The 124,092-nt window shown below is 39.9% G+C and overlaps 13 protein-coding genes across 28 annotated transcripts; 6 read left to right on the top strand and 7 right to left on the bottom strand.

The window, feature by feature from the left end:
- Positions 1–11,014: 11,014 nt before the first annotated feature.
- Positions 11,015–61,561, top strand: LOC108658857 (ras-related protein Rap-2b). The gene is made up of 6 exons (XM_089264219.1): positions 11,015–11,440; positions 27,310–28,000; positions 31,619–31,850; positions 45,129–45,326; positions 57,994–58,086; positions 58,181–61,561. Exons 2-6 carry the CDS (start codon positions 27,912–27,914, stop codon positions 58,517–58,519), a joined length of 951 nt encoding a protein of 316 aa, XP_089120345.1. The 5' UTR covers positions 11,015–11,440; positions 27,310–27,911; the 3' UTR covers positions 58,520–61,561.
- On the bottom strand, positions 54,092–56,766 carry LOC149090637 (uncharacterized). The gene is made up of 2 exons (XM_089264217.1): positions 56,516–56,766; positions 54,092–56,424 (listed from the first exon to the last, which is right to left on the bottom strand). The coding sequence occupies exons 1-2, from the start codon at positions 56,654–56,656 to the stop codon at positions 54,718–54,720; spliced, it is 1,848 nt and encodes a 615-aa protein (XP_089120343.1). The 5' UTR covers positions 56,657–56,766; the 3' UTR covers positions 54,092–54,717.
- A 4,581-nt stretch (positions 61,562–66,142) lies between the features above and the next one.
- Positions 66,143–81,731, top strand: ewg (DNA-binding protein Ewg). Of its 15 annotated transcripts, XM_089264438.1 has the most exons (9): positions 66,146–66,563; positions 74,106–75,273; positions 75,359–75,577; positions 75,815–76,420; positions 77,676–77,801; positions 77,875–78,010; positions 78,090–78,211; positions 80,393–80,438; positions 80,589–80,783. In XM_089264438.1, exons 2-8 carry the CDS (start codon positions 74,578–74,580, stop codon positions 80,429–80,431), a joined length of 1,944 nt encoding a protein of 647 aa, XP_089120564.1. In that variant the 5' UTR covers positions 66,146–66,563; positions 74,106–74,577; the 3' UTR covers positions 80,432–80,438; positions 80,589–80,783. The 15 variants fall into 15 exon arrangements, with proteins under 15 accessions (XP_089120553.1, XP_089120555.1, XP_089120561.1 ...); XM_089264437.1 differs by lacking the exon at positions 80,393–80,438 and having other exon boundaries at positions 66,147–66,563; positions 75,815–76,396; positions 80,589–81,731; XM_089264434.1 differs by lacking the exon at positions 80,393–80,438 and having other exon boundaries at positions 66,147–66,563; positions 80,589–81,731.
- Positions 81,732–82,466: 735 nt separating this feature from the next.
- On the bottom strand, positions 82,467–88,754 carry Met (Methoprene-tolerant). Its single transcript, XM_089264442.1, has 2 exons — positions 86,529–88,754; positions 82,467–85,327 (listed from the first exon to the last, which is right to left on the bottom strand). The coding sequence occupies exons 1-2, from the start codon at positions 87,900–87,902 to the stop codon at positions 84,020–84,022; spliced, it is 2,682 nt and encodes an 893-aa protein (XP_089120568.1). The 5' UTR covers positions 87,903–88,754; the 3' UTR covers positions 82,467–84,019.
- Positions 88,755–88,856: 102 nt separating this feature from the next.
- LOC108655939 (ATP-binding cassette sub-family F member 1) lies at positions 88,857–92,251 on the top strand. The gene is made up of 3 exons (XM_030389558.2): positions 88,857–89,163; positions 89,223–90,429; positions 90,495–92,251. Exons 2-3 carry the CDS (start codon positions 89,262–89,264, stop codon positions 92,111–92,113), a joined length of 2,787 nt encoding a protein of 928 aa, XP_030245418.1. The 5' UTR covers positions 88,857–89,163; positions 89,223–89,261; the 3' UTR covers positions 92,114–92,251.
- On the bottom strand, positions 92,234–92,796 carry RPA3 (Replication protein A3). Its single transcript, XM_018107811.3, has 2 exons — positions 92,464–92,796; positions 92,234–92,402 (listed from the first exon to the last, which is right to left on the bottom strand). The coding sequence occupies exons 1-2, from the start codon at positions 92,701–92,703 to the stop codon at positions 92,301–92,303; spliced, it is 342 nt and encodes a 113-aa protein (XP_017963300.1). The 5' UTR covers positions 92,704–92,796; the 3' UTR covers positions 92,234–92,300.
- A 1,013-nt stretch (positions 92,797–93,809) lies between these two features.
- feo (fascetto) lies at positions 93,810–96,632 on the top strand. The gene has a single exon (XM_018107779.3). It carries the CDS (start codon positions 93,928–93,930, stop codon positions 96,004–96,006), a length of 2,079 nt encoding a protein of 692 aa, XP_017963268.1. The 5' UTR covers positions 93,810–93,927; the 3' UTR covers positions 96,007–96,632.
- Positions 96,633–96,743: 111 nt separating this feature from the next.
- On the bottom strand, positions 96,744–100,107 carry LOC108655940 (uncharacterized). Its single transcript, XM_018107765.3, has 4 exons — positions 98,895–100,107; positions 97,892–98,831; positions 97,178–97,812; positions 96,744–97,094 (listed from the first exon to the last, which is right to left on the bottom strand). The coding sequence occupies exons 1-4, from the start codon at positions 99,940–99,942 to the stop codon at positions 97,039–97,041; spliced, it is 2,679 nt and encodes an 892-aa protein (XP_017963254.1). The 5' UTR covers positions 99,943–100,107; the 3' UTR covers positions 96,744–97,038.
- A 70-nt stretch (positions 100,108–100,177) lies between these two features.
- Positions 100,178–101,332, bottom strand: Pgls (6-phosphogluconolactonase). The gene is made up of 3 exons (XM_018107799.3): positions 101,080–101,332; positions 100,436–100,923; positions 100,178–100,374 (listed from the first exon to the last, which is right to left on the bottom strand). The coding sequence occupies exons 1-3, from the start codon at positions 101,216–101,218 to the stop codon at positions 100,249–100,251; spliced, it is 753 nt and encodes a 250-aa protein (XP_017963288.1). The 5' UTR covers positions 101,219–101,332; the 3' UTR covers positions 100,178–100,248.
- A 25-nt stretch (positions 101,333–101,357) lies between these two features.
- On the top strand, positions 101,358–116,613 carry sbr (nuclear RNA export factor small bristles). 2 transcript variants are annotated; one of them, XM_089264216.1, is made up of 10 exons: positions 101,358–101,865; positions 101,931–102,085; positions 102,154–102,246; positions 112,069–112,590; positions 112,660–112,769; positions 114,644–114,680; positions 114,778–115,007; positions 115,076–115,253; positions 115,325–115,806; positions 115,892–116,613. In XM_089264216.1, exons 1-10 carry the CDS (start codon positions 101,742–101,744, stop codon positions 115,989–115,991), a joined length of 2,031 nt encoding a protein of 676 aa, XP_089120342.1. In that variant the 5' UTR covers positions 101,358–101,741; the 3' UTR covers positions 115,992–116,613. The 2 variants fall into 2 exon arrangements, with proteins under 2 accessions (XP_089120342.1, XP_089120341.1); XM_089264215.1 differs by having other exon boundaries at positions 115,073–115,253.
- On the top strand, positions 103,072–105,576 carry LOC108655950 (putative sodium-dependent multivitamin transporter). Its single transcript, XM_018107788.3, has one exon. It carries the CDS (start codon positions 103,209–103,211, stop codon positions 105,039–105,041), a length of 1,833 nt encoding a protein of 610 aa, XP_017963277.1. The 5' UTR covers positions 103,072–103,208; the 3' UTR covers positions 105,042–105,576.
- Positions 105,707–106,552, bottom strand: LOC115565089 (uncharacterized). The gene has a single exon (XM_030390068.2). The coding sequence runs from the start codon at positions 106,275–106,277 to the stop codon at positions 105,864–105,866; it is 414 nt and encodes a 137-aa protein (XP_030245928.1). The 5' UTR covers positions 106,278–106,552; the 3' UTR covers positions 105,707–105,863.
- On the bottom strand, positions 108,500–109,172 carry LOC115565088 (uncharacterized). Its single transcript, XM_030390067.2, is given in 4 exon segments — positions 108,500–108,667; positions 108,670–108,731; positions 108,733–108,815; positions 108,910–109,172. Coding segments are annotated over 4 exon segments (252 nt in total). The 5' UTR covers positions 108,979–109,172; the 3' UTR covers positions 108,500–108,629.
- Positions 116,614–124,092: the final 7,479 nt, after the last annotated feature.

Genomic DNA, 124,092 nt, shown 5'->3' with positions numbered 1-124,092 from the left:
CCAAACACGCACTCACACACACACACACACACACATACGAACCTCACAAACAGCTGGACTGCTTTACAATAATTTTATGAAGCTCGCATAAAAATTTCATTGGCGCTCGTTAAATATTACGTATAAGCTGCGTACGCTTGTTGCATAGGTACATAATTACACACACACACACACACACACACACTCATACATATTGATATTTTTATTTATCTGCACTCAAGCATATGTGAAAAAATGTAAAAATATATCCATTTGTACGTGGCATACCTATAAAACTTAACGCGCAATTGATTTCGATTTCGTTTAATGAATTTTGCGGGCTCAGCGCAAATTGTTGCCACGCCCTCAACAAACTGGGCCAATGAGCTGAATATACATGCACAATATACATACATATATATATATATACATATATGTATGTATATGTATGTTTGTCATGCAGTTGGCTGCGCGCTAACTGAAGCAGATATATTTCAAGGAATCTATTTCCTAAGCTCTGTTCTTACACTCTGAGGAGGCTCAACAAATTTCCATTGAATTTCCAATGAATTCTCCTTTGGTGTAAGTTAATTTTGGGCTGTCATATTTCATTTTGTGAATGCTATACTATACATAAATGAAGTCTAAGTCTCAATTATTAACACATCTAGTTGCAGAATTATTCAATTTGGGATTACAAATTGAGAGGGGAAAATTGCACGCAGAGACGGAGAAATGGAACTAGTTCGAGGTTAGCTTCAGTTGAATACTCAGTGTTTGCTAACGTGTTCATATGTCGTATATGTATTAGGTATATGTATCGAATGACTAGGTCTATAAATATCGTATCGTATATCGCATATATGTATGTGTGATAAATATCAGTTATATGTATTGTATGAATACTATATAACGTTTATAGCTATCGGCTATGGCTTTCATATTATAATGAATATATACAATATGTATCGTATGTAGATATCGCATCGCCATTAAACTTAAGTGAATACACTGCATATATCGTATATTATAGATATCGTTTATCAACCTCAACTCCTTTCAAATATAACTAAATATGTTTCGATATTCTATCTGTCTCTCTCTCACTCTCTCTCTCTCTCTCTCTCTCTCTCTCTCTCTCTATCTCACTCTCTCTCTCTCTCTCTCTCTCTCTCTCTCTCTCTCTCTCCCCCTACTTCCCTCTGTCTTGAGCAGCTCTTTAGGAAAAAAAAGGAGCTCTTCTCCTTCCTTCTCATCTATAAATAAATTTCTACATACAGCACTGATAGATACCTTAACAGTTGAACAAAAAAAATAAAATAAAAAAATAAAAGAAAACATCAACGGTATTCGGGGCATCGGCGAACTGCAAAAGCATTTAAAATTCTTGTTTATTTATGCCATTGCCACGGCACAAACGTTCAATTAAAATTTCAATTATTAGCTGGCGCACAGACAAACAGACAGACAGAGAGACAGACGGACAGACATACAGACAGTGGTGTGTTGTGGGTCAGGTCACTTGGTCTCTTGATGGCTGGCTGAAATGCTAAAGTGCTGGAATGTTGGCTGGTTGGATTGATGGGACACACACAATGATGGGGCATGCGACCAGCTACAATTGCCACCCAAATTGTGTACGCCATTCGGCCAGAGTTAGGAGCGATTCGATGCGGAATGTAAATATTATTGGTAGACGTCAAAGTCTGAGTGCGGCTGGAATGTGAATGCTTTCCGAATAGATTGAAAGAATAGGAACAGGCACCGTGAAGGCGGGGGAGGGAGTGGGTTGGACATTTGGTAAACACAGCCGGTCCCAGGCCCTGGCCCGGGCACAAAGTCAGGCAACAGAAGGCAACGAACGGCCCTAGCAGGCATCTAACTGAAAATGAAATCTTACGCACAGAACACACCAGAGCCACATAACCAAGGGCACAGTGCAAAAGATAGTTAATGCTGAAAGCGCCAAAATTATTGAAAACAAACTTCGTTGAAAATCCCGGCGAAAGTTTGCCTCGTGCCTGAAATTTGAATGAAATAGATTTTTAATTACAAATTAAAAGCACTGGAAATTTATGCAGAATATATGTATGTATGTATATTGCATGTATATATTGCATATATATGTATATATATATATGTTGTGGATGGTCTTTATAATAAATTTACGAGGAGACTCAATAAGGTCGTAAAACAGTGTGTGTTTTTTAAGAATTATATACTCATGCAAAAATATATATCTATATATTTGCATTTTATATTATCGGGACTCGACTGTACTTTTTTGTATTCTGATGATGATGACTGCCAGCAAAAAGCCCCAAAATCGACTGGCGGTTATACAATAAAGTCGAGTTCCCATAATTCGAAATGGCAAAGTTTTTTTTTTCGATTTAAACAGAAATTCAAATAATAAAGAGAATTATCGAGGACGAATTTTTTCGATTTATCGGGATTTTCGATTAAGCGACGTACAAACTATCGAGAATCGACTGTATTTCTTATGATTTTTGAGCACACCTCGTGTATGCACGCACCTAGATACTAAAAGCATGAAATGAGCATGTTTATTAATTGAACAATATACTAAATATTCAGTATCACTCACACCCACCCACCCACACACACACACACATGAATAATTAACAGACTTTCTATTAGCATTAGCATTGGCATTAACATGAGCATAAACAATGCCCTCGTCAATAAATCAGTTGCAAATCTGTGTGCAACAAAATCTGAGATAAGCAGCCGATATTAGCCTTAGATACATATATATTATATATATGCTTAGTGTTCCATTATTGATATTAATTATTTTGTTGGCCGTCGAGCAAGCCTAAGCTGCATCGATGGCTGCTCCTTTGGGGCTGTTTATTGCGTTCGCTGTTTCGCTTCATGCTCATTTCAATTATTTAAACTGGTAAAATCTATTGCCTAGGCCTCGGCTTGGTTGGGCTTTACATCCATAGACATTGGCATTCAGCTGACATTGCAATCGTGCTGCAGCGCCGGCTGCTCTGCTCTTCATAATTACATTTTAATTTGCAACAAATCCAATTATGCCGCACAAATTTCGTTTGAGGCATGCAAAGTTGTTCATCCAATTGCCCCACATTTTCCCTTACTCCCACTCTTTCCTTCTCTCTCTCTCTCTTTTGCTCACTACCTGGCTATCTACCTTTCTCTCTCTCTCTCTCTCTTCCCATCAGTTAATACAGTTCAAGCATTTGCCCATCTACGCTTAAATACCGCTTAAAGCATTTGCTCTAAATGCAATTTGTGAAAAGTCCAAAAATTCTTGGAATTTCGCAAGTTTTGATTTTAATGCAATTAGTTATCATTATTATATTATTATTAATGTTGTATTATGCTGCACAAAAACAACAAATTACCGAGCCTAATCGAGAAATTGGCTTTAAATTACAAATTCGCATTCGCAGCGCCGCATTGGCAGTGAAAAGTCAGCAGCAGTTTTTCATTTATAATTCAATTAAGCATGCATTTCGCATTGCATACACAGCTGTGCACATGCAGTACATAGTGAGCATATAAATGTATGTGCATATACATATACATATGTATATAGTATATAGCAACTGTTTACGTGTCGCACAGGCCGTGGCACTGCGCCTTGCCAGCGCATAAACTCGCATCAATTACAATAACCAATGGCTTATAAATATGCACACACACACACACGCACACGGACACGTGCCTGCATGGGTGTGCGTGGGTGCATAGACATTCGGTAAATCTAATTTGAAAGCGACCCGGCGACATTTGGAGTCATTGAGTCACGTTGAGCTCGGTAAATCGTGATCTATGATACTCCCAACTAGCAGTAAATTTCTCTCCAACACATACATGCATAAGGAAATATACATATATTATATAATAATATATAGTAGGTATAACCAAAGAGACCATTTCGTATGCCAAAATCCTTTTTGGCCGATAAAAGCTGCTGTCACTTTTGACAAGGATGTTGTTATTTTAAGCCTGACATAAAAGTTGAGCCGACTGTCAATATATATTCACGGTCCAGCAGGGTTGCCATGCCACGTGTAATTACGGATTACCCAAGACGACAGCCCTGTCAACCAATTATGAAGTGCAGAAGCCAGGGTTTTTCTCCGCATTGATGGAGGAGGAGGCTGGTGCAAATCGTTAGCCATAGAAACTTCATAACATCTGGCAACTCTCTGGCATGTGAAAGCATTGCCTGCCTCTAATGCAATTCACATTCGACAATACTCTTAGGCTAATTACTAAAGCAGAGTTGTCATCTAAGAGTAGATTACATATCTGATAGCACTTGCGCAGAATTGAGTGCCGCAGTGTTGCCAGCTCGTCAGCTTAGCGGGAAGAAAGAACGTAATCCACATTTGATTCCCATTTGATTAGATGATGCAGATATCTTACTGGGCACTAGTGACTGATCCAAATTAGCATTCACTTGACTTGCCAGCTGAAATCATCATATTTGCGTTTTGTCAAGGTGCAAAGCTCTTAGCCAATGCCTGCTGCTTAGCCACGTTCGCCTTTATGCTGGCTGCTGTTGCTGCTGCTGCTGCTGTTGCTGCTGCTGCTGCTGCTGCTGTTGCTGCTGCAGTTGCTGCTGCTGCTGCTGTTGCTGCTGCTGCTGCTGTTGCTGCTGCTGCTGCTGCTGTTGCTGCTGCTGCTGCTGCTGTTGCCGCTGCTGCTGCTGTTGCTGCTGCTGCTGCTGCTGCTGCTGCTGCTGCTGCTGCTGCTGCTGTTGCTGTTGCTGCTGCTGCTGTTTCTGCTGTTGCTGGTGCTTCTGCTGCTGCTGCTGCTACTGCTGCTTCTGCTGCTGCTGCTGCTGCTGTTGCTGCTGCTGCTGCTGCTGCTGTTGCTTCTGCTGCTGCTTGTGCTGCTGCTGCTACTTCTGTTGTTTGCTTATTATTGGATGGTAATGAAAATTTTATGATGGCTGCGCAAAAGGCAGATGAAGAGGAGTCTGTGGCAAAGATGTTATGGCTGTCTCTCTCTCTGTGTGTGTGTGCGTGGCCCAGGCCAGAGCTCGAGCACGATGATAATGATAATGAGACAATGACGATGATTGATTGATGAGTTCTTTTGGCGGTTATTGTTGTTAGCGTTGCCACAGCTGGTTGCAGCAGCAAAGTACAGTTAATTAGTGCAAGATTCTCGACTCTCTGACTCTTCTGCATATTTCACATCAAAATGTTTCAAATGAAACGCGCCTTCATTCATTTCGCTGGCTTTTGCTGCTGCCCTTAGATATTTATGAGCACATAATAACTCTTTCAACTTGTAATACGGCCACGCCCAGGCACATGCATATTTAATTTACACACACACACACACACACATTAATAGATACTCTCATATATAACTACCTTTTATGGCTGCCTGTGGCTTTTGCTTTTTGCCAGGCACCCACACCTCGACTTAGGTGTTAGGGTTAACAGAATTTTATTTATACACACACACACTCACACACACACATACACACACACACACATACCGTGCACCCACGCACACTCATGTTGATGTATGCCTCTGCCTGCGAACTGAGCGTTTAAGCAACGTGACCTTTGATCGCCTGCTCTTGCTCAAACCAACTCCACACCCGCCGCTCCCTCCCACACCCCTCTCTCCCACTCTAAGCCCTTCATTTGACGCTCGCTGGTGGGGAAACCCAAATCAAAATTTTTTGGCCAACAGAGTTGAGCAATTTATTTTATTGTTGCTCAAATTAACTTAAACAACAACAGCTAACAGCATTTGCTTGACCTTTTTGTTTTATTTTGTTTTCCTTTTTATTTGGTCTTTAGTTTCGTTTTGGCTCTTTTTATTATGTTGTCGTCGTGTATTTCACAATTTCCTGGCCGCTGCTCTTATCTAAACCGCAACTCCTGTTGCCTTTTTTTTGGTTTGTTTGTTTGTTTGTAAATCCACGAAGATCCCAAATTAGAGATGTTCATGAGCTGAAATATTCTGTCACATTCACTGACGAAGCTCACGAGGCAGAAGTTTTTTATGTTTGAAAATCCTATGTAAACAGCAATCTCGCCCAGAAACTCGAGTCCTAATGAACTTGTAAAAGTCAAATTACAAGTTGAGAAATGCTACTTGGGCGAATCTTCATGAATTCTTAAGAAACATTTAGCACTTCGTAGGGATTAATGGAGGGAAAGGGTGCTATAATGAGTATTATAGCGGGACAAATGTATCTATTTGTAAATGATCAATCAGTCAATTAGTCAGACGTTCTACCTGTTGATAATTGGCCAATTAGTTGGTTAGTTGGTTAGGCAATAAGTCAATCAGGTAGGTAAAATGTCAAGCGGTAAGGGTCAGTCAATTAGACAATCAATCAGACAATAACACCTTCTGCTGATCAACTAATCAATCATGCCAGTCAATCAGGGAGCTAGTTATACACTCGTTGACAGTAATTGGTCAGTCTGTCAGACAGTGAGTGAGTCAATCAATCATTCAGTCAGCTGTAAACAGCGAGCCAGTCCGTCAGGCGGTCTATCATACAGTCCATAACTCAATAAGTCAGCCATTTAATCATTCAGTCAGTCACCCATTTAGTCAGTCATGCATGGAGTTAGTCAGTCTGTCAGTCAATCAGTCAGTCATACAGTCAGTCATTCATTCATTCAGTCAGTCATTAAAGTCATTAAGTTAATCATTTAACCATTCGGTTAGTCAATCAATCAATCAGTCATTCAGTGAGTCTTTCATTCTCTTAGTCAGTCAGTTATTCAGAGGACTCAGTCAGTCATTCAGACAGTCAATCATTCATTCAGTCAATCATCCATTCATTCAGTCAATCATTCAGTCATTCAGCCATTCAGTTATTCACTCAGCCTATCTGTCATTATGTTATTCATCATTTAAGTCATTCAATCAATTCAACACACAGTTATTCAGCTAGTCATTCAGCTTATCAATCCATCAGTCAATCTGTGATTCAGTGCATCACAGAGTCTTTCACTCCATCACTCCGTCCTCAATACTCTTGCTCAATCACTCAGTCAATCTGTGCAACAAGTAAGTCTTTCAGCTATTCAGTCATTCATTAAGAGATTCATGGTCAATTAATTTGCGACTTTCACGCGCTCATCTCGATTTAAAGCCCTCAACTGACTGTGTAACAGCAACAAAATTCTTTATTGTTGTCAAATGTCAACAGTTTAAAGTGTTCAGAGATGATTCGTTGTTGTAGTTGTTGCTGTTGCTGTTGCTGGTGTTTGGATGTTTGTGTTGCCGTTGCTCTTTATGCTGCTGGCGGCTGTCTGCTCTTTTATATGCAGAGCACAGTGTACATGCATGAGTATTAATTGAAATTTTAGTGACACACCAATACGCATGCTCCCGCACACGAACGCATATGCGAGCCTTGCACCACCCACCCACAGCAATCGCACTACGCGCACTACTCGAGCCACTTTTGGTAGCAACTTGTTGTACATTTTGTTTGACTGGTGGCTTTTGGTTTGTCTTCATGTTGGTTGTGACTGCAAAGTTGTTCGTCAAATACCCTGTAAAAGGGGCACTCAAGTGAGGTATATATCAGCTAGAGTGCAACCAAATAATAATTCAAGGAATATCGCTTATCCTGTGGCTTGTTCTGTTATCATCAATCATGATTGATGGCCCAATTGCAGTGAATGGCCCATGAGATCTCTTACGTACATCTGACAGCTCAGCTAGAGTATAGTTCCCCTTCAATCACAGCTATTACTGCGCCTAGTCCTGCTCCTGCTCCTACTCCTGCTGCTGTTGATGTTGCTGCCATTGTGGATGCTGTTGTGGTTATTATTGCTGCTGCAATTGTTGCCCCTAACTGTCCGGGCCTAAAATCGATACTTTATTTACCTGTTTACTCGATTTCCACCGCCAAGCGGCGCGTGCTGTTCCACGATTGTGTGGTGCCGTCGCCGTCGCCGCCGTCAGCAGCAGACGTCGCGACGTGTCGGCTGCAATTCGCATTCGCCATTCTGCCAGCGGCCCAACAGCATTAATGCGCCTCAACGAGGCTTTAGTCAATTTTAATATTTGTCCTTGCTGCGCCGCCGCCTGTCACCTGTCAGCTGTCACCTGGCGAGGGCCCCCGATGACTATTGTCGCAACATGCCATTTGATTTGGCTCAAATCAATGCAAATAAACGTTTTGATTTAAGCTCCCACCGCTCCCAAACACCGTCTGCGGCACCACAGCTATATCGCAATTATGCAATGCAGTTTATCGAATGGCTTTGAATCCATTTATAGTTCTATTTGCCCAGCGTGCTTCCGATGAATCGTTTGCTAAAAACAAAAAAAAAAAAAATCGTATTTGCATTCACTTTTGCTCTGTAGAACTGGGGCGTATCAGGACTTGTGAATTTTAGCAAAAGAAAAAAAAAACGCTGTATGGTAAATACATTTTTTTTATGGATTTCAGCTACAGGCGGAAATGTTGGCTAGAAATTCCAATTTTCTGCAATTCTCTAATAGAGATACTGCTAAAAAATTGAAAGCTGACATAGCTTGAGTAGAATTTAAGCGCAGATTGAGTCAGATTGAGAAGGTGCTCAGCTCCAAGCTAACATCAAGCCGAGTCCTTGGCACTCCTATGTATGGCAGGCAGGATATGTAGAAGACAGTAGACTTTTCCTGCCTATATGCTTATAAAGACTTATTTCAGGGATTTCATGGAACAAGGCCAGTTGCATCTCTGTTCTGCAAGCCCATGTCATTTCTGTATATTGTGGACCTAGAGGTCTATTACTAACCCTTACTCGTCTGGTCCTATTTATAACTCTAAGGGCGAAATATCATTTTTTTTTTTTTTTTTTTTTTTGTAAACCAAATCCAATTTTATTATTAAATTAATATTATATATATTATATTTAATATATAATATTTTTTGTATTTTTATATATTTTCATTACTTATCATATAAATACTATACGTACATACGATAGATCGAATTTTCTACAATTTAAAAATATTTCAATACCTAATGTTTAATAAAAATATGCATACGCAATCCCAAAAAAATTCCAAAATTTTCGATCATATTTAAAGTATATGCCGTATACGGCGCACTTTGCCCACAGTGCTTAGCAATATGTCCAGAAATTGCAATTCTATTCAAATGATTGTTACTGGAGCAAATGGCAATGCTAATAGCAATGCAAATATTAATAACAATAGCATTGATAACATGAATTAGACTCGCATCACTGACACTAATAACAGCATCAATAATCCGTTTTTATTTGAAATATATTGCGCATACGCACGATGCGCCCATGGAGGTGCATTTGTAGTGCTCATCAAATTATATATTTATAAATGCATGAGTAGACGCACACACACACACACACACACATCTGCATGTGTATAGAGTGGCTTGGTCCAGCTGCAGCTGCAGTTGGTAACACAGCTGTTACAGTCGCTCTTTTAATATACTCGAAGCGTGTTAATTATTGAGCCAGTGCTGGAAATGCGCATGCCATGCGCTTTGAATGCCAATTTTATAGCCGTGTCGTTGCGATAAGCGCATTATGTCAACGCGGCTCACGTTGGCGAACAATGGCTGTGGCTGCGGCTGTGGCGGCGCCCCGAGAACAAGGCGCTGCCATGAACTGAAGCGGGCAGCTGGCTCGGCCGCAGAGCAGCAGTGCTAAGAGAATATGCATTATGCAACCTAATCGCGTATCCGACCTGTTTATCAGCTAATTAAACAGATTTATGGCGCTGCAGTTGTAAACTCTATATATGATGGCCGCATAACAAGTAACAAGCGCAAGACGCCAACTCCGACCCCGGCCAACTGCCCAGTCAAGTGCGTTGCAAACACCTTCATTTACAGCCTCCCACATCACCTGCGGCCAGATGCTGCTTCGTGCTGAAGAAGGCTAAGTTTAAAGTTATTGCAAATGGCTCGTATGCAAACCAACTTGGATATCAGGAAACTAAAAAAGGGAGGAGGGCGTGTGATTAGATCAGTTTATTATTAGCTGGCTTCAGAATCGGTTAATATTATTTAATAATGATCTATTTAGTGCCTGATAATTGAGTTGAGTGAACATTGGCTTAAATTGTTAGAGACTCAAATGAGATATGTTTTTTTATGATATTTTTCAGTTACCTAAAAGCAACTTTCATTTATACTAGCTGGAAAACTATGCCAAGGATGAGCCACATTTAACAGGCCATAACTACTTAAACTCTGTTTTGATCTGTGAATCGTTAAGTATTTATGGTAACTCTATAAACTGACTTGTGAAAAGTATAAAGGAAATCAAAAAGAGCTCTACGAATATGAAGCTTACGAGTGGTAGCAAGTAAAAGTCTTTGGGACTCACTTTATATTCTATGCTCGTATCACTTGCATGGCCCATTGAGCTGATTTATAGCCAGTCACTGCTGACAGTTGTGGCCAATTACCGTTGCCTAATTAGAAATTTGATATTTGTGTGTGAGTTTTGAAAACAGCAGAAGGTCTTTTCAAAACTGTTATCAATGCATGGCCGTGCCATTCGTGTGCCATTCATGTGTATATGTATGTATGTATGTGTGTGGGAGTAGCTGTTGCATTCGCACGCACAGCTGTGAGCTTTGCAGCGGCGAAAAGCTTTGCCTGCTTTCAGGCTATTCAGCGAGCTTTCGCCATGGCATTTCCCCAGCCTGGTCCACAGCTGGCAGCCAGGCGGCAAGGCAGCAAGGCAGCGAGGCAGCGAGGCGGCAGCTGGCATTTGAATTTCGGTTTTTTGGGGCTGGCCGTCGGACGGCCTGACTAACTGACAGCCAGAGGCAGCAGACGGGCATTAGCACACAGGAGCACGGCATGCACTTGTGGCGCTTGTGCCAAACAGCTAGCCCCAGCAAAGTCCCCACCCCCCCTTCGCTCCAACGCCAAGCGTCACAACCCCTTATACGCGCCGTGCGCACCTTCGGCTGGCCGCTCGGGCCGCGTCTGTGCCAGCCGAGCGACGACTTTCGACTGTCGTATGGCAATCGCAATGCCGTTGACTGTGGCTGTGGCGTGTGGCTGTGGCCGTGGCGCTGCTTGAACGCATGCATCAAGTGTAACAACAGTTTAGTTTTTCCCGGGAACCTGAAGCAGTGTGTTGTTAAGCGCTGCTGCGAACCAAGTGCGAACCAAGTGCCAAAGTAACGGACTCAGCAGCAACAGCAACAGCAGCAACAGCAGCAACAGCAGCAACAAACAGGCAAACAAAACTGAATTCCAATCAGAGCCTAACTCAAATCGTGTTTGAGTGCTAATTCCTAAATTATTTTGTTTACTTTTTTTGTTGTTGTTGGCCAAAGAAGCGAAATTTGTTTTGAAATCATTGCGTGCATTTTCGATTATTTTTTTTGAAGTGTTTCGAAATCCGAAGAGAAAACAAAACTCTAAAATAGAATAAGCCGTTGGCATCCGAATGCAGCTGTGCTAAAAAGCCAGGTAAATTAAATTAAATTTTAAATTTTAAATAATTAATTTTGAGTGCCGTTTAAAAAACTCCTAATTGAATTTGAAGCTGAAGCATGTAAAAAAATGATGCTAAAAATATAAATTCAAAATATGAAAATTGTTGATGCAGCTTACGAAAGTTTTAATGGTAAATAATTGTGTTTATGCTTGGCTAAAATAATATACATATATATGTATATATACATATATGGACAACTATTTCGGAATAAAGTTTGCTGTTTCTAATTAAGCATTTGTTGAACTGAGTTCCTCAACTGCAGAATTTCAAGTGGCAAAAGTTTGCTAGAAATACCGAGTCCAAGTAATTTCGACGTACAACCAAAAACCAGACCAAATAGATATATGTATATATGGGTGTATGTAAATATGGTGTATGCGTGCTGAACTTTCTTATTTGTTTAGTCATGTTATCAGGGTATTCGCATGCCGGAACTGTGCAGATAATGTAGCGAGTGGCTACCGCATAATCGAACTAATCACCTGGCCCAAAACGATAATGTATTTGTAATCTACATAGATCATAAATAAACTCATCGCTTGTCATAATTAATTCAATGAATATTTTCTAGCTAAATGCGTATGAGTGCGTGCGTGTGTGCGTGTGTGTGTGTGTGTGTGTGTGTGTGTGTGTGTGTGTTTGTGTGTGTGTTCGCTAGCTATAAATAATAAAGCCATTCAAATTGAGTTAGAGATTCGAGTGAAGTCGCCTTGAGCTGCTTTGGCTCTGGCTCAGCTCACTGCAGCTTGCACACGATTCAATTAATTTGCTCAACTTCTGTTGAGCTCGACTTTTTTCATTCTACTTCTTCTTCTTCTGTTTGTTAAGCGCATTGCTCTAATCCACCTGTGTTGTGTGTGTGTGTTTAATGATTTAGTGCTACTCGGTTATTGCTTTGGTTTATATCGCAACGCGAACGACCCCAATTCTGTGAGCTGCCCTTCAGGCAGCTTGTAAATGAGTTGCATCAACTCATTAATTAGAAAGAGAGAGGGAGAGAGAGGGAGAGAGAGAGTTGCAATACTATGGCTAAACTTTTAGTGATTCTTATGATAAATGCAATGCAGGAATCTATTTAAAATTTTATACCAACTATCTGCCCTATTTCGCCTATGTCACATTTATTTCATGTGAACTTCTCAGCTCCTTGGTTAGAGTATACACGCTGCGCCTATACAGCTTTTCGCTTTTTCCAGGCCGTTTTTTTATGATGCATTGCTCATCTTTTACTTTTAATTTATTTACTGATATGCCAAACAGTAATTGCAATCGATAACGTGATAAAAATATTTATACAATTTTTATTTGGTTTTCTATTTTTTTTTTCGTTTTTTTTTTTTTTTGCTTTGCTCTCATGGCTCACCATTGGCCCAGTGGCACGATAAGGATAAGCGCAGCGCGAAGCATTACCGAGGCCCATTGGCATTGTCAATGCCATTGCCACTGCCACTGCGACTGCCACTGCCATTGGCATTGAGGCTACATTATAGGTATTAGTCATCAAAAATAATCATCAGCGCCCCATTGTCATGCCCCATCATCATTATCATCATCATTACCATTGGCACTGGTGCATGAAAATTGGCCGAAATTAAAGTGTTGCTTCCTGTGCTCACATGCTCTCTCTCGCTCTCTGCTCTCGACTGCAGCCAAAGCGGGCATATTAGTGCCTGCCTGCACTTCGATCGGGCATTACACAGTCGATTGCACCCCATTCCCACACATGTTTGCTGTTGACAAAAATTCGAGCCAAAGGTCGTTAAAAGTTGATGTATTTGAAGGCATCGTGGCTGAGCTCTTAGACCACAGAGATCTCTTAGGATCTGCACTGGGCGTTCATACATATATCTTTCCACTTGAGATGTGCAGGATGTGCTGCTTCAGCTGCGTCATGTTATTTGGCAGCCTATTAAAAGCGCCATTTTATGTGTGAGTCGGCGCGAAGGCAAATTCAATACAGGCCCAAAGCGACGCGTCGCTGGCTTTTATGGCCATTAGCTGGCAAAGTTTTTATCTCTCTCATGAGTAATCGCAAAGCCAATGGCTTGTGCACTTCTGATTAACGTGCAAGCACCTCATTTCGGTCAGAGCTCTAACGATTGCCAATCGGTAATTGCCGATAATTGTGTCTGAGGAGCGCTCTTCTGGCTGAGAGATAAGCGTCAATTGCCATCTTCCTCTCGGGCAATGATAGTCTAGGCCAGCGTATCATATAATGTCTGTCTGCTTGTATTTAAATTCAGTTTCATATGCATCAAGTCAAATTCAAGAATGTAAGCCAGCCAGGCGCTTGGCCCTGGGCCACTTTTGGAGCCGAGCGCAGAGCTGACATCGACATGATTTGGTCATGTATACACAAAGTTTTAATCTGCTGGTCCCTGGAGCAGACTTAACACTGAGCCACTCAACCAGTGAGCCGCCCGTCACCCGTCACCCGGCAGCCGCTGTCGTCCGACCGTTTCGAGCGGTGGCACAACTTAAATAACTAACTCATATTTATTTAGGGCATTAAACGCAGGTTGGGCTGCTCAAGTGGACCTAGGCGAGGCAGCTTGACGCTCATATATATTCATATTCATTGTTAAAGAGTTGCGCACTTAAATGCTCAGTCTCACATATGAATGGGACGGCCAGACAGACGGGACAGACGGAACAGGATACTGGCAGGCGGGCAAACAGAGACTTCTTTGCGATGGCACTTGCCATCAGAGGGGGCGTGTCTGTTGGCTGTTGGGGGCGTTTGTAGTTTGCCAAACACTAATTGAAACGCTTACAACAACCGCACACACCACACACACACTGCACACACACACACACACACACACACAGAGGCAATAAAGGCGAGCTAATGTGACAGCTGAAGGAGAATTGAGTACTCACATGCCCAGAGACCCATGGAGGACGCGTGGACTCGTGGACTCGGTGGACTCGGTGGACTCCTGGCTGGGCATGAGAAGTACCTTTTGTCGCTGTGGGCAGCCGCAGAGCAACAAGTCAGAGCGACAGTTCATTAGGGATCAAATTTAAGTCAACACAAGCACACGAAACTAGTGAAAATTGTCTCATTAGTACAAGTATGCACACACACACACACACGCACACAAAAGCAAACACTCAGGCACACACACACACTCACATACACAGACAGACACACAAAGGAGGCCATAATTTTCAGGCAGTCGCCTGCTAATAAAACCGAGCGAACACAAAGTTGTCAATGCTCACAGACCCAGCCCAGCCTCCGACATTAGGGCCCCACCCGCCTTGGAGCACGCCAACGGAAAACGTTTTCTCACCAAAAACAATCCCAAGTAAAACAAGTGAAGAAACCAAGAGAAAATAGAAAAAAAACACACACACACACACAATTGCACAGTGGAGCAAAATAAGTAGGCCTAAAATATATTTACGCGTAAGCCTTGAGAGTATATGGGATAATCAGGATGAGTCTGGTATGAATACGATGAGTGTTTGCTAGATAATTTGGATGATGATGCTATACATTAATCGTTTCTCATTAGATTTGTGAAAATATATGCAAATAATTGTTAATCAGAATATAAAATTGTATATAGTTATTATTGCTATTAGTATTACAATTGCCATTGATATTATAATCAATATTACTATTTCTATTAATATTGATCTTCTTTTAGCATTGTTTTTAGCATAAGTGTGATTTAATTTAATATATGGCCTTTAATATTATCATGATCATTTTTATTGTATTCATTGTCTTAATGACTTTTATCATTATTATCCGTGTCATTATTATTTTAGCATAAATGTTATCATCATGATGCCTTCGCGCATTTCATTATGAAGATGATTATTAACCTTATAGTGACCATTAAAATTATACTTATACAGATTCTTTCAAGTTCACCATGTCTTTCTCTCTCTCTGTCTCCCTCTCTTTCACTCACTCGCATGGTTTTTCCCTCATTGCATCTGTGTCTGTCTATCTCTCTCTGTCTCTCTTTAGGATACACTCTCTCTCTTTCTCTCGATCTCCTTCTTCTCCCTTTCCCTCTACCTGTGTCGCTCTCATTCTTCCTCTTATTTTCCTTCTTCTCAATCCTCATGAAAATAAGAGATTCTCTATTTCTATCTCTCTGTTTCTTACTCTCTCTCTCTCTCTATCTCTCTGTATCTCTCTCTCACTCTCTCTCTCTCTCTCTCTCTCACTCTCTCTCTCTCTCTCACTATTTCTGTCTGACCTTCTTTACAACATTCTTTTTATTTCTTCTCTCTCCTCTTCCTCTTCCCCTTCTCCATCTCTCTCTTTCTCTTACTCTGATTCTTTCTCTCTCACACTCACTCACTGTACCTCTGTCTTCTCCAACTCCCTCGCTCTTTCTCTCCCTCTCTCTCTTTCTCTCTCTCTCTCTCTCTCTCTCTCTATCTCTCTCGCCGCCTGTCTTTTAATCAACCTCGAACTCATTTGCATTCCACTGTGCACTATAGTTTGACTAACTAAGTGTAGCAACGGCCCATAAGTGATAACGGTCTACGACTTTGTGCCTATGTGCGTATGCCAACTAGTGTAAGTGCGTGCCTGTCCATGTGTGTGCCTGCGTGTGTGTGTGTGTGTGCGTATGTGTGTCATTTGGCTGCTCGGGTCGTTGTCTCCTGTTTCTGCTGCTCAACTGCTTTTCTGTGTCCCGCTCCAGTGGCTCTAGTTGAGTTCAACTTGTCTGCCCGCCTGCCTGCCTGCCTGATTGTTGTAGCCACTGATAAGCGCCGGGTTGTTGTTGGTTGTTGCTACTATTGCTTATGCCTACAGGGTGTGCGTGTGTGTGTGTGTGTGCTTGGGTGTGCCAGCTTATATGTATATGTATGAAATTGTTGTAATGCCTGCGGCGGCAGCGGCGCACTGCTGTCGACTTGTTCTAATGCGAAACGTCAATGTTTGTGGAGCAGCGCTCACATACTTAAGTGTTGCTGTTGCTCCCGTCCAGTGTGTGTGTGCGTGTGTGTGTGTGTCTGCAGTTTAAATTGCCTTTTTCATGTCATTCACAAGGCAGGCACAAATTTGTGCCAACACAAATGATAAATTTGCATGTGCTCACACACACACACACACACAGAAGCAGACCATACGTAATTGTATTCATGTGTTTTGCATGCGTATTTGTATTTGTTTTATGTGTCATTTGAATTGTCTTGCTGTCGTGCTGGTTGCGCTTATCGCTTATGCCATGCCAAAAAAAAATAAACAAACAAACACACACACAAATACAGAAAAACAATATCAAAAGCACAACAAAAGAAAATAACAACAACAACAACAACAGCAACAAATGGCATGCATAATTACTTAAGCCCCCGGTTTTTGTCAGTGTGGAGCTTTGAGATTAAGCCCCGAAAATGCTCGGATATAGCGGTATACCGCCCTGATGGCCCTTAAGCCATCACATTAATTGCTTCAGCAAATAAGTCAGGTTACACACACACACACACACACACACACAAACACACCTGGTAGTCTGGAGTTGCACTTTTTTGGCTTAAATTGAGCGCAGAAAACAAACGACTAAATGCGCTGCAGTTAAGTATGCATGACTAAGCGCCGTTTACTTACATTAATCTATATACATATGTATGTAGCTACCTTAGCGGGTAGCTAGTGCAAATACACTCACCCATCCTCGGCGGGCATATAAAACACAATTTGATCCACTCAATTGCCCTTTTTGCTGATGGATTCCAATTGAATCAACATATTTATAGTCGAAAGGCAAACAAAATTAATTTTAATTAAGCAGCTGTCAAATCTATTATATTCATTATAAGCTGAAGGGCCCAACAGCCATTTGACAATGTGTTTACACGGCCGGGCGGCTTCTATTTATTAGTTACATTAGTGCTACATGGACTAACAAAACAAATTTTCAATTACAAATTACGAAATACAAATCAAAGCTCGTTATGCCATAATAAAAACATTGTTTTTTTTTTGCACACATATACATACATTTACACAAATATGTGTATGTATCTGTATCTGTATCTGAAATATGCTGTTAAATTTAAATACACCATTTCAGTTTATGCACCAATAAATTAATTTTGTATACAATATGAAAAATATTACTACAAATTAGTAAATGTTTATAAAAGGAAAACATGTTTTTGATTGAAGGACATATAATTATAAATTGAGCCTTTGAAAGGTTTGTTCATACATGAGTGACGCATATTCAGTGTTCGATGTTCGATACGCCCTAGTTGATATTCGATATTTACTTTTCTGGCGTTCTATATGGACACTCATAATCCTAACTTATGCTGAGACATTCGGTCATTTTTTCTAGCGTGTTTTAGCTCGATTTATATAAAAAAGAAAAATCTGTGTCATATGTTAGGGTCTAAAACAAGAGGTCAATCGTGCCGCAGCTTTTATATACCCTAGCACTGACTCTAAATGACTTTTTCTTGTTTCCGAAACTGAAAAGGGCCCATGAGAGGACGATGCGAAGCTACGATTGAAGAGAGAAATAACAACAACAAAACAGAAACTGAACAAGATACCTAAAAAGTTTTTTTTTTAAACAGCTTTGAAGATGCAAACAAAAAAAAGGGTAAAGCAGTAAAATATGCTTAGAGGCGCAAAAAATAATTGTTATAAAAATAAATAAAAAAAAATAAATTATTGTGTAAAATATTCCAAGCTCAAATCAATTTAAATATTTATTTTGTATATAAATATTTCAAAAATATTACTGTAAATATATATATGTATATATATAAATGTAGGTAAATCATAATTTATTATATAGTAGTCATTGCTAATATTTGACTCAGTTAAAAAGGTCATTTGCGCTATGCTTTCTTTTTTTTATGCTAACCATATAATTAAGGCAGTTAATGAGCGGTTTCAACCTATTTTAAAACCAGGACGAACATTATAGTACTTGACTTCATAAATGACAAGCGGCCTCTAAAGCTTGGCTAGATTCGCCAAAATAAAAAAAAAAAAAAAAAAAATTAAATAAAAAAAAAAATAAAAAAAAAACAAGAAAAAAATAACTAGCAACAACTGAATTTACAATTTATTATTAAGGAATATTAATTAGGATTTTGAGAGAAAAGTTTTTTTAAATAAAAAAAAAATAAATAAATAGTTAAAAAAAATAAATTTTAAAATTGTGTTGTTGTATTGGCCAAACAATGTGCATCAACTTTCATAACTGAAAGATGGTGAATAAAGGCAGACTAACTAATATTTTCTTATATTACTCAGGAATATACACAGCAGATATAGATATTTATAGATTTTTATTTATATTTATTTATTATAGATATTTATTAGATAGTTAGTTACCATCATCATTGTTAAGTTTTTGTCTCACTTTATTTAATAAATATTAACGTCAAAATACCTTTGTCGAGCCAAAGAACGATAATCTGCCATGCAAATAATTATAGAAATATAATGAGTCGTGTTATCAATGCAATATTTTGGGCACTTTTAGCTTTTTATGTGAGCTCTCTATGAAAAATATAGAGTTGGTATAGTTGGAAATAAGCGGTTGAAGTTTTTCCAATGTTGAAATATATTTTTGTCGAAATACTTTTGTCCGCCATTGTATGTATGTACACACATTTTTGTAGTTGATATACATATATTGAAAAGAAACCGAAATAAACACACATATTTATAGTGAATATATGCCCGGGCAGCACATTGAGTTGTTGTTCGTCTGTCCGCAATGTTTTCGTGCGCACGAGCCACAAGTGTTTGGCTTGACTTAAATTGCGTTAGCTTCTACAAAATGGCGCTCGCCAGATTTAAAGGCAAAGCGGAGTGGCACGGCACGCACATCTCTAATCAAGCACGGCGTAGACGCATAAGCCATTCAGCATCGTCGTTAGGCTGCGATACGAATTCAAATTCGAATAGCCATTAAGCTACTCCACGCAAGCAATTGAACGTCCATTTTGGGGCAATCTCTCTCTCTCTCTCTATCTCTTTTGCTGTCCCTTTCTCTGTGTGTGTGTGTTTTGTGTATTTCCCTTACCTTTTAACATTTTCATTCGGACTCTGATTGTCTGTTTGTTTTTCATCAGATTCCTTTGCTTTCTGATTCATTAGCATTTTTGTCGCATTAAAAAATGTTTCTTCGTCTGTGCCAGCTGCCCCAAAGGCATTTTGTTTATCTTTGTTTAGTTGCTGCTGTTCTTGTTGTTGTTGTTGTTGTTAGTGTAGTCGCCCGCCAGCCTGTTGCTATTATTATTATTCTGCTGCATTGTTGTTGCGGCAGTGTTTTGTTATTTCTGTCAATAATTTTGTTGGGCCTTTGTTCGTCTTGGATTTCTCATTTGGCAAGTTTCTCAGCACTTTTTTGCCTTTTTTCTCTGTAGTTTGTTGTTTGTTGTTGTTCAATTTGGGTTTCTTCTTCCTACCCACTACTGCTTCATCAGCCTTGACGATTGCATTGGCCAGGGTCGTTGCTTCATTGTGGCTGCGCGTCCCGTCCCGTCCCGGCCGTCATCCAAATTGCACGTAAATTCGTCGCTGAAGCGCATCAGCTCACAGATATTGTTAGCATAAAAGGCAGACTCGAGTCGCAGCAGCAGCAGATGTCTTCGGTGAGCAGCGCAACGACCTTCAGGTGCTAGGATTTCAAAAATGGACAAACGCATGCGATCTCACGCCAGATGAATCCAAAATTCAGCACAAAGTCCAATTTCAGCTACACTTTGGCGCTTTTTAAGGGTGCCATTAAATACTTATGTGAACGTTAGCCATGTGTGTGTGTGTGTGTGTGTGTGTGTTTGGGAACTTGTAATAGCCTTATGTTCGCGGCATTATGCCATACATTTCAATGCCTTTCAATTCTGTCTCCCTGCACCTGACTCGAATACCTTCGACCGACCCATGGCAAACAGATGTGTCAATGCATTTAAGCTTATAAATGCACACACACACGCACACATCTGTAGAGCTAATCTGGTATTTAGTAACCAAAGAAGAGAAGGAAAAAAAATAGGAATAGAAATAGGAATAGGAATAGGAATAGGAATAGAAATAAGCAAGCATATTTGTGTGTAGATTGCTCGGCACGGATGTGGCCTGCATCGTTAGGATTATTAAAATACTGAATATGTATTTGTGAGCAAGCACACACACACACACTCACACACACAGCTGTACTTACACACATGCATGGGTGTGTAGCTGTATAAAGGCTGTCCAAAATGCAAAGTCCAGCACAATAGATCCTTTTGATGCTGCACAGCAATGCTGGCCACACTTTAAGCCCTTTTTAAATATGCTTTTAACTATATTATGTACAACAACAACAACAACTACTACTACAACAACAACGACAAAGTTTTTTAGTGATTCTTCAGCAACTTTACTATGCAAGTTTATGCCGAGCATGCAGCTATGAACATTTTCACAAAATTAACCTAATAATTCCGTTATTTAGTGCAGCATGCAGCTGCACTCAAATAAATTCGTTTAAATATACAAAATGCTTTGGTGAAATTTCATCTATGCGTTGCTTGGAAAAAAAATGTTTTTTTTTTTTTTTTTTTTGTGGATCTTACACAGATTTGTTGTGTGATTGAATACTTTTGACGCCTACTGTACTATTATCTATGGGAGTTTTTCTTTATCCTTTACTTTGCTTTGCTTTCATTGAAAGAAAGAAATCTTTCATATTGAGCTCACATTTGGTCCTCTCTCATCGACTTCTTCAATTATTATTGATGTCTCTCCCTCTCTCTCTCTCTCTGCGAACATCCGATATTTCTACTTCTTTGTATATCCCTTTCCCATTATGTCTCTCACTTTCTCTCTCTCTCTCTCTCTGAATTCCTTCTACTCACTTAATAATTCTCTTTTTCGCTATTTATCTGCGTCCATATACTTTCTCTCATCACTATATATTTCTCTAGCACAATGACTCTTCTCTCTTTTTCTCTCTCTCTCTCTCCTTTTTATTTATGTTATCTTCACCTATTCTATCTCATTCTCATCCTCTATACCTTTCTCTCTTTCCTTCTTTTTGCCTCTCTCTCTCGCTCCTTCTCTCTCTCGCTCCTTCTCTTTCTCTCTCTCTCTCTCAACATCTGCCACTCCCTCTCCTCTCCTTTGAACACAATAACAATTTTTTTAATTTTCATTCTCCCATTCTTTCCTGTTTTTTCTTCTTTGCTCTCACTTAACGGTTGTAAGACAACGCGACCAGCCATCCATCCACATTATGCTTATATTATTTATTATAGCCGGCACTTTTATGGCGCTTGGCTATTTATCAGAAAATTGCATTGAGCAAACGAGCCAGGCTAATAAATAATCTACAAATTGGCCGACAGGAAATATAATCTGCGAAAAGGTTGGGCCGATAAGCCATGCAAATCAAGCATTTCATGTCGGGCAAATTGAATTATGTTTTGCCTCTTCCGCTGCAAAAAAAAAAAAAGAAAATAAATGAGAAAACCAGAGAATAATCGATTGAGAGAAATTTATAGTTCGCTTCTCTCTTAAATATTCTACATTGTCAATTCCCATTTGCGATTCCCATTAGCCCATCTTTATATAATATCAACTGCCAAATCACTATATAATTCGAGACAAATTTTCAGATCAATTGCTCTATGCTCTCTATGCTCTCAATTGCTAATGAAACTGAAATTGCAATAACTGGCAATTATGTTGGACTGTCTCTGTCAATGCGAAAAATGTTGAAATTTTAATTGGGCTACAGCCGGAGCCGTAGAAATGGATATATACATCAATTTTGCAATTTTGCCATTTTGGAATTTACGAATTTTCGAATTTCGGAATTTGCAATTTGATTCTGAAGCTGATGCCAAATTTGACCTCAAATTCAGCTGGCAGGGAAACCGCAAAAACATTTGCTGCTCACTGGACTTGCCATCAATTTGGGGCTCTCATCTGGCAATCTATCTCTGCTGTCGGCTTGCGCAGACCGCAGGCGATTCTCAATGCAACTACTCATATAGCAATAACAACAACAACTACTAGCACTCTATACACAGGTCCTGCAACTGTAATCCATTTACTCAACTGGCTGCAGTCAATATTTCTCAACTAGTTTAACTTGAGCAAATTTTTGCGTCTAAGCCGCAACGAAAGTTATCAAGAGCTGCTCCTCAGCAGCTGTGCTCCCAAAAGTGGCTTAAGACGCACACAACCACAGCCAGCCTCCCCGCACGCCCACACCAAAACTTGGGCATGCCTAAGCTCATTTAGGCAGCCATCCATATCTCTCTCTTTTCTTATTTTTATTTAAATTTTGAGTTATTTATTTACAGTTTAACGTACCGCTACCTTTTAGGCACCCTAAGCCAAGCAGAAGTTTAATTAATTTATATATCTACTCAAAGACATAACTAGGAGAGCATATTTTAGAGTATGTAAAATATAGCCAAGGCTTAAGGAGTCATTAAGAATGAGAGTGATGTTCAGGTCAAGACACGATCCAGCAGGTCGTTTCAGTCTACTTCTAGCACAGGTGCGGGAACTGGGAGGACTTTGAGCTGCAAAGGCTACGCGCCCGGTCAGGTTATACCAATCAGACCCAAGACTCAAAACTCAAGCCTCAAAATTTCTGCACCGCCCACACGACCAGAGCTAGGCAAAAGAAAAACCACAAGAGTAAATAAAAATTTGTAGCTAGCAGCAAAAGAGAACCGGCACAGTCTCAATAGCCTCCTGGCGCAATCGAATAACAGCTCCCACTGGCATTCCAGGCCGATTCCTTAAATACAATTATGAGCGTCTTCTGTGTGCAGTGAAAATGCCCCAAAAAGTATGCTACAAATTTTGTCTACATTATTCTTTAGGTGCGCACATGCCCAGAGCATATTTATACAAATCTACTTATACTTGTTGACAGCGAGAGGGATAGAGAGAGATAGTGAAAGAGAGAGAGAGTGAGAGTGAGAGAGAGAGAGAGAGTGAGAGAGAGAAAGTGAGAGAGAGAGAGAGAGTGAGAGAGAGAGTGTGTATATTGGCTTTGTGCAATGATCAGCTGTCCGTTGATCTGTCTGAGTGTGAGTATGCATGTGTGTCTGTGTGTGTGTGTGCGTGTGTGTGTGCGTGTTTCTCTCTAACTCTGTTTGGCTAATTGTGTGCAAAAATGATAAGCTAGAGCCATGCATACATACATATATGAGTGAGAGCACTCTAACAAATAGTTTGATGCTTTATGGAACTTGCCTATAGAATTTTGTCCTAGTAGAACCTTTTACAATTAGAATTACTTTACATCATATATTATAATATGCATTTATATTCACAACTCTAAACACCAAAAACTTTAAATTTGACCATGTGCTAGATTTTTCAATTTCCAAGCAATTTTCGCAAAAAAAACATTAAAAAAAAAATAAATAAATAAAAAATAAATAAAATATTAATAAATATTAAATATCATTTTTTAATAGCTTAAATTTATTTTATTATATTTAATTGCAATATTTAATTATAATTTAAGCTCGTAAGTAACTATTGATCGTTACTCGATGTCTGCAAATGTCTTTAGCTATAACGTAGATCGTATCGCTCCTGGGACAGACAACTCAGGATCAGAGAGAGAGAGAGAGGTGAGAGAGAGAGTGAGAGTGAGAGAGCGAGAGAGTGTGAGTGATTTTTTTCGGTTGATTTAGCTGATAGAGAGCGCAAAGACTTAAACGCTTAACAGTTATTTTCGAGCTGTGGCTTTTAGTTTTAATAGAATAAACAATTTTATATGATTTTATCAACTAATTTTACAGCTCTTTAGCTGAATAGCTAATCTTCAAGTCACTTTTCCTATATACATGACTTTTTAATATATGGACACTTAAACCATTTTATTTTATGTATACCCTGGCCAATTTCTGCATTTAATCCTCGATTCAATTTATTGAATTCGTGCTAAATCAATTGAAAGCGGTGTAAACTTTCGTTTTGGGGTTGACGGCGCTTGTGATCCGGCCGCAAATGGCATGTGAAACGCCGCAATAATTGAATCAGTTTCAAGTGCAACTTATTGGGGCCGAGCCCGAATGGGATTTTGGCTCCAAATGCTATTTGATGGCATTTAAATAATTTGATTTTTAGTTTTCGGCTAATGAGATCTGAAATCTGAGTTGCCGGACAACGTAATCATGCGTGTGTGCGTGGGTGGGTGGGAGGTTGTGTGTGTGTGTGCGTGCGTGCGTGTGTTGTGTTTTTTTTTTGTGGTTTTCATGGAATTTTGGCGTTTAAATGTGGTCTACGCCCTCTACCTTGGGGGTGTGCTTTGGTCGTAATTCGGTTTGCATTATAGTTCAATAAGTTAAGCACATACACACACACACATACATACATACATACATGGCTTGATAATCTGTAATAATTTAACTAGAAATTCAATATGTGTGCTGAATAAGGTCTAGTTCCCTGAACTCATTGCCATCGCCTACGGTCATACAATACTCTTCATGGATTATGTACATACATACGTATATATACACAGATTTAGTTTGTATTAGGCGCACAGCCAGCACAATTAAATCAAATTAAATTTATTCAAATTGTGTTCTTTCAAATTCATAATTTCAATTTAAATTTGTCCTGCTGTGCTGGAATTCAGAGCTCTCGGGTTTCTTTAGTACAACATTAGTACAACTTCTGAACTTTGCCAACTATTGCTCTTTGCCTTTGTGCCTTGTGCAAACTTTGCCTTTAAGTTGTTTTAATCGTTCCACCTCGTCATGCACCGGCCGCCCGATGGGGTATATTAGGCTGTTACTTTGAACTTAGCTTCCAGCAGGCCGGCTCAATTAGGCCAAAGCTCACGTAATTGATAATTAACTCTTGTTTGATTCGCTGACAACTAAGTGCAGGTATACGCAGGTCGTGCTGCTTAAAATTTAATTCGAAAAAAATAAAATAAAACAAAGCTGCCAACTGAGTTTTCTTAACCATGTGCTACTCATTTCTGCTGGCTGCTCGCCCTCTGGCCCTCCTCCCCCCCTCTCCTCGCTCTCTTCCTTGCTGTCTGTCTGCCTGCCTGCCTGTGTCTTTCCGTGCTGCTGGTGTCGGCTTTCAGCCACTTTTGCTCAGCTTGGCGGCCAACATAAACAAAATTAAGCAGCAGCAGCAGCAGCTTTCAGTTGCACGCCCCACATAAATTTGTCTAATTACTTTGTGCCCAACTTCAGTGCAGATGCCAACTGTTAAACTTTTCGCAAATGTTCTCGTTTTAAGTTTAATTATCTGAGCTCACAGTGCACAACAATTCTTCACGCTTAACAGGGCATTTTCATATTTAAATATAACAACCGAAAAAAAAAAACAACAAAAAAACGAAACAGAAAACAAAGAACTTTTCCTTTACTTTTCGCTTTTACAACTCGAGTGACTGAGAAGTCTTACGATTTAGTTTTTGCAGCTCAGTTCTGCCAACAGCTCAATCCAGCTCAAGCCAACTACAACACAAACATTTTCAGTGTTCTGTAGCTGAAATTTGTAAAGAATTAGCTTAAGCTAACAAGAATTTCTGTTATTTGGCTGCGAGCCACAGCCTGGCCAAATCCGAAATTAAACTATTGAAATTTCTTGATTCTGTTGTTGTTATTTATATATTTCAAACGATTGGAAAATTCTGTTTTGATTTCCATGAAAGTTTAGCTATTTTTGAGTCAGACTCGTCAGCACATTAAATACCAGAATTTAATTCTTGATTTCATTTCAATTTTATACTCATTCAAGTAAATGAAATGAGTATATTTGGCTTCATTCGCTAGAAATTTTTAATATATATTCATTCATTCATATATTCACTCTTGAATTATAAGGTGAATTTTCCTATATCTCAAAAGCTAGAGAATGTCAACGGCAAATGGATCTGAATGGGTGTTCTGTAGTCGATAAGGTCCGGTGGTTTTCATTTCAGTTTCAACTCACGGTCGCATCTGCTTTATTTAGAACCAATTCAGTTTCACTTCAATTTCAATTCTGATTCAATCCAGTTGAAATTCAATTTAAATATAAATTTCATGTTCTTTATATTGCCATTTAAAAACCCCTTAAACAAATTCCAAAGCTCTATTGAAATTCATGTTATCTATTATCTTTGACCAAAAGTTAGTTTTCAGCGAAGTTTATTAAATCTTCATTTGATATGCAAACTATGCCCTAGCTGGCATTTCGTACAACAGAATATGCATAGAAAATAAATAAAAAATAAGAAAAAAAAAAGTAAAGCACGTATAAATATCTATGTTTATGCACATAAGTTCCTTTTCAAGTTTTTGTTAGTGAACTTGTGGGAGGGAAAACTAAAATTGATGTCGCATCGCATCGCTTTTACACGTTGAATATAATTTGTATGCAAATTGTAAATCTTTTGCAGCTCTTTTAGCCCGGTCAAATGATGCGAACGGAAGGGCACGCTAAAAGCTCACGAATTTTACGTGACAAAGAGCTATATAATTTTGGCCTTTAATCGAATTTGTGTCGTAAAGCACGCATTTTATGGGTAGGAAAAAGTTCTGATTCTGAGTATAATTTCACAACACTGCTGTGTCGAGGTATGGCTAGGGTATTTGGGCTTTAACTGCTTTCGAGCTAGCTCTAAATGTGGATGTAAACAAATATTTATATATACATTTATATATACGAATTACATACATACATATCTACAATTAAATAAAGCCCCGGCGTAACTATCTCGCTCTGGCTGCTGCCATCTCTGTCAGACACTGTTCAACACTTAAACAGTGTGTAATTTATGACCATTTTCTTCTGCTTCATCTCACATTTCTCACATTTTTTTTTTCTTTTTGTTGTATTCCTCGCACTCAACTTACGGAAATTTTCAATTTGCAGGTACATTTACATTTTCGTGGAGCTGGTCGGGCCACATAATTAAAACGAAACGAGAGCTGGCTACAAATATTTGCATAAAACGCTGTCGGGCTAATAAGTAATGAACTAAGCCAACTTAAAAAGGCATACAGGGCCCTGAACAAAAAACCATTGCAAATATAGAAGATACATACTATCCGAGCGTACCCTACCAAAAGTCCCTGCCACGCATAGAGCATAGAATTTATAGAGCCAACGATTGCAATACAAAGGGCAACAGCTCAAAATATATTGAATAATCAAGTGCATTGCGCGACTTCTTTGAAATTTATGCAACACTGCAAGTAGCGCCGCAAAGCCAAAAAGGATAAAAAAAAAAAAAAAATACGCAACAGGGAAAGAGAAACGTAGATACAGAAAGAGCGAGAGAGAAAGAGAACGTGTGTGAGAGGGAGAGGGAAAGCGACAGTGGCAACATTGCCATATAACGGGATTTTTCGCCTGATTTACTGTTTGCTGTGCTTGCAGCCAACAGCGGAACATCAATCGCTTGCCAAGCCAGCACCTTTTACAGCAACAACAACAACAGCAACAGCAGCAAAAGCAGCAACAACAGCAACAAAATGCGTGGCCGTCACTTGCGCCGACGTTTCAGCCTGCAGCCCTCGTTCATGAAGGATGACAGCGCCGAGGATAAGCCCAAGCGTGACAAGTAAGTTATGGCCTCAAATACATATGGTAAACAACACACACACAAACATGCACACACACATGCACAAGCACATTGACACATGCACAAGTTAAGTTACATGTCAAGCCGATCGACAAGCTAACCACAGAGCGTGTTTAAAACTTTTAAGAAAGCCCATCAATTTATTTAATAGTTGTATTTTCCTCTATATTTATATTTATTTAATAATTATAATTTAATAATTATGCTTTCCTCTATATTTATATTTAAATTTATATTTATTTAAAAATTATAATTTAATAATTATATTTTCCTCTACATCCATATTTAAAGTATCGTTTAGTAAATAGATATTAACTATAAATAGACATTCTTTGCACACATACATACATATTGCTTTAGTTATTGATATTTTTCATTTTATATGTATATATGTATATAAAAAAAAGTACAATCAATTATATATTTAAGAGCAGAGATAACTAAGAATAAATATATATATGATAACTACATATATTTTGCCATTTACATTATTTAAATTTTAAAATCTTACTACAATATATGTATGTATATATAATATAACCTTTCGTTAGTAAATATTTTATTTAATATTTTATTTTTATTTTTAATTTATATTATTAATTTATAATTTAATTTATATTATTATTATTATTATATTTTAAAATTGTTTTTTCATTTTATATATGTATATACTTTTTTTTCACTTTTAGTTTAATTTTATTTAACATTAAAGTATTTATTAAGACGTCTTTTGTCATTGAGCTCGTTGATTATGTTCATAAATATATTTTTATTTTTATTCAGTTGTTAAAAAAAATTATTTAATGTTCAATTTTAATTCAGTTATTTACAAAATGTGTTTTATTACGTTTTTTCCAACCCCCCTTCATATATCAATATTCAAATATAGCTACATTTATATATTATAAAATTTTTTATATTTATTTAAAATTTTTATTTTTTATATTATTATTGAATTTTTTGTTAGTTTCTAAAATAACTGAATATATTGACCGGAAGAGTATTTAAAGTGCGTTCTGCAGCTTTTTTTCAATATAATCCATTATGTTAGTTGAAATGGGAATTTTTAACTATTTTATTTATTATTTTTCTGTTTATTTTTTTTTTTTTTCAATTTGCTATAATGAAAATTTGTTTATTGAATCGCCGATGCACAATGTATAAAGTATGTTTTTCGTTAGAAACGAGCGCGAATTGTTTTTTAATTATAGTCAGATTCCATGGCACGGATTCGCGCTTGTCGTGCGCCGAGAGAGTATAGCAGATGTCACAGCAATCACCATATCTTATTAAATTCCGAAAATAAAAAAACACAACAAACAAATATAATAACTACAATAACGGGTGAAAGGAATCCGACAGTAAAATTGTTAAAGTTCTTGCAGATATTGAATTCCTTAGAGCAGAAGGAATTTTATATTACTTTTGCTGTTGATTTTTATTTCTATTTTTCTTTTGTTTTTTCCGTTTTTTTTTTTTTTTTTTTGTACATTTATTTTGTTTCAAGTGGGAATATTACCAGTTGATGCCCAGGTGGATGTCACCTGCATGTCCGCAGCAACTGTCTAGGCCGAGGGGATTGGCGAGGGGCAACCCAACGGCATTTGCCAGATTAATTTTTTCTGTTTTTTTTTTTTTGTTTTTTTTTTGCTGCTCCCCCACAACAATTACCTTTTCGCAACGTTTCAAGTTTTGTCTCACTTTGTTGTTGTTGTTGTTGTTGTTGGCGGTTCTTATTTGCTCGGTAAGACGAGTCCCGACACCCAACCGCACCCGCTGAGCCTCCACAGCTCCGTCGGACAAGCAGTGATAAGACATTCTACGGCTGATTTGCCGAGTCCCAGTCGCAAGGGAGGGACAGAGATTCGTCGGTTGGTCGAATGGCCGCAGCATTGAATCAAGGGACCATCTTTTGCATACTTTTCTTTTGTTTTGCCAGCCAAGCTAAGAATTTCAGCTTTGCTGCTGGCTTTTTTGTTGTTCTCCATCTTGTATTTTCCTCTCCTTTTGCTCCGTTTTGGGCCGCATATTTGCGTTGATTATTTGCTCTCCTTTGTCGTTGCGGGGTTTTTTTTTCTCTCAAATTCGGTCTAAGGTCCGTCCGATGCTGAACAAAAATATATATGTATGTATATATAAATTATAAGTCGCTTAGATCAAACTGTCACTGCAAACTGCCGTCGCCTCAAAGCGCGATTGAGATTCCATTGTTCTCCGAACATTGAAGGAGCGGGCGACTGCTGCTGAAGCTGTGCGGGATAAATAAAATGAAATTTACTAAAAAACTAAATCCAAATGCCAAGTGCTGATGAATTAAATGAAATGAATGAAAAGCCAGAAATTAATTTACTGAAAAAATACGCATATTTCAATTCAATTTCAATTCAATCTCAATTCAGCTAGAAGTCCGATCTAATTCAATTTGAAATCGTATTCAATATAGATTCAAAAATTCATTCCAGTATGTCTTATGCAGTTATGTTTCGATCGAATTTCGATTCTGTTTTAATTTAACTTTACTCCTATTTTTATTTAGATTCCATTTTATTTCAATTATGTTTCACTTCATATGCAGTTCAATATCAATTCTAGTCGCATTCCATTTCAATTTTGTTTCAATCCTGTATATATTCAATATCAATTCATAGTCAAGTCAATTTATATTCAATTTCCATTTACTTTCTATTCATTTTCAGTTTCATTTCAATTTATCTCAATTTATGAATTTATTTTGATTCAATTTCGATTTTATTTCACTTTCGCCTGCACTTAGATTCAACGGAATTTCAATTCTGTTCTAATTCAATTGCAGTTCTGTTTCAATTCTACAGCAAGTCAATATCAATTTTGTTTCAATTTTGGTTAAATCACACAATTTATTTTGATTCAATACAATTCAGTTTTCATTTTGCTTGCGATACAGATTTAATTGGGCTCAAATTCCGTTTTCAATTCAGTTGCAGTTTCAGTTTTCACTTTTTGCCGCCTGTGGAACGTTGACGAAGACGACACAAAGGAATACTGAAAAATTGCAGTGCAATAAAAAAAAAAAAAAAGAGATATTGTTAAATTGCGTGCAACTGAGCAGGCAGCTGCCACAACAGTTGCTCCAAATATAATTCATTATAAAGCGCTGCTGTTAAGGGCAGACAATATATACCTTGACGCACACACACACACACACACACGCACATACACGCACATGCTTTAGTTTGTCTTTTATCTGTTGTCTTTGGTGGCGTCGTCGTTGTCCTGGCGGCAAACTGATTAATTTTAAATGTAGCGCACAGTTTTAATGAGTCGCTGAGGAGATTGAAGCGTTGCACCAGTTGCTGTATACTACCAAAATGAGAAAACCCCCATCCCCACCCCCTCCTCCTCATCCTTAGCGACTCTTGGGTAGCTAAAGTAGTTATATATGTATGTTTGTATGCGGACACACGATTAAATTAATAAACATGGAAAAACGAACGCAAAATAATTCAATTTAAGAGTAACTCAACTTGCAAGTCAATTTTTCTCTTACTATCATCTCCCCCATCTATCTATCTCTTTCTCTCTCTCTCTCTCTGACACACTCGCTGGCTGTCAATATAGAGTGGGACGAAATAATGCTGTGGACGATGCCATTGGACCGGCAAATGCACGTCATAAAATTGTGGTCATGGGCGCGGCCAAAGTGGGAAAAACTTCGATAATCACACAATTTCTGTATAACACATTCACTACGAAATATAAAAGGACCATCGAGGAAATGCATCAGGGTAACTTTTCAATTGCGGGCGTTAGCCTAACGCTGGACATACTCGATACGGCCGGCTCCTATGAGGTACGTATATTATTATATTTCTTTTATATATATAGTATATATGTTATGTATGCTGTTAGCTCACCTTTGCTGAGTTGCCTAAGTGAGTTCATTAAGTAAATCGAATTGTGTGTAAAGAGCTGCCCGCTAGTCAAGTGGATGTGTGTGTGTGTGTATGTGTGTGTGTGTGTGTGTGTGTGTGTGTGTGTGTGTGTGTGTGTGTGTGTACACCTGTGTGCGCTGCTTTTAATTTTTAAATACCTGACTCTAATGGGTTTCAGCACCCGCATTCACATTGGCATGCAGTTGGCTCTCTCCTGGTTTTATTTTTTATTTTTTTTTTTTTAATAATTCAGCACACTGCTTGGGCATCGCCGTCGTCGTCGCCGTTCATTGTATCCACTGTATTCGCCCCTTCCACGCGAGCTCTGCGCGCAGCTTCTTCTGCTTTTGTGTGCAGCGGAAATTACAGCCTGCGATTCAATTTCGCTGCCACTTCCGCTAAACGCGAATTGAAATGCTTGTTCATAAAACTGAATGGCAAGTAACAAACGGCGACAGCAGGTGCCAAATGAAAAGAAATATGAATGGTACACACGCACACGCACACTCACATACTCACTTTAGACATCCATCGAGTGCAAAGCAAGTCAACTGTGACTGCGCCCAAAGGATGCTCAACTCGGCTCAGCTCGCACAGCTCTCAGCTGGTGTCCTTGATGCATTTGCCCTGGCTATGGCAACTGCTCTAATATGTTTTATCATCAGCTTAAGTTATTTCACAGCCTTGCAGCCGTTGCATCAATAAACTATATGCATCTGCATCATCTGCCAGCTGAATGCTATTGCCAGACCATGGCTATGCCAGCCAGCCTTTGATTAAACAACAGTTGTTCAAATAGCTTAACGCAATGCTCTACAGCATTGACAAGGCTCATCGTGCTGAGAGCATTAGAAAAGTGCCTGGAGACAAATACAAATATGACTCGAGTGCATTAGAAAAACATTTAGATCTTATGCCGTGGAGTATATATGAAATGAGTATAGTTATATAATGATATAAATACTCGAGGCTGTCTGATGTAACATAAGGATAACCAGTTTGAAACCCATTTGAGATTCAATCAGCCAACTGCCTTACGGCTGCCTAATGAGTAGATCACATTAGCTAGCTCTTAGTTCCTACCAACCGAGAAACGCAAAAGAGTAAAGAGCTCTTTTATTAAAGTTCTTGAATGTTCCTAGTCTGAAACTGAAACTAGAGTTTCCATCTTCAAGCTCTTGCTTTCATATTCCATTCAAAATAGATTTCACCTCAATGTCAGTTATCGAATCTGTAACTGTGGATAAATTGATAGCATTTTGAAATAGTTCAAATTAAAAAATATTACTCAAAGTAATATTTTCTTTGCAAACTCTTTTAAGCAGAAAAATGTTTATCTTTTTCTTATCGAATTAACATCTATTCAATTTGCTCACCAGCTGCCACGCACACACACTCAGCTCCAAGTTTCTCTCAGTCTCTCTGACTACGACTTCATTGCTCAAAGAACATTTCAAGTTCAGGTCTTGTAGGGGTCTCGAAAGTATTGCTGGTACTTTAAAGTTTATAAAGGCTTCTTTAGTTTGAATTCCCTTTGGGGAAAACTATGATCAAACTGCTGCTGACTAAATGTCAGTGCATTCAGTTGGCCTGTGTGTAGTCTCGTAAGATTTCTGAAACACGAGAAATAAAAAAAAAAAATGAAGGAAAGAAAGCTGTAAGCGCCTATTCCCCAACAAACAAAGTTTAGCTTATTTTCTGCCAACTTTTGTGTAATAATATTTTACACAGCTTTTTGAATAGTTTTTTTTCTTTCTTTTTTTTTCTTAATGGAAAACAAGTGGAAATGGAAAAGTGGAAGCTTTAGAAATCCATAACAAAACAAAATGAAAAGCATTTTGCATTTACAACTTCAGACAGAGAGGAGGAGAGAAACGAGACTTAATGTGTATGAATGGCAGCATATAATATATGCAATATACAATATATATATATATATATGTGGAGCATGTTGGTGATTCTCTATATATGTATATATGTAATATCGAGTATACGTATTTGACTGTGGCAACTGTTGCCTCACGAGCGCCGTCGCAATTTCCCCGACTCGACGGGCGGTGGACGCCAAAAGAATGTTACAAGTAACAAGTAGCAAGTACATGTTGCATGTGTGTATGCTCGCCGTCCCCCCCTCGCCCGCGCCCACTCTATCCGTCTCCCTTCCTCCCTTGAGCAGCAAATAGTTGTACGCGCTTGTAGCCACCCACGATGCCATTTGACAAGTTGCCCTTACATCGAACTAAAGCTTGTCTCAAGCCACGCTAATTCCCAGCATTTATATAAATATAACATCAATAAATATAAATATAAACACCGTATGTCTCATCTGTGTCAGTCGCATCAATTATGCAGTTGCTCGAGCCCAATAACCGCAGTCGAAATCACAATCGACTGTCGCCAGTTCTGTTCTCTCAATGTAATATAATATATAAAGCCAACTTAGGTTAATGATTGTATACCTGGTGTAGTGTGCTGCCCAAGCACTTGTCAAAGTCAACAGCCGCATAATTGGCGCTTAACTCAATTTATAACTGCATGTAATTAATTTGAATTTTCATTATTCTAACCACTAAGATTTGAAGCTCTTGTAATAATAGTAAAAGCAGCTCTGGCTTTAGATTGCACCTATTTGTTGAGTTTTATGCATATTTTACGGGGCAGAAATGTCTAGACCACATGTGCGTAGATAAATTTTATAATTCATGCAGTGTGAGTGGCGTAGCGGGAATAACGAGACGAATCTAATATACCCTTGGCCCAGCTACTGGCGATTGTTCCTTAAGGTGCTATAAATTAAATGGACAGAAATTCAAATTTAAACAAAACTTGAATTTAGATATGCTATAGAGCTAGCGATATATGTAATATAGGAGAGAGAGAGAGAAAGTAACTATAACACAGATTTTGACAAGAGTTAAATATAGGTATCCTAGAATATATGATATTGCGAGCCTATTTTATATACATACACCAACTATAACTAAGTATTGAACTAATTATCATGCCAATGATAAATACAATGCCAATACAATACAATACAAATGCTAACACTACTAGTAATATGATGACAATGCTAATGCTAATGCTAATGCTAATGCTAATGCTAAGGCTAATGCAAATTTTAATGGTAATGCTAATGCTAATGCTAATGCTAATGCTAATACTAATGCTAAGGATAATGCAAATTTTAATGCTAATGCTAATGCTAATGCTAATGCTAATGCTAATGCTAATGCTATTGCTAATGCTAATGCCAATGCTACTTCTAATGCTAATGTTAATGTTAATACTATTCCTAATGCAAATGCCAATGCCAATACTGATACTAATACTAATGCAAATGCTAAAGGTAATGGCAATGCTAATGCCAATGCTAATGTTGTTGCCAATGCTAATACTGATGCCAATACTTATGCAAATGATAATGCTAATGTTAAAGCTATGGCTTTATGCTAATGCTAGTGCTGATGTCAATGTCAATACCTATGCTAATACTAATTCTAATACCAATGCTAATAGTAATACTACTTCTAATGCTAATCTTCATGCTAATAATAATAACTATACCAATATAAATGCCAAGGCCACGGCTAAGACGAAGGCCAATGCAAATGCTAATGCTAATACCAATACTAATACCCGCCAATGTTGATTAAATATATATTGACTTAATCAACTTTCTCTGCAACATGAATTCCATTTCTTGAGCTTAGTACCTCCGTAGGGTATCATTACGTTGATCACTTTCGCCGCTTGAAACATTTTTGCCTTGGACTGCAACTCGGCTAAAAACAACCGCAACAACAACAACAACAACCACATAAGCGGAAACTCGCATAAAATTTTAACACATTTACGCAGCGCTCATAAATTTTATGATGTGTTGAATATTCCCGAGGGCCCAGACACTCGACGACGAGCGCCATATAAATCGCATAGTGCCAACTAACCCTGTGTGCGTGTGTGTGTCTGTGTGCTGCCGCATATTTACACACACATACACGCACACACGCATCATGCATGTGTCGGGTTAGACCTCTGCGAGTGGCTAATAATTTACAAACTGCCCTGGGACTGGGCTCAGGGCAAACTGATTTCAGCCGGCATCGGGCACTAGTAAAACAAGAATTGCCCTTTGTTCGGATCGAATGATGAGATTGAAGTGCCCATAACTAGAGCACCATCAAATAAATCATACATCATATCACGGCATGTATGTGTATGTATGTGTGTCTCGTAAAAATTTATATTTCTTATTACAGTGATATATTTTTACACGCAGCCACAATATCAATAATTCATTTGTTTATTAATTAAACATAAAGCCGAGCTGAGTTGATTAAAGTCGTCAATCACTTGGACTGGCATAGTGTGAAGAGCATATATTTGAACTTATAATTACTGGGTCAAACTGAAATCAAGAGAAGTTTGAAGCGGATTGAGCAGTTTTTGATGCTAGGTCTATGGCATGGGTATTATGTGGGTCAATAGGTTGAATGTGAACATTATAGATTTTGAGCACCCGTCCTCCTTTTCTTAAAACTGTTCGTATCTCAACTTGTCCAACTAGAACAGAAGCTATTCAACACTTAATATTCCTTCATAGAACTCATTCAAACACATTCGCCCTATATGTGCGTGTGTGTGCATGCATGTGGGGCTTACAATGCAGATATATGTATGCATATCGTTTAATGACTCAGGGTAGCTGCGATTCGAGCACTCCCTCTTTGAGAGCTTTCTTCAGTAAATTAATATACAAACACACACATGCAGAAAAAATTGAAAATATGTTGAAATAAAAAATAACTCTCTCTCTCTTTATAAAAGGGGACGCTAAAGTAAACAAAAAAAAAAACTACAAAAATAATCAAAAATACTTTGCCGACAAGCAATTAAAATGGGTTAATGCCACAGGGAACGCAGAATTCAATTGCAATTCAATTTATATAAGCAAATTGGGAAAGAAATATACTTTTAGCTATTCGTTGCATTGTGTTCTCTGACAGCTGGTGACAGAAATTAATTGAAATCCAACCGCTTCGTTTGTATGCAGCCTAATGTGTGTGCAGAAGTTATCGCATTTGCGGTTAGCAATCCGAGTATGAGCAATTTGAACAAAGCTCAGTTCGTTATTCTCATAAATTCGAGTATTTGATGTTTGTGCATTACGTATACGTGCGGGCGCACAGCGCGTATGCGCAATCATTTTCAGCCAAGTAGCCGCAATAAACTGCATTCTGCGGTGACATCTAGCAAACAAAACCGCAACAGCACACATACACACACTCACACACACATACACACACGCACACATACCTAGATAATCAGCTGCTGGCGCTGGCTGCACGCTTATCGCAGCGACAGCCATTGCATCTGTTGGAAGAGCTCTGCCTGTGTGTGTGTGTGTGTGTGTGTGGATGTGGGCGTGGCTTAGCACAAATGCTGGCGGTCATTGTGCGAAAGAACAAAAAAATAATCAAAAACTGTTGCAACGTGGCGCACGGTGCGTATGAGTTATTTCTTTTGCACGCCGAGGCGGACTGAGATAACATACGCAGGATATTTTATGAAAAGCGCGCCATGAGTGCCCACGCAACAGAATTCAATTAATAGACCGCCACAAACACTATTTATTATTGTTGCAAACAAAGCAAGAATAAACAAAAGCAAATTAAAACGGAATCGAAAGAGAGAAACAAAAACACAAAACAGAAATCGACAGTGGAATGCCCTAGAGAGCAGCTTTATAAGAGGCACTTCAGCTGGGCTATTTATGCTATCGATAGCTTACTAATTGCTATCGATAGCTACAAGTCCTTTAACCACAAGGGGCTCTAGCTCTATTTAAATGAAGGGCTTAACACTTTAGATACACAATGGAAACGAATTTCATTAAAATTTATAATAGCTTTTTTTTAAAGAGATTAATAGTGTGCTCTGCAGCGAGGTGTGCTCGCAGAGTTGATGCTAATTGACGATATGTTGTATTTCGAGTGAATGTCACTCATCAATCCCATCTCGTCGATTTTTTATGAGCTTCAGCAATGCAAATATTAATTTTGTAGCACAAATTGGAAATGCCAAATGGAGTGGAGCAGCGTTTTTTCCTCTCCTTTTTTTTTGAGTTTTTTTTTTAACGTATGTATGCGTACTTGTCTGCCTCACTGTTTGCCCAGATCAGAGCTATTGATATGTTATTTGATTTGGTTTTTACATCGAATCATATTGAATAATATTATTTTATTTATTTTTTTCGTTAGTTGGTTCGTTTAAATATTTTATTATCTATGAACATGTATTTATATAAATCATTAATTTTATAGCTAAATTGTATAGATGCGTTTTTATGTGCATATATATTGCATTATTTTATTATTATTTTTTTTTGTTAAGATATTTATGACAGCTTTTGTAAATATATACCTCAATTCAATTAGTATAGGTGCATTCAAAATTTTTGTGAAATTATAATTACATTACATATGATTATATAATGCAAATTTAATATTTTTTGAGGCCCATCAGCTTAAGCAATATATGTTTCTTACTATAGCCCCAAAGTACTTGCAGTACTTCAATATTAATAAAACATAAATTTATTGTTTAAGAAATGCAACTGTTAATATTAATTTTAATAGAATGCTGCCCTCTTTATGTATTTATAGGGTAGCTCATAGTGTAGAACTTCAAAATTTGACAATTTCAATTAAAATTCAACTGTGAATTCCGCATTCAGTAGCTATTGATAGATGCTTACGTTAAAAAATATAATAAAATGAAAGGCATATTTTATAAAGTTAATGTGCCCAACTAGCAGATACCCTGCACGCTGCACAGCTCTTCGCCCTGTAACATAGATATTTACTAAACTATTGTATAATCCCTCAAATGACCCTTTTCAATGAGTATAAACTATTAAATAACTAAACAATGCATATAAAATGTTTTATAAACAGAAATAGATTAGGTTTTATTGAAAATTTCTTTAGGTTTTCCCGTTAGCAAATAGTTTAATTCAACTAATAGGCAGATCTTTGAATTCATGCATTTTTAAATAACTTTTAAGCATCGAAACACAATTCTGTGAAATCTGTGCTGAAATTGAGCTATACGAAGCAAAACAAATTTAAATTAATTAAATAACTGTAAACTGATTACAAATGCATATAAATATTTAAGCACGATTTAATCCAAGCCAAACAAACAGCTTATGGCAAACAGTCTTTCATGGGGCAACCACAGTTTTGGGGTGTAAATGAAATTCTCCGAAATTCAAATATTAAATAGAAAATCATTTAAATTAAATGCGATTTGGGGGGGAGCTTATCTGTTTTTTTTTTTTTTTTTTTTTTTTTCTTATTTTTTGTAATTAGCAGCACTTGATGGGCTGAGCTATTGAAGTGTTTCAGTCATCAGAAGCAAATGAGGCTGATGATATAATTGTATTATGAGTTTTAATTTAAGAAAATATATATTTTAAGACTTCAAATTAGTTTTTACATGCGAAAACATATAAAAATATATTAAAGCAAAGTTTGTTGCTTAGCAACTTCTTCGATTTTAAATTATTAAAAAAAAATGCATAAACTGGTCGACCAAGGGATACCCTAACCTTTATGTTTAGCTGCAGTTAATATATAAGAGTAGATAAATTGGTAGCTGAATATATGTGGAATAAAATAATAATAAATAAATAATAATAAATAAAATAATAATAATAATAAAAGTATTACAAATAAAATAATAATAATAAAATAATAATTAATTAATTACAAATTATAAAATAATAATAATTTTTTTTTAATAAAATTTATAATGAAATAAAAGAAATAATAAATTATTTAGCTGATTTTATATATTATTATATAAAAGTGTACTAGAAATTGCTTTGACGCTTTGAGTCGACTAGCATTCGTAACTAATTAGCATTTCTAACTAATTAACACATCCGCAAGAGCTCTGCACCGTCCCAGAGCGCAGAGCGCTGCTAAATTAAAAATGGCAGCAAAAAACGCTTAATTCGTCCACACAATGACAAAAGCCATGAATTATTCTCCCTAGACTGGAGAGAGCAGAGCCACAAAGAGAACCATAGCCGAGCTAAACTCTACACCAGACTTGAAACTCTGGCGAAAAGCATTATCCAAGAGTGGAACGAGTCAAGTTCAGATTGCGATTTGTTTCTTGGCCAACGCAAGGCCAGAATCATTCAAACTGGGCTAAGGTGCACTGATTCCTAAATTTAAGATTTTAAAGAAAGTTAAATGTAGAACGAACTCAAGACCTTTTCAATAGATGAAACTTCGGCTGCCAGTCCCTGTTATCTCACCAGCATTTCAAAGAAATGTACACAGAGGCAGATCCTTATCATACACACATACATATATATGTACATACATTATAAAATCGTCCACATTATCTACTATCCATTTTTTCAAAGAACTGCACCCCCACACAGCTGACGTACTTTCAATAGTTTCCAGGAAACTAGAAAAAATACACTCACATATACTAACACACACACACGCACACCTTTGGCTGTCAACTGTTGCTTGGTGTTTAATGCAATTAAAAACTGTTCTCCATGTCGTTTCTAACCTGATTTCAAAAGTTCGCCAGGTTTTCTTATTTTTTCTCTCTCTTCTTTTTTTTTTTGTGTGTAACGTGCTGCAGTTGTAGTTGTTTACGGTCTTTGATTAAATTAGTTAGCTGGCGCTAATCAAATTCTATAGCAAGAGCTCCCAACTTTTCAGGGCCAATAAGCGTGTATGCTGGAGCTCGGGGCTAGCCCAAAGACAATTGCAGTCGAAAACAAAACTTACGATTGCAGCTGCTGCTGTTGCTGTAACCAAAAAGCACTAAACTAGTAAAATAGAGTGGGGGAAGAGTGAAGTGTGGCACACATAGACAATCAGCAGGACAAGTGGCAACAATTTCGAGTCCATTGAGAAATCAGAGAGCAAAGCACATGCACAGTGCGAAGCCAAGCTCATCCTGGCAGTCGTTGTCCTTGGCTTGCCAAGCTGTCTGTGAAATGTGTAACGAGCGGAAACCGCAGCGGAGAGCGCAAGAGAGGGATAAGGTGCGAGACTGAGAGAGAGACAGAGAGAGAGAGTGAGTGAGAGCCAGTGAGATGTAGAGTGATAACATTGAGCAGGATAGCTTTTGGCAGCCGTCTGCCACCTGCCACCTGCCACCTGCCAACTGCCAACTGCCAACTGCCAGCTGACAGCGTGCCAACCGTCCCGGTTGAGTGTGCATAAAAAAGGGTCGCTCATAGCCAGCTTCTGGCTGGGCGCTTGGCTAACCTATCGCTGCTGTCACATCCTGTGATGCCGAAGCAGCTCCTGCTGCGTCTCCTGCTGTTGCGGCCCCTGCTGCTCCTCTGCCATGTGCATTCATTTCCAATGCAATAATATGCAATCATAACAATGCCAGCTGCAGCAACCAAAAAAAAACTAGCAAATGCTCGACTAGAAGATGCCCTCGTTATGCTCAGCTAAAAAAGGGCTGAACTTTATATATGCAAAATTTTGCATATCAACTGTGACGCTTTACAGGGTATCATAAAACAGTTTACACAATGCTGAGAAAACAGCCATGGGCAATGGGTATAGTCAAAAGAATTTGGCTTAGATAAATTCAATGCAATTTGTATATTGGGCAATTTATTTCGATGTTCATACACGGACATGTCGACAGCTCTCATGATCAATTTAAGAAGGAAAATTGAATATAATTCAAGCATAAACACGATAAATGGCTTCTTTTAGCTCAAAGAGGCATCTGGAGCGATACTTGAAGGGAAAGCTCAGTGATCTATGCTGCACTCGAATGAATGAGGATGTATGAGAGGCAACAGTTGCTGCTTCACCCATTCAATACTAAACTGTGTGACACTACGAAGTGCGTTGCATTTTATTAAAAATTCTTGTTCTTATTTCCTCATTATCTAAAATTCGTATAAGTCTTGATGGTGATTCGTATACCTTTATCCTGGTCTTAAGCTCCCCAATGCTCTCAAATCTTCTATACCTCTATTCTGGTCTTAAGCTCCCCAATGCTCTCAAATCTTCTTGCCATGGGTCTGTCAAATATGGGAACCTAGTATACGTAGACCTCAGAAACTTGATATATTCCAATACTGTTCGAACAAACCTCGTTAAATAACTCGCCTGCGCGTGCTCATTCAGTTGGAACAAAGTTAAAGCATGGCTACAATGGAATACTTCTAGCTTTTCTAGCTCTACTAGTGTCCGTTCCAGTTACAGTCATAGTTCTAAATGTAAGCTATGGAGAGTGCATCATTTAAGACTTTACAATTTATTCTAACATTATAGACGCTCCGCTTTCCCATTAGTGGCTGAAAAATGGAATTAAACTTTTGTGAATCATGAACTTTGGAAACCATATATCGGCAACATGATGCACCACTCTCTATAAGCTGGCCAGAGGGCAAGGGCAAAGTTTGTCCAAGGACGGCATAATGGAGCCACAGCAGCAGCGGCAGCCGCGGCAGCAGCGGCAGCAGCAGGCGCAGCATATGCACCTGTGCCTTGTTCTGCCTGTGGCCTGATGTGAGCCACTGCCATTGTTGTTAGCTCTTTTCATTCTTTTCATTCCGATTTATACATACATTTTTGTTGTTGCTATTGTTGTTCGATGCGAGCCTTTCTATTAGCCAGCAGAACAACAGCAGCTGTATAGAGAGCATTTGCCTTCAGCCTGGGCCTGGGCCTGGGCCTGGGCCTGTTGCCTGCCCCAGACTGCAACTCTCCCATAATGAATCTGACTGTGACTGCGACTGTGACTGTGACTGTGACTGGCTGTGGCATGGCTTGGGCGCCCATTAGTGTTAGACGGAACGGCAAACAGCAACAGACACCAGATCGTAGCCAAAATGTTGCGGTTGTGGCCAGCAGACAGCCAAACATGTTCCCTGTCGCACATTATAGAAAGAGAGAGGAGAGAGAGCTAGTAGGTGAAAGGGAGCCAGAGCAAGGCAACCAGACAGCCATTACAACCATATATGTACGCACATCTCTTGCATTAATGTCAGCTCCATCTCAAAGGTCTGTCTCTCTAATTCATTTCATTTGCGGAGCTCGTGTTTCCTCTCTGCTTGCTGAAGCTGTTTCATTTATTTAATCAATTTGTTGCGGAATGGAGTGACTGTAGATATACATGTATTCATGTATGTCTGCTTGAATATATACGAATTTTCCTATTCAAACTCTAAACTTTTTAGCATCTGTCTAACAATACAAGTACAGCTTTATTTTGAGTATCAGAGAGATATGTGGAATAACTTATCAGAACTTTTGCATATTTTCCAACACCAACACTCTCAGTAGGCGCTATGATTTGGTCGCGTCCTTCGATTCGACTGAAACGATTAAACACCTCGTCTTATGATAATATACATTTATTGTATATATACATATTTGTAATACAGTTACTTTAGCTACTACCTATGTATGTAGGCACTATCTATGTATAATAAATGCTCCCTTGCTATCAATTTCACTCTCAACACTACACTTGCCATTGCTTTGCAACACCGAAACACTTTTATACACTTTAGCTAAATCCAGATTTTTCTAGCTCTTTTTCTCTCTCTTTCTCTCTCTCTCTCTTTCTCTCTCTCTCTCTCTTATGATTCTCATACGAATTTTGACCATAGATCTTACTCTGCATTTTATACTCGTTTATGTAGCGAGAAGAGCATATTAGTATGCAAGGCTCGTCGAGCAGTTAGACGTTTGTCTATAGACTTGAAGTGTAAAGGAATATGTATGTGTGTGTATGAAAGAGCTAAATCGAAAAGAAATGCCGAAAATGGTATATGGTATATGTAGGTATATAGAAGCTTGGCAAATCGGGGCATATCCTAGTTTTTACAGAGTCTACAGCTTGAAAACAGAGTTCATTAATAGATCGCCGAGTCATATATAAAACCGTTGAGCATGCGACATATATGTATGTATATCTATTACAATTTCAAGGCTAAGATGCTCAAGGTTTACTTGGAATAAATTCCTGCTGATCTTCAGAATACAGAACTATAGATCTCCACATACACACACTCTGTTCACATTTCATGAAATTGCCTTTGCTGAACGAGTATTGAACAGTCGCCCAGGCTGCCTATTCAAACACAACCACGTATATATATATAAATTTTTTTTTGCGGGTAAAAATTTGCTTAATTGAGTCCTGTACGGTGCATGCGTTCCGTCTCCCGGCGGACACATTGGCCCGACCATTGTTTCAGCTCGTGCTGCTGCTGCTGCTGAAAGATTTAAGGCATAATTCACAATTTGTGGGGCCTACGTTGCACTCGCTTTGACCATTTGCCATTTTGAAATTCAGTTACGGGTCAGATGTGTATGTGTGTGTGTGTGTGTGTGTGCGTGTGTGGCCCGCAAATGCGAAACATTTTTAAATGACACAAATGTCGCATGTTTGATTGAAATAAACAGAGTACGAGATAATAAAGTCATTTTTTAGGCACAGAAAAAAGTTAAGTAAACTAAAAGGAAAAAATAAAATTGTAAATGAAATTTGCTATATATATTTAAAAAAATGTATTTATTCAAAAGTCAACTTTTGATATGCTAAAACAGCGTTTTAGAAAAACGGCCTTTGTTGCCTTTGGTGTATGACATAATAAAGTACACACACACACATACAAACGCACACACGCACAACACAAAATGTCAATGGGAAAATGTTCAAGTTTATTTTGCAACTTGACAAACATTTAATGAGAAAAAGCGGGGGCGAAAGTGAAGTAGGGACTTCAGTGCTCGCCTCGAAACGCTTAACAAAATTTACATTATTATCTGTCATTATTAAAATATGTGCATAAATGTGCGCAAAGACCTGTCTGTGTCTGTGCCTGTGTGTGTCTGTGTGTGTGTGCATGTATGCAAATACAATAATAATATGCAAATTTTTAACAGCATTTTATGTGTAATTTAAGCCGCTTGTTCAACACTTTTCCCACTCACTCAGCATGTCTCACTTCCTCCCGCTCCCTCTCTCTCTCTTTCTCTCACTCACACACACTCTCCCTCTCTCTCACTCTTTCTCTGCTCTTTCTGGCTGTCCTCCTTTGTGCCTTTTATCTATCAAATGTCACTGGGCGTTTTGGTAAAAATTGTAATGCCCGCATTTTCGCCTTTTTGCAGTTCCCAGCAATGCGCGCTCTATCCATATCGTCGGCAGACGCTTTCATCCTGGTCTACGATGTCACCGATGCGTCCACATTCGAGGAGGTGCGGGCCATACGAGATCAAATACATGAGACAAAGGCAACCACAGCGGTGCCAATTGTGGTCGTTGGCAATAAGGTGGATCTGCTGGCCGAGGACAGTGAACTGCGCGAGGTGAGTCATTGCTCATTACACAATATTATTAGTTCATAGTCATTAGGCCTTGTTTTTGTCATCATTAACTGTTGTTATTGTCATTGGTATTGGCAGCATCATTTGCATTATCAATGGTATTAACATAACTATTAATATTACTATCATACTATAATACAAAATATATAATAACAATAAAATAAGTGAAAAATAAATCATTTCTGTTTAAGGTTATTGACATCATTATAATCATTACTTCATTACTATTACCAATATTGTTTTTATTATTATTATTATTATTATTATTATTATTATTATTATTATTATTATTATTATTATTATTATTATTATTATTATTATTATTATTATTATTATTATTATTATTATTATTATTATTATTATTATTATTATTATTATTATTATTATTATTATTATTATTATTATTATTATTATTATTATTATTATTATTATTATTATTATTATTATTATTATTATTATTATTATTATTATTAATCTTTCATTAGCCTCTTATTCATCATCATTGGCATCATTATGAGCCTTAGTTCATTAGCAATATTATTCTTATGAGTATTACTATTGATATTATTTCAAAATTCCATTATAAACAACATTGCTAACATTAGTTTTTTATTCATTATTATTGGTATAATTATGAGCCTTGGTTCATTAGCAATATTATTCTTATAAGTGTTACTATTGATATTATTTCCCATTTATCAATAATATTTTATAGCTATCATTATTCATTATTATTGCTCAATATATAATCATTAGTATTATCATTACTATGAGCACATATTTTTTTATTACTTTCAGCATTAATATATGTATTGCTAAATCAATTAAAAATAATCATTGTTATCAATATTATTTTTCATGCATCACTCTTATCATTATAATTAGTATCATTATCATTATTTTCGTTCTTATTATGGGCGACAATGAGACGCAGGGCTTAGTTAATGGCATTGCCAAGCCGATGCTATTTCCATTATTATAATTGTTATTATTTTCATTGCTATTATCATTATTTTTGCGTATATGCTTAACAATTAATTTCAAGCGCGCCTTGTGGCCCAAATGACAACAGCAACAACCACAACAACAACAACAACGGCAACAACATCAACATCGGTTCTAACTGATTTAATTTTTGTTGGCAAAAGCACTCAAAGGAGTGTTTATAAAACACACACCAATACACACAGACAAAAACAGACACACACATACACACACACACACATACATACACACACCAGTAAACACAGACAGCCCATAGTAATTCGTAACCCGTTTATAAGCTATGCAAATTGCTTTTGTTTCGGCCCAAGCAATTATGTAAAGTTTGTCAAGCGTGACCAGCTACGTGATGGCGGGCTGAGAGACTAGGGGGACGCGTAACGTGGGGTGCGGGGCGTGGGGCGTGGCTCCAGGCGAGCGTAGTGCCCAAAAACTGCAGCGAAAGTAAAATAGAAGCCAAAAATAAAATTTATTTTGTCTTATTTTTGTTTTCAACTTTTCGGCAAGCTGAGCTAAACAATTCCCCGATCCAACACAAATAGCAACTGATTTAATGATATCTATATATAGCTGTCTGTCTTTTGTGAGGCGAGATCTCTGAAATCCCTTCAATTATCAATGATAGATGAAGGTAGATAAGAATTCAACTAATTTGAAATGTAATTGAAATGAAAAGCAGAGTTCTTCCACCACAGCAATTATTTCTCTTTGCCTTTGCTCAAAAAATATGCCAGATTGATGACACTTAGCATAATTATAAGGCATCAGCAGCTGCTTAAATTAACAATCGAGTCAGCTAGTATTAAAGAGTAGTTAAGAAAAAAAAACTCGGGAATATCTTCAAACACTTTTGTCTCTCTGTCATTTCGTTTCCCATTGCTCCTGCTCGGTCACCCTTGACACTCTTTTGACCAAATCTGAACAATGTATATACGCTTCATGTATATTGTGCGACACAAAATGCTAAACAAAACGACCCGCAATGAAATTTCATTAAGTCGTAAATGCTTCAACTATTCAAATGAAGTGCAAACTCAAGAGTGCAAAAGTCACGGGAAATGTGATCCCATCAAAAGTTGCAGCAAACCTTTTGTGCATAATTAGTGCCCGACGTTGCAGCACTTCAAAGTGCCACAAAATTAGCACAAAATGGCAATAGAGTGCGTGGCAGACAACCACTGTGCACAGTGGGTGAAATATAGAAGAGGTGTATCAACACAAAATAGCAATAAAAATGCGCAGCAATTACCACTGTGCACAGTAGGCGAAATAATAAAAAAAAGTCTGTTACAATAAAATGGAAATAGAATGCATTGCAACAGCTACTGTGCACAGTGGGCGAAATATTGAAAAAGTCCTTTATCATAAAATGGCAACAACCACTGTGCACAGTGGGCGAAATATAGAAAAGGTGTATGAACACAAATTGACAGTAAATGTGCAGCAATTACTACTGTGCACAGTGGGCGAAAAATAGTGAGGAAGTGTATTAGCATAAAATGGCAATAACACACATATATAATATATATGTATATATATTGCATGTAAAATTATTATATACGTATAAAAAAATATAATTGAATTTATGGCATAAATTGAAAAACATTTTGTGAATGTTATTTTAAACTAAAAAATTATTACAATTATTTTGTATTATTTTTATTAAATTAATATGAGTTTATTTTATATATTCTTATATTCAAATTTTGTAAACTATTATTATTAAAGTATTATGAGTTTATCTTATATTTTAAAATCATTAATTTTTTTATATTATTTATTATTAAATTTTCCGCTAATATTTACAAGAATTCACTTAAATTCAATTTAATAAACAAGCAAACAATATTGTCTGCACAGCTTTACTGCAATTATATATTAAATAATCGAATTGAAATCCGTAAAAGTTTCTATAGCTGAAATATGAAAAAAAAAGTTAAACTACTAAACATTTGCTGGATTTGTAAAACTTTTGCCTTCAACTTGAGTGGAACAAAAAAATCACTTTCCAGTGGCTAAGCTCAACAAAATTTTTGCTGTTGGCTCGAAGTTTGTGGCGAAAGGGCCTGTAGATATGCAATGGCTATTGGTGCATTGTACACGCTATATATATGTACATATAGATGTATATATTACGTCCCCATGCTCACCTGCCTCGGCCACTTGTATAACTTTTTCGTACAGTTTTTATCATCTGACGCCAACTTTTGCCGCAGTCGCAGTTTATTGCCGTTCCTTGCATATCGTTTCATTTGACAACAGACGCACACACACACACAAACAAATCTATATATGCATTTGCCCGTTTGTATGTGCCATGTAAATACCCTGTAAGCATATCAATTTGAGCTTGGCATACCTTTAATGATCATCGTTTTGAGCCAAATGGAATTCTGTATTAGTTTATGCAAATCGACGGCCAAGAGCCAGCTGCGCTGTCTGTTATTCGCCCTGTGGCCAGCTTAAATCATAAACTCAATTTAAAGTACACACTAAAAGAGAGGGGGAGAGAGAGAGAGGGCAAAAGACTGAAGGAGAGAGAGAGAGACTCAAGTCAAATGCTGCACAATGTGCGTTAAATGAATTTATTCATTTGTTTTTATTTCCATTGAATTTCTTAACTTTAAGTAGTTATAAAGAATTATATTGCTAGTGCATGTCAAGAGCTTAAGAGGATGGCAATATAAAAATAAAATATATAAAAAATATTTTTTTTAAATATATGTATAAATTTCATAGCTCGCAAATAAGTCTTGATCGTCTCTCGATGTCTGCAAATGTCCTTCACTCACACTTTGAGTGAGAGCGAGAGTGAGAGTGAGAGTGAGAGAGAAAGAGAGTGTAATAGAGAGAGAGAGAGAGATTAAGAGCAAGTGAATGATTTTTTCAGTTGATCGCGCAAGCTACGTTATGCAAATATATATTACAGTCAAGTCTCGATAATTTGTACGCCGCTAAATCGAAAATCGCGATAAATCGAACAAAAAGTTCTATCCTCTTGCAAAAATTCTCGTTGTAAAGTGAAAGAAAACGGATCCCCTAGCCATTTCGAATTATCGGAGCTCCATTATATATGAATTCGAACACTAACATAGAACATAGAACTATGGTCAGTGATGCGCATCAGTTACATATATAAATGTGAATATAGGCAATATGCTCAACACGCTCAACAACTAACAAAGGTCTCAGTGCCAACTTTATCTAGATGAACTCGAAAACTAATAAAGTGTCATACATGTGCCTAACTTACATATATATAAATATACATACATACAAACGTATAACTAAATCTCTGAGTGCCTCTCGAAATTTGCCTAAGCTCTGTCTGTGAGGCTGTTGCTGTTGTTAAGCAGCAGAAATAAATCACTCTCAGCTGTCAAATTAAATACAAAATAATTTAAAATTACTTTTCAAATCGTGCGACAATTTGAACCCTTTTCTGTTCGCTTTTGGTTTTGTTGTTGTTGTTGGTGCTGCTGTCGCCGTTGTTGCCTTTCTTTGGACAGCTCTTTGAAAATTTCAATTTTAATTTATTTGCAGTTTGGTGTTGCGTGTTGTTTAGCTGAAGGAGCAACAGCAGCTGAGTTTGGTCCACTTGGCGTATACTTGATATTTCATTATGCGTCCCATTTTCTTCCTCTACTTTTTTTTTCAGCTGCCGCGTGCCTTTTTTCTTACCACACACACACACACACACATAGGGAAAGTGTGTGTGTGTCTCAGTCAGTTTATTGTCAATTTCAATAGTCGAGACAATGAGAGTGTGCCCCATCTTCTTCTTCTTCTGTTTCTGCTTCATCTTATTCTTTTGCTTTTGGGTGTATTGACTTTAACCGAGTTCTAATATAATAAAAATGCAAATTGCTCAACGCCAGCAGCGGAAAACTGTCGCGTTTTTTTTCCTCTTCTTCTTTTTTTGTATTTCATTACAGCTTTTTTTTTCTCTCTCTCTCTCTCTTTTTGGGTTTTGGGTTTAGGTTAGGGTTTTGGGCTTTTGGCTATCCCTCTCTGGCCACCTTTGGCGGCTAACATTGTCGTCTTTGTTTAACGAAGTGAACTTAACTTTAGTCTTTTACTATATGTATTTAGGCCATGTTTGGGACGCAACGCTTTTGTTGGCCATTTTAAAGCCGTCCAACGTGTCGTCGCCATGGCCAAAATGTGAAGCCGCCAGCTGGGCCAAGGCAACGTTTGTTGCCTTTTCATGTTTCAGCTGGTCGCTCTTTCGGGTTTGCTCATTTGGAAGAATTGGGCTTTTGGTTTTGTTTGGACGCCGGCTTAGTTTTGCAGCTTCGGTTCGGTTTAGTTCAATTCGATATATTTCGTTATTTCGGCAAAAAAAAAGACAAAAAAAAAAGAAAACGAAAAAAAAGAAGTCAGCAGTTTGCCTTTTCTCTCGCCCCACAATTTCATGTTTCCTTTTGCTGTCTGCTTCTCTATTATTTATTTTCACTTCATTTTTTTTTTTTTTTCATCACTTACCACCGCAGCAATTCAGACGTCTATGTGCGTTGCCATGACCGATAAGAACTAGACCCAAATGGACTCTCGCCATCTAAACGCTTCAAATCACTTTCGCTCGCTCCTCTGCCATTGTAGTCACTTTTTACATTCTTTTTTCTTCGTTTTTTTTTTTCCTTTTTTTGCTTTGCCATTGAAATTGAATTCCATTCATACTTTTTACTTAAACATCATCGGATTTCGCACACTTGGTGGCTTTTTGATGGCGCATGCTAAACAACAATTTCATAGACTTTAATTTGCTTATGGCTTCACTTACACTAAACGACTCGAGTAGATCAAGTGATCAAATGTGAGACAACATCATTTGCTTAACTATGTAAATTGTTGCCCTTAAACAGGACCAAGCAACAGACTCGATTTTGTTAGTACTGCTTGAAGAATTTTGCATTAAAATGTATATCAAATATTAGATGAAACAATTTTTAATAATTAATTAAAAAAATAAGAGCAATTCAGAGTTGTTTTGAAATATTTCAAGTTAATTTAGGTTATGTATTTTAATTTTAATGCCCTGGCCCTGGATAGAAAATAGAAAAGGGTATATTGATTATTTTTTTATGTATGCAGCAGGCAGAATGACACGTTGCATACATCATGAACTATATATATAAATATATTTATTGTGTATAATTATTTTAGACCCATCCGTCTATCTTTCGGTCCGTCTGCCCTTATGTATCAATGCGTCAATCTCAGAACCTATAAAAGCTTTTTTCAAAAAAATTTAATGACTGTCCTCGTTGAAGTGTTATTTATTAATTCTTATAAAAAAAAAATAAATAAATAAATAAATAAATAAATAAAAATAAAAAAAAAATATATATCTCAAACATATCCAAAGTTTGCATTTATATTTATATAATATATATTTATATAATATATTATATAATATATTATATATAATATATTACCAGTACAAAGCCAATGCAGAAGAAAATATTTTAATTATGTTTACATATTTTTACCTAATTATTTGGAACGTTAAATTATGTGAAACATTTTAAATATTAATTAATAAGATTTAAAGAATAATATTTTAATCCGCGTTGCAAATGTTGAGTTTTTTTTTTTTTTTATACCCTGAACCCATTGAATATGGGAAAGCAGGCTATAATGGTTTTGTGTAAAAGTATGTAACGGGCAGAAGGAGGCGTGGCAGACCCCACAAAGTATAGATATTCTGGATCAGGACGATCGTCCGTCCGTCCGTCTGTATGAGCGCGTCGATCCCATATATTACTGTGTATATATGTACATATGATGAATACAAACATTTTGAATTCAACAGATTTTAGATACCACGCCCCCTTCGCCGACACTTGTGCTTTGAAATGTACATACATTTGAGCATTATGTTTACGTTCTGAAAGTTTCTTTAAGATTGTACGTCTGGAAATTCAATTATTCAACAAATGAATTCGTATAATATTGCCCACACTGCAGCGCAGCCAAAGCGCAGTCGCAGCTCACTGCGCGGTTAGCCGAGCGTGTTCTGCATGCGCGTGTGTATGTATGTGTACCTAAAAGAAGTGCAGAGTGATTAGAAAATCAGCTTGGAGGGTTCAGGGTATCTCTCAGTCGAGCAGTCTCGACTAGAGTCTTCTTACTTGTTTTTATAAAAATTTTATCAATTATCAAGCGCTCTTCTCTTACATTTTCTGTCGCTGGGGCTGCAAGAGTCAACCCTGTTTAGTGTTAGTGTTGACAAATCAGCTTTTTTCCCGTCAAATCTGGCTCTTTTTAAATGCCGACTGTGGGAGAAATTCCTAAACAGCGGGCAGAGGGAATCTGGATTTTTTAATTTTTTTAGTGATCAAATTTTCGTATTTTGCAAGGATAATTCGAAGAATGAAGTCTTGTTCGTTGGAATTGAATTAAAACCAAATGGTTCTGTAAACCAGCTTATAAAGCAATAAAAAATGTCTGCAACTCATTTGATAGCGTATAGTACACGAAGTGAAAAATGTTGATTAATTTTCATACATATATATTTTTTGTAAGCATTGAAAGTATTGAACACCAATATAAGAACATTCACCCAATTCAGTAGGAAACTACTCAAGATGCTACAAAGTTTTGGATTGAGTGGGGTGTTTCTAAGGCTTCGATAGGAAATAGGAAATTTAGGAACTTGGCCACTTTTGCATTACTTTATTTGCAAATGCGCAAGTGGGTAAAATTTTTATTCAGATCAATACTGTTTAAAATCCCCTTAACTCGGTGTGGGGTTCGGCTCAATTATTAATTTACCTCCCTGTGTTGTTATGGTCCTATTTTTGTTGTTGTACCGGTTCTACACTTAATAAAATTATTTAAAAATAATAATAATAATAATAATAATAATCAATACTCAATTTCAAGCGTCAAGTAAAACATATATATATATATTATAAAACTTCACAGATATGGGTTGCGGTGGTTTAAGAAATGATTCAAGTTGTTAAAATATATTTAAATTTCCATCAACTTAAAGTAAAAAACATCTACTCTTTTGACCGATTTTTTTCAAACATTTTCAGCTTTTTTTTAAAGTATTTTCCCACCAAAAACAGCTTTTTTTTTTGCTCAACAAACATTGGCAACTCTGGTCCACTTATGTGTGCCTATCGAATAAAATATGCTTTGCCATTTCATTATTAAATGTTGTAGGTCTGTTGAAATTCCTGCTTATATCTAAAAAAAAAAACTCGAATTTCATCCTTCTTTCATAGATGACTTCAGTATGCAAGCAATTTGCCACACAGTTAAGTTTGAGCATTACGACCAAGATTATCGTGAAGTAAGGCAAATAAATATAACAGCACGGCAACGTCGCTGCAGGCGCAACATTCTAAATGTTATTGCCTGCATAGCAGAGCAAATATTTATGCAAGTCATTCGCAATGGAAGCCGACATTTTAGGCACAGCTGAGCTGAGCTGAGGCTGTTATGTATGTAAATCATCGTCTGTTATTTCAGACATAATGGCACGAGTGTAACTCCAAAAGCCACTAAAACCCAATGAAATATCTCAGCGTATTTCTTGTATTATTGCCACCCGGCATAGATCGTAAAATGAATCTGTTGTTGATGATGATGGAAGAGGAAAGGTTCTTGGATAGAGTAGATGCCCTATTAATATTATTAATACTTAATCTCTCAGTGAACGAAAATTGCCCTTAATATACATATTAAATACAATGTTTTTTTTTTCGTGTAAATTTTTTTTTTGTATTTTTTTTATTTTATTCATTTTTTTTACATTTTTTGCATTTTTTTTTTTTGTGTTTTTGTGTAAGTTGAACTTGAATTTTCATTTGCTCAGTTCCGACTATTTGACTTCATGTGTGTTTATGTGTATGTTGTTGTGTGTGTGTTGTTTTTCGTTTTTTTTTTTTGGTTTTTTTTTTGTTTTGCTTTTAGTTTTTTTATCTTCCTTGTGAAAATGTGTAATACATACATATATACATATACGGGTCTCACGCTTATCGATTTATATAAATACATAAATATACATATACATATATAATAAAATATACTATAATGTATACATATATATACATATATATGTCTGTCATAGGCATGTGTGTGTGTGTGTATATATATGTATGTAGGTGTGTGTGTGTAATACGTCGTCTCATAATCATATGTAGGGTGTGTATGTAGAGATACATATGCTTATGTAGATGCATTTGCTTGCTTTCAAGCGCCGTCACTTCGGGTCCAAACGTTGATTTTTTTTTGCAAATTTTGTGGTGCTTAAATTTAGTTGCATTTCGATTTGATAATTTTTTTTCTTCTTCTTCTTCTTCTTTTTCTTCCTCCTCTTCTTCTTGATCAATTTTGTTAATTTTGATTTCATTTCTTAATTCATATTGTTTGGCCAGACGGGAATTGCTCGATTGTTGTTGTTGTTGAGAGTGTTGTCGTTGCAATTGTTGTTGTCGTTGTTGTTGTCATTATTGTTGAAGTTGTTCTGGTTGATATTATTCATGTTATTGTTGTTGTTGTTCAAATTGTTGCTAGCTTGCATGTTGATGTTATTATTATTCATGTTGTTGATGCCCTCGTTCATGTTGGCATTGCCAATTAGATGGGGGCCATTGTTGAAATAGTTGCCGTTCTCCATTTGCGGCAAGCCCCAATGATTTGCAGCCAGCTCGTGCGGCATAGCATTGTGCGACATATACCAAACGCGATACTTTCCGGGCGGTGGTCCGGCAGCTGTATGTGGCATGAGTCCGTTGTTGATGAAGACAGGCGCCTTGAAGTTGAGACCGGAGCAGTGCGGAAACTGTGGCATTTTGGTCAATTGTTGCTGTTGCTGTGGGTGCAGCTGCTGTTGCTGCTGTGGCAGCTGCATTTGGAGCTGTGGTTGCTGCATTTGCTGCAGATGCTGCAGTGACTGCTGTTGTTGCAACTGCTGCAATTGCTGCAATTGGAACTGCTGTTGCGGCTGATGCTGATGCTGTTGCTGTTGCTGCTGCTGCTGTTGATGAAGATGCTGCTGCTGCATGATTTGCTGCTGCAATTGCTGTTGCTGCATGATTTGCTGCTGCTGCTGCTGCTGTTGCAGTTGCTGCTGCTGCAGTTGCTGCTGTTGTAGTTGCTGCTGCTGCAGTTGTTGTTGCAGCTGTTGTTGTTGCTGTTGCTGCTGCTGTTGCAGCTGTTGCTGTTGCTGCTGCTGTTGCAGCTGTTGCTGCTGTTGTAGCTGATGCTGCTGTTGCAGCTGTTGCTGCTGTTGTAGCTGTTGTTGCTGTTCTAGCAGCTGCTGTTGTTGCTGTTGCTGCTGTTGCTGTTGCTGCTGCTGGTGCAGTTGCTGCTGTTGCTCCTGCTGCTGGGCCTGCTGCTGTTCCTTCTTGTCCTCCTGGTCTTGCTGCGCCTCTTGCGGCTGCTGTCCTGCCTGCTGCTGTGGCGGCTGTTGTTGGCCAGTCTGTGCCCATGGCGGTGCATACATAAAATACGAGCAGGATCCTGCAGTAGGGGGCGGCGGAGTCGACGGAGTCGTCCCCAAAGCAACTGGAGTTACGACAATGCCCGTGGTTGGCGTCGATGTTGATGCCAGTACTGCTGCTGCGGCCGCTGCTTTCTGATCAACCAGCTCCTGCAGAGTCGGCTCTTTGTCGTAGGTATCCTGCTGCTTCTGCCATTGCAGCTGGCGCTTGAGCAGCCCGCTCAGCTGGCGCAGCTGCGTCAGCATCTGCTGAAAGAGCTGGCGATTGGGCAACGAGGGCAGCAACTGATCAATGCTCTGCAAGAGACGGCGCGTCTGATTCTGCGCACTAATCAGCTGCTCGGTCAGCTTCTGCCTCTGGATCATCGGCGACTTCTCCTTAAGCAGCAACGACGACAGCGAACATTCCTTATCCAGCGGTGATTTCTTCTCCAGCGACGATCTCTCCGACAAGGAGTTCTCCAGCGATGATTTCGCTTCCACCTTCGGGTCATCCTTCTGCTCTTCCTCGGTGAAGTGCCATATCTCAAAGCGCTGCCGACGCTCGCGCTCAAACTGACGTTCGCGCTTGTCGCGCAACCAGGCCTCCAGCTCTGCACTGTTCGGATTCTCAACGTTCTGCGATTGCGATTGTGTTTGGGATTGCAATTGTGATAGTGTGATAGTGGGCCGCCTAAATTAATTTAGCAACAAACCAAGAGATACTTACTTTTTGTAGATCGCCACGCCATTGAGAGGCCGGGTCCTTGGGGTCCTTGGTCGAACTTACGTTTATGTTTGAACTATTCATGGCTGCCATGCGCTCGGCCCGCTCTGATCCAATTGGTGGTAATTTCTGGTTCTCTTCCATGAAAATTCGTTGATAATTTCGATTTGTGCTAGCTTCAGAGTAATGCAAGGCTATTGTAATAAAAAATGGTTTTCATTAAGGTTAAATTTTCAGTGCCATACCCAAAAAGAAATCTAGTCCACAGCCAACTTATGTTCGAACTGCTTATTTGACTTTAAGAGACTGAGCATCGTTGATTGCTTTCTGTTATCGATAACGAAAAAGCATTGAGTTGAAAATCGAACATCTATCATTTGCAGCTTTGTTTTAGTCAAATAAATTAATTATTTTGTTTTTAAAGTGTTTTTTTGCAATATAAAGATTTAGTATATTTGTATATGCATTCACATATGCATAGTGTATCTGCCAGTTGGGTGCAATCTCTTTGAACGCGCTGTTTGCACTTGGTATGTTTCTTTACACATTTTAAGCTCTAAAATATGTATACCAAACATGTGATCTGCACGTGGCACATACATACATACATACATATTTGTGCCGTGATACAAAATAGATGCATATATGTATGTATGTACATACACATACATACATATGTATAAATTATATCTTTTTCTTGCACTTCGAGTCAAGTCTGCATATCCCTCTAGATATCTCCATAACTCTTTTTGCGTCTGACTCTCTCCATCTCTCCCTATGGCTGTCTATCTTCATATCTCTTTTTTCTCTCTTTATTTCTCTCTTTCTTTCTCTCTCTCTCTCCATCTCTCCCTCTCCCTCTGTCTCTGTATCTTTATGTCTCCTTTTCTCTCTACTCGCTCGCAAAATGTCTATTGGTGGTGGTTCCACCATCGTTCTTTCGATCTCTCTCTATCTGTCTCCCTATCTCTCTATCTCTCCCGCTCTCTCTCTCCCTCGCTATCTGTGTCTGTTTCTCTCTCTCTTCTACCTCTACCTACATTAATTTTCTCTCTTTCACTTGCGGTCTGCTTCCCTATATCTCTCGAAGCCTGCCATTCAATATCTGAACTTTTCTCTTACATTGCATTTCTCTATTTATTGCTTCTCATACCCTATCGGACGCTCTTTCTCGTTATCTCTCTCTCTCTCCCGCTGTTTCTCTTTACGGGGCTCTCGCACTGACACTCTCTTTTCTATCCAGTCTCTCCGCTATCGATCTACCTCTCTGGCTCTCTCTTCCCATTCGCCTTATGAAATTCTTATTGACAATGACATACAAGACTCTCTTTGTGCTCCAGCCAATCTATAATATAACTAGAACGAAACACATTTCATTTCATTGCATCTTATTTGAGGACATATAATCATAGAACTTTATTCCAGGTATTTGAAAGCGCATTTCCCCCGTCTGATTACTCACAGTTATTGTTCTGTTGCAGGTGGAATATGCGACAACCGAATCGGTGGTAACTGTCGATTGGGAGAACGGCTTTGTGGAGGCATCGGCGGCCAACAATGAGAACATAACACAGGCAAGTGCTGGCCTCTGGCGGCCCCGTTGGCAGTGTGGGTCTGTGGGTCTGTGGGTCGTGTAGTTAGTAATTCGAGATGCTTTGTTATTGGCAGGTATTCAAGGAGCTGTTGGCCCAGGCCAAGATTACGTACAACCTGAGTCCGGCGCTGCGTCGCCGCCGGCAGTCGTTGCCGCAACAAATTGGCAACAATGGGCCCAGTACACCGCTGCACCACCAGCACCACCATCACCACCACCATCAGCAGCAACAGCAGCACCAGCATCAGGCGTCGTCGCACGGTTCCGGCTCCGGCTCGGCCTCCACATCGTCGGGCGCCGCCGGGGGCGGGGCTCATGGCTCCCATACGCCAACGCCCGCTCAACTGCAGCATCTGCAGCGCATACAGGAGCGCAGCCTGGGTGCCAAGCGCAACTCCTGCTCCATTTCCTAAGCCAATCATGGCATTCAACTATGTAACTGAAACTGAAACTGAAACTGAACAAACGGTCTCCTACAAATGGTTTTCAATGTTTCACAAATAATAAACGTTTTACAATTTATGGATTTACGATCTTATGTATTCACGACTCAAGTGTACCTCTTGCTACTAACTTTAGTACCTATCTAGAGCAAGTTTTTCGCTCAATCTAAGCCACACACGCTAACCTAACTCTATCCCTGTCTCTTTCGATCTTTCTCTGTCTCTAGTTCCGACTGCTTGCCCATTTCTAGCAGAAGCTCTAAACTAAACTTCACATTCCCAATATTAATTATATATTTCTACAAATATACATATACAAAAAAAATAAACTTATATATAACACTCACAGATAATTAAATAATAAAGAGCAGTCCCAATCAATATCTGTAATCTGTAAATACTTGACAATATCTGAAACATAAAACTTGACCAAAAGCAAGCATTCTTCTTACAATTCTCATTCAATGAATTCCCATATTTAGTTAACTATACTAGAACACAGAGATGATGAAGAAGTAGAAGAAGCAATTACAATTTTACTCGAGCAAAACTTATTCAAATCTTAATACATGTTTACACAGTTGCTATTTCTAACAATATTAACAAAAAGAAACAACAACAAAACGCAAACTATTTCGTTAAATGTGGCGCCCAAAGGCAAAGGCGGCCGTTGAACCGCTCCTGTGGCTAAATATAGAAAGGGTTTTAAGTGTATGTGTGTGTGCGCGTGTGTGTGTGTATGCGTGTGCGTGTGCGTGTGTGTGAGTGTGCGCGCGTTTACCAAAACGAAATATGAAAATAAAGTAAATAAATTATATTAGTTTATTCAATAGAACTTCTGTTAAGGTCTGACTCTTCCGCACTCTCTGCATAGCTCGACCATGATATACCCTAACTGAAACGATTAAAAAGAAAATTTTAATTTCCATACAAAGAAAATTTCAGTTCTTGTCCTATAACCTTTTTAAGACATTTGTATTTGTATTTGTATTTTCACATGTTTTCACATGTTTTTCATATGACACTGCAAAATACCCTGTCCTACTTCTCTTAAACCATATATAGGCGTGCATCTATGTGTGTTTGTGTGAATGTACGATCTTAGATCAGCCCAGTTGTGTAGAGTAGCACAGATATATATAAATATATATACATATATATTCGTGATCGTTTATCGTCTGTGGAAGATTTAAGCAAATGCATAGTATAATAAATATATTGAAAACAATTTTTTATTTTCTTTTTTACTAATATGAGAATAAAATATGTATATTGATGTTAGAATTTATGGTATGTGAGCTAGACAAGCATAGTAAGTAAACGACGGGTTAAGATTGAAAATGCAATGAAAACACCAAACAAAACGAAACTGAGGCCAAACATAGTAACCAAAAAGCAACTAGAAAAGAAATGGGAAGCGATAACGATAACGAAAACGAAAAAGTAAAAGTAAAATAATTATTAAATTATATATATATATATATATATATATATATATATATAGTACGGGTACAACAGATGATATGATAAATTGGATATGCGATATGGGAGCTGCAATAGCGTAATCAATATTATTTAGCAAATATACAAATATTAATCGATGTGTGTCTGTCTGTGTGTGTGTGTGTGTATACGTATAGGAAATTTTTGTTGTTACCCTGTTATCGAACCAATTTAAAAGAGTAAACCAAAAAAAAAAAATAATAATAATAATAATGCTGAGCTTACAAAAAGCCCAATAATATTTAAAATGTATTATAAATGGCAAAACTACAAAACTTCAAAATTTCTGGGCTACTTCATGCTATAAATGTATATCTATAAGAAAAATCCAATATACATACATATACATACATATATATAAATATATACATATATATTTACAAGTCAAGCTCAATTGTTTACGGTTTGAGCGCAATGTGTTGAAATTATGTTGAATGATAATAAGCGTGAATATCGTATATGTTACAATAACGACATGACAAACTAATTAAAAAAAAAAAAAAAAAAAACTGAATTTACGTAAATCCAACAAAAATAAATAAATACATAAAAAAAAAACATGCAAAATGAGATCCCAGCTCATATGGAAATACCTATGGAAGAGTAGTGCGTATTCATGCGAATTACAACAATTACATATAAACATACATACATATACTTATACTTAAAAGTACTCGAAGATCTATTGAAATCAACATGTCAGAGCCAGTGTTCTGTGTATTTAATATGATTAGTAAAATTATCAATGTATTAAAAATAAGACGAACAATAAATTCTTTTTATTATTATTTATTATTATTATTATTTTTTATTTTTTTTTTTGCTTAGGCAGAGCATTTTGATTATGCATAAGCTCTGTATGCACTCTCTTTCCCCTCTCTCTCTATCTCTCTCTTTTCTATGTCAAATCACAGCCAGCTTAATAAGTTGTATACATTTCATTTGGCGTTGCCAGATCAATCAATTCGTTAGCTTTTTATGTAAATACATGTAATTTAAAAAATAAAGGAAATTAAAGATTTTGGATATAAAAAAACAAAGCAAGGCCATACAGAATTGACTAGAGCGCCAAGATCGTGGCGCTAATTTAAGGCAAATACCAAATATATTTCGCTATGGGTTCTTCAAAAAACTTGCTACATACTCGTTAGAGACACTAAAACGAATAGCTCTACATATATACATATATCTATATACATTCCTCCATATATGTACATACATATATATTTATACTTTAATCTGGAGCTTAAGGTTGTGTCCGCTGTATCATTTGAGAAATAGTTGCAAATCGGTTTTCGAACATACATACATACATACATACATATATATTCCGTGGCATACACTACGTTTCCGTTTTCTCCTAAGTTTTAAAGTTAACAATTCGTATATAAGAAGTATGAGTGTGTGGAAGAGTCGAAGCAAAAAGACCCAATGCATGTTGTTGAGAACTAAATACAGAACTTAATCAATGGGTATGCATAACAATTATTAATATTTACAAAATAAAAATCATGTGTATACATATGTGCATATATGCATATAAATATATATGTATGTTTAACAATACGTGTCTACTATGTATTATGTATAGAAAATATATATTTAAAACAAATGTAATGAATAAATGGCAAAGCAACAAAATAAATTTAAAAAACCAAAACGTCAAAGACAACAAATTCATTTTGTGTGGAACATGCAAAAAGCGGAAATGCGTTACATCTCAAGTTTCGGAGTCTACGAAATTGTTGAGCTAACGGAAATATGAAATTAGTACAATAAGAGAATGCCTGCGCATGCTCTCAAAAGCCGATTGCAATCCGTTTTGCAGCGATACGAAAGCTGCTTGCTACAAGAGCAGGCGTAACAAATGCGGCGGCAAGCTGCTTGATACGAGACGACAGCTAGTTGCCTCTAAACTATGTCAAATGCGATTTATTACTGTTTAAACACTAGTAAGGTGAAGGTAAGTTTCTATGTACACGAATTGTAGGTGAAATTTTGCACAGACATGTATGCACATGTATAATGGTATGTATAATATATGACAACACGGACTGATAACAGAAAGAGGTGTGGCAACCTATATAATAAAAATCAATATAGAGGTAAATATCATATGCAAGGGTGTGTGTAACAGTATGGGTGCTCACGTGCGTGTGTGTGTATGTGTGTGTCCGCGCGTTTGAACAGCAACAATAACAAACCTTAGCACAAGGCCAAACAAATAAGCGTACAATGTGCAAAAGTACCAAGCTCAAGGTTACGGCACTAACCACAAGGCATAGACGACTCGGTAATACACTGCAAAGAACTATATATACTGTATACATATATATAAATGATCTATGTATATATGAATACATGCATATATTAATATATAATTGATATGAAACATTTTCAGTTTATACATATTTTGTTTTTTTTTAATATTCATATATCCGGTACGCATTTATATAAAAAAAAGGTTTTTTATTTAACAAAATTCACATACATTAACATAAATAAATAGTATACATCAGTCCCATCATTTCATATGACTTCAGCTAGCGCATATGCCCGGGTTTGGCGAATGCAGGCCAAGTACGCCAGGACAGCACATTTCAAAACAGACGCAGGCGCAGACATGACCACGCTGCGTATTAGTAATATAATCTATGTTGTCATTGTGTGCCTGTGTGTGTAGCAGTGGGTGTTTAGTAGTAGTAGTAGTAGTAGTACTCACGTTTTGCAGCTCTACGCAGGCCAAGTCAATGACTGCCTGCTGCTTCTTCACACGGCTTAAACACTATAAGCTAAAGGGGCTCTGAAATAAAATCCAAGTTATATATATAGCTACCTATACTAACAAAATAAATATTAATAATCAAAAAAATATTTTAAATATATAATTTTTTTATTTTATTATTCAATTTTATGTTATTTGATATATATTTTATATAAAAAAGCTACGCTTATATAAATAGATCGTATTCCAGCTGATATATTCTAGTTATCGATTTTGATCGATCTTAACTAAATGGCCGATGTCATCGATAAATACATAGACTATAGCTATTCCAGGCATGCCACATTCGTATGGACGACAACGGTATACCCCACAGCTGGCCGAGAGCTAGGGCATTTTGAATTGCAAGCCTTAACTGCTGTTGCTGTTGTATGTTCAAGTCCTACAGCCGTTTCAAACGGCAAACGTTTATAGCTAATATTTGGGCTTTAAAAATAATATAAAAAATTACTATAAAAGTGAAAAGTAAATTGCAAAAGGATTTGCTGAATCCTGCCGCAGCTGGTGAGTATTTAGAGAGAGTGGAGCATATAAGTATGTAGAGCGTTTGCTGTTTTGGTTATTAGGTCGCTGGGTCGCTACATGTATATATATACATATATGTACATATATCTATATATAGATGAGTGTTTGTGTTTGGCCATGGCCAACTGTCAGAAGAAGCCGAAAATCGTAGCCGATATATGGCCAAAGCTGTAACCGGATTCGCGGCGCCCGGCTGTGCCCGGTCATTGTAATTTGGCCAGCGAGCGATTCGCAGCTCGCAGCTGGCAGCTCCAGAGTTGTTTTTTTTTTTGTTTTCCTTCTGTATTTTTGTTACACGCGCCACAAGAAACTGTTATTGTTTTCGTTTTCATTTGCCTTGTCGTCGTCGTGTGTCGCCGTCGTGTTCGGGCTCCTGGCTTCGCTTTCGCTTGCGTTTTGCTCTTCGCCTGAAAGTATGCAGCAAAATAAATTGCGCGTCATTTGTTAACGCAAGACGAAGTGTGCAAGTCCTTAACGAACCGGCCGGTAAATGCTGTGTCTTATGTTTATATTGTGAATGTACTTGTAATTGTGATTGTGGCTATATTGCTGTCCATTTGAGCACTACTGCTCCCGACCCTCGCTAACTCAGGCTTGGGTAGTTCCCTTGGACAGATTCTGTGAAATAGTTCCTGAGTGAACTGTATTGAAAGTGTGGATGACTCAGACTAAGAGATGGAGATGAGAAGATAAGTGCAGAGTAGAGTTCAGTAGAGTAACGTATAGTAGTGCAGAGTAGGGTAAAATACAGTAGAGTAGAGCTTGGTAAAGTTGAGTATAATAAAGTTGAATAACTTTGAATATAGTTGAATAGATTTGAGTAGATCAGAATAGAGTAAAGTAGATTACAGTAAAGTACCATAGAGTTGAGTACCGTAGAGCAGAGTTGAGTAGTGTAGAGCATAATAGTGAAGCATCGCAAGTGTAGATGACTAAAAAGATGGATAAGAGAAGAAAAGTGCAAAGTAACAGTAGAGTAGAATTAGATAGAGTAGTATAGAGAAAAATTAACTAGAGTAGAGAAAATTAGAGTCAAATAGAATAGAATCTAGAAGAAGAGAATCTAGTAGACTAGAAAATAGTAGTGTAGAATCGAGTAGAGTAGATTAGAGTAGAGTAGATCAGAGATCAGAGTAGAGCACAGTACAGTAAAGTACCGTACATCAGCGAATCAATCTGATCTACAGGGTAAAGAGTATAAAAAAATACTTCTCATTTAATGAAAATTTGCTGATAAAAATTTGAAGACTAAAATTGAATACTGTATAATATAACAATAGTATAATCCTATCACGAGATACGCGTTTCGAATGAGAAAAGGAGGGCACGTATTATGCCATTCATCTCACGATATACTCCCGAATGACTACTATTTTCGATATCTGATAACATATCTTGACATTTAACAGGGTGAAGATTTGAGTTTGAGTTTTGGTTTCGGTTTGAGGCTTGTGCTAATTATACATATGCATTATAGGGGACCATATTATGGAACCCACATGAACCGACATATGAAGTTAAGCAATATGAAACAATTTATAACACACACACTCGAACCCACACACACACACACACATTTGTTGATAAACATGAATCCGATCCAATGGTGGGGAGCGGCTGACTAAGGAAGCTGTGACGTCTGGTCGAGCACTGATAACAGTAAGAGCCAAAGAGGCTATTCTTACTACTAAAAATTAATGCACATATAAATTAATACATACACATGAATGCACATATAATACTACTATAATTGAAAGTATAAGATGATAAATACTACATAAATTCATGGTTATACTGTAAATACAGTGGTTAAATTTATACAAAATGTAAATAAATTTCTTTCTTGACTAAATATTAAATTCCGTTAAAAATTTAAGCTGCTTTAAGATATCGAAATCGTAACATCATTAACGATGTTGCTGTTATCTTAACATAGCTGATAACAGACAATCGATAGCTGATAACAGCAAAATACTGTTGGAAATTAAATAAAATCACACATTAATCACAAACTACCAGCGTATGCCGTAAAAACTGACCGCCAGCCCATTGTAGATTTTTAGCGACTCTCAACCTCCTCGGTCTTCTAAGCGATAAGAAAAAAAGGCGACTTTAACTCACATATGTGTATGAATATATAAAAATATTTCTGCGGGCAGTGGTCCAGCAAGAAGCTGAGATTTTCGCAGAAGTATTTCTTGTTGCTTAGCATGACTGTTTGGATTTTATCAGAACTTATCCTAATCTAAATATGAAAAATATTGTGGTCCCATGTAAAAAGCCACAAGTCGTCGGCACTGTTTTATAAAGCCGTCGCTTGCCTCAGATTGCAGCAGTTAACTTCGGATTGTCGACACAGTCGCTTGGTGAAGACCATTACATTTTTTTTATTATTAACATATTCATGGCAAGTGAAATATACAAATTAGTTCCATTTTTTTTTATAAGTGCAAAAAAAGTGATTGAATTATTTATATGAACCGCATTGCATGTGAGTCCCTCATTTGGTGTGCTTAGCTGTTTTTCAGTTTGATATTGCTAGCTGCCTTGTGAAGGGCTTACGTGTGTTTGTAATACAACAGAAATAAGCCACAAAGTACTGAAGGATATAAGGATTATGCGAGTCAATCGACTAAACTACAATTCAAATTAACGTCCACAAATAACTGCTGATTTCAACCCTGCGCATTAACAGCATTGCTCCTGATTTACATAGAACTGCTCCTCACTTAACATTCTGGCTCCACAATGCAAAGAACTCTGAGCCATTTAACAGAGCCAACGATAACAACGAGCAACGGCATCGATTGTTGTGCAGCACTGGCTCCTAGAGCTAGAACAAAAATTTCTTATATGTATATATAAAACAAAAGAATAAGTAAAAAAAACGGACGCAACTGCAGTGCGCAAATGTAAAATGCCGCTGTGATTATAAATCTGGACGACGCAGCGGCAGCGGCGACCAATAAGCAATATCCACAACAACGTTGGCGGCGGCGTCGAGAACGCGACTCCTAACGCGCGTGTGTGTATATTTTTTGTTGTCAGTTACCAATCGTTGATTGTGTGTGCGTGCGTCCGTGTCTGTATGTACGTGTGTACATACATATACAAGTCGAATGCAAATGTGTATGTTATCAATAGAAAAACTAACTTTGGATGTTTGTAGAACAGCGAATTGAAAATACATTTGACACACAGGTGCGTACCAGCTTACTCGTTTCTACGTACAAACAGCCATCCCAAATATATATACATACATATCTATATTTACGTTCGTGTGTGGATGTGTTTGTGTGAGCGCGACGCAGACGTGAAGAATTTTCGATTTTCCACTGCAATTTCGCACTGGGCCTGCTCCGCGCCAGCCAACTGCACACATGCACACACAAACAGATGTACCTATATACATATACATATATATGTATGTACGTGTGTGTATACGAATTTATACGAAAGCTTGCCAGTGTACGTGTGGGTGTGTGTGTGTTTTGTACACGCGCAACGCAACGCAAAAGTTTCTGAGCAGACAGCCGCAGTAAGCAAGAAGTTTTTCACGCAAAATCCAATTGACATCAAACAAAAAACATTCATTTCGCTATTTAAATTTGCACGGTATTTAAGTTAATTTGTGTGTACAACTTAATTGAAAACAACAGGCGCTTTTGCACAAAATGGCGTCGAGCTTTATATAAATTTATGTGGATACATACATGCATACAAATAGATGGAAAGATGGTGTGTGTGTATGCGTGTGTGCAGGCAATTTCGTTAGATAATCCATTGGAGCCTTTCTTGTTTCTAACGGTAAATGTGTACAGACAAGTCAAAGCTATTATTATTGTTGCTGCTATTGTTGCTGGCTTTGGCCACCATTGGCAGCGGCGCCGTAGCTATAACATCAATTTCTACTGCGAGTGTCCGTAATTCAAACATGCGCCGTTCCCTGCGCAACGTTTTTTTTTTCATATATATTAGTTCTTTTGTTTTTCTTCTGTGCCATCTTCGTGTTTATGTTTGCGGAGACATACATACATAGATAATTGCAATTCCATGGGGAATGCACATAACAAAAGTGGCTTGTAAAGAGAACGAGCTTACATGGCGTATGCATAATTTGCATTTTTCTTCAGCTCAATATTTGCATCTTTATTTACTCGCATTTACTGTTCTTATTTCTCTTCATCAATTTTGACTCGTTCCATTTCAATTCCAATTCGAATTTCTTTGCCTGGGCATACAAGTGTACGCCTATATGTGTGTCTGTATGAACTGTGTATCTGTGTGTGTTTGTGCCTGGGGGTTGCTGGGCACAGCCCACCCTTGAAATGAAGGGCAGATACACACAGCAGCCGTGGCAACCGATAGTGCCTACTGTGTACTTTAAATTGGACACTACTGTTTACAGCTGAGTGGAAGTCTCTGATTGGTGTGATGAGGGTGGCTTGAAAATGCTAAGCAGAAAATCTGATAGCTAGTACAGTTCCAATTGGAATATGTTTGGTTTTGTTTTACTTGAACACGGGGCATGCGTTGGCCATTTGCCGTTGCCGTTGCTGTTGTTTTCTTTTTTCGGCTTTGTATATATAGTGTGCGCCGTCGCTGTTGCCGCAGCCGCGACCACCGCATGCGTAACTTAACTTTGCTGTTGTTATTCGAATATTTCATTTTATTTTTCTGTCATCACTTTATCGCCTTATTGTTATAGTAGACGTCAAGTACACACACATACACCAAGTAAGAGCGAGAGAGAGAGAGAGAGAGAGAGAGAAAGAGTGCGACTACTGCGAGAGAGCAGGCAAAACAATAGCTATCGATTATTTATAATGTGCGCGTGTGTACGTGAGTATTTGTTAGCGGTGAGCGCGCTGACGCAGTGGGAGATATGCACACACATACACACACGTATTATATACATGTGCATGCATTAAGAATAGATTCTAGGCGGCAGGCGCATGCACTTACAATCACAAACAGTTACGCGCAACTCGCTGTGAAAGCAGCGACAACGAAATACAAAAAGAAAAGAATATAGTAAAATAGAAAATCGAAACAAAACAAAAACAATGTGCTCTCGCTCGCTTTTCTATTTTGTCATTCCCATATAAATAGCCTGCCAGATAATAGAAAAGAATCAAAAGTGAGACCAAAGCGCAAGCGCCAAGTGTGACCGTCGCACGAATCTGCCTATGTATGTATGTATATATTTTTCTGCTTTTATTGTTGCAAATCTTTTCTGGCTGTTTGCCATATTTTACATGTCTCTTCTTTTTGAAATGGTATAAAATTTTAATTGGGAAAAATCTATTTGCTCTGATTTAAAAATACGCGCTGGCGCATTTGTAGGGATTGCTTCAGGTAGCGCTGGTCACACCAACAACACAATGAGCTGCATGTGTGTGCGTGGCTTTAACTGCTGCTTTAAACGTTGTAGCATGCTTCTCAGCGCATTTAACCAAACTGTGCGCACACACCCACACAAATACATAAACACACAAACATATCAGTGAATAAAAAACTTAAAGCGAACGGAATATTGCGCACGCACCACTCAACAGCAGAATTATCGAACAAAATACAGTGACAGCCATAAAAGTGTGTACACATGGGTGCATGGAAAACAAAAAAATATATTTATTAATCACAATTCAAGTTTTCTTTGTGCTTTAACGTATAATACAATTACTTATTTTTAATTAAAAATTAAAACTTGCACAAAACCAAAAAAATTTAAATAAATCATTCTAGCTAAACTTTTTTTCTAATATAATATTAATATATAGCAAGACAATATCTCAGAAGAAATTTGAAATAGTTCTTATCGGTAGCACACTTATTATGGACAGCACTGTTGCGTTAGGCCAACTGTCTGCCTGGCACGCGCAAGTGAAACGAGCTTACCACATCAACTACCCCAGTGTAGCTGTTGTTGTTTTTGTTATTGTCTGCGATGTGGCAGGAGGGGGCTTTAACAAGGGTAGTGGTACTGATAGTGTTGGTGGTGGGTGGTGCAAGCAGTGCATGCGTAACCCGTAGCCATATGGCCAGAATGTGTAGCATAACAGCGTCAGCGTAAAACTTCACGATTATTGCCCAAGCGCAATGCGTTTGCGTGCGCTGTTGTTGCTGTTGTTGTTCATTCTTGCCGTCGCCGTTGCTGCTGCTGGCGCTGCCGCTGCTTCTGCTGTTGGCAATGCTTGCATGGGGGATGGTTGTGTTTCGCTTTTGGGGGTAGCTGCGCAGCCCTTTTTGCCAACGTCTCGCATGCAAACACATGTACATACATACACACACACGCAGAGAGAGAGAGAGAGAGAGAGAGAAACCACAACACAGATAACGTGTGATTCACACACACACAGACATAGTTGCATATATAGCTGTCCCTTTTTAATATTCCCAAAAATATGTTAGCGGGTGGATGGGCGTTAGGCTTTGCACGCATGCAAGTGACAGCTTTTGACCTGTCAAGAGCAGCTTTTAGAAAGCTTTTCAATACGTGTACATCGGACACAAGCCTTAGTACAAAAATTAGTAAATAGCAAATGCAAAACAAAACAGAACAGAAGAGAACGTAGCACGCAGTCACACACACAAACATGGGCAGAGCTTGCTGCTGTATGGTCATCTCTGTCGCGCACTTTATTTCTTGACTGTTGGCTGCCGTCTCAACGCGTCGCAAAGCGACAAAGTCGACGCATGGGCGCAGTATTGATTTTTAACTGCGTCGACGCCGCCGTCTGCGTCGTCGCCGTCGCAGTCACCGAAAATATAAATGCATGCACCGGCGTCAATCCGTGGGGTGGTTTGGCGCAGTGTGGTCGTTTGTTCGCTTGCTCGCTCGTCACTCGTCTCTCACTGTTCGCTGCTCAGGGTCCAATGCTCAGTGCTCAGTGCTCAGTGCTCATCGTCGCTCTCTTCGCTCTTCTTCAACAATATTGTCAGTGTGCGCCGCGTCGTCGCCGTCGCCCTCAACGTCGTCTGAGCAAACGCAAATAGAACTTCAACTGGGCAATCGGAAAAGCAGCGCAACGCAGAGCCATAGCGACAGCGCCAGCGGCAGCAGCAGCGCCAACCCAATGATACACAACAGCCAACAATAACAATAAACTTCAGCGCGGAACTGTAACCATAATCATAGTCTATTTAACCGTTGTGCGGTGCGTATACAATTCGTACTCTATTTCGGTTTCGGTTTCGGTTTCGAATTCAATTTCGGCTTTAATTCTAATCGGAAACTTGAACAAAAACAAATCAGCCAATTGTGCTTATTCATATTTATTTTTTTTTTTTTTTTCTTGTTCGATTATTGTGCTTCTGTGTGTGTGTGTGGTGCAGTGCGTTAAAATCGAAAATCAGCAAAAGGCAAGCATTATACAATATTAAGTATTTCATATTAATATTTTTGTTGCACTAAATCAAAAATTGCAAACTTTGTAAAACCCCCCAATAAAAAAAAAAAAGCCAAGACAAAAATAATTCAACGCGCACGTGCAGCGGCTGCTACCATATTGAAACTATATACTGTGTGTATGTATGCGAGTACATATGCACTTATATCAATTAACTTGTTTGTATGTGTGTATGCACACATATTAACTGGAAAGTTTGGTGGACTAACCTGCTGAGTCTGCGCGTTATGGACTCCATTTTATAAATATGTAAAAAATTATAGGTAGAAAGAAAGAGAGAGAGAGAGAGGGAGAGATATGAGAAGGATATACTTAAAGTGCATTTTGCAAACCATTCGGTTTAATAAACAAGACAGGGACAGTTGTATCTACTTACATTTCATTCCAATTGGAATGCCAACTGGAGAGTTTGTTTAGACTGGGAAACTTATAAGAAAACAAACATCAAACGAGACGCAACATTAGATTAGGGGTTGTCTGGCGAATAAAGCTTGTCTATAATTCGATTCCATGCTGTTTGTTATCGTTGCTGACTTTTGCATTTGGTCGAAGCATCCCTTGTTTTATTTTTTACTCAGTCAGTAAAATCAAACTAAATGCACTTAGATTTAGGTAACGAAAACTCAAGTTTACGATTGGTATAAATCCTTCAAAGAGGTGCGAAAAGAAATGAACGATTGACTACTTTCAGGACGTAGTCTCCAGATATAGACCCGTGGAACTTTTTCCTGATTCCGAAACTCAAATTTCAACTTCGTGGAACCCATTTAGAGAGCATTGAAGACATCAAACCTAACAACGAGAACTGAATATAGCTATTGAAAGTGTTTCGATTATTGGATTGTTCGTTGGAAGAAGTGTATTGCCTCAGAAGGGGCCTATTTCGAAAGGGATATAATAAATTTACATAATTGATAAGTTGTATGGGTTTTATTTAAAATTCCCGGGTACTTATTTGACAGAATGTATATATTATATTTAAAAGTTAAAAGTCAGCCTTGTTTGATACCATTCAAGACCTACCTTTTCATATAGTATTGAAAAATAATCATTATTAATAATTATATATATTTTATTGTCAGTATAGAGATATCCCTGTACATAAATAACATTTCTTTCAAATAATATTTCTCTCATAAGGTCATTTAAATTCTAAACAATTGCCGATGGGTCATTCCATATTTCAACACGTTCCTTTCCATTTCGTTCCTTGCTCTCGTAGGCATTCATTAGTTAAATTGAATACATGTACAATGTTTTTGATGTTCATTCTTACTTAATCATTAAATATGTATGTACTATATGGCGGACATAATTTTTCTTTTTTTTTTTTTGTTCTCCAATGTTGCGCATGCGCGCTTTTGACCTGATTCACTCATTGCTTATCAGCTAATTGTTTTTTATTTTCGTTGTTTGTGCTTTTTTTTTTTTTTTTTGTTCGTTGTTTTCAATTTTGTCGAGCAGTTGCGCTGTGCGACGTACACCACCCGCCATGCGGCTAGAAACAGTGTCAAAATTTGCATAACTATAATGGAAATTTTGGACTATCTTAAGCATATCTCTATACTTGAACTCGTTTTATAGTTTGCTGGCATATTTCGGCTTTTGTTAATAATTATTGCTCTATGTATGGCATAAGTATCTCCCCCAAGATATTCGTTGTCTACGTCGAAGCGAAATACTTTTTCAAAATTTTAAAATAACTAAACTTTTGTCAAAGTCCTTATCTCTTAGCTATGCACATATGTCTAGGTCTATGGCTGTTGAGTAGCATAGCTTTTTGTACATTTACATTTATCATATAGTAACTTTTCGAGTGTCTATAGTCCTAAGAAATATACTATATAATATTTTTTTAAAGCCATAGCTCACTCTTCTTGCCCTTCTGTGAGCTTTTATCTAATAATTTGTAAAGTTAATGACGAATAAGAATTATTTGATTGGCCTATCTGCCCATGTATGTACCTATGTATTTATATCGTTGAATATTTATTTTATTCCATAGGGATTTTAAGCAAAAACTCACATTCTTTGGCTTTCATTATGTAAAAGTATAAAAGCTTATCCCTATTTAACTCAAGCACATGAATATAAATAGTTATAAAAGCATGGGCATGGAGGGTACAAGTCCATAGCTTCAATAGTCGCGATTCTACAAATGTTTCTATTGTAAAAGCTACCGGAATTTCCGAGTTCTATTCTATAATAATTATAGTATTATATAAATTTATGGTAATTATAGAATTTTGTATTGCAATTTTTAATGTCTATTATCTAAGCTCTATTTATAAATATATAGAGCAAAATACTTCTTGTTCTTAGCTCTTGAAATTAATATGTGCTCTTCACAATTAAAACAACATAATCAAAAATTTAAAAAAAGTACTCAAAATTAGATATAAATAATATGAAGTACTTCTTCTATATACAAAAAAAAAATAAAATTAAACAAGAAAGAAAGCTCTAGTCGAGACTGCTCGACTACGAGATCCCCTGAACCCTACAAGCAACTTATATTTCAATAATAATTAGCAAACACACACGCACACACACACACACACACACGCATACATACAAACTCACGCGCACACACACACTCACATATATAGGCGATTGCGCTTTGGTTGCGCTGCAGTGTGGCAATATTTTGAGAACTTATTTGTTGAATAATTTAATTTCTAGACGTACGATCGTAATGAAACTTTCAGAACGTAATCATAATGTTTAAATGTATGTGTGTACCGAAGCACAAGTCTCTAGTATTTGATATACGACTTTTACAAAGATGAGGGTGAGGGGGTGGATTTAGGGGTGGGGGGTAAATTTGAACAAAAACCGAAATTGTATAAAATACATCTTTATATACATTTTAAATTTGGAGACTCTAGCTTGAAAGATGTAGGAGATATAATTATTTAAGTGATCTTCGATAAGGTTTTTTATCGATAAAAAAATATCGGAATGAGTTATCGTTTTTTAGTGATAAACTCGATCTGCGCGTGATATATACGGACATTTTAAAAAAAAGTTGAAGTCTCTAGCTCTTATATCTTCTGAAATCGACGCGTTCATACATACGGACGGACGGACGGACGGACGGACGGACGGACGGACGGACGGACAGACAGACGGACAGGGCCAAATCGACTCAACTTGTCGTCCTGATCAAGAATATATATACTTTGTGGGGTCTGCCACGCCTCCTTCTGCCTGTTACATACTTTTAACAAAACCATTATACCCTGATTTCCCATTTTCAATGGGTTCAGGGTATAAAAAAGTATTCAAAATAAAATGAATCTAATAACATTTATTTTCTCCCATTTTACAGAAGACAACGAAAAAGGGAAACTAACAAATAAAAATACATTGCGCATGCGACTAGGGAGTGCTAGCTTGGGAGCCGAGTTGACGAACGAATTGGTAGTGGAAAGCAAGAGCAGCAGCAGCAGCAGCAGTAGCAGCAGCAGCAGCACCGCCAGCACCGTCAGCAACCACCAGCAACCAGCAGGAGCAGACGTGCCACAGCCACCAAGCTGGCAACCACAAGCTATCGGCTGGTTGTGGCGCCGGCTGGCAGCCAAAGGAGCGGCGGGAATGTGGTCGTCAGCAGCGTCAGCGGTGGCGCCACCGTCACGGGCAACACAATTGTCACCACGGGCAACGGCAGCAACAGCTCCGGCAGCGGCGGCGGTGGCGGCGGCGGCGGCCTGAACGTGACCACAATCACCACCACCAGCAATAGCTCGCAGGCGCAGTCGTCGTCCGGTGGCCAGAGCAATGGCACCACCTACAAGATCGAGATGCTGGACGACGACATGCAGAGTCTGGCCACAGATGACGAGGACGATGATTTGATTAGCAGCGAGGGCAGTCTGTACGATGGCGATCTCAATACGCTGGCCAACGACGATGTCGCCCATCAGTTGGCGGCTGCTGGGCCAGTGGGCGTGGCAGCGGCCGCTGCGATAGCCAGCTCAAAGAAACGCAAGCGTCCGCACTGCTTCGAAACGAATCCCTCGGTGCGCAAGCGGCAACAGAATCGTCTGCTGCGCAAGCTGCGCGGCATCATCTACGAATTCACCGGGCGCGTGGGCAAGCAGGCGGTGGTGCTGGTGGCGACACCCGGCAAGCCGAACACCAGCTACAAGGTGTTCGGGGCTAAGCCGCTGGAGGATGTGCTGCGCAATCTGAAGAACATTGTGATGGATGAGCTGGACAATGCACTGGCCCAACAGGCGCCGCCGCCGCCCCAAGAGGATCCGTCGCTGTTCGAGCTGCCCGGCCTGGTCATCGATGGCATACCGACGCCCGTTGAGAAGATGACGCAGGCACAGCTGCGTGCGTTCATACCGCTCATGCTCAAGTATTCGACGGGGCGCGGCAAGCCGGGCTGGGGGCGAGAGTCGACACGGCCGCCATGGTGGCCCAAGGAGTTGCCGTGGGCGAATGTGCGCATGGATGCCCGCTCCGAGGATGACAAGCAGAAGGTGGGTGGGGTGGGTGTTCAACAGCCGCCCCAGATTGCTGAATCGTGTCTTATTAATCGCCCTCCCTCCCCCCAATTTCCCTAACTGACCACAGATTAGCTGGACCCATGCGCTGCGCAAGATTGTGATCAATTGCTATAAATATCATGGACGCGAAGATCTGCTGCCGACATTCGCCGACGACGAGGACAAGGTGAATGCGCTGATCTCGCAGTCTGGCGACGAGGACGAGGACATGGAGCAGCTATCCAATACGCCCACCATACAGACGGTGCAAACGGTGACGCCGGCCACCAATCAAACCACCAGCCAAGTGAGTAGTCCACAAATCTCTCCAGACTCTCTCGCAACCAAAACAAAGTGCGAGAGAGCGAGGGAGATGGGTTGATGAGGGGTATGAGGGGAATCATATAATGTACAAATAATATAATACGGTATTCCATTGCATTTATGCGCACCCATCTCGCGTTCCCTACTAACACACACACACTCACACACACATATTCACACTCCATGCGTACACACTAACCCACAACAACAACAACAACAGCAACTGCAGCCACAACAGGTGAACGTGGTGAAGATCAACAGCGCTGGCACAGTGATCACAACGCACACAGCCCAATCGAATACGCCAGCTCCGACGATCATCCAAAGCACGAACAATCAACATGTGACCACGACGGCCACACTGCCGGCATCGACTAAGATCGAGATATGCCAGGCGCCAGCGCCACAGCAGCAGCAGCAGCAGCAACATCATCATCAGCAACAGCAGCAGCAACACCACCACCAACAGCAGCAGCAGCACCATCAGCAGCAGCATCTGCACACAACCAGCAACAACAATACGACCACAGTGCACATCCAGGCGGTCAGCCAGTCGCAGCCGCAAACGATTCAATTGACAACGGCGAGCGGTACGGCCACAGCGACGGCTGTGCAGACAACAGCAGCCGCTGTAAGTGCATCACAGGCGGCACAGGCAGCTGCCGCAGCTGCTCAGCAGCAGCAGCAACAACAGCAGCAGCAGCAGCAGCAACAGCAATCGAACGCTGCTCAGACCGTAACCGCCCAACAGATAGCCAATGCCCAAGTTTGCATCGAGCCCATAACGCTGAGCGACGTTGATGTTCGTACTAATCTCTCTGAACTTGTAACTAAACTAGACTCAATCTTCAAACTTGAAACCCTAATCCAGCTGTTTGACCTTGGGCATTATGCACGACGATTTGATCGAAGCAAAGCAAAGATCAAACATTATAAATTCTCTCTTTACATCAAATTTTTGTGAAAGCTTTACCCATATGAGTGTTAGACTGAACAACTGAAAGACTGCATAATATAATCTGATTTATCTATGATATCTAGAAGACAAAGAGCAGAAGAAATAGTAGTTTAGCTAAAAATTGTCTATAAAAAAATAAAATAAAAAAAATTAAAAAAAAAGGATATTAAGGAAAAGAACATTGTGTATCTAGAAAAAAAATCGAATTGGGAAATTTATGCCTTATAAAATATTTTTTAGCCAAACACTTAGCTCGAGAAATTTTTTAAAATAAAAATAGAGGAAATAGAAAATTAAAAAAAAAAAAAAAAAAAAAAAAAAAAACAACAATTAGAATTATTTTAAATTTCAAAAATAGGTTAGGATCAAAATATTAAAAGAAAAAGTCAGTTAGTCAAATTTAAAAAAAAAAAATAATAATAAATAAATAAATAATGTTTTTATACCCAGTTTTCCCAGCAGTCATTTAAATATAAAATTAATTTCAGTTATAATAGATATCAAATCCTTAGCTCTCATAATAAAGTTAAAAGCCAAAATCTTTGAATGTCCTGCATAATGCCCAAGTTCGGCTAATTTCGTTACTTATTTTTTATAATTATTTAATTATATTTTTATATTGAATTGTTATGAATTTGTTTGAATATTGTTATTGATTGATTTAATTATGCATTTCTATTAATGTTTACTATTATAAATATAAGTATATATGTTTAACTCAATATTTTAACAGCAATTTTTTTTTTTTGTATTTTTTTTATGCAATTTTTTTTTTTTTTTCTCATTTGCAGCTGAATTTCATTTTGGTTTTATTTCATGCGCTCAAAAGAACAAAAATCAAGACACCCACACACATGTAAATACACAACACAACAGTAGTTCGAAACACATTGAAACGCACAAAACGAAACACAACACACACAACAAGAAATACTTTTAATGATTTGCATACATTTTTTAAATAATTTTGATTGCATTGCATTTGATGTTCGTTGATGAAATTTCTTGTGTTTTTCCGTTTTTTCTATTCTGTTCGCTTGTCTTATTTGCTTTCCGTTTCCTAGTGTCTTCTTCGTTGGCATAATGCCATTTATTAACATGCTCTTAACATTCTACTTAACAGTACACGACACAAACTGTCCTGTCGCAGAACGCCGATGGCACCGTCTCTCTCATACAGGTGGATCCTAACAATCCAATCATAACGCTGCCCGATGGCACAACAGCTCAGGTTCAGGGCGTGGCAACGGTATGTCCAAATGATGCTGATGTTTGTAAATAACATTGTTTGCTCATCACTATGCCGTTAACTAACATTGCAGCTGCATCAAGGCGAAGGCGGCGCCACCATACAAACGGTACAAAGTCTCGCCGATGTGAATGGTCATGACAATATGACCGTCGATCTGACCGAGGCGCAGGATGGCCAAATCTTTATTACCACCGAGGATGGGCAGGGTAAGTGGCAATTGAGCTGATGCACAACTGTCTCGCTGTATGTGTGTTAATCTTACTTCATTTTGACAACCATTCGCAGGATATCCGGTGTCAGTGAGCAATGTTATATCGGTGCCCGTCTCCATGTATCAGTCGGTGATGGCCAATATGCAGCAGCTGCAGACGAATAGCGATGGCACCGTGTGCCTGGCCCCCATGCAGGTAGATAACAGCAACACATCAAACAGCAACAACAACAACAACAACAACAGCAACACAAACAACAGCAGTAATAATAGTAGTAGCGGCAGCCCATCTGCTGCCACGCCCACCTCGCTGCTAGGCATCTCAGTAATCAATGCTGGCGCCATGCTAGGCCGGCGTCTCACTGGCAGCGGCGCTGGCGTCGCAGCAGCAGCGGCAACGTCCAGTGCCGGACAACAACCGGCGCTGACATTGCAAGCGCCGCCTGGCATTCGGTTCTACTGGGCCGCCAGTCCGGGTAGCGGCAGCGGCGCTGGCAGCAACAATTTGAATACTACCGCTAGCTTTAATCTCGCCAATAACAATAACAATAGCATGCTTACTAACAATAATAATAATAATAGCAACAACAACAACAACAGTAGCAGTAACAGCAGTAGCAATCATAACATTAAAATGACGCTGCCCGTAGTGCTGACAGCGCCGGCGACGTCCACTGCGCAGCGGCGCCTCGAGCCAAACGCGTCTCGGCGCACACCGCAAAAGCGCCGCAAGCTGAACAACAACAACAACAGCAGCGCCGGCAGCAGCAGCAGCAACAACAACACTAACAATAATAATAGCAAGCTAGCTTTACGCAAAAAAGGCAGCGACATAACGGTACCTGCTGCTGCTGCTGCTGCTGCTGCTGAAACGTCCACCATACGCTGCGTGGACAGCGCCAGTTTGACCAATGCCAGCGGCGGCGTCGGCGGCGGCAGCGCAGCCTTGCAACTGCAGCTGCCAGCGAAAACCATTAAATTAGAGCATTTGGAGTAGTAGACTTTAAGCAGCCATAGGCACACACTTGCCACGCCCACGCCCACGCCCATGCCAAACGCCTATTTCCATCAATATTTAATGCTAGTTACCATTGCACGTATCAAATCTAGTCAAAACGGCGCTGCGTGCACACAGACACACAAACACTTGCCATTTTTACTTACATTACACAAATATACATACACACACGCACATCGCTGTACATACAATGCACACACACACACACATACATATATACAATATACAAATGCAAACAATTGTGAATGCCGACAAATACCAAAAAGAAAATATCAAATCAAATTCGAAACAAGAAACATATATTTTAGAATGCGATAGATTTGCCTTAGTAATCGATGAATAGCATAATCGATAAGTAAATTTAGTTAATTAATCGTCACTAAAGAAGCATGCCCCATCTCCCTGAATTGAATTTAAATTGAGCCAAAAATTTGTTTATAGTTCAAACAGTGAAACCAAAAAGCTACAAATATTAAATGAAATTGAATTGCCAAGTTCCTAAAACACAAAAACAAAAAAAAAAAAAACATTAAAACCAAATGAATTCATTTAATTAGTTTGTTTTTAACAATGTAATCGAAACACAAGCCAAATATTAACCTATTTAGTTGATTGAGTGAAAACACACAGTTTTGATTTATTTTGTAATTTTCTTAGACTTTGTTAGTTTGTTTTTCTTATTTTTTTGTTTTTTTTTTGTGCAATCCATGGAAAATATGCAAATCTTTTATTAAGTTTTATTTTGTAGTTTAATTTAAGTAGTTGGATTTAGCAAACAGGGAATTTTGAATGCTATTATGTTAATACAAGCACTGTGAATTAATCAAAATTAAAATTAAAAATCAAATCAAATTAACAAAGTAATAAATTTATATATAGTCATGTATTGTTGAAATCGTCCAACGTAGCCAATTTTGCATTCAAAATGTAGAAAATAATGTAATACAAAAAAAAAGTTAAGAAAGAAAATTTTAATTTAAAAAAAAAAATACATATATATATTATTATTGTGAATATAATTAATTATCAAAGTCATGTGGCCAAAAATTTGTATGTGCATACATAAATTTTATGTTTTATTATCATTATCATTATAATTATTATTCTGTTTTTATTACTGATTATGTTTATTATTATTATTATTATGATTGTTTTAGAGCAATTTTAGTTATGTATAAACAGAAAAGCAAAACAAATCAAAAAGTGCGAATGAAACGCAAAGCAAAATCAAACAGAATTACTGAATAAATTCTTTATTGTTGTGATTTTATAATTATGATTTTTTATTTAATTTTCAATTCAATTCAAAAAAACAAAAAAAAAAAAGAATAATTAATTTTGTAATTTCCTTTTTTTTAGCAGCTCATCAAGAAATTTGTTAAATTTTTTATTGCTTGATTTTTAAGTAAGTACTCAATTTATTTGTTATACTTTCATTTATTTGTCATACGAAGCCAAACAACATGAGTAAATTTATGGACAAGTTCACGCATATATTGTTGTATTGATGTCGGATTCTATATGTATATATACTGATAATTGATCTCTTTGACAGGTGGAAAATGGCGATCAATTGGAAACAATAACCGTCTCGCCTGGCATGCATCAGATGATGATACAGGGCGGTCCCGGCCAGGAGCCGCAGCTGGTGCAGGTGGTCAGCCTGAAGGATGCGACGCTGCTGAGCAAGGCCATGGAGGCGATCAATTCGGGCAATGTCAAGGCTGAGGATACAATCATAATGGAGCAATAGATAAATTTGGCATCGAGATTGATCATGCATGTACATGCTTGAACCATACACTAATACATTCATTTTTTTTTTTTTTTTTTTTAATATACATATATATATGATTACGCGTATATATATTTATGTGTACTATGTATTTATAGTTACTCGAATGTTTATTTATATTCATGACGCATAAACGAAAATATTTTAGAAGTACCTGAAAGGTGTTGCTAAAACAAATAAGTCAACAAAAAGCAATTCTCATTTGATAATTCGTTACATTTGCCATTGTTTCTTAATTTTATCGATCTGCAATTGAAATTAATCGATTCTAGTCATCAAGTACTTAAACTTTTATTACAATAATTTATTTATTTGTTTTCTTTTTTTTTACTGTACAAACAGTTGAAAATGTCTTCGCATAGTGTAATAATTGAAGATTGCGTTAATTTTAATCAATTTTTTTTAACAACTCATTTAGTTCTTAATGAGAAAAATAATATCGAAAATAGTTAAATTCAAATCAATGGAGAACAAACTCCAAGTTCTAAATAAACCGTTTTTTGCGAGCCATTAGCGAAGGGCGCCGCACCTAATGTACTCATATACCTATACATAAATATTCATATATATTTACTGTATATATATACAAATATATATATAAATCAATATTTATATTATGCATCTATATAAGAATTATGCCGAGTTACTTGTACGTATGTTATGGGCTTTACTAAAAATCAATTCTAATTTGCGTCTATGCATTAACTAGTCATAAAGTTAAATTAAAATAAAACAAAACAATTTATATTAAACTAAAAACCAAAATGAAATTGTAATTCATCTTAGGCCAAAAAGAAAGAGAGAAAAATAAACAGATAAACCCAATGCAATGTAAACAAGAAGCATCACTTTAAATTTAATTATTAATTATAATAAATAAATAAAATGTATACAAAATGTAAACACTCTTGTGTCAATTATTTCAATGCTATCGTTAATTATATATGCGTACAAATTTATTTACATAATATATTTTACAATATTATTTTGACTCATTCAGGGTTGTCTTTTAGAGCATCAGTATTATAAGTTTATAAAATTTTAGTTTTCTTAATCAGCGTCAACAGCCGACTCTATATGTCCACATCATCTGGTTTTATACCCAGACGGCAGTGAAAACTTTCAGTCTCAGTGCCACGCCGCTTAAAACTTTAAGCATTACCGGAGGTGTCTAAATCGATCCAGCATATCTAACCCATAGTGATCTAATGCCACATATAAGAAAGTCTTTCAGCTATTTTCAAAGCCCACGAAATTTATAAATTTTATTTGAAAAATATATTTTGTGTGAAAAATAAATAGGAAAGCCCTTTCTCTTTTACTCTATGTCTTATTATAGTTCTATAACATAGACTTGATATTTGCATTCGAGCAGGACATCATGTCAATATATTAAAGCCTTTTGTGGAACTACTCCAAAAACAATTCTACTGTGCACATTACGAATCAGGAATCCGAAAATAGTAGTTCCCCAACTTCCCTATATATACAGAGATCTATTCTCTATATATATATTATACTTACACTTTTCACACATATTTCGTTTCCGTAAATAAATATTTCTAGTTGATCGTTAAACTTCTTTTTTTTTTTAATCAAAATTTGTTTTATAATTGAAAAAGAAGTAGAGGAAAAACATATTATTGTTTACTTTATTATTGACGTTACTCGTTCATTATGAATTATTGTTGTTGTTGTTTATATTAATAGATTACACGCTATGTTTTTAATTGCTAACATTTGTAACGCATTATTATCAATATTATTGGTTGTTTTAAATATTAACTTGTACAAAAAGTCTAGACAACAAACGCAAGAACACAAAACATTTTTCTTCATCTGTATATATAATTGTATATATATATATATATATATAAACTATATATATATTACATATATATGTATTACGCATGTATAACCCAAAAGTGTTTTAAGAGCACAACTCGATTAATAAAATATATTTATAAAAAAAATCAATCAAACAAAATTTCACAAATTTCTTAAATTACAGTTAAAAATTAGGCTACGCAACAAACAAAATAAAAGATATAAAACAAACACGAACGAACGAACTGAGGGAAAACAAATTTACAAGAAAAAAAAAACTGGTTTTATAAAATACTAAAATTATTGATTATGTTTAATAATAGCTAAGCAAAAATTTCGCTAAATAAAATGTGCTAACTGATAAGGCAAACCGAACGAACACACTAAACGGGACTTCGAGCCTTGGAATCGGAAGTCGAAATCGCATTGCAAATCGAGTCGAGCGCAAAAAATGTTTAACGAAACTGAACAGAACTTGGTGGATGTTACGCGGGGATGGAGCTATAGGGGCTGTCAAGGAGGGGGCTTACTCATTCATATATATATATAATATATAAATGATAGGTTAAGTGTACGTATATACACACATACTATAACGATGCTGGTCTTCAAAATATATCCGAAAAACTATGTATAAATAAATTAATTTCTATCTGCCGAAATGTTTCCAACTAATCTTGCAAATATTAACTCAGTGTCTCTCTATGTGTATGTGTGTGTGTGTATGTGCCTTATAGCTCAGTGCTCAGCAGAGAAAAGCTCCAGTGCCGCCTGACGGATTAGTAATTGAATAACAACTATTGTATTATATAATTGAGTATTAAATAATGAGGCATTCGCAATTGAATTATTCTTTCGATAGTTTTGGATATCATTTTCGTTACGTTTTCATATTTTTGTGATTTTTGTTTTGATTATTGTTCAGTTGTAACAACAGAATAAAGCTAAAATCGCGCTGTTCTCTGCGCTTCTCTCTTTCTCTCTCTCTCTCTCTGTCTGTACCCAACACTATTTGCCTTTTACTGTGCTAATTTAGCTTTGTTTGTTGTTTATCGTTTTTCGGTTTAGGGTAATTTTGTTTTTGTTTTCGTTTCTTGTTAAAACGTGTTAATAGTTAGTGAGTAAATTTCGCTTAAAACAATATATATGATTTTGTACTCTGATCGCACTGGGTCTTGAAATGGGATCTGGATGCAGCAGTGTTTGGGTAGGGGAAGCCGGAGTGGTCTGAGGGTTGAGGGTGGGCGGGTTAGGTAGCCAAAGCTCCAGCCGTGCACTGAATACTGAGCTATTTAGACTAAATAAATTAAAGATTGTAGCTAATCCATTGCAGCGCACAGGCCGCCACAGTTGAATCTCCACCACTATTGGCTGCCGTTGCTCCTGCCGCTCCTGCTGCTGCAGTTACTCTCACTGGACGCTGTTGTTGGTGTTGTCGCTGTCGCTTGCTTGGATATCACTGAAATCGCGTGATGATGGACTGCATCGTACTCGCTCCTAATGTTGACCAGGAGCTGCTTCTGTTTCTGGTGCTCCAGCAATATGGCATCCATTTGCCTCTCGTATTTGGGCGGCAGGGCGCTGCACTGTCGTTGCTGCTGTTTCTGCTGGTGCGCCTCCTCGCCCAGCGCCGCCAGCTTCGTGTCGAGGCTGCGCAGCGTATTGGACAGCACCGCACGCAGCTGCGCTGGCGGCGTTGGCGCTTCAGCGGCCACCGCCTGCGGCATTGTGGTCGTCGTTGTCGCTGTCGTCGGCGGTGTCGTCATTAGCCTCTGTAGCACACTGACGCGCGCTGCTGGCGGAGGGGATGTATTGCTGCTGGCATCATCCGGCAGCTCCAAGCTGCTGGCACTAGCCGGCGACAGCGTGGAGCTCTCACTCAGACTGATGCTCAGCTGGCGTGTGACGCCACCGCCTCCTCCACTGCAATTAACAATGTTGCGCTCCTGCAGCTGCTGCTGCAGCTGCTGTTGCTTCTGCTCCTGTTTCAGCTCCAGTTGTTGCTCTCGCTGCTGTTTCTGCTGCTGGTACTGCAGATTCCGCGCCGACGTCACATTCACCACGTTCACCGACTTCGATATCGAATGCTTCACATGGCCAGGCGCGGGCGGCACAAGGGCCAGCGGTGCAGGCGACGGCGCCTGCTCATCGTATGTGCCCGTCGCATGGCTAGACGCTGGCGAACTGCTGCTGCAGCACATATCATCCATGGCATCCATGTGGACGTCGGCACTGCCATTGCCATTCGCATCGGCAGCACTGCCATTGGCCTGGCCCCCATTCGCGCTCTTCTGCAGATTCTCAATCAAGTAGAGCACAATGCGCTCCAGCTGCTGGGGCGCTCGAGATGCCGGCAGATCGGGACTGGTGTGCGTGGGTATGTTGGCCTTGATGATCGTCGAGAATTTGTTCTTCATCTCCTGCACCTTCTGCTTGCCGGCCTGCTCGTCCAGCAGCGTATTAACGCAGAGAAACGAATGCACCTTGTTGCTGTTCTTGTCGATCTCCAGGAAGCCCTTCGTCTGCAGGTAAATAAAGTGTCCGTTTCGCGAGAGCAGACGATAGCAGCTCTCGCCATAGTCGCTGTTGCAGTCGTACATTTGCCTCAAGGCCACAATCACCCAGCGCACATCGTCCAAATGCATGAAGCTGAACGGGCTCAGGTTCCGCACCTGAAACACATCAACAAATACATCAACAAACAAACAACAACAACAGCAACAGCAGCAATAAAATGCATTTCTATTCGCCTAGAAGAGTTTTAAGCAAATGCGCAATAGACCGCTCATAGCAGCTTAAAGCGCAACGACAATAACTAGAAAATCTGTTATGCTCCGCTTGAAGTACAGTTTCTGGTCTATATCGAGACTAAATACTATATACATCGTATATTGTATATTTATTGTATATTTGTCAAACAGCACAACTAGCTGAGTCTACATATATTTGCTATGCAACATTTCTAAACACTGCTCTTCTATGCAATTCTCACTGATAGACATAGATAGATAGGAACATGTTTGTCCAACAGAATAGCTAGCTTTGCTATACGATATTTGTTTACAACCTTTGTCAGTGCGAACTACCCTTCTATGCAATTCTCATGCTCATCAATTTGATAAACAATTTGAAGTTTTATTTGAATTTATAAATAAAGCCATATTTATATAGTTTTGATTATATTTGTGTTTTATTTTTCTACATTTCCCCACTGAAAAGCGTGTGAATGAAGAATATAAACAAAGCTCGTTATATTTATTTCTTTTTTCCTATACTTCTCATATGATCAATTTTGTTGTTGAGTGTATTTAAACTGGAGCTCCTCATTTTACAATTCATTTGGATTTGCTCTAATTTGGCGGCTAGTCTGTCTCTCTCTAAATGTATATATTCCTCTCTCTGTTTCTCGCTCCGTGCCTCTAATTCATTTCGTATCATTCCATCTCTTATCCATTCATTATATCTGACTCTCTCTGTCGGTCTTCCTTAACTTCTCTCTATCTCTCTCTCTCTGCCTTCCTCAATCTCTTACTATCTGTCTATCTTCCTCAATCTCTCTCTCTCTCTCTCCCCTTCTATTTCACTGTCTGTTTGTTTCTCTCTCTCTGTCTTTCTGTCTCCTTCATCCACCCCCTGTCTCTCACTCGCTCACCCTGCCTTCCTGTTCTTCCTTCTCTCTCTCCCTCTCTCTCTCTATCTACCTGTCACTCAATTTAGCTTTTCCAGCTGTGTTGACAAATTTCGTATATATGTTTGTATGTGCATGTATGTAGCAGCAATACTTCTAGAATTCTCCCTACACGCATTTAATCACGATTAATAATTGTGTTGATTAGTGTTAGATTAGATTGATGTGTCATGTGTGTCACTCACCTCATCCTTCATGTAGCCCGCCACGATGCCAATGCGCTGATCACAGTCGATGATGCTGCCGTCGATGAGATGCCGCGTTCGGTATTCCAGCTGATACGGCTCCGGCTGGCGGCACATGAGGCTCAGGCAGGTTGACTCCTCGCGCATCACTCGCGCCATGGCCACCAGGACGATGTCGTTGCCGCTGATCCCATGCAGCGCTGCCTGTGCAATGGCATCGTGCTGCGGCAGGCAGGGTGCGGTTAATGTCGTCGTCGTCGTCGTCGTCGCCGCTGTCGCTGCTGCTGCATTTGTTGCTGCTGCTGCTGCTGCGGCGGCTGCTAACATATTATTATTACGTGAGCGCCTTATCAGCTGCGATACGATTGGATAGTTGGCGGCCGCGCCACCCGTCACCGACGAGTCGCTGCGCCGAAAACAACCATCGATTTTGACCATCTCATAATGACGCGTGGCTTCGGCACGGGTCGAGGCGCGGGCGAGGCGAATCGTGAAGCAGCGTCGATCGGCGCGCAGCCGCTCATCGATGGCCGCCATATGGGCGATGGTTTGGGGGCTGGGCGTGCGTGTTCGTTCTAGGTCCTGGTCTAGTTGTTCCATTTCCTCGTCATCGTCGCCTCCGCCGCAACTGCCGCCGCCTCTGCCCCCACCTCCACCGCGACATCCACCTCCACCATCATCTTCATCGTCGTCATCATCGTCGCTGGCCGACTGCGACTGCGTGTGCTGTTGGCTGCGGCGTTGCCGCTGGCATTGGCGCTGCTGATAAAAGAGTGTCTCGATGTCACGCGGTATTAGCTGTTGACGCAACAGCGCCTGATCATCAGGATGGGTTATCTGCAGCAGATTCTGGCCGTACAGGTCCGACTGGCAGTGGCCGAGCAGCTGTTCCACACTGCCCGACACGAGCACAATCTGCCCGTTGCATGTGAGCGTCAGAAAGAAGCTGTCCAGCAGCTGCATCAGCGTATCCGTCAGCAGCGGCGTATCGCCAACGCCGATAGCGCCACCGCCAGCTCCCGGTCCTGAGGCACCGCCGCCGCCAGCTGACTTCATATTCAGCCGTCGTCGACGTCGCGTTGCCGACTTCCCAAAGATGTACTGCAGCCGCAGGCCGTGGGTGGCAAACCGTAGCACGGCTGTCTTATCCAAACGCCGCGTCGATTCGGCCGCGTGCGGCACCATTGTGGCCAGCTCTTGTATGCTCGCATTTAGCTTATCCCGCCGCTGCTTCTCGGCCAGATTACGCGCTTCTCGTCCATTCGATGCGCCGCTTCCGTCGTTCGTCTCACTGTCCCCGACGGCGGCGGCTGCTGTCATAACTGCGACGCAGCCGCTGCCGCCGTTCGCTGTGGCTGCAACTACAGCTGCCATGATGTGTGTGTCTCTGTGTGTGTGAGAGTGTGTGTGTGTGCGTGTCAGTGCGATGTGTGTGGGCGCTGCTATTGTTATGGGTGTAAATCGTTAGCTTGTTTTGATTTTGATTCTTACGTTTACGTTTACGTATTCACGGCTTCCGAATTCGAATTCGAATTCGCTGATCTCCATGCATTTGGTGTTTTAGTTGGTATTATTATTATTTTTATTATTATTATTATTATTGTTAATTGGCGCGTTGCGGAAAATTGTCACTCTCCATAACTTTGCGGCTGTTGCCGTTGCCTCTCTGTGCTCGGCTCTGTTTGCGTTTTTCGTTAAAATTTGAGTTTTTGTTGTTGCTATTTCTTTTAAAGTTTTCAAGGTCTCGCTTGTCGTGTTGTTGTTTTTGTTCTTGTTGTTATTGTTGCTGCTGCTTCTCTAGCTACTGCTGCTGTTAACCACCTTTGGGCTATGCGCGCGGCCCCCTTCCTCTTTCTCTCTCTCGGCACACACACACACACACATACACAGTCAGGCAGCGTATGTTATATTCCGTTTTATGGAATTTTTTTTGATTGCGTTGCGAATCTCAATCTCCTTTGCGTTGTGGCTTTGCCTCTCTTGTTTTTGTTGTTATTATTATGGTTTTCGTTGTTGTTTTTGTTGTCGTTGGTCTGCCCGCAAATTATGAACGAATTGGAAGCGAATCAATGGAAAGAGCGTACAATTACTTTGAATATCGCACGCACTATTCGCACTATTTTGTTTATATTAGTGATTAATTGTTTATTAAACAATTATGTAGCTCGGCGACAATTGTGGCAAAAAAAATAATAATGTATCGATATATCGATATGTATGTAGTATTATCGAGCTCAACGACATATCAGCTCCAAAAGTTCCGCCTGAATATAGCAAGCCAAATGAATTGACTTCCTCAAATGAACGTAAATTAGTTTCTATAAATTACATATAAACATTTATATACTATAAATAGTTGAAAATTCTTGGACGTAAAATTTAAAAAACTCATCATTGGTTTAGATTCGTTCTAATTGGAGGTGAACCAGTTCAAAACGATGACATCACGACTCCGATAATAATTCCAATGAGCACACAAACAAACACGCACGCACACACACATGCACCGAATCATCGCGTGTGTCTCTTCCTCTTTCAATAGCTCCACACACTTGGCACATTTGCCAGCTGTGCACGTGAAAGCCGCTGTCGCAGCAGATTTGGCCACAGCAACATCAGCTCAAACAACGCTAACGTAAATCATTCAAGTTATAATCATTGAATTTTGAATATTCTTAGTTCTTTTAACAATAGGTCACTCAACGCATCTAATACCTAGCTTCCGGAATAGACATGTCCAAGGCCAAAGGCAAGAAGAAAGAACGCTTTGATGAGGAGGAGGAGCAGCCAGAGAAAGTTAGCGTCAGTGAAAAGAAACATGAAAAAGGTAAAAAGGGTAAAAAGGGAAAACGCGGTGGCGGCGGTGACTCAAGTGATAATGAATCCCTTGCTGCCAGTAAATTGTCTATTAACGATGCGGACGATATTGAAAGCTTAAAGTCTTCGCAAGGCAAGCAGCAGCAGAAGAAGGCTGCTAAAAAGGGGAAGAAAGGCAAGAAGAATGACGATTGGAGTGATGATGAGAAACCAGTGAAGTCAATACCAACGCTCGACGCCGATGGCTCTGACGAGGATGCACCGGCTGTTGCTAAGCCAGCTTCCAAGAAGCAACAGCAGCAGCAGCAAAGCAAGAAGAGCAAAAAGAACAACAAAAAGAAGGGAAATGATGGCTTTAGCGATGATGATGGCGACGACAATCAGGATGCTGAAATTGCGGAAGACGATGAGGAAGAGGCGACGGTAACAATAGCCAAACCGGCAGCCAAAAAATCGAAAAAGAAGCAAAAGCAACAGAAGAACAAATTCGCAATGAGCGATGATGAAGACGATGTGGATGAGAAAGAGGACGCCGAGGACGATCTGGATAATGAGCCAGAAGTTAAGATGGTCAAGCCAGCAGCAAAGAAATCCAAGAGCCAGAAGAAAAACAAATTCGAACTGAGCGACAAAGACGACGAGGATGACGATGACGACGTCAGCCCTGCTAGTCAGGCGAGCGCCGTTGAGGAGTCAAAGTCTAAGCCAGCATCAGATGCGAAGCTAAGCGAGAAGATTGCTGCACTCAAGCTTGCGGAAGCTGTGACAGAACGACAAGTGCCAGTCGAAACTGAGGCGCAGCCTGAAGAGGCAGCGATTACGCCCAAGTCGGAGGAATCATCGGAGGCATTTGGCGAATCCAAGGACAAGGAGAAGAAAATGTCACACAAGGAGAAAAAGAAGCATAAGAAACAACAGGAATACGAACGCCAAATGGAGTTGATGACGAAAAAGGGCGGCGCCGGTGCCTCGGATTTGGATAACAACTTCACCATGTCCCAGGTGCAGAAGAGCGCCGGACAGCAGGCGGCCCTTGAGCATGCAGTCGACATCAAAATCGAGAATTTCACGATATCGGCAAAAGGTAAGCTAATTTCACAACTTGACGTAACTCGTAAATGAATCATGCTCATCTTCTGTTTTGATAAGGAAACGATTTGTTTGTGAATGCCAATCTGCTGATCGCTCATGGTCGTCGCTACGGTCTGGTGGGTCCCAATGGACACGGCAAGACGACGCTGCTCCGACACATTGCCTCACGGGCGTTCGCCATACCGCCAAACATCGATGTGCTGCTCTGCGAGCAGGAGGTGGTGGCCACCGACAAGACAGCCATTGCTACCATACTGGAGGCCGATGTGAAGCGCACGAAGATGCTGCAGAAGGCCGATGAGCTGGAAAAGCAATTTGCCGCTGGAGATATGACCGTCCAGGAGGAGCTGAACGACACATTTGCCGAACTGAAAGCAATGGGCGCCTACTCGGCAGAGGCAAGGGCCCGTCGTATCCTGGCTGGTCTGGGCTTTAGCAAGGAGATGCAAGATCGACCCACAAACAAATTCTCTGGCGGTTGGCGAATGCGTGTCTCACTCGCTCGTGCTCTGTACTTGGAGCCAACTCTGTTGATGCTGGATGAGCCGACAAATCATTTGGACTTGAATGCAGTTATTTGGCTGGACAACTATTTGCAGGGCTGGAAGAAGACACTGCTGATCGTGTCTCACGACCAGAGCTTCTTGGACAATGTGTGCAACGAAATCATCCATCTGGACCAGAAGAAGCTACATTACTACAAGGGCAACTATTCCATGTTCAAAAAAATGTACGTGCAGAAGCGACGTGAGATGATCAAGGAATATGAGAAGCAAGAGAAACGACTACGTGAACTTAAGGCGCACGGCCAATCGAAGAAGGCGGCCGAGAAGAAGCAGAAGGAATCACTTACCCGAAAACAGGAAAAGAACAAAAGCAAGCAACAGAAACAGGACGAGGACGATGGTCCGCAAGAGCTGCTGGCCCGACCCAAGGAATATATTGTCAAGTTCCGTTTCCCCGAGCCCTCACAGCTCCAGCCGCCGATTCTGGGCATTCACAATGTTACGTTCGCCTACGAGGGCCAGAAGCCCTTGTTCGTCAAAGTCGATTTCGGCATTGATTTAACCAGTCGCGTGGCCATTGTGGGTCCCAACGGTGTCGGCAAATCCACATTTCTCAAGCTACTGCTCGGCGAACTGGAGCCGCAGGAGGGCGAGCAGCGCAAGAATCATCGCTTGCATGTGGGACGCTTTGATCAGCATTCGGGTGAGCATTTGACAGCGGAGGAATCGGCGGCTGAATATCTGCAGCGTCTGTTCAATTTACCACATGAGAAGGCTCGCAAGGCGCTTGGTTCCTTTGGCCTGGTCAGCCATGCGCACACCATCAAAATGAAGGATCTTTCTGGCGGCCAGAAGGCGCGTGTCGCTCTCGCCGAACTGTGCCTTAGTGCGCCCGACGTGCTCATTCTGGATGAGCCTACCAACAATCTAGATATCGAATCGATCGATGCCTTGGCCGAGGCCATCAATGAGTACGAGGGCGGCGTCATCATTGTCTCCCACGACGAGCGTCTCATACGCGAAACGGGTTGCACCCTCTATGTCATTGAAGATCAGACAATTAACGAGATCGAAGGCGACTTTGACGACTATCGCAAGGAGGTGCTCGACTCCCTCGGCGAAGTGGTGAACAATCCGAGCGTGGTAGCTAATGCGGCTGTGCAGCAATAGCCGCGACCATTTGAATTTGTCTCCTTTTATTTCGGCTGTTGCAAGTTAATTCACTAGATAGCCTTTTTATATATTTATGTGTGTGGGGCGAACAGATCCCAATAAAGCAAACACGAAATGTTGAATTTTTTGCAAAAACACCTCCCATTTATTTAATTTAAAATTAGTTGTGTGAATCTTAAATGAATTAGCCATATCGATAAAATTGTTGAACGTTATTCAGTAGCTGCGTCATCGTATTATAGCTATCCACATCGAAGTCTATATTTTCGCCACCAAATTCGATAATCTGCGAATCCATTGATATATTAGAGAATATGTATCTCTAGCAAATAAATAATTATGTTTACCTCTTTGGCTCGTATGGTGTCGCCAGCGCTTGGTATCCCGATTACCTCCACCCATGAGCCTTGGGCGGCACTCAGCTCGCTGGGCAGATTGATCCGCAATTTTTGATTATCTGTGCTGGTACCCAACAGCGTTGATCCGGCCACGCTCTCAACGCGCACCATGATGCTGACAGATTGGCCGGTAAACTGTTTCAGCATGCCGCCATTGACAAGAGTTCGCGATTCAAATGGTGTATTCATTTTCTGTTTTAAGAAAGTTTAACTAGTAATACTGAGTTAGTAAATTCACACAACAAATGCAAATGCGCACATCAGCGAAATAGCGCGAAACAATCGAGCTGAGGCTCCAATTGCAAAGTAAAATATCGATTGCACTTCGATAGCTTTCGTACAAGAAGGAAATTCCCACAAAAATACTTCAAATATCGTACGTTACGGACACTGCACAAATTTAGCACATCTCAGAACATTTAGACCCTGTACTATCAAATAAATGCATCAATGAATGTATTTTATGTGTGCTTGATCTATGTCAAGCACTTTCATCTCGTTCTGGATTGAATACCGCAGATTGAATATCTAATCCATGCGGGCCTCGTGCAATCCCCCCAGACCCTGCACATAGTTGCGAAATGCCCCGATCTCATCCGCCTTGGGCATTTTATTTAAATTGCGAGGTTCCTCACCTAGAACATTAAGAAGCGCGACCTGCTGATTAAGCTGATTTTCGACCTCTACAATGCGCTTGGATAGTTCCTCACGGAGTCCAAAAATTCCTTCCTTCCAACGCTAGCAGCCAAATGTCCGTAGCCATACTGCTGCGTCTGTCCTCCGAGACTACTTTTAAATCGATCGATCTTCGTAAGCAGTGAGCGAATTTCGTCATTAAGGGATTCCTTCTTGGCATATGATGTATTTGATAAGTCGCTATATAAATGCCTCACACGCAATGCCAGGTTGTCAATCAGTTCTGGAGATATAGCCTTAGCTTTGGTTGCTGCTGAATTATCGGCAATTTTTACGAATTTTTAAAGTTCTAATATTTAATTCACAAATTGACTAATCTCAACGCTCAGCATCAACTGAATGAAGTTCCACAAATTTCTGCAAGCAATTTAACTTTTTTCGATAAGTCTTGTTTGAAAGTTTGAAAGCTGTAAGTTGTGTGACCCTCTTACGCAGTTGTTTAAATACTGACGATAAGAGTTCGTATTTTGTGTACTAATTTTTTGTTCCTCCACACAGTATTTTTTGCAGCCCTGAAAGCAAGCGCTGCAAAATCTCTTTTATCTACTGCAGTATTTTAAAAGGGCTCACATAAAAGAGATAGTATTTTTTTAATGTGGCAACGTCAAGTTGTGTTTTCAAATTTACCGAAATATTCAATTGATGTTGGCGTCACCCTTAGACTGTTTTTTTTTTGTTGTTAGTTCCTGTAAAAATTAAAATTCAAAATACATAAATATGGCCGAACAGTCAACAGCAAAGTCAACTATTGTAGCTATTACAAGTGATCATGTCGATCGCCTATTTAGCAAGTGGACAAGCATGTTTGATGAGAAATATTGTCTGGAATTGATGGACAAATTGGGAGACCGCGTGAAAAATTTCTATTGCGACTTGCTGAACGAATCAAATGAGAAAGAACAGCTAATTATGGACGACATCAGTGCTCTGCGAGAGGAGGCCGCAGAGATCCGTCGCCTCTTGCACAAAAACTTGGATATTGGCGAAAAACCCGAGGAAATGCCGCTGGACGTTTGGCTGCAAACGCTGGACAAGAGCATTGAACATCTGCGAGGGGAGCTACGCGAACGTCGAGCGGAAATTTGTGAACTGCTGCTGCAGCAAGATCAGCTCTGCGAAGAGCTAGGTGAGTGTCCGCTGCCACTGCTCGCCGATCCACTTCCCAAGCCAGATGAAATGTCGTCCTTTTGCAAGCATCTCGAGCATCTGCGGGCAGTGCGCGAACGCCGCATGGAGGAGCTCTTCCAGCTACGTAGTCAGATCAAGCAGGACATGATGCTGCTCTCTATAATGCCAACCACTCCCGCAGAGGAGCATTTACTTAGTCATTCGAATCAGCATCTTACGCCGAATATCTTGGAGAAGCTCAGGCTCATGCAAAAGGAGTTTGCCGCACAGGTTCAAGAAATGCGCGAACAGATCGACGACATGCGCGGCAAGATTTACGAGCTGTGGGAGCGTCTGCAGGAGTCGGATGAGTATATCATGCGGAGAGTGCGCTCTGCCGTGGATTATACGCAAGCCACATTCGATGTGTTGCGCGAGGAACTGCAGCGCTGCCAGGCGCTGCGTCGCAAGAATCTGAAGACCTTTATCGAACAACTGCGCCTGGAGATCAAGAAGTGGTGGGACTTGACACTGAAGTCGGAACAGGAGCGAAAGCGATTCTCCAATTTTTTTAATGAGTGGTACAACGAGGACTTGCTAGAGCTGCATGAGCTTGAGCTGGATGATCTGAAGAACTTTTACACTAGCAACAAAGAGATATTTGAGCTATTTGCGAGTCGCTCTGAGTTTTGGGCCCGAATGGAGGCCCTCGAGGCCAAGGCCAACGATCCGAATCGATTCAACAATCGTGGTGGTCAGCTACTTAAGGAGGAGCGCGAAAGGAAGGCAATTGGGACCAAATTGCCAAAGATTGAGCAACAGATCACAGAGTTAGTGAAAGCGTATGAGATGCGTAATCAGTGCCCATTTTTGGTCTATGGCGAGAATATACTGGATCGTATGGCCAACGATTGGGTGCGCCTTCGGCAGGCCAAGGAACAACAGAGCTCTGCACGCAAGCAAGGAGGAGCTACAACCAACGGAAAAATGTTGCCACCTGTAACACCTGGGTCGACGGCTCCACGAACCCCCCTGTCGTTGAGGAATATGTCGGCAATGTCCAGTTCAACGATGTCTTTGCGCAAGACTCCGTCCACTCTGCAGTTGTCCTCGATGGCGAGCTCCGCAGCCAAGACCACAGGTAATCTGCATAAGAGGAAGCTGCCCAATGGCGAAAACAGTTCCAGGGAAGAGACTCCAACTGCCAAGCGGAGTCTGATGAGAGCATTGAGCACGCTGAAGCCGTCGCCAGCAATGCGAAAGCCCAACCAGCGACTAGCTGTCGTCCAGCAGAAGCCAAAAAGGTCGCCCATGAAGAAGGTGCTCGTCTTGCAGAATACTTTGCGTTGCAGCTCGGGTGTGGGGCGTCGTAGCGTGGGCCAATCCGGCAAGAAGCGTCGCAGTAAATTGGACATACCCACTATTTCATATCCATCTACCAGCGATGAACAGGAGCAGGAAAAGGAGCAGCAGCCAGATCCCGAGGATATCGTCAATTACAATAAGTTTGCGCCCAAAGTTCGTTCGTCCGAACTGCCACGAGCATTGACCGCCTCGCGTCCAGCTTTTGTGACCAACAAAGACCAGAAACAGTACGCGCGCAAGGATCTGAACGAGGACCTTGCGCAAACGGTAGAGCTGCCAGAGCCCAGACGTAGCAGAATGTGGCAGCTCAAGCCTAAGAAATGAATGTACTTATTCCATTCAAAATCTATTTGATATTTAAAAATTTATTGCTTTTATTTTATTGTTGTAACTATTTGAAGTATTTTCGAGACTTTATTCAAATGCTTTGTGTCTATATATATATATAAACGGATTTCTATGCATATCGATTAATATCTAAGCGAAACCTAAACAAAAATTAAATTTTTAAGAGGAATTACTATTCAAATGTATTAATCCGATATTTCTGACTTAATATTATTATTATTTATTTATTAGATAATATATAAAAAAATATAAATCTAAAAATGATTAAACGTGCTAGCTACGAGGGCCATCGATCTGACTTAATAATCTTAGTATCTCTTAAGCAATTGAAGTGTCTTAAGATCATATATATTTATGGTTTATCTGCTGAATTTAGTTTTGCGATCACAAGTAAACTAAGGCATACCAATATCGAGGATTAACTGGAAAATAACAAATACATAGTCGTAAGGCTAGTTACTCGTCCCGTTTCGGTTAGCTGGAGCACAGAATATCGAGAAGTCCTACACGCGTCTGGGGCAAAACAATGTTGAATAAGTAACCAATATGAAATTAATTAGGTATTAAAGCTTGTTCAATATTAAATCTATAAATAAAACTAATGTTTCATGCTTTTCAACTGATTTTCTTTTCTTTAATGTATTTACAGTTTTGGTTAGATCATAAAATGCTATAGCTATGTCTATAAGTAATACAAACTTGTTTTTTAAATCGATTTTGTTTAGATTAACTAGTATTTGAACATTTCATTTGATTCTGAAGGCAAATACGTTTATGTATCTAACTATTATAATCTAAACAATTATCTAGTTAGTATGCATGTTCATTTCACTGGTTTAGCAGAATTATTTTATAATATATTTACAATTGAATTCGCTTAATGCAAACAAAAAGAACTGAATACTTAAGGCGCGATTTCTTTATAAATATATATATTACATACATATATACAAGGTCATATTTTTGTTGAGATTGGAATTGCTTAGTTAATTTATAGGGCAACGCCGGTTATTTGCTTGCATTGCTCTGTTGACTGTTCCCGCCATGATTGTACATCAGATGCGCTGAAAGGGAGATAGCGAGTGAGAGAGATAGCATTAGCTGGTGTATCTATGAGCACATGCAATATATGTATATGAGTATTTACCCATCACGACAGGCGCTATGCTGAAAGTGCCAAATGGTGCCGTCGCAGTTGTGCTCGTTGCATTTGTCGTTGCACCAACGAATCCGCTTGCATCGGACAGTGGCACAGATACGGATACGGGCACCGGCACCGGCACGGGCACCTGCACTGGCACTGGCACTGGCGACGTTGTACTATAGGCCACCGGCGAATGCATCATGGGCGTGGCAATCGTCGCTGGCAGCTGAGTCGTAACCGTGGCCATTGGCTGCGGATCGGGCGTCGATTGCTGGTAGCGTGCAGGCGGCATAACGACCGTGGTCAAATGCGAGTTATTGGGCTCGTCCAGCAGGCCGGTGCGCTGCAGCCGACCCGTCTTCGTCTCAATGTGCTTATTGTGGGCACTCAGACAATGGTTGCGCATGTGATAGAGCTGCAGGAAGTAGGCATCGCAGTGGGGGCACTTGTACCGCTCGCCCGTATGCCGTCGTATGTGGGCCTTCAGATCGTTGCTCTGGCTGAAGCTCTTGGGGCACTGATCGCACTTGTACGGACGTTCGCCCGTATGGGTGCGCATATGTATGGTCAGATTGTAGGCACGATGGAAACTCTTACCGCAGGTGTTACACAGATTGGGCTTGGTGCCCGTGTGGTATCTGTAAGGACCAATGTCATTAATCAAATCAGGCGACAGTCTGTCATACAGTTGGGATTAGGGCGCTCTGGCTCACTTACCGCTCGTGCACCTTAAGGTCTGTGGCGCGGGGAAATGCTTTGATGCAGTAACGGCACTTGTATGGCTTCTCGCCATTGTGCCGTCGCATATGGACGCGCAAATAGTCGTTGCGTGCGAAACTGTCGCCGCAAATGCAGCAGAGGAAGTTCCGCTGACCGGTGTGGGTCTTCTCGTGGCTGCGCAACTGTTGCCGCTCCTTGAACGTCTCGTCGCAGCTCTTGCACGCGTATAGGAACTCCGTGTGGAGCAGCGTATGCTTGCGCAGGTAGGTCTTGCTGGAGAAACGCTTTGAGCAGTACTCGCAAGTGTGCTCGCTCATTTGAAGCTTCAGCTCATTGCTGGCGTCGAGACCCTCGCCATTGTGCTTGCTCATCTTGTGCCGATCGAGGGCATCGGCACGGGTGAAGGCCGCATCGCAGAGCACGCACTTGTGTTCCTTATTGCCGTGTAAGCTCTGGACGTGCGCCTTCAAATGATCGCTGCGCGCGAAAGCCTTGGGGCAATGCGGACAGCTGTGCGGCTTTTTCTCCAGGTGGGACAACTTGTGGCGCAGCAAATGGCAATGGCGGGAGAAGGTGCGCAGGCAGACATCGCAACGATTTTCTGGATTTGCTTCCGTTTCGCTTTGCGTCTGTTTACGTCGTCGACGGCGCTGCTTGTCCTTGGTCGCCTTTTGCAAATACTCCCTCACGATTTCCGGCTTCGGTTTGTCCTCATCGAGCTCAGCATTCGCTTCCTCCTCATCCTCATCCTCAGCTTCATCATCCTCTTCATCAAGCTCGCTCTCCTCGTCAGCATCTTCTTCCTCGTCGGCACTGTGAAATAGATCCGCTCTTGCGGCCTCCACCTCATAGTCCTCATCCACCTTGATGCTGTCAGCGCGCTGTCGCTCTTGCTTAATGGATAACTGCTGCTCACCGCCGGCGGTAAGTGGCTCCTCTGTAAAAGCACATAAAGTAAGAGTGTTTATGTGCTTTATGTTCATACTCTATGTTGACTTACCTTTTACCTCTGTTGAAAATGAGCTCGAGGCTGGCTTCTGCTTACTGACGTCTTCGGGCTCCTCCTCCGTATCTGTGTGAATAGCGATCTTTGAATTTGATTTCTTTTTGCGCCTATCGCCTTTCACTTGCTCATCTTCCGCCTCTGCATCTGCCTGGATCTCACGCTCCAGTTCTGCTTCTGGCTCTGGCTCTGGCTTGATGTGCAGCCAAAGCGATTCTTTAGCTTCGGCATGCACCTCATCATCGCCAGAATCCTCATTGCTTGATATAGGATTCGTAGTATGTTGATAGCCACTCTCGTTATTTTCGTTGTCCGAATAGGCAGCTGGATCATTGAATAATACGGCAGCCGATTCCAGCTCATCGCCGCTTTGCATAGTTGCCTCGTCGTTAGGCGTCCACGGCACAGCAGGCTCCAGCTCCTGCTGCCGCGGCACATCGTGGACTTTTCGCATATGGCGTATAAGATGATCGCGTCGCGAGAACTCGTGTTGACAAACCCGACATTTCAGACGCCGACGGAGCAACGGCGAATCTGGTGACTTTTGATCGTGCTGCTCGGTGAGATGGTTACGCAGTTGACGAAGCTTTTGAAACTGCTCACCGCAGAGCCTGCACTTCAGCTCATCCGTCTTCATGTGCTGGCGACTGCGATGCAGGCGTAATTCCAGAATGTTGAGAAATTTTTCATTACAAATCCCGCATGGCAGCATTGGTAATTGGTCAGTCTGGGTGCAGACATCGCTGCTGTTGGGCTTAGTCACAGGTGTGCGTCCCAGCATCGCCACGAGCGAACGGTAAGCCTTCTCGGCGTCCAGCTTGAAGCGATACGCTTGGCAGGCGGCCTTGATGCATGTGTCGCACATGTGATGGGGCATCTTATCATAGCGCTCGCAGGTGTACCGCGTGCACTCGTTGAGTATTTGTGCGATGTTCGCGCCTTGCTCCACGGGCGCCTCATCGTAGATGAAGTAGAAATCGCCCACCTCGCGCAGGCAAACACGGCAGACGCGCTCCGCATCGAATTGGCCGTAGCTGTCAGGCATCGGGATTAGAGTCAAAGTATCTGCTACAATCAAATACCTTCTATTATTGTTGCGGCATTGCGTTTTGTGGGTGTTTTGCAAATTATTTAAGGGGTTTGTTTTACATTTTCTTTCACTTGAACGGGGAATTCACAGTGATCTGGCACCACTTGTCCGTGCTGAGAACTTAGTGGCAACGTTAAACGAATCATTAGTGTTGTATAAAACCACCATAAAGCGCGCATCATAAGCAAACTTGCAAACAAAACAAAAATTTTATTTTCTCAAATTCAGAAATTGCACTTAGAAATTTTATGGAATTTATTTCTAACAGCCACATTTATGACTCAAGATTTTGGCACCTGCAGCTCTATCAGTGATCAATGCCAGTTTTCCATGGGTAGGCTCGACACAAGCAGATGGAAAACTTTTATCCCCGTCTAGGAATACGCTCTGCAGAGTAGGAAACAAATTGTAAATAATTGAGTGCATTAATAATTCGTATGCTTCACACCTTTACAACGTCAGCTTTACTGGCGCCAGCGACAACAAAGACCACATCGTTCGCATTGTTGATCAACGTGAGTGTAAATGTTATTCGCTCTGGCGGCGGCTTTGGTGAATCACGAATCGGAATGACAAGCTTCTCGGTGTGTATCTTGAATTCAGATCGGTCCGGAAACAAGGAACATGTATGCCCGTCCGGTCCCATGCCCAATAGCAACAAATCAAATATCGGACAAGATGAGCCAAATTCGTCGATTATGCGAGCCGCATAGTCACAGGCGCAGGCATCCAAGGAGAGCGCTGTGTCAGCTTTGATTAGTTGGCTCTCCTTAAAGTTGGGTAGATTGGCATGCATTTCAGTTCTGTATGCATTGAAGGTGGATTCTGCATCATCGTCTGGGACATAGCGTTCATCGCAGAAGAAGAATTTCCAGTTAGCGGTATCTATTTTACGGCTGATTAGAGCGCGGGTTAAGAGCTGTACAAGCGAACCACCTGTTGATCGTAGTAAATGTAACACATTATTACTCCATTGACTTTGAGAATCAATAGTTGCACTCAAGGTCACCTTAAGTAGAGCTTATCACACACATACGCATGCATTTATACAAATGCACAATACAGTAATGCGATCCACATTAAAATACGCACCTGAGATGCCAACTCGAAAAGTAGGACGATTTTTCAGAACTTCAGTCGAGCAATGATACAGTTTGTCGCCCAAGCTTTGCACTAGGTGGTCCTCCGTTTCGGATATCCTTACGTGAAACGGGCACTTTCGAGTTGACATTGTTTCACTTAACGAAAATTTACCGAATGATCTTTTCAAACAAATAAATGAATTTAGCTTGTTGTATTTTTGTGTGGCAGTGTTGCCACCTGGTTTGAATGCGAATTGCACAGCACTAAATCTAGTGCTGTAAAATAGTAGCACGCCATTGTCATGTCATCTGGCATTCACACAAACACAAATACATATTTTGAGAATTTCATAAAATTGCGTTGCAAATTCGCGCTCTTTAATTTAATTTATTTTCGTCGTGCAATATTAATTGCTGGCAAGGGGACGCGTTCGCATTTTACGAACTCTCTATTTTGTTGTGTTTATCGTGCTGTGAGCTTTGCATACCTGCATATATCGATGTACAATCGAAGTATCTAATCCAGCAACAAAAGCAAGAACAAAAACAACAGTAGCAACGTGTGTGCACGCAAAAAAGACCTTGTTTATTATTTTTAATACTGACAATATTCGCTCCACACCCCCCAATATCTTGTGTGCTTGTGCGGGAGTGTGAGTGTGTGTGTGCGACATGCCTAAGCGCGGCGGTGGCGGCGGCGGGACTCAACGTTATAACAACAATGCTGGAAATGGCAACGGCAGCGGGGGCGGGGGCAGTGGTGGATCACGTTTTTCTGCTTTGAAAGACTATGATGGTAAGTTTGTTAATGTGCTCAATTACTAAACTCTTATCAAACACAATTCTGTGTCCCATACGCAGATGATGATCATCAGCGTCGAAAGGATCGCAACAAGCGCCGCGTCAGCTTCAAGACATCACAGTTTCCACACAAAAATGATGTGAAGCTACGCTTACAAGATGTCCGTCGCTGGGACGAGGACGATGATATGAGCGAAATGACAACCACTATCAAGGTATACTGCACTTGCATTATATTTTAAAGGAAATTTGGACTCTTAACTGTGAATCAATTTGCTTGCAGGATCGCCCAAGCTCGCGTCGTCGCGGCTCACCAATTCCACGTGGTAAATTTGGCAAACTAGTGCCCAATGGTGCTGGCTGGTATCAAGTGACCGTAAGTAACATATAAATCTGCTATGAAATGTGTGGCAAAGAAATGAATGTATGGTCGCTGATTAGTTGAGCAAATTTAGCACTGGTTAGTTTTTCCTGCTTATCGCATAAATCGCGAATTTATTATCGTCATCTCCTCGGTCGGTCGTTTGCCTATAAAGATATACAGCAGCAGTCGCTATGACAAAACGGCGAGACTTTGGCATTAATGTCAATAGAACTTTAAATCACAAACACACAAATCGCTTATCAAGCAGTTACTTACAGTCATACGATCTTACTATCAATTAAGTACAAAACTTGTTTTCTAAGTACTAAGTACTATGCACGGCACGTTTCTATTTCGATTAAGCATTATCAGTTTATTGGGAACAATAAAGCTGTTGACTGTTTGAACTAAACTCCGGCTAGACTTGGTATTTCCTAGAAATAACTGTGCCGAAATAAATTTAGTTAATTTCGTGATGAAGCATTGTTAATCAACAAACATTGTTATATGTTTAAATATGAATACAATAATTGCGCTCTAGCTACAGTGCAACTCATATGATTAGAGTCACTTTTGATGTAAGTGGCCCACTTCATATTAGTTTCTCTTGTACATATGTATATGCGAATGTGTGTGTGTGTCGGTTAGTTTAATTATTTAACAGCCCTGTTATAGTCCTCATGCTGATCGCAATGAGCTTCGGTCACAGCGTGCGCTCCCATTGTCGCCAGCTAATCTGCTATCTCTCTGCCAATGGAGCCAATAAAAAACGCGTCAGAGCAGCGCTGTTTCCTTTCAGCCGCCGGGCCGTTGAGTATATAGTAGTTGGGTCATTTCAGTGACAGCCGGCAAACGTTCAAGTCTCGCGCAGCCAACTAAACCGAAACGCCGATTCTCAAGTGTAAATTGGACTAGCGCCTGCTACGCATAAAAGCCAAAGAGAAAGAGAGAGAGAGAGAGGAGAGACCTGTGCAATGAGTACGTTGGGAGCTTGGGACTATGCCATCCTGGCCGTGGTCCTCATCATATCAATATGCATCGGTGTCTATTATCGGTACGTGGACAATAAACAGAGCAATACCACGGCGTATTTTCTGGCTGATCGTTCCATGGGCGTAACGCCAGTGGCGTTCAGCTTGATGGCCAGCTTCATGTCGGCGGTCACAATACTTGGCGTATCCATGGAGATCTATCAGTATGGCACCATGTTCGTCATCATCAATATCTCGTATGTGCTGGCAACACCTGTTGCCGCCTATCTAATACTGCCAGTATTTTATCGCTTGAAAACGGCCAGCGTCTATGAATATCTGGAGCTACGCTTTGGGTATGCCACCCGTTTGGTGGCCTCGATAACCTTCTCGCTCCAAATGATACTCTACATGGGCATTGTGGTCTATGCTCCGGCACTGGCGCTTGAAGCAGTCACGGGCCTAAGTCAGATCTTCTCTATCCTAATTGTGGGCATCGTCTGCACCATTTATGCCACAATGGGTGGCATGAAGGCGGTGCTCATAACGGACATATACCAATCGATCCTGATGTTTGTCTCCGTCTTCAGTATCATCATCTACACGGGCATCAAGGCCGGTAGCTTCGATGACGTTTGGAAGGTAGCGCAGGAAACCGGGCGCATTGACTTCACCAACGTTAGCGTAGATCCCACAACTCGACACTCCTGGTTCACACAGGTGCTCGGCGGCAGTGCAACCTACCTGAGCCTGTACGGCGTAAATCAAGCGCAAGTGCAACGGCTGCTGGCCGTGCGCAATCTGCGATCAGCGCGCGCCGCTCTCTGGTGGTGTTTGCCCATCTTGTGCCTGCTAAGCATCAGCACTTGCTTCTCGGGTCTGTGCATCTATTGGTACTACCGCAACTGTGATCCGCTGTTGGCTGGACGCGTCAGCTCGCGGGACCAGATCATGCCGCTATTTGTGGTGGACACCATGGGCGGCTATACTGGACTGGCGGGTCTCTTTGTGTCCGGCATATTCTGTGCCAGCCTGTCGACGATCAGCACAGCGATCAGCTCGCTGGCTGCTGTCACACTGGAGGATTACCTGAAGCCACTGATGCACAGCTGTGGGAAACGCACGCTCACGGATCATCAGACCATGTGGTACTCCAAGCTGTTGTCGGCCTTCTTTGGTGCTCTCTGCATTGGCGTGGCCTTCCTGGCCGGCTCCATTGGTGGTCTGCTGCAGGCGGCTCTATCCATCTTTGGCATCATTGGCGGCCCCCTGTTGGGTCTCTTCACGCTGGGCATGTACGTGACGTCGGCCAATCAAAAAGGCGCCATTGGCGGCCTGCTACTGTCGCTAGCCATTTCCTTTTGGATTGGCTTCGGTCAGCCAAAGCCGCCCATACCCAGCCTGGAGATGTCCATTGCCGGCTGCCCGGCTGATCGCAGCTATGCCACCGACATATTCCTCCTGCAAACCGAGACTGCACACTTCAGAGAGAATCCCGAGCCCGAACCGGAATCGTCGTACTTCTATCTCTACCGCATTAGCTACATGTGGTATGCACCCATTGGCTTCGTCGTGTCCTTGTTTGGCGGCTGGCTGCTCTCGTACTGCATGGCCGCCTTCAAGTGGGACAACAATCGTCAGATCTACCACGACGCCGATTGCACGCTGATCAAGCACGATCTCTTTGTGCCGCCCATAGCCAAGCGCCTGCAGCGCCGCCAAATGCCACGCCTAGTCGTGACCAGCACCACCAGCAGCGGCAGTGGCTTTGGCAGCAACAGGAACAGCTACATCCACAAGGAGTCCAAAAGCGAAAAGCCACACACACAAATCTAATCTATTGAACTCTTCAATTCTTCTCTTCCGTTAGTTATATCCTGAACCCATTGAAAATGGGAAATCAGGGTATAATGGTTTTGTTGAAATGTATGTAACAGGCAGAAGGAGGCGTGGCAGACCCCACAAAGTATATATATTCTTGATCCGTCCGTCTGTCCGTATGTATGAACGCGTCGATCTCAGAAGATATAAGAGCTAGAGACTTTAACTTTTTTATACTCATTTTTTAAATGTCCGTATATATCGCGCGCATATCGAGCATATCACTAATAAACCGATAACTCCTTCCGATATTTTTCTTATCGATAAAACCCCTTATCGAAGATCAGTTATAAAATTATATCTCCCACATCATTAAAGCTAGAGTCTCCAAATTTAAAATGTATAGTAAGATGCAATTTCGGTTTTTGTAAAATGCGTATTTCAAATACTAGAGCTGCGGAATATACATACATTTAAACAATATGATTACGTTCTGAAAGTTTCATTAAGATCGTACGTCTAGAATTCAAATTATTCAACAAATAAATTCTCATAATACTGCCAAGACTGCAGCGCAATCGCCTGTATATGTGCGTGTGTGTGTGTGTGTGTGCTTGTGCGAATTATTATTGTAATATCAGTTGCTCGAAGAGTTCAGGGGATCTCGTAGTCGACTAGAGCTTTCTTACTTGTTTTCTCTTCTTTTTATTTAGTGCAGCGCGTTTTACATTCGATTATGAAAAAAACAGCTTAGTAATAGTAAACAAAGATTTAAAAAAAAAATTATATAACTGATCCCGGCAGAAGCTTAGCCTGTGCCCTCCCTCACGCTTTCCTTTAGCTGGGAATCGGCTGGGCTGTGGCTGTCTCACGCTGGGCACGATTGTTGCCGGCCTCGTAGTAGTTGCGTCCCTGGGCCATGTGCCACAGGGCGAGTAGGCGTGTCAGCTCCTTGTAGCTAAGCGTATTCAAGGGCTTCTGCTCGGACGTGTGGACGCCCGCTGCGCGCAGCTGCTCGACGATGGTATCGTAGACGTTGCTCTTGATTGGCTCCGGCTCCTCGTTCGTCTGTTGTTTCGGGGCTATTTTCAAGATGTGCGGCAATTCCTGTGGCCGTGCTTGGCCTGGCTGACCCTGCTCCATGGAGTCCAGCGAGACGAGCTCCTCCTCGTTGGCCATGGGCAGAGCTGTGCAGCAGGTGGCAGCCAGCAGTGCCAGGAAGCCGATGGCCAGGCTTACGCTGTGCTTCATGCTCACTCTCTTAGCTTGGGCTTAGCTAATTGATTAATTGATTGAAATGTACTTTAGATATGTTGTGGATCCGTCGCTGGGTCGCCTGACTGCCTGCTTGTCGGAGGGTCGCGTTTGCACTGACAATACACAGAGAACTTAACTTTGCTGCCGTCTGCCGATCGTGGAATCATGAACGGACACGGAACCTAACAGACGGCGGGGGCGATGGTGCGTTCCAATTTCTGTTTTCTATCAGTGGCCCCGCTCTCTGTCTCTCTCGCTCGCTCTCCCGCTCTGTTTCTTTGGCCCTCTCTCTCTTCCCCTGCTACCCCATTCACAATCGACGATCCCCAGCGAGTAGTCATTGAGTTGGTTCCTCGTTTGACTTTAGGGTCGTTCTTGTTGATGTTCAAATTGTTTTTATCTATATATGTACTTGTACATAGACACACTCACACTCACAAAGTATGCATACATACATACATACATATATACATATGCATATCGTTCCCTTGTTTTGCATTTTCTTTAATTCGTTTATTTTGCGTCGTTTGGTTTGGTTTGTTTTGGTTTTATTGGATTGTCTGATTTACTAATACTTATTTATCTTTCTATATGCGATGATACATACATATATATGTATGTATATTGTATATATTATATAATGCACACAAATAGATGGGCTGGCAAATTTTCTGCCATCATCTAGTCTCGCTCTTCCTCTCTCGCTCTCTCACTCTGTCTCTCTTATACCCTCATACGTTTATGTGAACATGTGTAATATATATATTTTGTGTACAATCTTATCTTTAGTGAACTTCTTTTTTTTTAAGTTAACGCAGAACGTTTGCTTAGAATTGAAAGCATTTATGTTGCATACTTTTGGGCTGAGCTTTTAAATCGCACTTACATTCGAGACAGCTGTTATTTGACTGGGTGGCAACGCTGTCAACGCTTTTGGCGATTTGAAATGAATTTTAATTGGCACATAATTAAAATACAGTCAGAGAGCACTAAAATGCAACTTGAATAATTTATTTGCATTTATTACATTTGTATTGCATTAGATGATTGTATTATTATTATAATTTCTTGCTGGCAATTGCATTTTTATTGATAAAATACAGTATATATGTAACTAAGTTTTCTTGTGATTGATTGCTGAAGCAGGAAGTGCGCTCTCACTTCTATAATTATTTCTGAGCACATACAAATCTATGAATTCATAAAGAAAAATATAAATGTGGAAAAAAACCATTCCAATTACCGATTTACTATTTGCATACTAACTGAACAGCACATGCTTTACATCTCGCAGTGGCTAATTAATAATTGAATAAATAAAATATATACTATACAAATGCGTATATGTGTGTGTGTGTGTGTGTGTAGATTTATGCAAACTGTCTAAAGATAGCATTGAAATATTTTGTTTTGCTAGATTACTTTCCTATGGAGTGCAAAAGCAAGTGCATCTATGCGAGTTCTCACGTGCCAGCCGACAGGTGGCGTCTTAGTCATCACATATATGTGCATATATATGTATATGTATTGTAGATTAAATATTTTATATGGTTGTTTTTAAATTGCTCTATATTTTCGCTCTAGGCCAAAGAAATTGCGCGAAAATTCCCAATGCAAGAAACTGAGTCATAAGAAGTCACTGCTGTGTGTGTGTGTGTGTTTCCTGCTCTCTGTCCTGCCTTGTCACACTCTCACTCTCGCTCTCACTTGGCCTCGGTTCTGTGCTCTCTTAAAGTTTTCTTCTCTGTGCATCGGCAGCCGCAGCAGTCTCTGATGTCATCGCCTAGCAATGCGCGAATGCGTGTGCAGCTCAGCTGCGGTAGGGGGCGTGGTGTGGCGCGGCACGGCACGGCACGGTAACGGTTCTTATCGCGCCGGTTAAACTTACGTCTCTCTTTGTCTCTTTCTCTCTCTCTCACCCTCTCTCATTCCTGGCCATTATTTATGGATTTGGTTTTTATTTCGTTGATATCGTGTAGCCGGACGAATTGAAAGATGCCGCGCAGACAGTCTAACGATTTATCACTTGCATCTAAACGGTACTTTTTGGTTTGTTTCATTTTCCTTAGCTGTCAGCAATAAGACGAGTTATTAATTATAAAATATATACGCATGCACGCACTGACTCTCTTCCTCTTGCCGAGCAAACACACATGTCACAAATGTTTCTTGAACAACGAAACAAAAAAAAAATGTATATACAGTAAATATATAAGTATGTATGTATATATACGTTATTATTATTGCTTATTTAACAGAAATTATGGAGTTAAGTAAAAAACAAAAAAAACAAAAAACGGCTAAGCAAATTGATATTTGGTTAAGGTTTTTGGAATGTTGTTGCAGCTATTGCTTGACATCAGGATCAACAGCATTGGCTGTGGTTGTTGTTGCTGTTGCTGTTGTTGTTGTTCCTGTGGTTGCTGTGAGTTGTTCTTGTTGTTTCTCTGCTGTTGCTGAGCGCGTTAACGTAAAGACACCTGTGCTGCCCACATCATCCATGGGCTGTGCTATGATAGTCGATGTGGTGCTCTATATATAAGTATATATACATATACAGATGTTGAAAATGTTGAAATACATATTTCATTTATTTATTATAATTTTTGTGTTGTAAGTAACTTACGCCATTTTTGGTCTCTTCGGGACTCCATGAGCGCTTGTCATCCAAATCCTTTGAGCAACAGCTGCCCATTTTGTTGTTTTGCTTGTGTGGGTGGTTGGGTGGCTGAGCTGGCTGAGTTGAGTGGCTCGTTTGGCTGCTGCTGTTGTTGCTTTAACCTCGCACGGTGTTTAACGAATGGCTCGGCGTTTGCCGGTGCGCGCTTGTTAGCCAGCCCAATCGGCTTGCCGAAGCAGAGTTTCACTCGCCGTCGCATTGCCAGTAGCTGTTGGCGTCGCTGCCGCAGCTGGCGTCGACATCGCCATTGCCATCGAGATCGTCAGCGCCATCACCGTCGGCGTCGGCGTCATCATTCATATCAATTCTAGAAATTCGTGTGTGTCTCAGCGCGTTCATATTCCTCATTGTTTGTGTATAGAAAAAGAGGAATTTGTATATACTAGACCAGCCCAGCCCAGTCCATAAGCCCCCAAAACATATACACACATATGACTGATCCCAGAACCAGCCCGAGCAGCTCAACCATTCGATCATTCTCTCATATTCCCCCTCTCTCTCTCTCTCGCTCTCACTCTCTCTCTCTCTATCCCAATCTCAATCGCAGCTCAAGCGCATTCATTACCCTTAAACGACGACGACTCATGGTCTCGGCTGCTCGAATAGTTGAGCTGATCAGATCTTCAAGTGTTATCAGCTGGCATTTGTTAAATGTTGACAAATATTTAACCATAACAAAAATGATCACATTGTTTAATTAAAATCGACAACAACAACAGCAGCAACAACAACAAGAGACTGACTAATGCAGCAACTGAGACGCTTTAGCATTCGGCTATTTGGCTTTATCAATTAGCTCTGCATGGCAATAGCTGTTAGACCCCAATGAGCTCGTTGATTGGAAAAGTTTAAGGACTTTAAGTCAGCCGGGCCAAATTAGGGCCAGGCCCAATGGCTGGCCTAATGAGTAGTAAACATAATAGGCGAACACTAATGCCACATAATAAATATATTTATCGCATTAATGCGCAGTAAACACAAAATCAAAATGAAATTGAGTGCGTAATGGGTAATGGGCGTAGTGGGCTCACAGTGACTTATTTGATTACCATATACCCTGTAATTTGGGGCATGGAAGGGTGGAGATAACTAAGAATAAATGGGAAAATGTATTGAATAAATTAATTCATTATAGGGAATGGCAATAAACTAGAATTATAATAAAACTATTATTTCTAATGCAAAATTTAATTTTAATTTTTTTAATATATAATAATATATATACTTTAAAACAAAAAATATAATTTTAGAATGTGGATACTTTCTATAGATACCTTCTAGGTATTAATATTATTTATTTGTTCATATATGTATGTATCCTTCATGAACTGACATTAACAAGGCAATATATATTTATACTCGAGAATATATAGTGCCAATATGCATATGTTGTATATGTGATATGAATACATATACATATAAATACAAGTATTCATATATAAATATATTTCCATGCTTTTATTATAGACATTGTTCTATGGAAAATGGAAAGGAATTTACTGGAATAATTTGTATAATTGCAGGGTATTTCATAGTCGATCACTCCAACTGATTTTGTTGTTGTCTTCTTATCTATGATCACAACGAACTCATAGCTAGATACAATTGCGTGCATATGTGTGTTTATGATATATAGTATATCAAAATTGCTTCCAAGCAAAATTGGAACTATCTAAAAAAGTAAAAATCTGAAAAAAAAAAAATAAATCCACCAACCTGCCCCAATTACTAAGCGTAAATATATGAAAGTATATATACTAAGTAAGGCTAGATATACATATGTCTATAAATATACATATATGCATATATAAATATATATATATATATATAAATATATATATATATATATAAATATTATGTAGCTGCGTGTGCGTCATAATTATAATCAAAATGCTCATAATTAAATCATAGACACTTGAAGATAAGCGCACCCAAAAGTAATTAAAATACAAAGAGAGGCCCCAGGTCCGCAGGTCCCAGGCCAGTCACCATAGTCTAAATCGGAATTTGGAATTGGTATGCAAATATTGAGTAATTGGGAGTGTAGCACGTAATGAGCAACGTTACACACACACACACATTTACAGAAATAATAAATAAAAAACAATAGCCGTAAAAGTAAAATAACAATAACGAAAAACCATGAAGAGACGATAAACTAGGCAAGTGAAATAGTTCCCATTGGCTTGTTCCAGTTTTTGCAGTTATCGATAATTGAAAGTATATAAATATGTATGTATGTATAGCTATCTACACCCACCCACTCCAAGCTCTCTGTTTGTTTGTTTTTAATGTGGTTGTATTTTGAATTAGATCACTTATATAGCTTTCTTAATATAGACATATATCATACATCAATAATATAGATTGGGCTCGATAGTGCGAGTGGCGATTGATGAGTGACTGAAAGCACCGACTGATTAATCAATTAATCGATTTACTACTTAGACTGATTGACCTAGCTTGACAAATCGATTGATTGAATAACATTGACTGACTAGTTGTCTGACTGATGGATTGATTGACAGATAGGCTGACTGATTGATCAATTATAGAATGAGCATTTACTGATTGATTGATGGAATGGATGATTCTTGATTAGCCCACCGATTGACCAAATATTGTTTGACTTTATAATAAACAGGTTGATTGAAACTGATTGAACATTGACTGATTAGCTGATTGACTGATAGCTGATTGACTGATGTAGTGATTGAATAGCTAGTTAAGCTAGGCCTTCTGCTATGGCTGATTGACTCTCTGACTGGTTGACCTACTATGGACTGACTGACTGAATGCGAGATTTAATGGCCTGCTTAGTTATTGACTAACGATTAAGTTGCCCAATCGATGGAGAGACATATTAAGTATGTAGCGATTAAATTGACTGACAGAATAGCTAAGCTCTAATTGACAGAGCGACAGACTACATAATTGACCATTGACTGATTGAAGTCAAGTGAGAGATTCGATTGATTTAAGGCTCGCTTGTAATCTAATCAATAGACTAATTAAGCAATTATTATTAAGCAGAGATAAGTCATAATCAATTTGCGTTTATGTGCGGCCCCAACGAAATATTCATTTCCCCCTTCTGTGTTGCAGATACAAAATGGCCAGATCTATGAGAAAGAGACGCTGCTGCGTGCTCTACTGGCCGCGATGTCGCCGCATGTTTTCGTACCGCAATACTGGCGTACGGAGCGTCACTGTGTCATCTTCTTCACGGATGACTTTGAGGTGGCTGAGCGTATACAGCAGCTGGGAAGGCACGCACAATTGCCGGATGGCTTCCGGCTGATGCCACGCGTGCGCAGCGGCCTGCCCTTGGTTACGATTGACGAGGACTTCAAGGCCAAAATGAAGGTGGTGATGGCCAAGCGTTATAATTTACAGACCAAGGCACTGGATCTGTCCCGTTTCCATGCCGATCAGGATCTGAAGCCGTTCTTTTGTCCACTGTTCCGAGTGAATGTGATGAGCACAGCACTGGACATCATTTGCGATAATATACCCGATCTGGAGGCAATCAATCTCAATGATAACAATATGTCCACCATGGAATCGTTCAAGGGCGCCGACAAGCGCCTGCCGCATCTCAAGATCCTTTATCTAGGCGACAACAAGGTACAGTTGATAATTTGTTAACCAACTTATCGACTTTGACTCTACAAATACCATTCCATCTGGTTGCAGCTACCGTCACTGGCTCATCTTTTGGTCTTTCGCAATTTGCCGATTATTGAGCTGGTGTTGCGCAACAATCCATGCCGCTTGCGCTACAAGGATCCGCAGCAGTTTGTCAGGTATACTATGCTTTGATTAATTCATTTTGCTTTCGAAATGGGACGCAGCCAGCGAATCATCAGCGTTGCGAAACACGGACAGCGGCTAGAAGTCTTTGTCTATCTGCAAAAGACTCGCCAGCGGTGTTCTTAATCCTTGTTTCTCTTCTCTCTTTCCCAATCTCTGACTCTACTGATTAGCTGAGCTCACACTGTCGCAAAGCCATTTGGATTTGCCACATGGCACTCGCAGCTTTAGTTGTATCTTTTGTAAGCAAATGCATTTGGGGCCATTGGAGCATTGAATAGAGCAATGAAAGTGAAGCCGAGCTTTTGGCAGTTTCCGTAAAGAAAAAAAAAATAAATAAAAAAAAAGGAAAAAAAAAATGAAAACAAAACTTTAAAAAAATATTTAAAAAAATATTTTAAAAAAATATTTAAAAAAATATAAAAAAAAAAAGAAAACCCAGTTGAAAAAATAATAAAACATGCGTAAGCCACAATACTGAACATAAGCACAAACTACGCTTACTGCCTGACATTTTGACGATACGGCAACACCGTACATATGACTTAGCCTCACACGAACACACACAGACTTTGAACTGTGCATTGCACTTCCACTATGCAGACAGGCATGCTGCTACGTAACGGGCCGCCTTGCGCTGGCATTGTGCATGCCAGACAAGGACAACACGTCGTATGCCCCGAACAAGGCAACCCACATGAGCGCATACACGCACGCCCGAACGCACGCACGCACGCACACGTTGCACTCACGCGGACACAGGCTCCCGGCCGGCTCCATTGTGGGCAGTTGTGGCCGCCATTTGTAGTTTACGCTGTTGTGTTGCTGCTGTTGTTGTTGTTGCAGTTGCAGTTGCAGTTGCAGTTGCAGTTGCGTTTGCGTCGGCGTCAATGTTGTCGTTGGCTTCATCGTAAGGCACGGTGCGCGCGCCCAGCGGACAGCTAGAAAGCGAAACACTGACGACAAGACACATGCACACACACACACACACACACACACCCAAACGCTCATCTCGACTCTATCACCACGATCCATGCAGCTGAGAACATGACCGACCACCCACCCCGAGAGCTGGCGAAGGCGACCGTGCACAAAAGCCCATCGACTGCGTCTCAATGCAAGCCTCTCAACTCTGTCGTGATTGGCGGTGGGGGTGTGCCTAGTCTGCGGATGCAATGCTTAGCTGACAGAAAGAGACGCACACAGTAACAGAGTCACACGCACACGCATACACAAATACGCGCGCAATGTGGACAGTGGGCTGCACGCAGCTTTTGGGTATTTGAAAAAATGTTGAAAAAAAAAAGAAAAAAAAATAAAAATAAAAAAATACAAAAATACAAAAAAAAAAAAAAAAAAAATAGAAACCGGAAAAATATATTTAAAAAACTGTCTAAAAGTTTGGCTCTGCTTCAAAATTTAATTATTGCAAAAACCTCCAGGCCATGCGCGCATTAGGGTTTTTTTTTTTAATAACCAGCGCCAATTAAAGCCAATTGCAAGTGCTTCAAAGTTTTCTCTGTGCAATTCAAATTGCTTGATTATGCAAGCGAATCAGGTGCCAAAATGCATTTCGAAATGGCAAGGCGACAGTGGGGCAAGTAATTATGCATACACATGCCAATGAATTGCATTGATATTTTGTCTATATTTATATATATATGTGTGTATTATTGTTTAACTAATTCATTCATTCAACATATATGTGCCTGTGTGTGCGTATGTATGCCGTATCTACATACATATGTCGTGTACGTATGCATGCGCACTGCACACTACTAATTCAAAAAACAACAACAACAACAACAACATCATCAAAAAACAAAAACAAATTCGGATGCAATTCCAAATGCAAAACTATTTACAGTGAAGTACGACGTAAATTCCCTAAAGTCCTGAAACTGGTAAGTGAAGCGAATCATGAGAATGATGAGTGCCATTGATTAATTGTACATTGTACTAATGATGATGATGCCACCGATGTTAATCATTGTGATTTAGGATGGGGAACCGCTGCCGCCGCAAGTTCATTTCGATTTGAACGAATCCCCGGTCCTGCCACCGGCCAAGGCATCCTTCTTATGCGACAGCGCTGGCGCCGATGTGGTCCGCCAATTTCTGGATCAATACTTTAGCATTTTCGATTCGGACAATCGCCAGCCATTGCTGGATGCGTATCACGAGCATGCAATGCTCTCCATATCGATGCCCTCGGCCAGCCAGTCGGGCAGGTAAGTCCGCTGCAGCTCACCCCCTCGACTGTCCCATACTCACATTGTTTGCCTCGCTTATCCAGTAGGCTGAACAACTTCTGGAAATTCAATCGAAATCTACGACGGCTCCTAAACAACGAACGTGAAGATTTACGCATACGCCTTTTGAAGAGCGGACGACTAGCCTGTGTGTCCACACTGGACGAATGGCCACGTACACTGCACGAACGTCGCACCTTCACGGTCGATCTGACCATATACAATGTGAGTCGCAGCAGCAGCAGCAGCAGCAGCCACATGGGAAATTGTGCTAATCCAATCTCTGTTCTCTGCAGCCCCAAATGATGTTGTTCACGGTGACCGGATTGTTCAAGGAGCTAACTGGCGATACGAGCGCTGGGACGCCCAGCAACATGCAGGCCTACGAGCTGCGCCACTTTATGCGCACCTTTGTGGTGGTGCCACAGAACTCGGGCTTTTGCATTCGCAACGAGACAATTTTCCTGAACAGTGCCACGTGCGAGCAGACGCGCGAATTCAAGCGCACACAGCATCAGCCAGCGCCAGGCGCCGGCATGGCCGTGGGAATAACACCGATTGGTGCTGCAACCGTCGGCGAGGGATCTATACAGAATCGTTTGCAACCGAGCCAAGCAGTGACTGGCGCTCCTGTTGCCCTGCTGGCAACACCGTCTCCATCGAATCCAGTTGCCGTACCCGCTGGCGGCAATGCGGCTGCCCTCAACGATGCCACCAAAATGCAAATGGTGCAAGCGATGAGTGCACAAAGTCAAATGAATCTGGACTGGAGCCGCAAGTGCGTAGCCATGGCAGCAATATGACCATACCACACCTGTATACGATATATATTCTATCATTAATTCTCTTGATTCGCATTTCAGATGCTTAGAGGAAACAAATTGGGATTTCAACCATGCCGCCTTTGTGTTCGAGAAACTGTTCAAGGAAAACAAAATTCCGCCCGAGGCTTTTGTCAAATAAGTAGCCCAAGCGAGAACTCACACACACGCGCATCTATACAACACACCCACGCACAGTTCGAATAGCAATAATAACATCCGAAAAATTTTGATTCGGGCATATTAAGGAGAAGCCTATCCGCAATGCCACACAAGATTACATTGAGGCATTTGCGGCTATTAGCTATTTCCCATTTTTTTTTTTTCACTATGTAATTTATATTTTAAGCTGATATATAGGAATTCCAGCCAGGTTTCTGAATGCTTGTGAATTCTATCATATCACACAAAATTCATTGTTTCCACTTTGTTAATCTTTCCTAAATTACACGAGTAATTGAAGTGTATTTAGAATATTTTTGAAAACTTTAGAAAATTGCTAATGTTGAGATGATGTCGATGCAAACATATATATACACACACACGCATACACTTCTAATGATATATAATACTTAAAAAACAAAAACTTAGCTGCATTAAAAAAAAAAAAATTATAATAATGATAAGAGCAAAAAATTTCTTAGGCCCTTGTAAAAAGTTATAGAAAAATTTGTATTTATCGACATTGGTCACGCAACAAAAATGAAAAAAGTGAGTTTGATTTTGTTTTTTGCAAATCATTTTGTTAAACTAGAAGTTTTGTACACGATATCTTTAAGCTGGTAGCATTAATCTAATATACCATAATAGCTATAAGAAAAAAGAAATGTAGTATATATATATATATATACATATATATATGTATATGTATATGTATATGTATATATATATATATATAAATGTCTATTGTAAAAGTCTCTTGAATTAAATGGCAAACCAGAGAAAACGTACTAGCTTGTAAGCATAAATCTGTAGCTTAAGTCATTCTTAATTATAAATCTACTAAGAAATAAATATACATGTTTATGTAAAGAACCACATAGTTTTATTTATTTCAACTAAACGTATCTACATATATTAAAAAAAAAAAAATAATTAAAAATAAATTAGCTGAATGGTTAAGATAAATCATGCATTTTAGTAGATTTCATTCTGTTTGAGATTATGAGATCACTCTAATTGCCCCTTCTATTCAAAATCCCAAATGCAAATTAGATCCCATTTTCCCCTTCTGTTTCAACTTTGAATGAATCGAATATGAATACTCTAAAACATTTGGTCCCTCTAATTTTCCCCATCCATTTCAGCTACTGTGCCCCTTTTAAACCATTCCAATCAGTTTTTAAAGGTCCACTCTAATGTATGCAAGCTGTTTTCCCCTTGCAATGACAGCTTTTTCAGTTGTCCAATCGAAAATTTCGTTGAATATCAACCAGAAATAAAAGTTTAGCCAGGACAAACACCAGCTGAGTGTGGCGAGCTTTATATCACTTGTCATACAAATGGGCTAACAGCAGCCGCTAGATGGCGACACGTTGTCAAAGACGAAAAGGCAAAGAAACAAAAAGTTTTTAAGATATTTGAAAAGCGTAAGCCAGCCGTACGTGATCAAAGTTCTATGTAGGCGCCCTCTCGCACACACACATACATACACTCAGGCCTTGTTGTTGTTGTTGTATGGACATAACTGATTTGCCCATACTAAACAATAGGACAAAAGGAACAAAGAGCTTTTCTAGTTTCTAACGCGCGGCACAGCTGCCGCCCATAGGACAGGCCTGGTTAACTAGTCGCCTGGTCAACTGGTCAGCCGGTCAGCCGGTAAGCCGGCCATCGCATTGTCCTTGCAGCATCCCAAGCGCAGGCGTCCTGGTTCCCACTGCCAGCAGTCCAGCTGCCGAAACTTGAAGATCTTGAACAATGGGCATCGAAAGGGGTTTCTGGGCCGGTTGGCGCTTTTGTTATTCATAATTAGCCAACGACTGTATCTTTCTTTGTTGGTTCAGACTTAAAATCAGTTTTTGGGTACAAGTTCGGCCGGCTTTACAGCTGCCGAACACAAATTTTGGGCACTCAAACAAAATAGAAGAATGATAAAAGAAGAAAAAGAAAAACAAGTCAATCTTGTTGTAACTAACGGATAACAAAGCTTTTATGCAAGAGATTTCATTAGAATTTGATCACAACAGCAAACAGTATTCAATTCCCACAAAAGAACATGCAAGCATATGTAAATACATAACACATACATCCTTTTGCATGTACAGAAATTCTTACGGCTTGCATGCATTCGCATACACACAAACATACACTCACATTTACTTATTAAGTTTAAGCGCCAACCAACCAAGAGTCGCTGAGCTGCACTCAGGCACACGCGCCCTACGCCCACAGAGCTGCTCGCCTATATCTATCTTGCTCATACACACGCCATCAATAGCCGCACACGCACACAAGCAATGCACGTGCTTTTGCCTTTGCTTTTGCGCTTGCTTTTGGTTTTTGCTTTGCTGTTGTTGCGCTTGCAAATTGCATTTCAGCTTACAGCGCTTGTTGTTGTTGTTGTGCCGCTGTCGTTGCGTCGTTGCCTTTGCCGATTGGATATTGGCGTTCGTTATTGTTGTTGCTACTGACAAAATGGCCGCTGCCCATTGCCTAGGATTGTTGCTGTAACTGGCTCATGTCAGTAGGCGCCATCTGTGCGGTGAGAGCGGCAAAGCAAAGCTACAACTGCTTTTGCTCTTTCGCTCTCTCTCTTACAATATGCCAGTTCTCTTATACAGTCAATGTCAAGGCTTGTTGCTAAGCTCAGTCTTGCCTTACGTTTTTCTGTTCATGAACTTAAATTTGTTGCGCATCTGTCCATGCACTCACACACACACACACACACACATACAGACATATGGCAAATAAAACTAATGCTAAGAGTTATGAGTGTGAATGCGTGTTTAGGGGTATTCAAGCTATGTAAATAATGAAATTAAACAGAATAATTCTAGAGTAAATGAAATAGGTAATTAATAGAAAAATTCGAATTATTTTAATTTAATATATGTATATGTCTATATATGCATATACCTATATATATTCATACATATGTATATAGTTATATGCATATTTTTTAATAATCATGTGTTTTTAAATATATTTAAATACTTTGTTTTTAATATATATTATTTAGTGTATACATTTAAACACGTTAAATATTTGTATAAGTAATTGCTGCGGCAAAAGTTCCATGTGCCAAATTCTCGTCGAGCTGCGTCGTTATCCTCGTGCTGGCCACACAGGGTAGCCGGGGCCAGGAGCAGGAGCAGGAGCAGGAACAGGGACGGGGACACTGGCCCAGGAGACCTGGGACAGGGGGTTGTTGCAGGCGGATTGCCTGACTAAAGTCAATGATCGCATGGCTGTCGGGGCTGCAAATATGCGAAGAGCCGAAATGGGAACGGGAATTTTGGGTACGTGAAATCGCAATCAAGCGCTAAGGATCAGCGCGCCGTCCTGCCAAGGCGTCCCATAATCCTGCGACAGCAGGATCAGAGCACGCAGCGCAGCAAACGAAGGCGGCGGCGGCGGACCGAGAGGATTCGCTCGTTCACTCGGAACATTTTTGGCAATTACCGAAAAATAAAGAAGCGAATTAATGCCAAGTGAGCGAGACAGACAGAGCGAGAGAGAGAGGGTGACAGAGAGAAGCGAAAGGGGCACAATAAAGGAGTAAAAGGAGAAAAAAAGAAAAGAGTTTGCACCTGTCCAGCTAAATGCAAAAGGAACTCCACGACAGCCGGGGCGCAAAAAGTAAACGAAATTAAGGATAAGCAGTGCAAGGATCAACGGCAACTTCAACGAGGACAGCGCGCGTGCCAGCAACAACAACAACAACAACAGCAACAGCAATAACAACAAAGTCAGCATAATTTTGCAAAAGGTGCTCCAGTGCAATGGCCCGATCCTTGGCCGTCCCTCCGCTTGTGGGTGCACGGACAACTCCTGCTCCTGCTGCTGCTCCTGCTGCTGCTGCTGTGGCTGTGGCTGCTCCTGGCTGGGCTAACTCTGTCTAAGCTTTGCGTGGCGCTCGCTTTTTGTTCTCTTTCGCGTTGCTCAGTCGCGTCTCATTGTTATGCATTTTAAATATGAATTTTTTATTGCCGCCAGACATGCAACATGCAGCGCGCAGGACAAATGTCCTCTCGGCTGTCGGCTGTCGGCTCGCCTTTGCCAGCGATCCTGCGGCCCCTTTTTCGCGTCGTGTTTTTCTTTTTCGCTCTTAATTTTTTATTATTTTTGTTTTTTTTGTTTTTTGTTTTGTCCAACTAAATGCTTGTTAATACCCGGCGTTAATCAGCAGGAGCGCCCAAGGCGCTGTGCACTTGGGTGGCCTGCAGATGTCCTGGCCCTGGGCCCAGTCGATCGAACGCATCATGCAGCCAGCCAGCCAGCCAGCCAGCAGCAGCAGCAGCAGCAGCAGCAGCAATTGCCATTGGTTTGGGCAATTAAAAGGCCGCAATTCCGTTGCCTATTTACGCTCCTAATTAATTGCCATTAACACGCTGTGGGATTCCAGCCAGCGCAGGCTCATCGAGAGCCCAATGTGTGCTTATAGCAAGTTAACATCCTTTTCGCTTTTGGCCCTCAACTCCTTTATTGGCTATCGGAAGAGAGCTCTGTAAAAAATTGCAATGTTATTTATCGGAAATTAGCCAAAGCCTTGAGCCCTAGGCCAGGCGGATATAGGCTGCGCGTGGGCCATTCGATTTCGAATTTGCTCTTAAGATTTGTATCTCAGCTTGATTTATATAAAGGCGAACAAGAAACTTATTTGGGGATTGTCAGCACGAAGTTAGCTGAATATATGTATAACTGCACACATATAACAGTATATTCAGATGATGTCCAAATATACTGTTATTCTGGCATACTAGTGCTTTATTCAGCTGGCATACTATACTATTGTTATACGTTTGTATTACAGATATATCACTAATTTAATGATTTACTATTATACTATTCTACTGATATTCTTGTATATTATTAATTTGTCATATTATTATTGTGTTATACTATTATACTAGATTACAGGTTTACTACTAACTTATTGACATACTAGTATGCTGTTATACTGCCATGCTGTACTTTAAACTAAGATAATATTTTACTGTCGTAGTACACTGATGTACTCACATACTGGTTAAACTGTTATACTTATTATTATTATAGTTTATTTTTCAATATATTGGTGGCGCTATCATGTTAATATAACCATATAATGAAATATGTGAACATTGGTTTACTTCTGTATGCACTAATGTGCTGTTATACTGAAGATCTAATATAACTGCCTAGGGGGTTACTCGTATATTCCTATACTATACGATATACATATGTACATATACACTTGTGTACTAGAATACTACAAAAATATAGAAGTATGCTGTTAAATTAGCATATTATTGTTACTGTTATACTGTTATACTATTTTACTATTATACTATTATACTATTATATTATTATACTATTATACTATTATACTATTATACTATTATACTATTATACTATTATACTATTATACTATTATACTATTATACTATTATACTGTTATACTATTATACTATTATTCTATTATACTGTTATACTGTTATACTGTTATACTATTATACTATTATACTATTATACTATTATACTATTATACTATTATACTATTTTACTATTATACTATTATACTATTATACTATTATACTATTATACTATTATACTATTATACTATTATACTATTATACTATTATACTGTTATACTTTTATACTGTTATACTTTTATACTGTTATATTGTTACAGATACATAAGAGTGGAGAATAATAGTGACAAGACTTGTGCTAGACGCAGGCTTATATCAAAACATTCTAAATCAATATATTCAAGAGCCAAGTTTTTGTATATTATTATAATTTATTATTATTTATTTTATTGCCTTATATCGCTCACTGGCATAGCTACGTGAATAAGTCTACATGGACTTCAATCTACACTCTATGGTGTCTGAGAATCTTCATTCATTTGCTCAATTTAGTTACTGTCGATTGCAATTAAATAGAGTTTACCTTATTTCATTATTTTGTATGTCTTATGGCCAGGCTTACGCTGTCGCTTCAGCAGTGATACGTTCCACTGCAATTTACAGCTTGAGCTAAGCCAGCTGCGAGCAGCGAGCTGGTGACTCGAGTCGTGGCTCTACTTTGACAACTTTTACCTGGCTGCCCCTAATTGAATGAACTGTTAATTGGTATTCTGTTTCTGCTTGGCTTGAATGGGTCAATTAAAGTGTTGCTGCTGTTGCTACTGCTGCTCCTGCTTCTTCTTCTTCCTTTATAATATGCCACGCCCATCTGGGCTGCACTGGGCTGGCCGCATTGGGTTACCGTTGCGCCTGCAGCCGAAGCAGCGCGTGGCCAACACGAACAGTGGGGCGGCAGCTGTTGCATGCCCCTGCGCACGGTCCTATGCCCCTGCAGCGATTATGTAATCAGAACACATTAAGCGGCGATTAAGACACAAGCGATATGCAAAAAATAAAATCCACACACACACACACTCATACACAGAATGACGAGAGGGAAAAGAGCAGCAGGAGAAGAGGCGCAGCATCAGCAGGAGTAGGAAGAGCTGAAAGCGCTGGAGTAGAGCAAGCAAATCCGAAGATCAGATTGCACATTGTCCTGCATAAATTGGGCCCAGACCTGCGGCAACGACTCCGGCTGACTCTCTGCACGGTGGCACGCGCTCGAGGAGGCTGCAGCGCGTTGCAGCCAGGGATTGAGGTCGCTGCGACGCGTCGCTGCCAGCACGCTTTATGCACTTATGCACAAACTGCAATGCCTGAGCTCAGCTCCTTTTGCTCCTTTTGCTCTTTAGGTTTTTATTGCAGTTGCTGCTGCTCTTGTTGTTGTTGTTGTTGTTGTTGTTGTTTTTGATCGCCTTTCGGCTGCAGACTTTTCGTTGATATGATAATTATGAGAAACTGGCGCAGGGATCAAGTTGCATGCAACGCGCGGCAGCAGCAGCAACGGCAAAAAAAAAATAAGGAAAAGAGACGACTCCTCTGGCTTGGTGAGCATCAATGATTCGGCTGCATTCATGTGGCATGCCACACTCTGTTGCTCAATAAAAAAAAAAATAAATAAATAAAAAAGGGAGCCGCAAAATTACAAAAACAAAAACAAACAAATAGCAGTTGAAAATGAGCCGCATTACCGTTAACCGTTAACAGCTCAAGGGTTGCCCCCGCCGCCGCTCCCCGCTGGCCGACAAAACAAAAAAAAAACAAATACCAAAAACAAAACAAAAAGTGAGTAAAATAAACAACGAAATTCGCGTGGCTCTCGAGTGGTGCCGAGTGGTGCCGAGTGGTGCGCAGGTGCAGCTGACGTCCCAGATAGCCGATGCTGACATTGATAAGTAAGCGGACACTCGCCGATTGTTGTTGACCCAAACACGCCCCCCCTCCGCTGCCCCGCCCTCCCGTCGGCCCCCTGGCTCGACCGTGCAGTCAGTAAGCTTCATGCCTCTGCTCATTGTATTTGAATTGAGTACAAAGAAGAAGCAGCAGCAAGGTGTTGCAGAAGAAAGACCGAGAGAGAGAGAGAGAGAGAGAGAGAGAGAGAGAGGGAGTGTGAGTGCCAGGATAACACAATATATTTACTTACTTGCCGCATATTGCATGCAGCACGCTTTCTTTTGCCACCTTTCCCCGGTGCAGGCTTCTAACAGGCTGCTCTCCCGTTGTCCCGTTGTCCCGTTGTTCCGTTGCTCCGTTGTCCTGCTCGGAGTGCTCTCGCTTCCTGTTGTCGTGAGATTGTCATCGAGCAATCAGCCGCGTGCCAGTCGACAGCATTAACAAAAATACATATATATTCATAACTTGACCAGAACTTATTAAAAACTCATTGAGGCCAGGCCAGGCGTGGCCCATGGCAACAATGATCGATCGATTTCCCGAACGGATTCCCGAAAATTGCGATCGTGTTAGCTGATCGTTAATCATATACCTTTTAGTTTTAGTTTTAAGCGAACACGATCAAAATATGCATTATTTCCCGAGTTTAGAGCAGGATCGTAATAGAAATCAAAGACATAGAGCATTAAATATTCAGGGTGAGTGACAATGTAATGCTATATCAGCTATAAACTGCCCTTTCGTATGACTATTCAGAATAAATATAGAAACTAGTATTGAAAATAGGTAATA

Source organism: Drosophila navojoa, chromosome X, assembly GCF_054131105.1.
Source record: "Drosophila navojoa isolate 15081-1374.11 chromosome X, UAZ_NAV_1.0, whole genome shotgun sequence".
NCBI classification, from domain to species: domain Eukaryota; kingdom Metazoa; phylum Arthropoda; class Insecta; order Diptera; family Drosophilidae; genus Drosophila; species Drosophila navojoa.
Note: the sequence above shows the minus strand (reverse complement) of the source record. Positions and strands in the feature narration are given on the sequence as shown.

What these genes read in the sequence shown, in the direction of transcription:
- Pgls (XM_018107799.3), bottom strand. Translation starts at nt 101,218, where the DNA reads ATGTCAACTCGAAAGTGCCCGTTTCACGTAAGGATATCCGAAACGGAG. An exon ending in TTTTCGAGTTGGCATCTCAG is followed by an intron (nt 100,924 to 101,079) that starts GTGCGTATTTTA and finishes TACGATCAACAG; the next exon opens with GTGGTTCGCTTGTACAGCTC. An exon ending in GTAAAGCTGACGTTGTAAAG is followed by an intron (nt 100,375 to 100,435) that starts GTGTGAAGCATA and finishes CCTACTCTGCAG; the next exon opens with AGCGTATTCCTAGACGGGGA.
- feo (XM_018107779.3), top strand. Translation starts at nt 93,928, where the DNA reads ATGGCCGAACAGTCAACAGCAAAGTCAACTATTGTAGCTATTACAAGT.
- LOC108655950 (XM_018107788.3), top strand. Translation starts at nt 103,209, where the DNA reads ATGAGTACGTTGGGAGCTTGGGACTATGCCATCCTGGCCGTGGTCCTC.
- LOC108655939 (XM_030389558.2), top strand. Translation starts at nt 89,262, where the DNA reads ATGTCCAAGGCCAAAGGCAAGAAGAAAGAACGCTTTGATGAGGAGGAG. An exon ending in TTTCACGATATCGGCAAAAG is followed by an intron (nt 90,430 to 90,494) that starts GTAAGCTAATTT and finishes TGTTTTGATAAG; the next exon opens with GAAACGATTTGTTTGTGAAT.
- Met (XM_089264442.1), bottom strand. Translation starts at nt 87,902, where the DNA reads ATGGCAGCTGTAGTTGCAGCCACAGCGAACGGCGGCAGCGGCTGCGTC. An exon ending in CGGGCTACATGAAGGATGAG is followed by an intron (nt 85,328 to 86,528) that starts GTGAGTGACACA and finishes GATGTGTTTCAG; the next exon opens with GTGCGGAACCTGAGCCCGTT.
- LOC108655940 (XM_018107765.3), bottom strand. Translation starts at nt 99,942, where the DNA reads ATGCCTGACAGCTACGGCCAATTCGATGCGGAGCGCGTCTGCCGTGTT. An exon ending in ATTTTCAACAGAGGTAAAAG is followed by an intron (nt 98,832 to 98,894) that starts GTAAGTCAACAT and finishes GTGCTTTTACAG; the next exon opens with AGGAGCCACTTACCGCCGGC. An exon ending in GACCTTAAGGTGCACGAGCG is followed by an intron (nt 97,813 to 97,891) that starts GTAAGTGAGCCA and finishes TGGTCCTTACAG; the next exon opens with ATACCACACGGGCACCAAGC.
- sbr (XM_089264215.1), top strand. Translation starts at nt 101,742, where the DNA reads ATGCCTAAGCGCGGCGGTGGCGGCGGCGGGACTCAACGTTATAACAAC. An exon ending in TCCCTAAAGTCCTGAAACTG is followed by an intron (nt 114,681 to 114,777) that starts GTAAGTGAAGCG and finishes ATTGTGATTTAG; the next exon opens with GATGGGGAACCGCTGCCGCC. An exon ending in TCGGCCAGCCAGTCGGGCAG is followed by an intron (nt 115,008 to 115,072) that starts GTAAGTCCGCTG and finishes TCGCTTATCCAG; the next exon opens with TAGGCTGAACAACTTCTGGA.
- ewg (XM_089264427.1), top strand. Translation starts at nt 74,578, where the DNA reads ATGCTGGACGACGACATGCAGAGTCTGGCCACAGATGACGAGGACGAT. An exon ending in GTACTAATCTCTCTGAACTT is followed by an intron (nt 76,421 to 77,675) that starts GTAACTAAACTA and finishes TCTACTTAACAG; the next exon opens with TACACGACACAAACTGTCCT. An exon ending in AGGTTCAGGGCGTGGCAACG is followed by an intron (nt 77,802 to 77,874) that starts GTATGTCCAAAT and finishes CTAACATTGCAG; the next exon opens with CTGCATCAAGGCGAAGGCGG.
- LOC149090637 (XM_089264217.1), bottom strand. Translation starts at nt 56,656, where the DNA reads ATGGAAGAGAACCAGAAATTACCACCAATTGGATCAGAGCGGGCCGAG. An exon ending in GGCGTGGCGATCTACAAAAA is followed by an intron (nt 56,425 to 56,515) that starts GTAAGTATCTCT and finishes TCGCAATCGCAG; the next exon opens with AACGTTGAGAATCCGAACAG.
- RPA3 (XM_018107811.3), bottom strand. Translation starts at nt 92,703, where the DNA reads ATGAATACACCATTTGAATCGCGAACTCTTGTCAATGGCGGCATGCTG. An exon ending in ACACCATACGAGCCAAAGAG is followed by an intron (nt 92,403 to 92,463) that starts GTAAACATAATT and finishes ATGGATTCGCAG; the next exon opens with ATTATCGAATTTGGTGGCGA.
- LOC108658857 (XM_089264219.1), top strand. Translation starts at nt 27,912, where the DNA reads ATGCGTGGCCGTCACTTGCGCCGACGTTTCAGCCTGCAGCCCTCGTTC. An exon ending in GATAAGCCCAAGCGTGACAA is followed by an intron (nt 28,001 to 31,618) that starts GTAAGTTATGGC and finishes CTGTCAATATAG; the next exon opens with AGTGGGACGAAATAATGCTG. An exon ending in ACAATGAGAACATAACACAG is followed by an intron (nt 58,087 to 58,180) that starts GCAAGTGCTGGC and finishes TGTTATTGGCAG; the next exon opens with GTATTCAAGGAGCTGTTGGC.
- LOC115565089 (XM_030390068.2), bottom strand. Translation starts at nt 106,277, where the DNA reads ATGAAGCACAGCGTAAGCCTGGCCATCGGCTTCCTGGCACTGCTGGCT.